A 144,179-nucleotide genomic window follows, 5' to 3' on the forward strand; every position below is an offset into this window, starting at 1 on the left:
TTGCATAAGTTATTACAACAGTTACTATTCGTCTTCTGTATGGTAGTTACAAACTCTAAGCACATTACTATGCAATTAAAATGCAAATACCAAAGAATTATGTAACAAAATGGTAATAAAATGTTGCTCCAAACGTAATTTGTTTAAGTTTCAAGTTTTAATGTCATGCACAAGTACGGTGAAATGCCTTCCTTGCGAGCCCTAACTCCAACAATGCACTAATCAATAACAATGTAGTACTAAAAATAACAGGGTAGAACAAAAACTCACAAGATATAAAAATAAGAACTTGGAAGAATACGATAAAGTATGTAAGCGTCCTATATACAGGGTCAGTTCCAGTACCATATTTACAATGAGCAGAGATATAGAGGTAAAAAATGTATAGAGGTAAGGTGACTAGGCATCATGATATATGATCAACAAAGTAGCAGCAGCGCGTATGATGATTGTATGTGTGTGGGTTTGCATGTGCATAGAGTCAGTATAAATGTATGTGTCACACCTTGATCTGTTTCACCTGTCTTTGTGCTTGTCTCCACCCCCCTCCAGGTGTCGCTCATCTTCGCATTATCCCCTGTGTATTTATACCTGTGTTCTCGGTTTGTCTGTTGCCAGTTCTTCTTGTCAGGTCTTACCAGTGTGCTTTCCTGTCTTCTTTTTGCTCAAGTTCTGTTTCCTAGTTTTCTCCGGGTTCTGACAATTCTGCCTGCCCTGACCCCGAGCCTGCCTGCCATCCTGTACCTGACTGACTCTGACCTGATCACGAACCACTGCCTGTCCTCGACCTGCCCCGTGTTTACAATAAATCATCTGTGAATTGTAGTATCCACCTCCTGTGTCTGTATCTGGGTTATATCCTGAGTCATGATAGTATGTGCATATTATGTGTGTGAGCAAATGATAGAGGGATTGTATGTGTGTAGGGCCCTGTGAGTGTGCATGGAGAAAAGGTTCAGCTCACATAGTCAGTGTAGCCATTTATTAGTTAGTTATTTAGCAGTGTTATGGCATGGGGATATAAGCTGTTCAGGAGCCGTTTGGTGTCAGACTTGCTTTTAGGGCCTACACCAAGCTTTTTCAACCTCCTGAGGGGAAGACGAGGTCCGTGACCTGGCAGTGTAGGGCCGGAACAACAACCTCTTTTTCATGTGAGCATGTGTGTGGACCGTTTTAAGTTCTCAGTGATTTGGACGCCGAGGAACTTGAAGCTCTCGACCTGCTCCACTGCATGTGGAAGGGGACTTGCTCGCCTCCGTTTCATGTAGTACACGGTCAGCTCCTTGGTCTTACTGACATTGAGGGATATGTTGTTGTTCCAGCCCCACACTGCCAGGTCACGGTCCTCCTCCCTGTAGGCTGTCTCATCGTCGCCGGTGATCCGGCCTGCCACTGTCGTGTCGTCAGCAGTCGAGGGTGAACAGGGAGTACAGGAAGGGACTAAGTTACAGTCTTATTCCACAGACACAAGAACAGTTTAATGTTAAGTGCTACTGAAAATGCTAACAGTAAAACAATATGGCTCATAATTGTTGAAAGGAAACAACATTTCCTGAATCGTCTACAGTCAAGGAAGGTGGAAAATCATGTTAGTTTGTATTCTGAGTAAAGTATCCCTTTAAATATGGTATAGTGTCTGTTTAGAACAAGAAGACTTACCCTCAGATGGACAAAGTGGATTGAAGTTGTTGTTGCTAAGCATCCATCTTTCTGCTTGCAAATTGCTTTGGATTACCCTGCAGTATGTTCAGGTATCGTACTATTCATTGGAGCTTTCAACCTTTTCAGTGGCATGTTGAAAGAGTCATAGTTAAGTGTCATACATTTTTATACTTATCTGTACAAAACAGCATTGGTTAATTTGTTTGACTTGATAGAGATTCTCTATTAATTATATTTTGATATTCAGCATGCAGTTCCAGATGCAGCCCTGCAATTAGTTGAATGTAGTCAATCCAATAGTTTCTGAAATGTAGTCACTTCCTGAGTTCTCTATTCAAATTGTTTAAAAACGCAATTCCTTTCTGAGATCTGTATTCCAATAGTTTTAAAAAGTTGTAGTTTTTGGGGATCTGTATTGAAATAGTTGTAGTCACCTCCAAAGTAATAATATGTTTTTATGAACAATTCCACAAAACATAGTTAAAACTATAGTTATCCCAGGTCTGGTGCAGACTGTGGCAAGAGACACTCTATCCATTTTTCTGTTGCAACCAGTGGAGGCTGCTGAAGGGAGGACGGCTCATAACAATGGACGGAACGGAGCAAATGGAATGACATCAAACACACGAAAACCATGTGTTTTATGTATTTGATACCATTCCACCAACACCGCTCTAGCCATTACCACAAGCCCATCCTCCCCAATTAAGCTGCCACCAACCTCCAGTGGTTGCAACCTATATTATATTAAGTAGCGATGGAAGGATGGAGAAAAAAATGAAGGGGGGGATTTGAAGGACATGCTTTCATCATCACCTAATCACATTCCAACCCAAACTCACATTTCCAATTTATCCGTGAGTTAAACATGGGCAAATTAATAATTGAAAAAGGGACAGTTATGGTGTACCTCCACTAGGTGTGTGGTGAGCTTTGTACATGTTGCATGTCCACATAGCAAGGGATGGGCTGAATGGCTGACTGGTATTGTACGTATTAAAAGAAGGGCTTTAAAACTGAGAAATGCTTTGATTTCCCTGAGGCTTTTTTCTCTCTGAGCTGAAAGAAAATGCTCTGGATGTATAAAAGGTAATCCCCTAATAAACACACATGCAAACACACACACACATTTATAGGCCTATAACTACACACCACAATCCACAGAATGAAAGACTATTACATTATTGTATGACCTTGGCTACATTATGGATAATGGATTCAAGGATTTAGTGTTCTATGAGAATGGATTGCTTTACATGAGCAACGTAAGTTTTTCATATAATTTGTAGAGAACTTGGTACAGGGGCACACAATAAGTCTTAATTGTAGGGATATATACTGCAAACCCATGTCCAAAACCACAAACATGCACACTCTCTTTCCCATTATAAAACATGTTTGGGTTAAAAACATCCCAATTTGTGTTATTTGGTAAGCCAGCAATGGGTAAATATGCAATAAGATCTCATAGTTTCCCTTCAGAATATGATGCATTATGGACAAATGTCTATTTTGTTACAAACTTAATTCTACATGGTTACCTAAGAAACTCATCCACTTTTGTAAGCTTTATAAAAGTTACAGAACTACCAGTTTTCAACATTAATGTGACAACAATACAACAGAGCAGATGAACCAGAATGACATTTACTCTCACTTTCACGACTTCCGCCGAAGTCGGTTCCTCTCCTTGTTCGTGCGGCGTTCGGTGGTCCTTTCATTTTCCATTTGTTTTGTCTTGTTTTTCCACACACCTGGTTTACATTTCCCTCATTACTTGTTGTGTATTTAACTGTCCCCCCCCATGTCTGTGTGTGGAATTATTCATTGTTTCGTGTATAAGCACGTTAGACTGGTTGCGCTGGGTTATGTCAAACCGTATTGTGTTTAGTGTTCTTTATGCCGTGTTTTGTTTGCCTAAATAAAAGGCTCTGTTTGCTACCCGAATTCTGCTCTCCTGCGCCTGACTCCGTTACAGCCAGTTACGCATACGTAACACTCACGGTTGGCCAAAAATAACTATCTGAAAGGCACGCTTCTACTAAGCCACACCTCCAGTTTTCTCATCCAACCAACTGGGTCATATCTCAACAATCCAGAATCAATAACCCTGCATCAACAACCCAACCTTGCTTTTTTTTAAAGAAAACTACAAAGTAAGTGACCCAATGCCTGCAACCCATCCAAACAACCCAGCATTTTTTAGATTGCAGTTGGTATCACTGATACACATACACCATTGTTGTGTTCCAATAGTGTCTCATTCCTCTTGAAGTGTGCACTTGTTCATTTCCCTTCATGGATTCTAAAGGAAATGACTGGTATAAAGGGACTTCCTGTAGCCCATGCCTAAACCCATCCAATGCTTTTAAACGTGTGGGGAGTAGTGAACGAGTGCACATTTTAGGAGGAAAGAGAGATTATTAGGAAGCAACCAATGGTTGTTAATGTGTTTCTTACCTGATATCCCTGATCCCTAATTGGTGAGGAACACATTCTCATGGGGAATGTGAACAGATGTACTCTCTGTAGCTAGAAGCAGTTTGAGTTTGATTTGGAGAGGGGGGCTGAGAGCAGCCATACACACACACACACAATGTGATGAAAGAATGCAAGTGGCAGGGGTGCAACTTTCACTGGCAGGGGCGCAACTTTCAGTGAAAAAAGCAGCATTGGTGTGCTTTAGGGCTATACAAGTGCCTCAGAGGAATTTGGATTTAAGGCTGGATTTAGGACCATGCAGACACCAGAGCGTGCGGAAAGGCTGTGTGAAGACAAAGCTTCTGAGAGGCACAGTGCTGCTGTCTGCAGCTGCTGTCTCTATGTCTTGCAACTAATCTCTGAGTTGTAAAAGCAAGCAGAGCAGAAACTGGCTCCTCTTTTTAAATTTGTGATTTTTTTATTTCACCTTTATTTAACCAGGTAGGCTAGTTGAGAACAAGTTCTCATTTACAACTGCGACCTGGCCAAGAAAAAGCAATGCAGTGTGACACAAACAACAACACAGAGTTACACATGGAACAAACAAAACATACAGTTTTACATACATACATACATACACAATAGAAAAAATGATATATACAGTGTGTGCAAATGAAGTAAGATAAGGGAGGTAAGTCAATAAATAGGCCATAGTGGCAAAATAATTACAATTTAGCAATTAAACACAATTAATATCACTCCAGTAGTGATATATGTGCAGAAGATGAATGTGCAAAGGAGCAAACAAATATATAACAGTAGTTGGAGGGGCTATTTAAAGCTGGGCTATGTACAGGTGGTGCAGCTGGTGCTTAACGTTAGTAAGGGAGATTTGAGTCTCCAGCTTCAGTGATTTTTGCAATTCGTTACAGTCATTGGCTGCAGAGAAATGGAAGGAAAGGCGACCAAATGAGGAATTAGCTTTGGGGGTGACCAGTGAAAGATACCTGCTGGAGCATGTACTACAGGTGGGTGCCGCTATGGTGACCAGTGAGCTGAGAAAAGGCGGGGCTTTACCTAGCGAAGACCTATAGATGATCTGGAGCCAGTGGGTTTGGCAACGAATATGAAGTGAGGGCCAGCCAACGAGAGCATTCAGGTCGCAGTGGTGGGTAGTATATGGCGCTTTGGTGACAAAACAGATAGACTGCATCCAATTTGCTGAGTGGAGTGTTGGAGTAAATTTTGTAAATGACATCGCCGAAGCCAAGGATCGGTAGGATAGTCAGTTTTATGACGGTTTGTTTGGCAGCATGAGTGAAGGATGCTTTGTTGCGAAATAGGAAGCCGATTCTAGATTTAATTTTGGATTGGAGATGCTTGCTGTGAGTCTGGAAGGAGAGTTTACAGTCTAACCAGACACCTAGGTATTTGTAGTTGTCCACATATTCTAAGTCAGAACTGTCCAGAGTAGTGCTGCTGGACGGGAGGGCAGGTGCTGGTAGCGATTGGTTGAAGAGAATGCATTTAGTTTTACTTGCATTTAAGAGCAGTTAAGATGCCACGCAAGGAGTGTTGTATGACATTGAAGCTCGTCTGGAGGTTAGTTATCCCAGTATCCAAAGAAGGGCCAGAAGTGTACAGAATGGTGTCGTCTGCACAGAGGTGGATCAGACAATCACCAGCAGCAAGAGCAACATCATTGATGTATACAGAGAAAAGAGTCAGCCCGAGAATTGAACCCTGTGGAACCCCCATAGAGACTGCCAGAGGTCCTGACAACAGGCCCTCCGATTTGACACACTGAGCTCTATCAGTGAAGTAGTTGGTGAACCAGGCGAGGCAATCATTTGAGAAACCAAGGCTGTTGAGTCTGCCAATAAGAATGTGGTTATTGACAGAGTCTAAAGCCTGGTCGCTGAATACAGCTGCACAATAATGTATCTTATCGATGGTGGTTATGATATTGTTAAGGACCTTGAGCGTGGCTGAGGTGCACCCATGACCAGCTCTGAAACCAGATTGCATAGCGGAGAAGGTACAATGTGATTCAAAATGGTCAGGAATCTGTTTGTTAACTTGACTTTCGAAGACCTTAGAGATGCAGGGTAGGATAGATATAGGTCTGGGTCTAGAGTGTCTCCCCCTTTGAAGAGGGGGATGACCGCGGCAGCTTTCCAATCTTTGGGAATCTCAAACGATTCAAAAGAGAGGTTGAACAGGCTAGTAATAGGGGTTGCAACAATTTCGGCAGATAATTTAAGAAAGAAAGGGTTCAGATTCTCTAGCACGGCTGATTTGTAGGGGTCCAGATTTTGTAGCTCTTTCAGAACATCAGCTATCTGGATATGGGTGCAGGAGAAATGGTGGGGGCTGGGCGGGTTGCTGTGGAGGGTGCCGGGCTGACCGGGGTAGGGGTAGCCAGGTGGAAAGCATGGCCAGCCGTAGAGAAATGCTTATTGAAATTCTCAATTATAGTGGATTTGTCGTCTGTAACAGTGTTTCCTAGCCTCAGAGCAGTGGGTAGCTGGAATGATGTGCTCTTATTCTCCATGGACTTTACAGTGTCCCAGAACTTTTTTGAGTTTGTACTGCAGGATGCAGATTTCTGTTTAAAAAAGCTAGCCTTAACTTTCCTAAATGCCTGTGTATATTGGTTCCTAACTTCCCTGAAAAGTTGCATATCACGGGGGCTACTCGATTCTAATGCAGAACGCCACAGGATGTTTTTGTGCTGGTCAAGGTCAGACAGGTCTGGAGTGAACCAAGGGCTATATCTATTCCTGATTCTACATTTTTTGAATGGGGCATGCCTATTTAAGATGGTGAGGAAGGTACTTTTAAAGAATAACCAGGCATCCTCTACTGTCGGAATGAGGTCAATGTCGTTCTAGGATACCCGGCCAGGTCGATTAGAAAGGCTTGCTCGCAGAAGTGTTTTAGGGAGCGTTTGACAGTGATGAGGGGTGGTCGTTTGCTCGCAGACCCATTACGAATGCAGGCAATGAGGCAGTGATCGCTGAGGTCTTGGTTGAAAACAGCAGAGGTGTATTTGGAGGGTGAGTTAGTTAGAATGATATCTATGAGGGTTTCCGTGTTTACGGATTTGGGGTTATATCTGGTAGGTTCATTGATATGTTGTGTGAGATTGAGGGCATCAAGCTTAGATTGTAGGATGGCCGGGGTGTTAACTTCTTAGAACTATCCCTCCTGGATGCGGGAGAATTGTCATCAACTACACTAATTAGCATAATGCAACGGACAAAAAATCTTACTAGAAATATTAATATTCATGAAATCACAGCTTAGCCTTTTGTTAATCACCCTGTCATCTCAGATTTTGAAATGATGCTTTACAGCCAAAGCAAGACAAGCATTTGTGTAAGTTTATCGATAGCCTAGCATAGCATTATGTCCAACTAGTAGCAGGAAGCTTGGTCACGAAAATTAGAAAAGCAATCAAATTAAATCTGCAATATCAGTTCTGTTATACTCACAGACAATATTTTTACAGTTTTGGAAACTTTAGAGTGTTTTCTATCCTAAGCTGTCAATTATATGCATAGTCTAGCATCTGGTCCTGAGAAATAGCCGTTTACTTTGGGAACGTTATTTTTCCAAAAATGAAAATAGTGCCCCCTATGTCCCAGTTTAGGTCATCTAGCAGCACGAGCTCAGAAGATAGATGGGGGGGGGGGGGGGGGGGGATCAAATCACATATGGTGTCGAGGGCACAGCTGGGGGAAGAGGGTGGTCTATAGTAAGCAGCAACAGTGAGAGACTTGTTTCTGGAAAGGTACATTTTTAGAAGTAGAAGCTCAAATTGTTATAGTAAGACAGAACTCTGCAGGTTATCTTTGCAGTAAATTTCAACACCGCCCCCTTTGGCAGTTCTATCTTGTCGGAAAATGTTATAGTTAGGAATGGAAATTTCAAGGTTTTTGGTGGTCTTCCTAAGCCAGGATTCAGACACGGCTAGGACATCCGGATTGGTGGAGTGTGCTAGGGCAGTGAATAAAACAAACTTAGGGAGGAGGCTTCTAATGTTAACATGCATGAAGCCAAGGCTTTTACGGTTGCAGAAGTCAACAAATGAGAGAGCCTGGGGGATGGAAGTGGAGGTAGACACTGCAGGGCTTGGATTAACCTCTACATCACCGGAGGAACAGAGGAGGAGTATGATAAGGGTACGGCTAAAGGCTAACAGAACTGGACGCCTAGTACGTTCAGAACAGAGAGTAAAAGGAGCAGATTTCTGGGCACAGTAGAATATATTCAAGGCATAATGTACAGACAAAGGTATAGTAGGATGTAAATACAGTGGGGATAAACCTGTGCATATAGTGATAATGAAAGAGATATTGTCTCTAGAAATAGCATTTAAACCAGGTGATGACACTGCGTGTGTGGGGGGTGGAACTAAATTGTTAGCTGAGGCGTGTTGAGCAGTGCTAGAGGCTCTACAGTGAAATAAAACAATAGTTACAAACCAGAACAGCAATCGACACGGCATGGTGACGTTAGGGAAAGGCATGCGCAGCTGGGTGATCATACAAGTCCAGTGCGTGGCTTCAAGCAGCTAGCGGCACGGGGCTAGCAGGCTAACAGAAAGGCCTTAGAGGGATGATGCGACGGAAGGAAGTCTGTTGTACCCCCCTCGTGCAGTTACATCAGCGGACGGATCAGCAGGGCTCCGTGTGGTAAACCAGGCCAATTGGCAAAATATGTATAGTGGCTGAAGAAATATGTCCGAAGGGCCTCTGAAGTCAGCCGTCCAATGTGCTTATGATAGCTAGCAGGCCGCAGATTAGCGGCTGTGCGTTCAGGGGTCATTAGCTGCTATAATTCCAGGTGGAAAACAAATAAAATAAAAATAATCATAATAACAAAATAGGTTCTGAGCTTGCGGTAGGAATCCCGAGATATCGAGAAGAATAAGTCTGACTAGCTCTGGTTTGAGTCACACTGTACAGACTGGCGAGAGTTGTCCGGGATAAAGGTAGCTGATGACCGCTAGCAAAGGATAGGTGACTGCTAGCTAGTGGCTTCGCAATGTATTCGATGGGCCTCGTAAGCCAACAGTCCGTTGTGCTCTAGACAGCTAGCATTCAGGGGAAATTAGCTGTGAAGGTCGGAAGGTGAGAAGGTTCAGAGTTTGCGATAGGAATCTGGGAATATGGAAAGAAAAAATAGGTCCAGTATGCTCTGCTTGAATCGCGTTGTACAAACTGGCGAGAGCATTCCGATCCAAGGTTAGCTGATGACCGTTAGCTGACTAGTTAATGTTGGAGAGATTCCAGTAAGAGGCAAAGAAAAAGCAGGTCCACACCACATTGGGTGAGGCGGGTTGCAGGAGAGTATTTTGAAATAAGGGTTTAGAAAAATATAAAAAGATATGCGAAGAAAAATATATACAAATATATATACATGGGACACGACAAGACGAAGGACAAATACGTCTGACTGCTACGCCATCTTGGATATAACAGCTGTTGGGTATATGGAAATGTTTTGTTGCCTTTTTTGTCCCGTTTTAACAGAATTAAATGAACTTGGATAGTTTTTGTCCGTTTATGTTGCATTAGAGCTAGCCAAAAGTTGGCTAATGTTAGCTAGGTAGCTCACTAACTTTAGCTATGACTTTTGCCTCAATCACACTAGACCTAAATTAATTGATGAATGGACAAACGATTGGAGACCGATATTCTGATGTTCTTTTGACAGCGCAATGTGAGTTTTTAGTAGTCAGTATAGCAATGTAACGTTACTGATCTGTCAGTTTCCCTAGCTAATTCCCTACTTTTCAAACTGACATGCCATAAACAGCTCTATAGGCTACACTGTCATGTTGCCCAGTCAGTACAAAATACTATGCTCACCATATCTTAATAGGATCAGATGGTGACAGGTGTCTCAGAAAGGTCAGACAGCCATGGAAGACCAGTCTACTGAGCTCAGGTGATTTTTGCAGTATATTGTAACAATCAGTGAATTGATACAAAGTTCCATCTTGAGTTGATGGGTAGGCTACAGTCTGGGATCTGGGAATAATGGTAATTTCAATATTGAACCATTGATTCCATTCTTGGATAATATAACGTGTAAATGTACACCAAGGAAATTATTTGTCATGCCTCATCTTGGCAGGATCAGATGGTGACAGTGTCACACATTGATCCATTTCACTTGTGCTTGTCCCCACCCCCTCCAGTTGTTGCCCATCTTCCCCACTTATCCTCTGGGTATTTATACCTGTGTTTTCTTTCTATTTGGGCTAGTTCGTCTTGTTTGTTCAAGCCTACCAGTGTTTTGTCTCAGCTCCTGTTTTTCCCCAGTCTCTCATTTACTCGTCCTTCTGGTTTTTGACCCTTGCCTGTCCTGACACTGTACCCACCCGCCTGACCATGCTGCCTGTCCCTAACCGACCCCTGCCTGCCTTGACCTGTCGTTTGCCTGCCCCTGTTGTTACAATAAACAGTGTTACTTCACACAGTTTGCTCTTGGGTCAGACCTTGATTCCTGATAGTACGAACTGGCCATGATGGACTCAGCAGACTTGGACCAGCTCCATAACGTCACCTCCTCCCAAGGAGCTACAATTATGCAGTAGGCACGAGGAGTTGCTTTGCGGTCAAATGGAAGGGTTCCATGCTGTGGCTGAACATCATGACCTAGCCTTGGACGCATTCCGGGAGCAATTCTGTGGGTTGCCTACTAGGCAGCCTACCATGACGGTAACCTCCCGCCCTTCAGTAACCCTGCTGGTAGCAGTGCCGTCATCCCGATTTCCCGTGAACCCCGCTTACCTCCGCCGGAGTGCTACGATAGAGATTCCAGAACCTGCTGGACCTTTCTCTCCCAGTGCTCCCTAGTTTTCGAGCTGCAGCCTTCTTCGCTCCCCTCGGACCGCTTGAAGATAGCGTATATTATTACGCTGATGTCCGGGAGGAAACTCGCCTTGGCCACGGTGGTGTGGGAGCAACAATCCACACTCTGCCTCAGTCTGGAGGTATTCGTGGCAGAGGTGAGAAAAGTTTGAGGCTCCGGTGTCCAGGAGAGAGGCTGCCTGGAAGTTACTCCAGCCTCGACAGGACACCCTCAGTGTGGCAGACTATGTGGTGGAGTTCCGCAGCAGCGGAGGGTACCTGGAGTCCGGAAGTGCTGTAGGACAAATTCCTGCACGGATTATCGGAGGAGGTAAAGGATGAGCTGCCAGCCAGAGAGCCACTGACGGATCTCAACTCACTCATCGCTTTAACCATCCGGATCGATGGTCGGCTACGGGAACGTAGCAGAAAGAAGAGGTCCGATTGCGGTCCCAATCACTACCTCAGGGATCACACCTTGCATCCTGTACCTCACAGGGGTCTCAGCAGGGTCAGGCAACCTGGGAAGTTCAGTCTAACGTGTTGCAGATACAACACTTCATTCTCTCTGCAGTAAACATTGGACAAGCCAGAAGCTTCAAAGAAAACCTCAAGTTAATTTCCAAACTGTATCAAAGGCTGATAGAGGCTTTTCCTGATAACAAAAATGTGAGGAAGACCTTATTGTTGAGGATGAATGGATACAGATATGAAGTGATGTTCATAAAATCTCAGACAAAAATTACAGCAGTTTAAGACCATTCATAGAACATACTATATGCCAGTGAAAGTGAATATCATGCACTCCAAAATTTAATTCCTCTGCTGAAAGTGTAAAACACAAAAAGGCTGGCTGAAATCTGTCAGAGTATGTTCTTTTATCTCAACATGTCAGTGTTGTAGTACTCGAGACCGGTCTTGAGTCATGTCTCGAGACCACTTATTGAGTGTCACGGATACATTTGTACTCGGTCTTGACTCGGTCTCAAACTGTGAGGACTCATCATTTCTTCCAAAGACCAGCAGAGTACAAAACTCATTATCAGCTTCCATTCAGTCAGTGCATAAAAACGCAAATATATGCACTCCTTTCTTGAAACCTTAATTAAAAGTATCAATATTTATTATAGACATGTTTGCGGACCATAGAACTTCAGTTTGTGACAGGCTTGAAAGGACAGCAGCCCTAATACTAGCACACGTATATAGGAGAGTGGACTTTTTGTAAAACACAAAGGGCCAGTGATGTAGTGGAGGGTGTATTCAGAAAGTTTTCAGAAACTTTGAGTTTTTCCACATTTTGTCATATTACAGCCTTATCCTAAAATGGATTAAAACAATAAACTATCCTCATCAATCTACACACAATACTCCATAATGACAAAGCAAACACAAGTGTTTTGAAAATGTTGCAATTTTGTTAAAAATAAAAAATAAAATGTAATTTTACATTTACGTAACATCAAGTAGCTTCAAGTATTTTTGGGTATGACGCTACAAGCTTGGCACCCCTGAATTAGGGGAGTTTTTCCCATTTTTCTCTGCAGATCCTTTCAAGCTCTGTCAGGTTAGATGTAGAGCTTCGCTGCACAGCTATTTTCAGGTCTCTACAGTCGTGGCCAAAATTTTTGAGAATGACAAATATTAATTTTCATCAAAGTCGGCTGCCTCAGTTTGTATGATGGCAATTTGCATATACTCCAGAATGTTATGAAGAGTGATCAGATGAATTGCAATTAATTGCAAGGAAACACGTGCATTCATCATTGCTTTGAACAAAAAGGGCTTCACAAGCAAGGATATTGCTGCCGGTAAAGATTGCACCTAAATCAACCATTTATCGGATCATCAAGAACACCAAGGAGAGCGGCTCAATTGTTGTGAAGAAGGCTTCAGGGCGGCCAAGAAAGTCCAGCAAGCGCTAGGACCGTCTCCTAAAGTTGATTCAGCTGCGGGACCAGGGCACCACCAGTACAGAGCTTCCTCAGGAATGGCAGCAGGCAGGTGTGAGTGCATCTGCATGCACAGTGAGGTGAAAACTTTTGGAGGATGGCCTGGTGTCAAGAAGGGCAGGAAATAAGCCACTTCTCTCCAGGAAAAATATCAGGGACAGACTGATATTCTGCAAAATGTACAGGGATTGGATCCTGAGACCATTCATTTGTGGGATGGCTTCTCAGCCAAGGGAGTGGGCTCACTCACAATTTTGCCTAAGAACACAGCTATGAATAAAGAATGGTACCAACACATCCTCTGAGACCAACTTCTCCCAACCATCCAGGAACAGTTTGGTGACGAACAATGCCTTTTCCAGCATGATGGAGCACCTTGCCATAAGGCAAAAGTGATAACTAAGTGGCTCGCGGAACAAAACATCAATATTTTGGGTCCATGAACAAGAAACCCCCCAGACCTTAATCCCATTGAGAACGTGTGGTCAATCCTCAAGAGGCGGGTGGAAAAACCAAACCCCACAAATTCTTAACTCCAAGCATTGATTATGCAAGAATAGGCTGCCATCAGTCAGCATGTGGCCCAGAAGTTAATAGACAGCATGCCAGGGCGGATTGCAGAGGTCTTGAAAAAGAAGGGTTAACACTGCAAATATTGACTCTTTCCAACAACTTAATGTAATTGTCAATAAAAGCCTTTGACAATTATGAAATGCTTGTAATTATACTTAATTCTTGACGCACCCATCCCGTTATTGGGATCATCAAAAAGTGTAATATTGTAACGGCGTTTGTCTGTTGTGGAAAGAGAGTCGGACCGAAATGCAGCGTGGTGGTTACTCATGATCTTTAATAAAGGAAAAATGAACGATACATGAAATAACTGAGAATACAAAACAACAAACGGAACGTGAAACTATACAGCCTATCTGGTGAATACACAAAGACAGGAACAATCACCCACGAAATACAAAGCGAAACTAAGGCTGCCTAAATACGGTTCCCAATCCAAGACAACGAGAATCACCTGACTGATTAGGAATCGCCTCAGGCAGCCAAGCCTATACCACATCCCTTATCAGCCGCGATCCCAAATAATACAAACCCCAATACGAAAACAACATATAAACCCATGTCACACCCTGGCCTACCCAAACATATAACAAAAACACAAAATACAATGACCAAGGCGTGACAAATATATTTTACCAGATCTTGTGTTATATTCTCCTACATTCATTTCACATTCCCAAAAACCTCAAAGTGTTTCCTTTCAAATGGTACCAAGAATATGCATATCCTTGCTTCAGGTCCTCAGCTACAGGCAGTTAGATTGGAGTATGTAATTTCAGGCGAAAATTGAAAAAGAGGGGTAGATCCTTAACGTTAGGTTTGCTGACGACACAACGGTGATCACAGACAACGATCAGACAGTCTATAGGAAGGAGATCAGAGACCTTGTAGTGTTTACCAGGACAACAACCTCTCCCTCAATGTGAGCAAGACAAAGGAGATGATTGTGGACTACAGGAAAAGGAGGGATGAACAGGCCCACATTAACATCATCAGGGCTGTAGTGGAGCGGTTTGAGAGTTTCAAGTGCCTTAGTGTCCATATCACCTACAAACTATCATGGTCCAAACACACCAATACAGTCAAGAAGAGGGCACGACAACACCATGTCCCCATCAGGAGACTGAAAATATTTGGCATGGGTCCCCAGATCCTCAAAAAGTTCTACAGCTGTGCCATCGAGAGGTTCCTAACCGGTTGCATCACCGCCTGGTATGGCAACTGCTTGGCATTCGACCGTAAGGCGCTACAGAGGGTAGTCCGTACATCCCAATAAATCCCTGGGGCCAAGCTTCCTGGCATCCAGGACCACTAGACCAGGCCTGGGGAATTATTTTCCATGGAGGGCCACATTAGTATATATCTTTGCCATCGCGGGCCAGAATCATATTACAGGATTATACATCATGTCTATGACTGTGTTAACAGATGTATTTACTGTAAATCATGTTCATATATGCTACTTACTTTACTTTTTTTACATGCACAGAAAAAAACACCACCCATGTTCTCCTTTTGGTAGGTTTGCCATCATGTTCTCCTTTTCATTATTTAACATGCAATGAACTACATGGAGGGAAAACCCCTTTAATTTTACACTGCTCTTACTCCCTGTTTATTATCTATGCATAATCACTTTACCCCGAACTACATGTACAAATTACCTCGACTAACCTTAACCCCGCATATTGACTCTGCACCGGTAACCCCTGTATTGGGCCCCATTATAGTTGTGTAATCTTGTTTTGTTACTTTTTATTTTATTTTTTACTTTATTTTATTTAGCAAATATTTCCTTAACTATGTTTCTTGAACTACATTGGTGGTTAAGGGCTTGTAAGTAAGCAATTCACAGAACCAATTCACTAACCGACAACAAAAGCTAGTTAGCTAGCACATGGGAAAACTATTGCTCGCTAATGTGCAGTGACCTGTTGGTCCGACCCATTAAGGTCCCACTCATATGATTGGTTATTTCTACTGTCACTCTAAAATGAAACCCTAATACACTTGAATGGCAGATGCCTTTATCTAGCTTCTGATGGCCTAGCCAATGACTCAGCTAGCTAGATTTATCTCCAAAGAGAACAGCAAATAAAAATCCAGATTGGATATTTTTTTCTCTTCAGTGCTAACCCTTTCCTTTCCAACAAAAACTGATGAAATTAAATCAGAACATAATTGAAAATAATAATACAATTATTATAATCATTATTTTATAAATCCTTAGGCCTTCTCTAAAAACGTAGAAGGCCCATTGTTCCCCATTTGTTTTAGTAATATTTTGTTGAGTGTCTCTATTTTCCCTCAACATGCATTTTTTCACTATTTTGAATGTCTAAAAAATCTATATGTTGTTCTGAAATATATAACACAGAAATACTGGACATTTTAAACTCTTATTGTGGTGGTGATTTGACAAAATGACAATAGTGGCATTGAAATGCATTACCCTTAACTGGCAGGTTGGTTATCCTCCAATGTCACAATGGGTGGCAGAAAAGGCAAGCTACAGTACCAGTGAAACATTTTGACACACCAATTAATTCAGGGCTTTTTCTTTATTTGTACTATTTCCTACATTGTAGAATAATAGAAAGACATCAAAACTATGAAATAACATATGAAATCATGTAGTAACCAAAAGTGTAAAACAAAACAAAATATATTTTATATTTGAGATTCTTCAAAGTAGCTACTGTCATGACTTTCCCTCCTGGGTGAGGATCAAAGAGAGCCCCCTGCCTCTCTCTCCCACCAGAGAGGAAGGGGGTGGAGTGGGCCCGTTTGATGACTTTAATGACCGGTTGTAAACTTTCTCTCTCTGGCCCGGCAGTATGGAGAGTGGATGGACCGGCTGATTTCAACAAAGAGAGACAACAAAGACATACACGCAAAAATATGTGTTGCATTTCTAAATCCGAATGAGTAGTTGTTAGGGTGCTAAATATCCATATTTACGGTGAGAGTATTATTCAACTCTATGTACGCCAGTTGAATTCATTTGCCTCTCCTTCTCCCACTCTTTCTTTCGCCACCCCTTTTACTGTGTAACAAGCCATCATATCGGTAACAAACCGTCCCCCCCCCCTGCAGCTACTCGCCCACACCTCCCCAGCTTCTCCTTTACCCAAATCCAGATAGCAGATGTTCTGAAAGAGCTGCAAAACCTGGACCCATACAAATCAGCTGGGCTTGACAATCTGGACCCTCTATTTCTGAAACTGTCCGCCTCCATTGTCGCAACCCCTATTACCAGCCTGTTCAAACTCTCCTTTGTATCATCTGATATCCCGATGGATTGAAAGCTGCCGCGGTCATCCCTCTCTTCAAATGGGGAGACACCCTGGACCCAAACTGTTACAGACCTATATCCATCCTGCCCTGCCTATCTAAGATCTTCGAAAGCCAAGTCAAAAAACAGATCACTGACCATCTCGAATCCCACCATACCTTCTCCTCTGTGCAATCAGGTTTCCGAGCTGGTCACGGGTGCACCTCAGCCACGCTCAAGGTATTAAACGATATCATAACCGCCATTGATAAAAGACAGTACTGTGCAGCCGTCTTCATCGACCTGGCCAAGGCTTTCGACTCTGTCAATCACCATATTCTTATCGGCAGACTCAGTAGCCTCGGTTTTTCTAATGACTGCCTTGCCTGGTTCACCAACTACTTTGCAGACAGAGTTCAGTGTGTCAAATTGGAGGGCATGTTGTCCGGTCCTCTGGCAGTCTCTATGGGGGTACCACATGGTTCAATTCTCGGGCCGACTCTTTTCTCTGTATATATCTCTTGTTGTGGGCGATACACTGATCCTCCTCTACGCAGACGACACCATTCTTTATACTTCTTTATACCTCTAACCTCCAAACGAGCTTCAATGCCATACAACACTCCTTCTGTGGCCTCCAACTGCTCTTAAACGCTAGTAAAACCAAATGCATGGTTTTCAACCGTTCGCTGCCTGCACCTGCACGCCCGACTAGCATCACCACCCTGGATGGTACCGACCTAGAATATATGGACATCTATAAGTACCTAGGTGTCTGGCTAGACTGCAAACTCTCCTTCCAGACTCATATCAAACATCTCCAATCCAAAATCAAATCTAGTCGGCTTTCTATATCGCAACAAAGCCTCCTTCACTCATGCCGCAAAACTTACCCTAGTAAAACTGACTATCCTACCGATCCTCGACTTCGGCGATGTCATCTACAAAATAGCTTCCAATACTCTACTCAGCAAACTGGATGCAGTTTATCACAGTGCCATCCGTTTTGTTCCTAAAGCACCTTATACCACCCACCACTGCGACCTGTATGCTCTAGTCGGCTGGCCCTCGCTACATGTTCGTCGCCAGACCCACTGGCTCCAGGTCATCTACAAGTCTATGCTAAGTAAAGCTCCGCCTAATCTCAGTTTACTGGTCACGATGGCAACACCCACCCGTAGCACACGCTCCAGCAGGTGTATCTCACTGATCATCCCTAAGGCCAAAACCTAATTTGTCCGCCTTTCCTTCCAGTTCTCTGCTGCCTGTGACTGGAACGAATTGCAAAAATCTCTGAAGTTGGAGACTTTTATCTCCCTCACCAACTTTAAACATCTGCGATCTGAGCAGCCTACCGATCGCTGCAGCTGTACATAGTCCATCGGTATATAGCCCACCCAATTTACCTACCTCATCCCCATACTTTTTTTTATTTTATTAACTTTTCTGTTCTTTTGCACACCAATATCTCTACCTGCACATGTTCATCTGATCATTTATCACACAGTGTTAATCTGCTAAATTGTAATTATTTACTCATATGGCCTATTTATTGCCTTCCTCCTCATGCCTTTTGCACACAATGTATATAGATTATTTTTTTCTACTATGTTATTGACTTGTTTATTGTTTATTGTTTACTCCATGTGTAACTCTGTGTTGTTGTCTGTTCAAACTGCTATGCTTTATCTTGGCCAGGTCGCAGTTGCAAATGAGAACTTGTTCTCAACTAGCCTACCTGGTTAAATAACGGTGAAATAAAATAAAAATAAAACATTTAAACGATGTTAGTAATATTTAGTTAGTTAGCAATAAATAATTAACCCAATTTGTGTATCGCTGAATCATAATTTAGACTAGTGTTCATGCAGATTTGAAGTCAACATATGAGGAAAAAAATGATTAATGGATGAATGGTTCTGATGTATTCTTGAGTTAATTCGGGAAACGGTAAGTCATTAAACAAACTTATTATGTGATTAAATTAATCATGTAACAATTAACTCATTAGTAATCATGGGGCACCACGGAAAAAGTTTGTATAATGAGTTACCATTTCCCGAATTAACTCAAGAATACATCAGAAGCAGTCATCCATTAATCATTTTATTCCTCATATGATGACTTCAAATACAGTTAATTGATTTGATAAAATAACTGTCAATCACGTTAATGATAGTCACGTCATGATATATTGGAGCCCCGTGCGAGGATAGAATGAGGCCTTCATGTTGCATTCAGCCCATATGAAAGTGAAAGGAAGATTACGTTATACACCCAGATTATGTTATCCACCATCGGAGCTGTAGACAGGAATTGTTGGATGTGTGTGTTGCCATTAGAACAAGACATGGAGGTTGCCTCTGGTGTTCTCTCTGACATAGTCAGTGTGTAAGGTTAGTTATTGAATTTCTAGTACTCGGACACAATCCAGCCATTTATAGAAATTTGAGAAATAGACTCATTGGGCCAGCCGTAGTACTATTTGTGTCTCTTGCGTTTCAGGAGCGAGTAAACTCTGTCATTATTAATTTCTCGAGCAAGGAAATAGGGCCAGCCGATCGTAATTTGAGCAGATATTAGTTTGACCAAGCGAGTAATTCTCTCTCCATCTCTCTCACTTCAGTAGCGTTAGTAGATCGAGGTATTTCTTTATTTACCGCTCGTTCCAGTAAACATCGCAAAAAATGTTGCCGAAAGGGTTTGAATGTAAGACGTTATTAGTAAAACCGTGCTTACTTACAAGCACTAAACCAACAATGCAGTTTAAGGTAAAATAACAATACCGGGGCTATATACAGGGGGTAAGTGCACAGAGTCAATGTGCAGGGGCACCAGTGTCAAGGTAATTGAGGTAAAGTGACTATGCATAGATAATAACAGAGAGTAGCAGCAGCGTAGAAGAGGGAAAGCAATGCAAATAGTCTGGGTAGCCATTTGATTAGATTTTCAGGAGTCTTATGGCTTGGGGGTAGAAGCTGTTGAGAACCCTCTTGGACCTAGATTTAGCACTCCGGTAGCTCTTGTCGTGCGGTAGCAGAGAGAACAGTCAATGACTAGGGTGGCTGGAGTTGTTGACAAATTTTAAGGCTTTCCTCTGACACCGCCAGGTACAGAGGTCCTGGATGGCAGGAAGCTTGGCACCAGTGATGTACTGGGCCGTACGCACTACCCTTTGTAGTGAATTGCGGTCGGAGGCCGAGCAGTTGCCATAACAGGCAGTGATGCAACCCGTCAAGTTGCTCTCGATGGTGCAGCTGTAAAACCTTTTTCAGGATCTGAGGACCCATGCCAAATCTTTTCAGTCTCCTGTGAGGGAATTGGTTTTGTCCTGCCCTCTTTACGACTCTCTTGGTGTGCTTGGAGAGTGTGCTTCTCTTGGTGTGCTTGGAGACATAGGAGAGGCACCAACTTCAGTGGAAGTCTTGACACTATTAGCTGAAAAATAGACTATTCAACCTTTACTAAAGAATTGTCTAATAACCGAGCTAGATGTGAACCCCCCCAACTTACAACAAATTATTTGCGTCTATCTACCGACACACGTATCTACCTACACACAGTTAATGTTCTGAATTAATTTTTATATATATATACATATGGTTCAAATCCAGACTATATCAACCCGACCATGATTGGGAGTGCCATAGGGCGGCACACAATTGACCCAGCGTGTTTGGCTGGGGTAGGCCTTCATTGACCGGGGTAGGTTGGTGCTGGGGTAGGCAACCTACATCAAACAATAATTTGAAGAAAAAAAGTCTGCACGTTCAATCTAACCAATATAACTAATAATTAAAAGCACACATTTGTAAATCCCAAACTCTAAAATTAATTGGAAAGGTAGATACAAATTATGTGTGACACAATAAAGAATGTAAGCAAGATGTAAACAAGATGCTGTGTTTTCATTAACAGTAGTGATGGACAACTGGAGACATTTTGAAAATAGGTTTTCAAACGCTTGTTTTTCACAACTTAAGCAGGTGTAACCCTCTCCCAACACCGCACAAATGTTTCCTATTAGCAGGACAATAGACTTTTTATAACCCGGTTACCGTTGTGAAAATCCCCCAACTTACAATGTATGATGCTTAAGTACTCTAAAGTATAACATTTCTAACTCAAAACAGCACGACAGTATATATTCAGCAACATCTTTAAGCTTTTGTTTGTAAAATAAAATAATGTGAAAACAGACATTCAAAAACGGATGTTTAGTTCAACTACATTTTAGTCGCACTTCCACCCAGCACCACAACCACAGGTAAAACCTTGATGATCAATGTATTTGTTGCAACAAAAAAAAAGCCAACACATCTTGATGGCCTTGACCAGTTCATCTTTGCTTGTTGGCTTGGCAGAGTTACGGATGAACGTTTTCAGTTGATGCCAAACAAGTTCGATCGGGTTTAAATCAGGAGACCTATCTACATGTAGATATTAAAAATATATATTTTTAGATATACTGTAGGCCTACCGAAGGTCTTTTATTTATTCATTTCTATTTAACCTTTTTTTTTCCTACATAAAAGGTTTACTTACTCTGCTGGCGTCTTTAACCAGTTTATGCCCTCATGTGCAATGCAAACCCAGGCGGCAGTGTGTTTTGGGTCATTGTCTGCATTTGGAGAAGAAAAACAGCCAAAATTAGATACAATAATAGAAATATGCATGTAAATAGGCCTAAATATAACAAAATATTGCTACACATTGCTATCCTACACTCAAACAAACTATGTTTACCCAGAAACACCTCTCTGACGTAGGGTCCAGCATATCCCTTGATGATTTCTTCCTCAAATTAATCTCGAGCCATGATACCTGAAAAAGGAGGCAAGACTGAATTATTGTGGAACACATAACAGTCCGTGAGTTGCAGGCTACAATATTTTATGTACCTTTTGCTTTGTAAATAGCCAAACTTACCATCAAAAATCAAATATGGGCCTGGTCCCTGCGAGGAATTGCCCCCCCCCACACATAGAGTTTGAGCGGATGCTTTGGACTCGGCTTGCTTGAGCTTATTCTTTTTTTTGTAGCAATTTTGAGCAAATTTCTCAAGGGCCACAGTTGATTCGTCTGTGAAGATGACATTATTGAATGTCTCGCCAGATTTGATCCATGCCTGGGCGTGCAGGACGCGGAGGTCTTTGTTTGTCAGACGAATCATTGGGTCGAAACTACAGAACAGTACAAAACAAGCGAACACACATGGTTAATGTTCTGATCATTTAAAAAAAAAAATATATATATATATATATATATATATATATATATATATAAAACATTTCTTACCGAGCCTTTCCGTAAGTCCACCCAATTCTATTCAACTGTCTTGTTACTGTAATTAGAGCGATGTTGATGTAGTGCCGTGATGCCAGCAGATTACAGATTGCCTTTGCCGATCGCTCGTCATCTTCATTCATCACTGAGTCGATGGCTTGAATAGTCTCGTTGGAAATTAAATACAATTTGAAAATGTGCAGCATACAGTAAAGACCAGCAGTCGATGTATTTAAGCATTCTTTTTAGCATTATTAGGCCTACATAGTATATGGTATGGTAGCCTGTACCTTTTCATTTTCCTGGGCTTTTGAGTTTGGCGTAAAACAGGCATCTGATGAGTGTTTGCTAATAGCACTGTCCGTGACCAAAATCTCCAAGTCTACCAGTATTTTTGAAATGTCTCCAGTAGATGGATGGCAAAGGCAGATTAGGTACTTGTCGCCTGATCCTCACAAGGCACACCGATCTCTTTCCACAAAATCTCATTTTCTTTCTCCAGTGAATGACGTGGATGAGGGCCTGTTCGGGTGTTTGGAGTATATCTTTCCCGTCCGACTCATTAAAGAACAATTATTTGTCCAATTCGAGGTCAAAAATCACTCTTCTGATGTCCAGAAGCTCTTTTCGGTCTTACGAGACGGTAGCAGAAACATTATGTACAAAATAAGTTACAAACAATGCAATTTTTTACAAAATAGCACGGTTGGTTAAGAGCCCATAGAACGGCAGCCATCCCCTCCAGCACCATTATTATATGGCATCTTCAGACTGATATAAGATGGATTTCATTTGATTAACTCTCTTTAGCCGTAATATCCAATGCATACATTTTTAAATGTCAATGATCATGCAAGACTCCTGTAATTTATTATCACTAGGGACAAAGGTTTGTCACGCTATTTGGGTTAACTAGGCTCTTTGACATTATAGTAACATAAGCAAACACAGAGACCCACACACACAAGCACACACGCCCATAGACACATACTCAAGCACAGACACACGTCCCACACACACAAGCACACACGCCCATAGACACATACTCAAGCACAGACACACGTACACAGACACCCTCACACACACACAGACACACTCACAGTGTGGCATTGAGAGGTCTGTTTGGTCAAGGCACCGATGTGTCAACAGTGACTTGGATCTTTGGTAAGAAAACAGGATGAGCCCTATGTATTCTCTGTGAAGTGAGATCAGAAAAAAATACATAAATTAATAATTAAACACAATATACAAAAACAAACCTTGGCATCACACTGATGTAACAAGAAAGCAATCCTGGCCTACCCTTGTGCTGTGTGGCTGCCGGTTGCCTGGTTATTTGTGGTGTAAGGGATTTAATGCATTAAAGTTGCACTATGCAGAAATCACTCAGCCATTTCCTGGTTGCTAAAATTCTAATAGTTCACTGAATTTCAGTTTATGTGACAAAATAAGCTAGTATAGCGTAGAGAATAATTGTACTATCTAAACATAATTTTTTTCCCAAAATATTGTATTTTCAGCTGTTTTGAGCTGGTGTACAAAACCAGTAAAGTACATACAAATAGAGCACATAGAACAGGTGTACCGCTTCTTAGCCTTGCTTTCAATGAGAATGACAGAATTATAACTCACATTTCTACGTGAATTTAGGACCTCTTTAGGTAACCCAAAAAGTGTTTAACTATTATTTGATCAACATTGAATTTGGCCACACTGCTATTAGCCCATTGAAACGCATTCAATAACAGATTCATACATGGAAAAACGGAAAGTAAAAAAATTAAATATTTAAAAGTTTATTTTGAAGTGTCTGTCCTATATCTGAGATGTATAATAAAAATTGGGAAACTGTATAATTACTTTTGACACATATTTACCCCCTTATTAGGCATATATACTTCCATTTTTTTTTTACTGATACCCGGCTACCTTCAGGTGAGTCTTGTGAGGCTTGTGTGTGTTCAAGAGAAAAACAACCGACATGTTCGTGAGAGACACATAGAGGCATCATAATAGTTTGTAGGCCAAACCATTCAGATGCTACAGACAGAAGTTGGCAGATCGGCGGCACCAACTTCAGACGAGTCCCATGACGCTTGTGGGTGTTGTAGAGCAAAACAGCTGACATGTACGTGTTCATGAGAGTCACCTTTCCAGAGATGGTGTCATAATAGTTTCTAGGCCAAACCATTTGGACGCTATGTTTTCGTGAAAAGACCGATTTCCGGGATGTCTCATGGTCTGACAGACAGCTGTGCTATTGGGGGATATGGTGGATTTGAAGCCCATGCAAAAAACATATCTCTAACTTAAACCGACTTTGAATGGATATTTTTTTTATGTTAATTAGTAACTTTGCAGCTACTTACTACTTTTTTCCTACTTTGCAACTACTTAGCATGTTGGCTAACCCTTCCCCTAACCCTAACCTTTACCCTTTAACCTACTGTAAGTGATCTGTTAACACTTCGTACTGGCTGAGGAATCTCAATCTTTAGTCTTGGATCATTCCGGAGACAGCCTTGTACTTTTGTCTGCCAGTATACAAGGTTTATTTTTTTTCCCCCCCCACTTGCTTTCACGGTTAAAAAGATTATTCGTGTGGTCTTTTGAAGGAGACCAAATCAAATCACATTTTATTGGTCAAATACACATGGTTAGCAGATGTTAATGCGAGTGTAGCGAAATGCTTGTGCTTCTAGTTCCAACAGTGCAGTAATATCTAACAAGTTAATTTTTTTTACATTTAAGTCATTTAGCAGACGCTCTTATCCAGAGCGACTTACAAATTGGTGCATTCACCTTATGACATCCAGTGGAACAGTAGTGCATCTAAATCTTTTAAGGGGGGTGAGAGGGATTACTTTATCCTATCCTAGGTATTCCTTAAAGAGGTGGGGTTTCAGGTGTCTCCGGAAGGTGGTGATTGACTCCGCTGTCCTGGCGTCGTGAGGGAGTTTGTTCCACCATTGGGGGGCCAGAGCAGCGAACAGTTTTGACTGGGCTGAGCGGGAACTGTACTTCCTCAGTGGTAGGGAGGCGAGCAGGCCAGAGGTGGATGAACGCAGTGCCCTTGTTTGGGTGTAGGGCCTGATCAGAGCCTGGAGGTACTGAGGTGCCGTTCCCCTCACAGCTCCGTAGGCACAAGTAATCTAACAATTCCCCAACAACTACCTAATACACACAAATATGAAGGGGTGAATAAGAATATGGATCAGCGATGGCTGAGCGACATAGGTAAGGTGCAGTAGATGGTATAAAATACAGTATATAAACTCAGCAAAAAAAGAAATGTCATCTCACTGTCGACTGTGTTTTTTTCAGCAAACTTAACGTGTCAATATTTGGATGAACATAACAAGAATCAACAACTGAGACAGAAACTGAACAAGTTCCACAGACATGTGACAATGTGTCCCTGAACAAAGGGATTTCAAAATCAAAAGTAACAGTCAGCATCTGGTGTATGAAGTACTGCAGTGCATCTCCTCCTCATGGACAGCACCAGATTTGCCAGTTCTTGGTGTGAGATGTTACCTCACCCTTCCACCAAGGTACCTGCAAGATACAGGACATTTCTGGGGGGAATGGCCCTATCCCTCACGCTCCGATCAAACAGGTCCCAGACGTGCTCAATGGGATTGAGATCCGGGCTCTTCGCTGGCCATGGCAGAACACTGACATTCCTGTCTTGCAATAAATCACGCACAGAATGAGCAGTATGGTGGCATTGTCATGCTTTAGGGGCATGTCTGGATAAGCATGCAGGAAGGGTACCACATGAGGGAGAAGGATGTCTCCCCTGTAACGTACAGCATTGAGATTGCCTGCAATGACAACAAGCTCAGTCCGATGATGCTGTGACACACCGCCCCAGAAAATGATGGACCCTCCACCTCCAAATCGATCCTGCTCCAGAGTACAGGCCCTGGGTGTAATGCTTATTCCTTCGATGATAAATGCAAATCTAATCATCACCCCTGGTGAGACAAAACCGCAACTTGTCAGTGAAGTGCACTTTTTGCCAGTCCTGTCTGGCCCAGCGACGGTGAGTTTGTGCCCACAGGCAACGTTGTTACCGGTGATGTCTGGTGAGGACCTGCCTTACAACAGGCCTACAAACCCTCAGTCCAGCCTCTCTCAGCCTATTGCGGACAGTCTGAGTACTGATGGAGGGACTCTGCATTCCTGGTGTAACTCGGGCAGTTGTTGTTGCCATCCTGTACCTGTCCTGCAGGTGTGATGTTCGGATGTACCGATCCTGTGCTGGTGTTGTTTCACGTGGTCTGCCACTGGGAGGACGATAAGCTGTTAGTCCTGTCTCCCTGTAGCACTGTCTTAGGCGTCTCACAGGACGGACTTTGCAATTTATTGCACTGGCCACATCTGCAGTCCTCCTGCCTCCTTGCAGCGTGCCTGAGGCACGTTCATGCAGATGAGCAGGGACCCTGGGCATCTTTCTTTTGGTGTTTTTCAGAGTCAATAGAAGGCCTCTTTAGTGTCCTAAGTTTTGATAACTGTCACCTTATTTGCTGACCATCTGTACGCTGTTAGTTTCTTCACCACCGTTCCACTGGTGCATGTTCATGAATTGTTTATGGTTCATTGAACAAGCATGGGAAACAGTGTATAAACCCTTTACAATGAAGATCTGTGAAGTTATTTGGATGTTTACGAATTATCTTTGAAAGACAAGGTCCTGAAAAAGGGACGTTTCTTTTTTTTGCTGAGTTTAGATGTGATATCAGTAATGTAAGATATGTAAACATTATTAAAGTGCCATTACTAAAACTTGCATTGTTTAAAGTGACTAGTGATTCATTTATTAAACTGTCCAGTGATTGGGTCTCAATACATAATATACATGTGATATGATTAATGTCAGATATGTAGCATTATTAAAGTCGCATTATTTAAAGTGGCATTGTTTAAAGTGACAAGTGATCCATTTATTAAAGTGTCCAGTGATTGGGTCTCAGTGTAGAAAGCAGCCTCACTGAGTTAGTGATGGCTATTTAACAGTCTTATGGCCTTGAGATTGAAAAACAGCTTCTTTCTCTCGGTTCCAGCTTTGATTCACCTGTACTGACCTCGCCTTCTGGATGCCACCGGTGTGAACAGGCAGTGCCTTGGGTGGTTGTTGTCCTTCATGATCTTTTTGGCCTTCCTGTGACATCGGGTGCTGTAGGTGTCCTGGAGGGCAGGTAGTCTGGAGAGCCTTGCGGTTGAGGGCAGTGCAGTTGCCGTACCAGGCTGTGTTACAGCCCGACAGGATTCTTTCGATTGTGCATCTGTAAAAGTTTGTCAGGGTTTTGGGTGACAGGCCAAATTTCTTCAGCCTCCTAACATTGAAGATGCGCTGTTGCCTTTTCCAGCACACTGTCTATGTGGATGGACCATTTCAGTTTGTCTGTGATGTGTATGCACAGGAACTTAAAATGTTCCACCTTCACCACTGCTGTCCCTTCGATGTGGATAGGGGGGTGCTCCCTCTGCTGTTTCCTGAAGCCCACTGTCATCTCATTTGTTTCGTCGACGTTGAGTGAGAGATTGTTTTGCTCACACCACACCTCGAGTGCCCTCACCTTCTCCCTGTAGGCGGTCTCATCGTTGTTGATGATCAAGCCCACTACTGTTGTGTCGTATGCAAACTTGATGATTGAGTTGGAGGTATGCATGGCCACGCAGTCATGGGTGAACAGGGAGTACAGGAGAGGGCTGATCACACACCCTTGTGGGGCCGCAGTGTTGAGGCTCAGGAAAGTGGAGATGTTTCCTAGCTTCACCACCTGGGAGCGGCCGGTCTGAAAGTCCAGGACCCAGTTACACAGGGAGGGGTTGAGACCCAGGGCCTCCAGCTTGATGATGAGCTTGGAGGGTACTATTGGCAGTGATATGATCCTTGACTAGCCTCTCAAAACACTTCATGATGACAGAAGTGAGTGCTACAGGGCGGTAGTCATTAGTTCAGTTATCTTTTCCTTCTTGGGTACAGGAACAATGGTAGCCATCTTGAAGCATGTGGGGACAACAGACTGGGATAGGGAGCGATTAAATATGTTTGTAAAAACACCAGCCAGCTGGCCTGCATACGCTCTGAGGACGCGGCTAGGGATGCCGTCTGGGTCAGCAGCCTTGTGAGGGTTAACAAGTGTTAAAAAATTACTCACATCAGCAGCAGGGTAGCCTAGTTGTTAGAGTGTTGGACTAGTAACCGAAAGGTTGCAAGTTCAAATCCCTGCGCTGACAACGTACAAATCTGTCGTTCTGTCCCTGAATAGGCAGTTAACCCACTGTTCCTAGGCTGTCATTGAAAATAAGAATTTGTTTTAAACTGACTTGCCTAGATAAAAAAAATAAAAAAATAAAAAAAATGAGAAGGAGTGGGGTTGCAGTCTTTGTTCGCGATCCACAACATTGGCACTGTATTATCCTCAACGTGGGCGAAGAATGTGTTTTAGTTTGTCTAGAAGGTTGACATAGCTGTTTTTGTAGACCGTGCCACATATGTCTCATGTCTGAGCCGTTGAATTGCGACTCCACCTTGTCCCTGTACGGGCATTTCGCTTGGTTGATTCCCATGTGGAGCGAATAACTACACTGTTTATATTCAGCCATATCTCCATACCATGGTTCCATGGTTAAATGCGGTGAATTGTGCTTTCAGTTATAAGCAAATGCCGCCATCCATCCATGGTTTCTGGTTAGAAAACGTTTTAAGGGTCGCAGTGGGTACGACGTCTCCAATGGACTTATTTATAAACGCATTCACCGAGTCAGCGTATAGGTCAATATTGTCCTCTGAGGCCGATCGGAACATATTCCAGTCCGCGTGATCAAAACAATCTTGGAGCGTGGCTTCTGACTAGCATTGAAATGTTCTCTTCCCTGGTACATCCTGTTTGAGTTTCTGCCTATAAGCCGGGACGAGCAAGATGGTGACGTGGTCGGATTTGCCGAAGGGAGGGCGGGAGAGGGCTTTGTATGCATTTCGGAAACTAGAGTAGGGGTGGCCGAGAGTATTAGCCCTACGTGTCATGCAATCAGTATGCTGATAAAATGTAGGTAGCATTGTTCTCAAATTTGCTTTGTTAAAATTCCCAGATACAATAAATGCAGCCTCCGGATATATAGTTTCCAGTTTACATAGAGTCGAGCGAAGTTCCTTGAGGGCCGTCTTGGTGTTCGCTTGACGGGGATGTACACAGCTGTGACTATAACTGACGAGAATTCCCTTGGAAGGTAGAATGGCCGACATTTGATTGTAAGGAATTCTAGGTCGGGTGAGCAGAAGGACTTGAGTTCCTGTATGTTGTTATGATTACACCAAGAGTTGTGAATCATAAAGCACACACCCCCACCCTTCCTCTTTCCATAGAGGTGTTTCTGTTGGTGTGATGCATGGAGAAGCCCAGTGGCTGAACTGATTCCGACAACATATCCAGAGAGAGCCATGTTTCAGTAAAACAGAGAATGTTACAATCTCTGATGTCTCTCTGGAAGGCAAACCCTTGCTCGTATTTTGTCTACCTTGTTGTCAAGACACTGGACATTGGTGAGTAGTGTACCGTTTTCGAAGCCTGACCAGAAGACTGCTCCATCGGCCCCTTCTGTGTCGCCGTTGTTTTCGGTCAGCTGCTGGATTAGATCCATTGTCCTGGGTGGTGGTCCGAAAAGAGAGGATCTGCTTCGGGAAAGTCATATTCCTGGTCGAGAGTGCTTTTAAAATACCATTGAGATACCAATAATACCTTCTGGACAGGGGCTGGGAGGGCTAGGTGGTCCCAATGGGGAGGTTAGAGCAATACAGACTCAAATACTTTTTCTTTCTTTCCTGTGCTAGAAAGGATGACTGTGTAACACCTTGTTCCACTGAAATACATAGATATCTAGTCTTCAAAACAGTTGTATTATTCCAGACTTTTGAAACACAAAATTATTGTAATAGATATTCCAATTAACAATTATAAATTGTCATATATTCCAGTTAAATCTAACTTATTCCATGACTACACCACTCACATCGCGTGCAGTGAAAATGTAGAAATCTATAATATTCCATTTTTGCACCCACACTGCTCACACGTGTCAACGAGCGTCTGCGTTGCCAAGGGCTAAAATAGAAGTCAGTTCTATTTGTGACACAGCTCGCGGTTCAAGTCCTGCCTCTCCCTTCTCCTCATTGGTTTACAGAAGCAGATACCCACGTGCCATCTCCTCATTGGTTATACCTACATGGTTGATTGAAAGACCAACTGTGTTGTCGGTCGTCATGGTAATACTATGAAAGTTTAGATGGCAATCACCATATAAGTTCAAAGAAGAAAATGCCTGGAAGGAGGAGAGATGACTAGAAATGATTCGGTTGACCGTTTTATGTGTGGATTAATTGTCAGAATAGAGGACCTTGTGCATTTCAGGGAAAATAACAACTCAATGTTTATATCCCAGGACAAATTAGCTAGCAACAGCAAGCCAGGGAAATAGAACAAATTAGCTAGCAAATGCAAGCTGGCTAGCTAAATTGCAATAAATGTGTAATGCTTTTCGACCTGTTCCCAATTTAATGTAATTGGTTCAGAGTTTGTTTTGACATTTTAACCTGTGTGTCTTGATTGCGTTGGGTGTGGGGGGACAAAATGTATGCACAATGGCGCATGCGCATAGCTGGTTTGGGTTCCCGTGGTAGTGTGTGATATGTTCACACTTTTTATTTTTCAGTCCCCCTTTTCAAATGCATCATTGGTGCTTCCACGGTTTCTAAACAAGTCCCTTCCCTACAGTACCTGTCTTCGGGTAAGGATAAAATGTTAATATTTGTCGGATCCAGAAGATTGCAGCATTCAGGAAAGGAATCATAATTTTTTCCTTTTTATTTATAAAAATACAAAACTGCTGTGTTTTGCATAATTTCAGCTTCCATCAAGCATTACATAAACATTTTCTACTGCTTTTGCACTTCAGTGTGCCTTTAAGTCACATTGTATTTCTCTTTTTTAACACTATTCACAGGAGTCAGAGTTTTTGTTTGTTTCCTTTCTTCAAACTGTAGTTTAGCTCGGGACTAGCCCTGCAGTGTAGATAAATGTAAAACCAATACACTCCTAAGAATAATATTATGATTTCAATGGAGATTGCTGGGGAAATACCATAGAGTAATTAATATTTCATAGTCAAACCCAGATCGAGCCACACTTAAAGTGAAGACGAGAGACTGATTGTATAGTTTTATTAGTCATATGTATGGGATACACATGGTATACATCGTCCAATGAAAGGGTTATGTGCAGGTTCCCTCTCGACAACGTAACAATAAGAAAGTAAAACATAAGAATACAAGCAAAGAAGGTGGCAGTATAATGCAGGAAGGTACAATATATAACCTCAGCAAAAGAAGATATGTCCCTTTTTCAGGACCTTGTCTTTCAAAGATAATTCTTAAAAATCCAGATCTTCATTGTAAAGGGTTTAAACACTGTTTCCAATGCTTGTTCAATGAACCATAAACAACTAATGAACATGCACCTGTGGAACAGTCGTTAAGACACTAAAAGCATACAGACAGAGGCAATTAAGGTCATAGCTATGAAAACTTAGGACACCAAAGAGATCTTTCTACTGACTCTGAAAAACACCAAAAGAAAGATTCCCAGGGACCCTGCTCACCTGCATGAACATGCCTTAGGCACGGTGCAAGGAGGGATCAGGACTGCAGTTGTGGCCGGGGTAATAAATTGCAGTGTCCGTACTCCTAGACCCCTAAGACAGCACTACAGGGAGACAGGAAGGACAGCTGATCATCCTCACAGTGGCAGATCACGTGTAACAACACCTGCATGGGATCGGTACGTCCGAACATCACACCTGTGGGACAAGTATAGGATGGCAACAACAACTGCCCGAGTTACACCTGGAACGTGCAATCCCTCCATCAGTGCTCAGACTGTCCGCAATAGGCTTAGAGAAGCTGGACTGAGGGCTTGTAGGCCTGTTGTAGGGCAGGTCCTCACCAGACATCACCGGTAACAACGTCGCCTATGGGCACAAACCCACTGTCGCTGGACCAGACAGGACTGGCAAAAAGTGCTCTTCACTGACGAGTCACGGTTTTGCCTCACCAGGGGTAATGGTCGGATTGAGGCCTGTACTCTGGAGCGATATTAATTTGGAGGTGGAGTGTCCATCATGGTCTGGGGCGGTGTGTCACAGCATCATCATCCTGAGCTTGTTGTCATTTCAGGCAATCTCAATGCTGTGCATTACAGGGAAGACATCCTTCTCCCTTGTGGTACCCTTCCTGCAGTCTCATCCTGACATGACCCTCCAGCATGCTAATGCCACCAGCCATACTGCTCATTCCGTGCGGGATTTCCTGAAAGATAAGAATGTGTTCTGCCATGGCTAGGAAAGCACCCGGAACATAATCCCATTGAGCACGTCTGGGACCTGTTGGATCAGATGGTGAGGAGGGCTTGGGACATTCTTGCCAGAAATGTCAGGGAACTTGCAGGTGCCTTGGTGGAAGAGTGGGGTAACATCTCACAGCAAGAACTGGCAAATATGGTGCAGTCCATGAGGAGGAGATGCACTGCAGGACTTAATGCAGCTGGTGGCCACACCAGATACTGACTGTTACTTTTGCTGTTAATTTTGATCCACCCTTTGTTCAAGGACACATTTTTCAATTTGTGTTAGTCACATGTCTGTGGCACTTGTTCTGTTTATGTCTCAGTTGTTGAATCTTGTTATGTTCATACACATATTTACACATGCTAAGTTTGCTGAAAATAAACACAGTTGACAGTGAGATGACGTTTATTTTTTTGCCGAGTTTATTTAGTTAATATTCAAGTGTGCTATTGCTGGGCTGGTAAAGAGGTCTGCTCCCCCCGTAGATCAGGGATCAGTGGAGCTAGTTTGGCAACCTATGGTTTTTGCTCGTCTGTAATTATCCTTTAGTCATAATACCCTACTTGTTACTAAAATGTCTAACCTTTACATATGAGTTAGCTTACTTGTAAACTTTGAAATGACATGAAATAGTGTTGATTATTTAAAGTTAAGTGTTTAAACTTATTTTAATTGTTAACTATTATTCAAGATGAACTAGTGTCGATGTTATTTAATCACAGATCACAATCCTGCAATAAAGAGGGGAAAGTAATCTGTCTCTAATTTGTCTGTTTCTGTGTTGCATTCTCAAATTAACATAACCTTTTTGTTCAGTCATAAGCTATCCAATTAGTTTCATTTGATTGTCAATTTTTCTTTAGGATATCAGCAATGTGAACCCATTTTGCAGCTGATAATGGCAAACAATGTCAAAGCAGTCATAGGCCTACAGCAGTGGTTCCCAAGTCCCGTCCTTGAGTTCCCCCAACAGCAAACATTTTTGTTGTAGCCAAAGACAAACATACCTGATTCAACTCAGAGGGCCTGATGATTAGTTGACAAGTTGAATCAGGTGAGTTTGTCCGAAGCTAAAATAAATTGTACTGGAACATAATCCCATTGAGCACGTCTGGGACCTGTTAGATCGGATGGCGAGGGCTAGGGACATTCTTCCCAGAAATGTCAGGGAACTTGCAGGTGCCTTGGTGGAAGAGTGGGGTAACAACTCACAGCAAGAACTGGCAAATCGGGGCTGGGGGTACTCGAGGACTGGTGTTGGGAAATGAAATGTATGGAAGCAGGAGATGATGGTATCCTTTGCTTAAAACATACACCCAATTACTAACACCAAGTTCAATGCCAGATACTTTTCTCTCAGGTCTGAGTGGCACTTTGAGGTGCTACTGTGATAATGAAAATGGTTTGCCTAAGACAACAACAACAATTCGATTGTCTATGCTAAATGTGTTTAAATTGTAAAAGAAAAGGAAATAGTTGGGCAATAAGACATACTTTTTATTCAATGGGGCTAGGCAAAGCAGAGAAGACAATACTTTTAATTCCACCCATACAACAATATGGCCTATTATTAAAGTATAGTATTTTATTGATCTGTTGTGTCAGTGCCTAGGCTACCATCGTATTAAAAAAGATTCTGCTAATGTGTCCAGTCATATAAAGTGTAGTAGAATTTCATTAAATTTTTATCAAAGGCCACTTTTTCCCATACAAAGGAAAGACATGTCTCTGATATAGCCTATAAGCCTATGCCACTATGTGCTTAGCCTAAAATATCACTATCCAATCTTTTAATCACATTAGGAATAGTAGGCTTATATTACTCTGCAAATGCGATGAAAGAGGCATGCAATTCTTTGTCATAAAGGTGCATTGTTATGGTAAAACAATAGCTTCCCCAAAACTTGAAACTCATGCGCCACATGCTAATAGCTAGACTACAAGCTATCTAGGTAGCTAATTTTGGCTAACCTACTGTAGATAGTGTTGTTGTTAACACCTGGTTAGCATAATAGCTAAACTCGAAATCGATCAGACTAGACTTACCAGTGATAAAAAGAAATGTTGTACCTTCATTTAACAAGGAATGTCAGTTAAGAATCAATTCTTATTTACAATGACAGCCTACCCTGACCAATTGTGCACCACCCAATGGGACTCACAATCACAGCCAGATGTGATGCAGCCTAAATTTGAACCAGGTACTGCAATGACACATCTTGCACTGAGTTGCAGTTCCTTAGACCGCTGCGCCACTCACGAGCATGAGATTGTAGCAAAACCTGTACTTACAGCTGTCTGGTTTCAGGTCTTGATGGAAAAAAAGGTTTATTCACTTTTCTGACAGTTCTTGCATCTTATCTCAATGGTGTCACCAATGGGAATCTGTAAATATATTTTTTCCAATTGTCTTTTCTGCCTTGTTTGGGGTAGCCACTCGGCTGTTGTTGTCGGAATATTTAATGCAGTGGTCTTCCAACATGGCCACCAGGAGATGCCGTACATCAACTTCAAGCCCTCTATACATTCCAATATATTCCAGGTACATTCCAAATACATCATGATCTTTTTTAATAATCACTAGCAGATACTACTCTAAAATACGTTTTTGGTAGCAAATACATAGAGTCAGGTATGTTGGCACGCTTGAAAAAGCAGAGAAAAAAGACTATAAAACAAATAATACAAATACTGAGATATATTGTATGCTCCCTCAAAATTGGGAAATGTTATTATTTTATACTTACAATTGCTCAGAGAAAGAGATGTTGTTTGACAAGTAATGGCACTGAACCTTTTCTAAAATGTATTATGAGATTCAAGAACACTTGAAGGGAGTTTAGACTGTTCCTTCATACATAATCTTTCAAGATCCTTGATATCCTTCGTCTCTGAATATGGACTGCCCTCTTCAATTCAAACCACAGGTTTTCAACGGGTTTCAAGTCTGGAGACTGAGAGAGCCATTGCAAAACGTTAAATCTGTGGTCAATTAACCATTTCTTTGTGGATTAAAAATAGGGGTGTCAATAATTTTGACTGGTGTCTTTTTGAGAGAAAAAATGATTACTTGCTAAACAAAATATATTTCTCTGTCCAATTGAATTAGTATAACATAATATAATTTCCCTTTTTATTGTTCAGTATTATTTATTTTATAGTATTCTTTGCTCATCTTTATCAAGGGTGCCAATAATTTTGGACCAGACTGTATTTCACCAAGGTGTTGTCCACACATACAGTGATAAAAATAGCCACAGTTGACTGTTTAAATGCTCAATCTTAATGGTGTGATTAGTGCTGTATCTATCCCTTGGTATAACAATTTACTTTGCATCATTATGACTTTAAAGCTATGACCTGCTGACTCAGGCAACTCTTAGCAACAAACAGTAATATTAAAATGGATATGACTATGGAAATCTATACACAAAAAAATGTAAATGCAATGTTTTATGAGCCATAAAATGTTTTTCCCATAGATGTTCCATACTCACAAAAAAGGTTCATTCTCTCTAATGTTGAGCACAAATGTGTTTACATCCCTGTTATTGAGCATTTCTCCTTTGCCAAGATAATCCATCCACCTGACAGATGTGGTATATCAAGAAGCTGATTAAACAGCATGATCATTACACAGGTGCAATTTCTGCTGGGGAAAATACAAGGCCACTTTGAAATGTGCAGTTTTGTCACACAACACAATGCCACAGATGTCTCAAGTTTTGAGAGAGTGTGCAATTGGCATGCTGACTGCAGGAATGTCCACAAGAGCTGTTGCCAGTGAATTTATTGTTAATTTATCTACCATAAGCTGCCTCCGATGTTGTTTTAGAGAATTTGGCAGTACATCCAACCTGTCACAACCACAGTCCACATGTAACCACGCCAGCCAAGGGCCTCCACATCAGGTTTCTTCGCCTGCAGGATCGTCTGGGGGGAAGGGTGCTGTGGAGTATTTCTGTTTGTAATAAAGCCCTTTTGTGGAGAAAAAATGCATTCTGTTTGGCTGGGCCTGGCTCCCCAGTGAGTGGTCCTTGCTGCCTAGTTGGGGGGGGGGGGTTGACCTCCATAATGGAACTTCAGAGAATGTTGTCTAAAGTTGTATTTGTCACAGACAAAATGTAGTCCCGACAAACATTTAATGTTCATTCGTATTCTTTGAGGTACAAATGCAATTACTGGATGTTTCAAAAACACCAAGTCAACCCTGAAGAATACATTTGTTTATTTTGATATGAGATAAGGGATTTTTTTCCCCAAGCTGTGTACTCTCTGCCTCCGATGCATTCATTTCAACATGACACTACTCACCACTCAGATACACTTAGGTGAATTAATATGCTTACTAACTTTGAATAGGTCGTACACTATCTGTGTAGCTAACTATTCAAACTGTATACCTGCCAGGGAAAGCAGTATAATACACATAGGACCACACCGGAGTCTTTTCTCCATGTTGTGTTGTGAATGGGTTACCTGTGATGGATTCAAAGGTTTGCTGCACAACCTTGCCGTATCAACAATTTTCAAACATATAGCTAAATACTGCTCACAATAACCAAAGCCCACAGATCTGCACAAAGTAAAGGTGCTGTAAGGATTGAGAATATGGGAGTCATAATCACAGATCTGTTATCAGAAAATCACTCTGGCAAGGGATCAAGAGCAGACTGAATGGACTAAGAAAACACAATAGAAGCCAACCTGTGTTAGATCAGAAATCCATACGCTGTCTTTTGTAAACAAAGATCTATGCTTTAGAGATTTATGGTAGAGGTCTATGCCAGCTAATATTGTAGGATCACCCAGCCTGCTCTATTTCCCCAATACTTTGTATAAAGTGTAGTGCAATGTTTGCAAACTATTAGGCTTGGGATGGGCTCTTTTTGACAATGATTAATTGCCTGCAGTTTATCAATGTTTGCTGACATATGGTGAGATGACACAACTTGATGGGGTGTCAATCAATCTGTCCATGATTTGAATACATGCCTATATGTATTTTCTTTTTACCTCTCGGTGTTGACAAGAATCACTGAAGTTTACTTCCAATGTAATATTTTTTAAGGTCAATTTGTGGAGTGTTTTGGGTATAGTAATACACTAGGGATTGACATATTTTTAATTATACTGTTTTAATGATGCATATAGATAGTTTTTCATTATTTCACCAAAGTAACAAAAAGAACACTAAGGGGACCTTCGAAATTCTTTTGAACATGCTCTTTTATTAAATAAACTTTTTAAATGACAAAAATGTGAAGCTTTTTATTATGTAAGCATGCATGCAAAATACATACATGTCACGCCCTGACCTTAGAGATCCTTTTTGTCCTCTATGTTTGGTTAGCTCAGGGTGTGACTCGGGTGGTAAAGTCTATGTTTTCTATTTCTTTGTTTTTGGCCGTGTGTGTGTGTGGTTCCCAATCAGAGGCAGCTATCGATCGTTGTCTCTGATTGGGGATCACATATGAGTTGTCATTTTCCTTTTGGTTTTTGTGGGATATTGTTTTCTGGTTAGTGTTTCTGCCTGACAGAACTGTGCGCTTTCTTTTTCGCTTTTGTTATATTGTTTGAGTGTTTTTGAAATAAAAGAATCATGAACACTTTCAACGCTGCGCTTTGGTCCACTCCTAATCAAACGAGAGCCGTTACAGAAGATCCCACCACCAAAGGAACAAGCAGCGTGGCCAGGACAGTTGGACATGAGAGGAGATCCTGAACAACGGAAGCCCGAGAGCCAGCTCCCAAATTTTTTTTGGGGGGGAGAACACTGGGAGATTGGCAGAATCAGGGTTTAGACCTGAGTGACAGGTAGGCACCGTGTTATGCGGTGATGCGCACTGTGTCTCCAGTACGCATTCACAGCACTGTGCACTCGGTGCCAGCTCCTCCCATTTTTCGTGCTAGAGTGGGCATTCAGCCAGGACGGATGGTGCCGGCTCAGCGCTCCTGGTCTCCGGTCTCTTCGGCCCAGGATATCCTGTGCCGGCTCTGCGCACTGTGCGCCTTCACAGCCCAGTGCGTCCTGTGCCAGCACCCTGCATTTTCCGGGTGAAAGTAAGCATCCAGCCAGGACTGGTTGTGCCAGCTCTATGCTCGAGATCTCCAGTGCGCCTCCACGGCCCAGTGTATCCGGTACCTGCTCCACGCACCAGGCGTCCAGTGCATCTCCCCAGTCCGGTGAGACCTGTTCCAGTTCCACGTACCAGGCCTCCAGTGTGTCTCCCCTGCCTGGTAAGACCTGTGGCAGCTCCATGCACCAGGCTTCTAGTACGTCTCCTCAGTCCGGTGAGACCTGTTCCGACTCCATGTACGAAGCCTCCAGTGATGATCCATGACACGAAGCCTCCAGCGATAATCCATGGCCCAGAGCCTGCATTGATGATCCTTGGCACTAAGCCTGCAGTGATGATCCAGGGAAAGGAGCATCCAGCGACGGTCCCCAGTCCAGAGCCTCCAGCAACGGTACCCAGTCCGGAGCCTTCAATGACGGTCGGCAGTCCGGAGCCTCCGACGACGGTCCGGAGGTCCCGGCGGCGATCCCTAAACCAGAGGCGCCACCATAGTGGGGGGAGCCTCAAGCAAAGCGGGGTCTGCGTCCCGCACCGGAGCCCCCACCGAGAGTAGATGCCCACCGGAACCTTCCCCTATAGGTTCAGGTTTGCGGCTAGAATCCACACTTTGGGGGAGGGGGGAGTACTGTCACACCCTGACCTTAGAGAACAAAAAGGATCGCTATGTTTGGTTAGGTCAGGGTGTGACTCGGGCGGGAAAGTATATGTTTTCTATTTCTTTCTTTTTTGGGCTGTGTGTGGTTCCCAATCAGAGGCAGCTGTCTATCGTTTTCTCTGATTGGGGATCACATATAAGTTGTCATTTTCCTTTTGGGTTTTGTGGGATATTGTTTTCTGTTTAGTGTTTCTGCCTGACTGAACTGTGCGCTTTCGTTTTCACTTTTGTTATTTTGTTTGAGTGTTTTTGAAATAAAATAATCATGAACACTTTCCACGCTGCGCTTTGGTCCACTCTTCCTAATAACAACGAGAGCCATTACAAAATAGCAGTTCAGAGAAATGCCATCAAATAAATGATATTACACGGAAAACAATATAAATAATTGCATTTATTAAATAAGATACATTGAGCTGGGAGGGAGGTGAATCATTAACTCAAGTCATAATGATCCTAGGTTATTTTCCTTTTATTTCAGCAATTTATTGTTTAGTTTTCGTCAACTTAACATAACGCCTTATGGACATTCTGTACATAATCAATGCCCAAAGCACTAATTCACTAACAGTATGTTGAAGATCAGGTTGGTTAACGCACAGGTTTAGCTTGAGGCAATAGGTTGTTTAGAATAGAGCTACAGTGCATTCGAAAATTATTCCGCATTGTTACATTACAGCCTTATTCTAAAATTGATTTGAAAAAAAAACATCACTCTACCCACAATACCCCATAATAACAAAGAAAATTCATTTATAAAACAAATTTAAAACTGACATTTCAAGTATTCAGACCCTTTACTCAGTACTTTGTTGAAGCACCTTTGGCAGTGACTACAGCCTTGAGTCTTCTTGAGTGTGACGATACAAGGTTGGCACACCTGTATTTGGAGAGTGTTTCCCATTCTTCTCTGCAAATCCTCTCAAGCACTGTCAGGTTGGATGTGGGGGGGGGGGGGGGGGGGGCGTATCATGACACAAGGTGAGACCCAGATGCAGACACAGGAGACACATCGTTGGAGTCTTACAATGTTTAATAATCCAAAAGGAGTAGATCGTGGACATGCAAAAGGTAAAAACCAGATTAGAGTCCAGGAGGTACAGAGTGGCAGAAAGGCTCGTGGTCAAGGCAGGCAGAATGGTCAGGCAGGCGGGTACAGAGTCCAGAACAGGCGAGGGTCAAAACCGGGAGGACGAGAAAAAGAGAATAGCAAAGGAATGCATACGGGAAAAACTGCTGATTGACTTGGAACATACAAGGCGAACTGGCACAGAGAGACAGAAAACACAGGGATAAATACACTGGGGAAAACAAGCGACACCTGGAGTGGGTGGAGCCAATAACAAGGACAGGTGAAACTGATCCGGGTATGACATTGTCGCTGCACAGCAATTTTCAGGTCTTTCCAGAAATGGTCAATTGGGTTGAAGTCCGGGCTCTGGCTGGGTAACGCAAGGACATGTCCCGAAGCCCCTCATGTCGTAGGTCCTGAGCTCTCTGGATCAGGTTTTCATCAAGGATCTCTCTGTACTTTGCTCCGTTCATCTTTCCCTCGATCCTGACTAGTCTCCCAGTACCTGCCACTGAAAAACATCCCCACAACATGATGCTGCCACCATCATGCTTCCAAGCATCTGCCTCCAAGCATCTGCCTCTAACCCTAGGAAGCTCTTTGCCACCTTCTCCTCCCTCTTGAATCATCCTCCCCCTCCCCCCCCCCTCCTCCCTCTCTGCAGATGACTTCGTCAACCATTTTGAAAAGAAGGTCGACGACATCCGATCCTCGTTTGCTAAGTCAAACGACACCGCTGGTTCTGCTCACACTGCCCTACCCTGTGCTCTGACCTCTTTCTCCCCTCTCTCTCCAGATGACATCTCGCGTCTTGTGACGGCCGGCCGCCCAACAACCTGCCCGCTTGACCCTATCCCCTCCTCTCTTCTCCAGACCATCTCCGGTGACCTTCTCTCTTACCTCACCTCGCTCATCAACTCATCCCTGACCGCTGGCTACATCCCTCCCGTCTTCAAGAGAGCGAGAGTTGCACCCCTTCTGAAAAAACCTACACTCGATCCCTCCGATGTCAACAACTACAGACCAGTATCCCTTCTTTCTTTTCTCTCCAAAACTCTTGAACGTGCCGTCCTTGGCCAGCTCTCCCGCTATCTCTCTCAGAATGACCTTCTTGATCCAAATCAGTCAGGTTTCAAGACTAGTCATTCAACTGAGACTGCTCTTCTCTGTATCACGGAGGCGCTCCGCACTGCTAAAGCTAACTCTCTCTCCTCTGCTCTCATCCTTCTAGACCTATCGGCTGCCTTCGATACTGTGAACCATCAGATCCTCCTCTCCACCCTCTCCGAGTTGGGCATCTCCGGCGCGGCCCACGCTTGGATTGCGTCCTACCTGACAGGTCGCTCCTACCAGGTGGCGTGGCGAGAATCCGTCTCCTCACCACGTGCTCTCACCACTGGTGTCCCCCAGGGCTCTGTTCTAGGCCCTCTCCTATTCTCGCTATACACCAAGTCACTTGGCTCTGTCATAACCTCACATGGTCTCTCCTATCATTGCTATGCAGACGACACACAATTAATCTTCTCCTTTCCCCCTTCTGACGACCAGGTGGCGAATCGCATCTCTGCATGTCTGGCAGACATATCAGTGTGGATGACGGATCATCACCTCAAGCTGAACCTCGGCAAGACGGAGCTGCTCTTCCTCCCGGGAAGGACTGCCCGTTCCATGATCTCGCCATCACGGTTGACAACTCCATTGTGTCCTCGTCCCAGAGCGCTAAGAACCTTGGCGTGATCCTGGACAACACCCTGTCGTTCTCAAATAACATCAAGGCGGTGGCCCGTTCCTGTAGGTTCATGCTCTACAACATCCGCAGAGTACGACCCTGCCTCACACAGGAAGCGGCGCAGGTCCTAATCCAGGCACTTGTCATCTCCCGTCTGGATTACTGCAACTCGCTGTTGCCTGGGCTCCCTGCCTGTGCCATTAAACCCCTACAACTCATCCAGAACGCCGCAGCCCGTCTGGTGTTCAACCTTCCCAAGTTCTCTCACGTCACCCCGCTCCTCCGCTCTCTCCACTGGCTTCCAGTTGAAGCTCGCATCCGCTACAAGACCCTGGTGCTTGCCTACGGAGCTGTGAGGGGAACGGCACCTCAGTACCTCCAGGCTCTGATCAGGCCCTACACCCAAACAAGGGCACTGCGTTCATCCACCTCTGGCCTGCTCGCCTCCCTACCACTGAGGAAGTACAGTTCCCGCTCAGCCCAGTCAAAACTGTTCGCTGCTCTGGCCCCCCAATGGTGGAACAAACTCCCTCACGACGCCAGGACAGCGGAGTCAATCACCACCTTCCGGAGACACCTGAAACCCCACCTCTTTAAGGAATACCTAGGATAGGATAAAGTAATCCTTCTCCCCTCCCCCCTTAAAAGACCTAGATGCACTATTGTAAAGTGGCTGTTCCACTGGATGTCATAAGGTGAAAGCACCAATTTGTAAGTCGCTCTGGATAAGAGCGTCTGCTAAATGACTTAAATGTAATGTAATGTAATGTGCTAGGTTTCCTCCAGACGTGACACTTGGCATTCAGGCCAAAGAGTTCAATCTTGGTTTCATCTTACCAGAGAATCTTGTTTCTCATGGTCTAAGACTCTTTAGGTGCCTTTTGGCAAACTCCAAGCAGGCCTGTCATGTGCCTCTTACTGAGGAGTGGATTCCGTCTGGCCACTAAACCATAAAGGACTGATTGGTCGAATGCTGCAGAGATGGTTGTCCTTCTGGAAGGTTCTCCCGTCTCCACAGAAGAACTGTGGAGCTCTCTCAGAGTGACCATCGGGTTCTTGGTAACCTCCCTGACCGAGGCCCTTCTCCCCTGATTGCTCAGTTGCCCGGGCGGCCAGCTCTAGAAAGAGTCTTTGTGGTTCCAAACTTCTTATATTTAAGAATAATGGAGGCCATTGTGTTCTTGGTCCCCTTCAATGCTGAAATTATTTGGTACCCTTCCCCAAAACTGTTTCTCGACACAATCCTGTCTTGGCTTGGAACAGGGATATGGACAATACCATAGTTGGTTTTTTCTCTGTGGGACCTTATATAGACAGGTCTGTGCCTTTCAAAATCATGTCAAATCAATTGAATTTACAACAGGTGGAGTACAATCAAGTTGTAGAAACAACTCAAGGATGATCAATGGAAGCAGGATGCACCCAAGCTCAATTTCGAGTCCCATAGCAAATGTCTGTTTTCGTTTTGTCATTATAGGGTATTGTGTGTAGATTGATGAGGAACAAATGTAATTTAAGAATAAGGTTGTAACGTAACAAAATGTGGAAAAAGTCAAAGGGTCTGAATTTCCGAAAGCACTGTATACTGTAATCCACCATGTTATTCATCAAAAGTGCAATGGCTGACTACAACAGATGTGTTCCCTATAGTTTAAAACAATCCTTTAACTCAGACATATACTGAGGGATGAACAATTATGTACACTCTTAGAGAAAAAGGATTCCAAAAGGCTTCTTCGGCTGTCCCAATAGGACAGGGTATTTCAACTCTTACCCGATGAGGTCTGGAGCCGGCGGGTTTCCTGTTCTACCTGATAATGAATTAATTGCACAGACATGGTGTCCCAGGTCTTACTCAGTCCCTGATTAGAGGGGAACAATAACAAATTGCTGTGGAACTGGCTTTTCAAGGTCCCGAGTTGAGTTTGAAGGCAATAGGAAAACCAGTTTTGTTTCCAGGTTGAACTCTTTTGGGTTCCATGTAGAACCCTCTGTGTAAAGCGTTCCGCATGGACCTCAAAATAATTATAGCTGGAACCAAAAGGGTTCTTTCTACTGTTACAAAATACGGTTCTTTTAGGTTATTGATAGCACCTTTCTTTCTAAGAGTGTACTGTAGGTCCTCATTAAATAGCAGTCACATGGTTTGTCTAGAATCTTCCTTTGTCATTTGACAGCATCTCTCCATTATCTCTCTGTGTGTGTTTGAGACAGTAGAATAACAGGGTGGCATTGACAAGCCGACAGGCTGGTCGTGGCTGACCCCTGTCTGTTAAGTACGGGGGAAGAGTCGTAGGACATGAGTCATTGTGTATTCATGAACTCTCTGCCACAGTGCTAATGAGTGGCCAGAGGAGTCCAGCCAGGCCATGTGACTGTGGGTGGAAGGGTTGAGGGAAGGATGGGGAGGGCAGCTCTGGATGTGAGTGGAAGGGTGGGAGGGAGGGAGGGGGAGGGAGGGAGGGAGGGAGGGAGGGAGGGAGGGAGGGAGGGAGGGGGAGGGAAGGGGTGGGTAGCTGTGACATGGTTTGTGTCAAAAATGGCACACCATTCCCTATGTATTTGCATGAACAGGGCCCATAGGGCACTATATAAGGAATACTGTAGGATGTAATTTGGGACACAGCCATGGTTGTGGTTGGATGGACAATGGGATAGGTTGGGTGCAGTAAGCCATGACATTTTCTCTGACACCTCACTGTTAGTTAAATAATATTCTGAGAGAGAATAGAGAATAAGGCAGTGGGTCTTGGCATCTTTCCAAAGTAGCCTTTCTCTCTGTTCTCTGTCCTGGCTACGAGATAGATACCACCTTCCACAGTGTCCTCGGTTTCTACGTCGTTTCATCATATTCCAAAGAAACACACTTAACATACAATAAAACCGGGATGATATGTAGTAATGAATTTTCCATTTCAACTGCAGCTGCTCCACAGTCTCAATTAAGCCTGGTCAGTGAAGAATAATTGTCATCTATAATTCCCATTCAAGTCTGCTGGTTAAAGGGCAGGGGGATATTGAACAGGCTGACATTACAGGAGATGGAGTCGTGAACTCTTGGAGTACTGTGTGAGATATCACAACAACTAATGGGAGAATAAACAGCTAGACACAAGGGTACACAAGTCAAGTCAAATCAAATCAAATTTTTCTGTCACATGCTTCGTAAACAACAGGGGTAGACTAACAGTAAAATATTAACGTACGGGTAATTTTCCAACAATGCAAAGTTAAGATGATGATAACTTTAAAATAGTGACATAAGGAGTAGATACATAGTGGACAACAAATAACAATAACGACTAAAAGTAAGATGGCTATATATAGGGAGCACCATTACCGAGTCGATGTGCAGGGGTACCAGGTAATTGAGATAGTACAGTACATATATGTACTGTACTATAGATATAGATTGTACATATAGGTAAGGGTAAAGTGACTAGGCAACAGGATATAAAATAGATAGTAGCAGCAGCGTATAATGTAAGTGTGCGCATGCTGTTTGTATGTGTGTGGGTGCATGTAGTATGAGTGTGTATGTTTGTGTGTGTGCATGCATGTGTGTGCTGGGATGTCAGTGTAGGTATGTGTCAGTGTGTGTGCATAATCATTGCAAAAAAAGGTCAATACAAGTAGTCAGTGTAGCCATTTTATTAACTGTTTAGCAATCTTGTTGCTGTTCAGGGTCCTGTTGGTTCCAGACGTGTTGCACTGGTACTGCTTGCAGTGCGGTAGCAGAGAGAGCAGTCTATGGCTAGAATTGCTGGAGTCTGATATTTTTTTACAGCCTTCCTCTGACACCGCCTGGTATGGAAGCTCTGACGCATTATGTACTGGGCCGTACTCACCACCTGTACCAAGTGGTGTTGCAGCCAGTAAAGATGATCTCCATGATGCAGCTGTAGAACTTTAAGGATCTGAGGGCCCATGACAAATCTTTTCAGCCTCCTGAGGGGGAAGAGGCATTGTCATGCCTTTTTCACAACTGTGTGGGTGTGTGTGAACCACGTTAATTTCTTAGGGATGTGGACACCGAGGAACTTGAAGCTCTCGACCCGCTCCACTATAACCCCATTGATGTGGTTGCGGGCGTGCTCGCCCCTCTGTTTTCTGTAGTCCAAGATCAGCTCCTTTGTCTTGCTGACATTGAGGGAGAGGTTGTTGTCCTGGCACCACACTGCCAGGTCTCTGACGTCCTCCGCATAGGCTGCCTCATCGTCCAGTATGCCAACTGGAGTGGGTCCAGGGTGTCTGTTATGATGGTGTTGATGTGAGCCATGACCAGTCTTTCAATGCATTTCATGACTATATATGGGAGTCATACGGGGCAATAGTCATTTAGGCAAGTTGCCTTGGCGTTCTTGGGCACGGGGTCTATGGTGGTATGCTTGAAACAAGTTGGTATTACAGACTGGGTCAGAGATAGGTTGAAAACACTTGCCAGCTGTTCAGCGTATGCTCTGAGTTTGCGTCCTTTTATCACGTCTGGCCCCGCGGCATTGTGAATGTTAAGCTGTTTAAATGTCTTACTCACGTTGGCTACGGAGAGCGAGATCCCGCAATCATCCAGAACAGCTGGTGCTCTCATGCATGGTTCATTGTTGCTTGCCTCGAAGTGAGCATAGAAGGCATTTAGCTTGTTTGGTAGGCTTGCGTTTCTGAGCAGCTGGTAGCTGGGTTTCCCTTTGTAGTCCGTGATAGTTTGCAAGTCCTGCCATATCCGTTGAGCATCAATGCCGGCATAGTAGGATTCGATCTTAGTCCTGCATTGGCGATTTGCCAATTTTTTTGCTCATCGAGGGTTGTAGCTTGATATTTTATAAGCATCCGGATTAATGTTCCACTCCTTGAAAGCGGCACCCCTGTGTAAAGGGACGAATCGGAACCTTTTTGTGATGGTAGTTATCTAGCTATATAAAACGAGCCCCACTGCAAATACGCCTTCTCCGATGTTGGTTACAAGGCGGTACTTAATTAAATTAGGTACGAGAACATCATGTTACCATGAATCCTCCTAAATCCAAGCATTGGCAATGGGGGAGGGGACCAGTAACTCTATGATCAAACTTTATCTATGTAGATGCAACAATCATTTTTCATACTTTGATCAGGTGTCATCCAAAAACTATATTCTTTAATAAAAACCATGATTCTGACTGTTCATGACCATTAACATCTGATGGCAATAAAAGAGAAGAGATGAACAGGAATGACATTTATTCTAATGGGTGGTCAAGAAAATAAATATCTTTAAGCCATGCCACCTCTAATTCATGCCTCCTCTCCAGGGTTCTTCCAGAAACACATTGCTACATTGAACCATTAAAGGTTCCTCCAAGACCCTCTCAACTAACCGAAGGTGCAAATATGTAACCTATTTCAGGAAGCTGGGTGTATGATGGACAAAACTTCATAGGAGAGGCATAAGTTCTTTCATCTAAATGCATTTATTGAATGCCATAATAATAAACTCTAACAAACGTGTATGTAAATAGTAATTATATATCAAATGTGAAATAAAAGCTGTTTAGATACCAGAGAAAATATAACATCTTGCCCAGCCATGATTGGTTAAGACAATGAGGGGGCTGAGATATTCATGAAAAAGAGAGCCCTGTTCTGTCACTCAAGGCTTCTCTGTCAAATGGCACAGAACTACTCTCCGTCACCAGGGATATTTGAAAGATCCATTGGATTTACTCATATTTTCATCATGGACAACACGCAAAGTGTAGCTATAGATTTCAATAATACAGCTGCTGATATTGTCACAGCTCTGTCTTCTGTGGCAATAGAAGTCATGACTAGTTCAAGCCAAGTGGGAAGGATTATGCTGAAAGTGAAAGTTTATCTGCCATAAATCATCATAATCCATACACAGGTAAATTAAGAGTCAACATCTAAAATGACATGTGCATATGTTATTGTCACAACTGTATTAAAAAGTAATTTGAATTGCTAGATATTGTTAGCTAGATAGATAGCTAAACAGTTGCATACAGGTAACGTTATAGCCAACTAAACTCAGCAAAAAAAACAATGTCCTCTCACTGTCAACTGTGTTTATGTTCAGCAAACTTAACATGTGTAAATATTTGTATGAACATAACAAGATTCAACCACGTTGACGTAAACTGAACAAGTTCCACAGACATGTGACTAACAGAAATGAAACAATGTGTCCCTGAGCACAGGGGGGGGGTAAAATCAAAAGTTATAGTCAGTATCTGGTGTGGCCAACAGCTGCATTAAGTACTGCAGTTCATCTCCTCCTCATTGTCTGCACCAGATTTACCAGTTCTTGCTGTGAGATGTTCCCTCACTCTTCCACCAAGGCACCTGCAAGTTCCCAGAAAGTTTTGGGGGGGATGGCCCTAGCCCTCACCCGCCGATCCAACAGGTCCCAAACGTGCTCAATGGGATTGAGATCTTCGCTGGCCATGGCAGAACACTGACATTCCTGTCTTGCAGGAAATCATGCAGAGAACGAGCAGTATGGCTGGTAGCAGTCATGCTGGAAGGTCATGCAGGATGGGTACCACATGAGGGAGGAGGATGTTTTCCCTGTAACGGACAGTGTTGAGATCGCCTGCAATGACAACAAGCTCAGTCCGATGATGCTGTGACACACCACCCCAGACCATGACGGACCCTCCCCTTCAAATCGATGGTCGTGGACAGGCAAAAGGTCAAAACCAGTTCAGAGTCCAGGAAGTACAGTGTGGCAGACAGAATGGTCAGGCAGGCAGGTACAGAGTCCAGAAACAGGCAAGGGTCAAAACCGGGAGGTCTAGCTAAATAGAATAGAAAAAGCAGGCACACAGGAAAAACACGCTGGTTGACTTGAACAGACAAGATGAACTGGCACAGACAGACAGGAAACACAGGGATAAATACACTGGGGAAAATAAACGACACTTGGAGGGGGTGGAGACAATCACAAGAACAGGTGAAACAGTTCAGGGCGTGACAGGTGTGTGTGTGTACAGGGCATTTTAGTACAGCTGTAGCAGTCAACAGGCAATAATTAATTCATGTTTTAACCTATTTTTTGGAAATTGTCTTTCAGCATGAACCTGCTGTCCGTCACCAGTACAAGAACATGAACGAGGGTGAACAAGCAACACTTCAGGTATTTTGTTTTTGTAATTTGAGCTTATTGCTTAAACTTGGGCTCAGTAAATATTATTGCTGGTATGCACGGTTTTAATGTCTTATCTATTATTGTCTCCATTCTTCCTTTACAGCTTCAGTTGTCTGGAGCTTGGGGTTTTTGTGGCCACGGCACTTCCACTCAGATGGACCCAGGTTTCAGCAGCTGTGCAACGTTGACGTCCTTCCTCCTAGAGATGTGCAAGCATCCCCTGGACTGGACACAACCAGGCAAAAACTTTTTTAAGAAGATCAGATGCCATGAAAAGGCCATGGACATTATATGTCCTGCTCTAAAGGGCAGGACAGACATATATTCTCAGGGTAGATTCCTTTGTAACATCATATCATAACATTACCTGAACCAAAGTCACTCAAAGGATCTCGTTTTAAAAGCCTATGTCTAGATATTTTTTTTACCTTCATGTGTTGTGTGTTTCAATTATTTCCTAAATTTAGGTTACTACCTTCAGCACTTAAAGTTAATGAACTATTTTAATATTGTAATTTTTTTAAAGCTATACATCACTGATTTAGCACATGGCCACAGTCATATCTTCACGTGTGAATTCTTTAAGAGATGGGTGGGTCTAAGGCTTAAGAGGGTATGAACGATACCAAATGGGCATAAACATAGCTGTTAAAGGTTATCTTTATTATAGAACAGTAGTCAAGTTAATACTGTTAATGGTTTGCCTAATGAGGGAACTTTGTGAGATAATGTTGAGAGAATCCATTTTGGACACATGGTGAAAGTATTCTTTTTCTAAATATGTTTCATAAGGATTAATGTAGAGCAGTGGTTCTCAATCCTGGTCCTGGGGACCCAAAGGGGTGCACATTTTTGTTTTTGCCCTAGCACTACACACCTGATTCAAATCAGCAAAGCCTTTTGATGAGTTGATCATTTGAATCAGCTGTGTAGTGCTAGGGCAAAAACGTGCACCCTTTTGGGTCCCCAGGACCAGGGTTGAGAACCAGTGATGTAGAGCAAGTGTGAAAATCACAGAAAAATGGTTCCTTCAGGAACTATAGGGGTTCCCAGAATCACCCCTAATTCTAAGTGTAGCCTTAAGCTCAGTGTGGATATTACCTGTGTCATGACTCTCTCTCCTTGGTGAGGATCAAAGGTGCCAGATCAGCTTGACACATGTTTGAAGATCCCTCTTTCCCACAGAAGAGTGTGCCGGTCTTGATATCTTAACACTGGGTTGTAAATTTAAGCCACATGGTACTTTCCCACTCTGCCTTTCAGTATCCACCAAAGGAATGCTTTGTCTAGAGTGTGGCCCGCCTAAAAACTCTGTAAAATGATTGGACATTGAAACAGTATTTCTAACATAAAGAATGTTGGGAATGGTGAGAGATGGAATATGGAAAAATGAATCTCTATTTTGTGATGTCATTAAAATGATCAGAAAGACGTTATAATGGAAACATTAACTTTAAAAGCTTTCGCACTGTATATATCAGATTTACATATAAATGTTGTAAAAGTTCTGATTAAATATTAAACTCTTTTTGAAAATATATAAATGTGATTTTAGCGTTCTAAATGAGATAATGGCTTTCCAAATAAACCTGGGCCCAGTCAGTAACCATTACCACGTGAGCACATACATTGTGTTGGCGTGTTGGAACGCCCCTAAGACCAGAGTGCTTAAAATGACTTTCTAACGAGATTTACATTAGAACAAAACATTCCGGGTTGCTGCCAGCGTGTAAAGTGGTCCTAGCTTTACCCTGAATACTAAACCATTGATACCAAAGAACGTGAGGACGTGGTCCACATGTTGAAATGGTTAGAACTACAAGACCAGAAAATGGTAAGACCCTCTGAAAGTCTCGACATGTGAAGAAGGTAAAGACTACACCAAACATTCACAGTCTGCAGTTGCGTATGTAAAGTAGTCTAGGACAATTTGACCAAAGACGAGAAGGATAAACAGATCCCTCTCACCACTGTGTGGGACACCTGAAGTATCCATTCTAAGATCACTCCAAGACAAAGAAGCCTACAACTAAGAAGGACATTGTGACTTGTGGAGGACAGCGAGAGACTTACATCGAACTACTCCCCATAGACAGATCGAGGGGTTTCAACAGAGAGACAACAGATAAAGACATCTATGTGTAAATATATATTGCATTTCTAATCCGAATGAGCAGTTGTTAGGGTGGTAAATATTCATATTACCGTGAGCGTAGCTTCCAAATGTATGTGTGATAAGTTGACTCTCGTTGTCTCCCTCTCTTTCTACCGCACATCCCTTTCCATTGTGTAACCAAACAGTAATTATTTTGTTAGTCCACTAGGGACCTGTTTTCATTGCAATATGTTAGTAATCAATAACCTATACCATGTGTGTTTATGTATTTCTGTGTGATTATTTAGTTAGTAAATCAATTATTAAACTGCGTCATGACATATCAGAGCCCCATGCGAGGAATCTAAGATAGAATGAGGCCTTACTGTTGCAGCAGATAGCAGATTAAGTTATACACACAGATTACATTCTACACCATCAGAGCTCTGGGCAGGAATTGTTAAGGTGCGAGTGTTTCCATTTGAAGATACATAGAGGATTCCTCCGGTGTTGTTTCTCTGATGTAGGTATTCTCAGAAATAGACTAGTTGGGCCAAATGGAGTACTATTTCTGTCACTGGTGTTTCAGCAGGGAGTAGACTCGGTCATTATTAATTGCTTGAGCGAGGACATACGGGCCAGCCTTTTATATAGAAATTTGAACTAAGCGAGTAATTATCTCTCCATCTCTCACGCTTCAGTAGTGTGGGTAGACCATGGCGTGGATCTCTATGTTAGTGCTCATTCCGGTAAAATATTGCTAGCAAAGGGGACTCAGACTGGGTTGACATTGAGACGTCATTAGTAAACCCTTTCCCCTATTATAGGGGGAACATGTGCTTGGAACTGGCATTCCTGTACAAGTAGGATTAGCTTTGCAATAGATGCTAAGCTTACAAAGGGAGAGCAGACAGTTTCTTTGTTCACAGGGCAACACCCTGTGCGTTGGGAAATGGAAGTCCCGCCCCTTTGGGCTCCCATTTGATTTCAGCTTTCTGTGATCCCTGATGGTCACTAATGTTGAATCGGCAGCAAAAAAATGTTTGAGAAACAAATTATTTCCATGTGACAGAAATCGCATGCTCATGTCTGTTACAAAGGGTTACACTTATGATATCCATCCAATCTCAACTAAATACGATGAAGTCCACGCTAAACTACATAAATCTGTTGAGTTATCTACAGTACAAACATGAGCGCCAACTTAGTAACATGCATGCAGTTTTGATGAACGTTACTCAAAGCAATAATGATCTAGTCGTAATGCTGCAGACCAAAGACGATCAGTTAATGAACACAATGACCAAGTTGAATGACAAATCAGCAGAACTCATTGAAGTCGCTGACCAATTGAATGTTAAGAGAACTCTGGTGATGAAAATGGAAATATTGATTTCGAAGCAAGGGAAGGGAATCTCATTACTGAATCTCTCGCGTCGTTCTCAAGACCTCTAACCGCAAACCATGACAGATAAGTATGAGGCCGAACTGATCAAGTGCGAAACTCATGTGTCTAGCATCAGTACTCTAAGTGCCCAATTGGACTCTGCTATGCAGCAGAATACCACCCGTGGGTACCATCTGGAGGAATTCCAGAACAGTCACGCGCTACAGTGTGACTACCCAACCAATTAGCCGGAGCTCGGTACACAAAGGAGAGAAGACGAAAGAAAGTTTCAGACTTTGCCTCTCCAGGTGTCCCTCAATCTTCTCCTCTTGGTCATTAGGCACAGAGTAACTTGGAGCCTCTTTGCCAACAAAGCCAAAACTTTGCTTCTCCTCTTGGCCTTTTGGCCCAAATTTCCCCACAGGATGACGTTAACCCTCTCTGCCCGCTAGGCATGGAACGTCTTGACAAATTCGTCAAAAACTTCTGCACCTTTGACCTCGATCCAGGTAAGCCAAACAACACTGAGACGTTCCTAGCAGACATAGAGGATTCCTTGGATGGCTACCGAAACTCTACGGGTTCTGACATGCTTTACCTGTTGAAGCAAACGTCGAATAGACACTTGACAAAGATAATTTGTCTACAACAGCAACACGTGCAAAGCGACTACCCTAAACCTGCCACAGATTCGAAAATAGAATTTAGTGGTTCTGCGACTCGCAAAGACGGCAGCTCACAGGCTAACACTGTCAAACAAGCTCAGAATGAACAAGCTTCCTATCATAGGCTTTGTTCCTTATCAAGTATTGGAGCGTTGAGAGATGACGCACAATGGTTTCTACCACAAAACGTCGATACCAATACCCAACGCGGTCTAAATAACTAAAGTACATCGCCAGCGAAACGACTACTGCTACAATCGACCTGAACAACCACTCCACTTTGTGGGGAATATGACTACAAAACAGCCCATACCTGGAAACAGTCCTGGAGGACTGCTTAACTTCTTGGTGACAGGGGGCAGTATTTTCACGTCCGGATGAAATGCAAGCCCAAATTCAACTGCCTGCTACTCATCCCCAGAAGATAAGATATGCATATCATTAGTAAATTTGGATAGAAATCACTCTGAAGTTTGTAAAACAGTTTGAATCATGTATGTGAATATAACAGAACTTATGTGCAGGCAAAACCAGAGGAAAAACCATTCAGATTCTTTTTTTTTTGGTCATTCTTTTTTCAATGAGATTTCATTGGGAATCCAGATTTCTAAGGGACCTTCTTCCAGTTCCTACCGCTTCCACTGGATGTCACCAGTCTTTAGAAATTGGTTGAGGATTTTCCTTTGTGCAATGAAGATGTAGCCCTGTTCAAAACGAGGGTCACTTCAAGTGTACTGTTTGTTCGAGTGACCAGAAAGGTAGGGTCAGTTTGTTTTCTTCCTGTATTGAACACAGATCATCCCGTCTTCGATTTTATCGATTATTTACTTTAAAAAATACCTAACGTTGTATTACAAAAGTAGTTTGAAATGTTTTGGCAAATTTTACTGGTAACTTTTGAGATAAGTTGGATAACAAAATTGACATTTTGGATATAATCGAACAAAAGGACCATTTGTGATGCTTATGGGACATATTGGAGTGCCAACAGAAGAAGCTTGTCAAAGGTAAGGCATGATTTATATTTTTATTTCTGCGTTTTGTGTCGCACCTGCAGGGTAGAAATATGCTTCTCTCGCTTTGTTTACGAAGGTGCTGTCCTCAGATAATAGAATTGTTTGCTTTCGCCGAAAAGCCTTTTTGAAATCTGACACATTGGCTGGATTCACAACACGTGTAGCTTTAATTTGGTATCTTACATGTGTGATTTCATGAAAGTTAGATTTTTATAGTAATTTATTTGAATTCGGCGCTAATGCATTTTCTCTGGCTTTTGTCCATGTTGTTCTCTGGCTTTTGTCCACATATCCCAGAAAGGTTAACCTGTCATGCGCTAATTGATTTGGGCTCGACAATGTCACTCATCTCTCAAACGTTGTTCAATGATCTCAAAAGATCTTTGAACCCTGCTAAACATTGGTTAAAAATGGAACATTTTGAACATGCTGAAACTACACTTCCAGGGCGTGTCGCTTGTTCACCCTGTGTATGTTACCAGCCTCAAATCTGAACCCCTGCTACTTGGAGAAGACTTGATGGATCGTTTACTCCCACTAATGGATTGGAAAACCAACCAAGAATGGTCACAGGTCACAGTGACGTCTTCACTGACCACACTCTCTACTCCTAACGCTAGCTGCAATGCAGTCATCCAAGAGGCGTATCTGTCGACGGCACCCCTTGAGAAAAAGACATTTCGAAACCTTGTGGTGCAGAATCTGACACAAGGACATATTATGATATCTCGTCACATTCAATCAGCAAACCTGATTGACCATTCTTTTCATGATTTTGAACCAGCATTCCCTGTGTATGAGCAACTCCCCTCCGCCTTGGAGTTGTGCAATAGTGTAGCTGAGATTAACTTCTCTTGTCCTTCAGACACTTCTGCAAGCACTGCGGCTGTCTCAGCAATATAAACATCGACGTGCTGAAAGTACTCTGCTTCCGACGATATATTTTCCGTTTGGTGATACTGAAACGCCTTACAATGACACTAACAGCGTCAGTCCCGCAACTGACCCGATGACTCCCACTGGTGGAACGCTGTGCGATATCGCAGACAGATATCCTCGTCTCAGTTCTCAGGTACTGGAACAGTTATCACACGTGAACGCTGTGGTGACTGACAGGCCTCGACAGCCACTGAGCGTTTTGAAGCACAAACACAAGGGAGGGCCTTGTATACCCTGGGACTATGATTTGTTATCATTGGCAATTTCAATATCACACCAAACACATTGCTGTTCAAAGGTATTTTCTTCAAACGAAGCAGACGTGATGAATGAGAAGTGAATAATGAGCAGACACATACCGATTCAGTACATACCATTTATTTATACAATAGGTATATTAAGAGTACATTCCAAAAATGTGTTTGTCAGGGGGGAAATACATGTCTATGTAGCTCGTAAATAAGAAGAGAATCCAAGCTTTTTCAATGTTTCTTACTTCGTCAGTATTTCTGTATTTCATTTCCAGTATTCCTCATTTTTGTTTGAATTCTGTCGGTAGCAGTGTAACACCATCAGGTTAGCAATTTGCTTGTGGTGCATGCTAAATGTAGTCAGTCAGTATTTACTTAATAATGTGGCATGCCTGTCACGTAATTTCTTTTTCTGGGTATGTATTTTCTTCCAAAAGGAGTATGTACTGTGAATATCAATGTCTGTTCTCATCAAAGGAAAATGTTGACATACTATATGTCAGGTCTATGGTGAATTGAGTCTTTAACGGAATGCTAAATGCTAACACATACATTTTTTGAAAAGCAACACCAGGGTTTTGTCCTTAGCAGAATTTACCCCAGTCTTTTTCATTTGAAGACCTATTCCTGGTTTTGGATGTTTTGCTGGTACAACCATAGGGAAAAATGCTTTAAAACAATACACACATGCATAGCTAAAACATGTATCCGAAGGGAAGGAGACTTTGCTATTTCCCATCTAAATGAATATCAAACACATTAATATTTTGTCCAAATGTTGTTGAACTTTTCCCCTATATCCAAATGATAGGTAAGAAAAAAAAATGGTGTTCTCCACATGCTTCCTTCAGACACATCTGATGCTCTGCACACTCAACATTTTATTATCAGACGGCAGCACCAAAACACTCTGGTCCAGCAGACCCAGTGGCTTAAGCTGTAGCTCCACAGGGCTCTTGGACAATGGCAGCCACAGCAACACCAGGGCCCACTGCTGGATCATAAATCTGTTTGATTTCATAATCCCTGGAGAGAGAGACTAAAAAGGTACCAGGGCACATACATACACACATTTGCGTACAGACACACACACATAATGGCGACGTAATGGTGCCTAAGCCCCTACAGTGCTAATTAGCCATGTTGAGCCTAACCACGTTGCAATCAGAAATTATAATAAAAGAAATATGCCATAGTCCTGTTTCATTGAAGTGGAGAGATATAATTACATCAGGCGTTAAGCATATCTGACATACAGTCTACTGTGTTTATTAGTAGGATGCTGTGTGTGGCCATTTAGAAAAGAAAATACAACAGCACACAAAAAAAACTATATATTTACTCTTGGGGGACAAGAAACATCTCGAAAGAGAGGAATCCAAGAATTGATTGTCCTCCTGTTTCCTCTGTTTTACTTTAATGTGAAGTTATTAGAGGCCTGTTCGTGCCTGCCCTGCATTGATCAACATGTTTTAGACTCACAGCTCTCCCATCCGTTGTATTACTATATATTTGGCATGAACAACACTATACTCCAATGAAGCAGCCTGCTGCACAAATCAATGTGTTGGCTAGAATTAAGGCTCAGTGTATACCGGTAGTTATATATTCTAACAATATTTAAAGTTGTGTTTCCCAACTCCAGTCCTCAAGTACCCCCAACAGTACACACTTTTGTTGTAGCCCTGGACAAACACACCTCATTCAACTCATTAAAGGCTTGATGATTAGTTGTCAAGTCGAATCAGGTGTGCTTGCCCAGGGCTACAATAAAAATGTGTAATTCTGGATAAAAATGCAGGATAATAGTTTTGCTTTTTGATGAGCCATCCTTAACTTACTTGACATCAGTAAGTATTCATCTGGTTTTATGATCTAATTCAGGTTTAAAATGAGCATCAGCCACCTTGTGCTTTAATGCACATTCTACCAACAATATGTTTTTATTCGGATCACGCAGGATATTCATTTAGTTTTAAACTTACCTGTCACATTTACTCATGCATGCTTAAAAAACATACTAAAGTTGTTACTTGAGTTATTTTACACTTTTAGAAGCCATATTAGTGTGTTATAGCGAATAGTTTATTGTTGAACTCTTGAAGAGTCAACAACCACTCTTCACGGAACACTTAAGTTAGAAAATAAGTTTTACTCAAAAACAGAACCTAAACAAATCTTGAATCCTAAATCCTGCCAAACAATTCACTCATAGAAACAACTAACGGAAAGCTAGTCTGTGCACAAGGACAGAAATTAAGATTACGTCCTCCTGTCGATCAATGGGCGCTTGTGTTGAGGAGACAAAAGCAGAGCGCATTCAAAAGCACTTCTAGATAATGAAGCCAGGAGATCTAAGCTCTAGTAAGAGTGGTCTTTTGTGCATTCCCACAGAGACGGTTTGCATTGTAGTATCCACTATACAAGTATGATGAAGGGGAATGCAGGCAGGCAACCGCACAGATGGCGAACAGAGGCATTATGCGAAAGACAAGCAGGGTTTGTCAAAAGCAGATAATGATTAAAAGAAAATCAGTAATTAACAGATGATGGAAGAACTCTTAAGGGCTTAGAAGACTGATCTGGTGGCAATCTGTGTCCTTAATGTGTTGAGACAGTCAAGTACTTAATTCAATCTTTGTGTTTACTGTATGCCCAGCCCTGTATACGGTACATTGCCAGATCATCTGTTTCTCATGTTACGAGTCTTTGCACCTGAAGCTGGCCGGTGATTACTGGAGGAATCCACAATGCAGCAGTATATTGTGCATATGTTGGAGTTAGAGGCCAGTATCAGTGTTTTCCTATAGCAGACTCATTTCAGGCAGATCAGGTTGGTAGGGGTTGCATGGATGGAGGGATGATGAGTTGAGATTGTGTTGCTGTTCGTTCTCCCAGGCCAGCGGGGATTAAAAGTGTGTAGGCTCTGCAGGGATTAACAGAGAGAGGCAGTGGTGCTGGGGACTGAGAGTGTCCTATTAAAATGTGGACAACAAGGATGGGGTTATCCATTTTAGTCGGGTAATAAAGGTTCAATTGATCTGTGCCAATTAAAAAAAAAAGTCCGAATATAGGAAGTAGTAGTGGGTTTGTTTTGTTTTGGTTATAACTTTTCAGGCCCAATTCCAATCCCTCCCCTGCACTCAAGTGAATAGCATTACATTGGATCAGAATCATGCTCAAACCCATATAGTTGGTTTCTTTACCCTCTCGCTTGAACTTTCTTAGAAATACACCTGTGTGGACTGCAAATGTTTGCCAGAGTTTAAAAAAATATATATTGAGAAAATGTTTGATAGCAAGTACAATGAGCCTCATTTTGAAATCGTCAGGAAAATGTAAAGGATGTGCTGTTTCAGGAGTGATGTAGAGAGTGATATTCTAGGCTAGTTTCAGCAGAGAAGATCCCATAACCTTATGTGAACTGGAGAGATGGAGATAGCTAGTGGAGCAGCAGGGCGAATCAAGTAAATATCCTTGCTTAATGGAAGGCAAACAATAATTTATTAATGTGATTTGATGGATGATGGCCAGCAGTTACAATGGCTCACATTGAGCCAGATGATCAGTGTGGATTAAGACAGACCTGCGCACGGTCTGTATCCAAGCTGTTAGTCTCAATCATTGGGAAAACACTGAGCAAATGGCTATCAACCTTACGGAATAAAACACGATTTCACGTGTGGGATATCATATGATTTCACATGTGAAAACGTGTTTTTGAAACATTACACATGCGAAAAATGTGGTTTTGGAACATTACGCAAAATGAGTCGTTATGATACAGTGTTTTTAATTGACAATTGACATTATGTACATAACTGCTCTCTGGATTTGAATTTGCAACCTTTTCGTCTAGAGTGCATTAATGTCTCAGCAGTGCCACCAGAATCATTAGCATATTTGTGTGCATGGTGCAAAATATGTCGTATTTTTGCCAACCATCTGTAAAAATGTTGCACCGTTTAAGTGGTTTTATCATTATGGTAATAAAGCTTAAGCACTTTTTATTTTATTTTATTTTTTACACTGGCAAGTCTGCAATTGCTGTTCGAACTTGTGACAATCAAGTGCTGTACTGTTAAAGGGTTGATGTGCATGTACCAGTAGCTTAAAGGAAGCTGGTTCATATGAAGTTAGAGTTAAATTTTCTATAACTCACTGTGAACTAGCTGCTAGTTGGTTGTACATTTCACAGTAATTTACTGTAGCTAAAATACTGTGACCTGATGGTGTAGCAGATAAGTGATTATTGCCATGACATAGTAACTAGCAGAAAATAAAACATTATGGCTGTTTAGTATTACATGCACTGTGTCAGCCTTTAACAAGGCCGGAAACTGACAGTGTAGAAGCATATTGTTTGACAACAGAATACAACACATCAGATTAACTAGGATGACACTCCCACTCATGGGAGAACCAAAAGAGCTAGATGAAATTCACTGGTGTCCCTTGTTAAAAGTTAATGTGTTTGAGCCAATCAGTTGTGTTGTGACAAGGTAGGGGTTGTTTACAGAAGATAGCCCTATTTGGTAAAAAAAAACAATATTATGGCAAGAACAGCTCAAATAAGCAAAGAGAAATGGCAGTTCATCATTACCTTAAGACAGGTCAGTCAATTTGGAGATTTATAAAACTTTGAAAGTTTCTTCAAGTGCAGTCGCAGAAACCATCAAGCGCTTTGACGAAACTGGCTCTCATGGGGACCGCAACAGGGTAGGAAGACCTATAGTTACCTCTGCTGCAGAGGATAAGTTCCTTAGAGTTAGCAGCCTCAGAAATTGCAGCCCAAATAAATGTTTCAAATCAAATTGTATTAGTCACATGTGCCGAATACAACAGGTGTAGACCTTACAGTGAAATTATTACTTACGAGGCCCTAACCAACAATTCAGTTTAAAAAATACGGATAAGAATAAGAAATAATCAACAGGAAAGGAAGTCCCAGAGTTCCCTCTCCTGCAGAGGATAAGTTCATTAAAGTTACAAGCCTCAGAAATTGCGGCCCAAATAAGTGCTTCAAAGAGTTCAAGTCACAGACACATCTCAGCATCAACTGTTCAGAGGAGACTGTGTGAATCAAGCCTTCATGGTATAGCTGCTGGAAAGAAACCACTCCTAAAGGACACCAATAATAAGAAGAGACTTGCTTGGGTTAAAAAACACAAGCAATGGACATTAGACCAGTGGATATCTGCCATTTGGTCTGGTGAGTCCAAATTTGAGATCTTTGGTTCCAACCACCATGTCTTTGTGAGACGAAGAGTAGCTGAATGCATGATCTCCGCATGTGTTGTTCCCACTGTGAAGCATGAAGGATGAGGTGTGATAATGTGTCTGTGATTTATTTAGAATACAAGACACAATTTACCAACATGGCTACCACAGCATTCTGCAGTGATACACCATCCCATCTGGTTTGCACTTAGTGGGACTATCATTTGTTTTTCAACAGGACAATGACCCAACACACCTCCAGGCAGTGTAAGGGCTATTTGACCAAGAAAGAGAGTGATGGAGTGCTGCATCAGGTGGCCTGGTGTCCCCAATCAAGTGACCTTAACCTAATTGAGGTGGTTTTGGATGAGTTGGAACACAGAGTAAAGGAAAAGCAGCCATCAAGTGCTCAGGAAATGTGGGAACTCCCTCAAACCCATTGGAAAAGCATTCCAGGTGAAGCTAGTTGAGAAAATCCAAAGAGTGTGCAAAGCTGTCATCAAGGCAAATGGTGGCTACTTTGAAAAATCTCAAATCTATTTTATTTGTTCAACACTTTTCTGGTTACTACATGATTCCATATGTGTTATTTCATAGTTTTGATGTCTTCACTATTATTCTACATTGTATAAAATAGTAAAAATAACGAAAAACCTGGAATGAGTAGGTACACACAATCCCTCCATCAGTGCTCAGACTGTCCGCAATAGGCTGAGAGAGGCTGGACTGAGGGCTTGTAGGCCTGTTGTAAGGCAGGTCCTCACCAGACATCAACGGCAACAAAGTCGCCTACGGACACAAACCCACTATCGCTGAACCAGATAGGACTGGCAAAAAGTGCTCTTCACTGATGAGTCATGCTTTTCTCTCACCAGGGGTGATGGGCGGATTTGCGTTTTTCGTCGAAGGAATGAGCGTTACACGAGGCCTGTACTCTGGAGCGGGATCGATTTGGAGGTAGAGGGTCCATCATGGTCTGGCCCGGTGTGTCACAGCATCATCGAACTGAGCTTTGCAGGCAATCTCAACACTGTGTGTTACAGGGAAAGACATCCTCCTCAATCATGTGGTACCCTTCCTACAGGCTCATCCTGACATGACCTTCCAGCATGACAATGCCATCAGCCATACTGCTTGTTCTGTGTGTGATTTCCTCCAGTCAATGAGGAGGAGATGCACTACAGAACTTTGCTTGTGTTTCTTGTTCCACATCAGATACTGACTGTTACTATTGATTTTGACACCCTCTTTGTTCAGGGACACATCATTCAATTTCTGTTAGTCACATGTCTGTGGAACTTGTTCAGTTTATGTCTCAGTTGTTGAATATATTTATATAAATATGTACACATGTTGCGTTTGCTGAAAATAAACACAGTTGCCAGTGAGAGGACATTTATTTTCTTGCTGAGTTTACTTGTTCCAAGCAATAAGTATGAACCTGGTGGCACTGCAGAACCATTGATGCACTTAACCAAGAGGTTTCAATTTCAAAACATTAATCTAAACTATGTCTAGTGTCCTTGAGCAGTGCTAGTTTTACGTTCAAGTAACGTTGGTGGTGTGAATTTGACAATTATTTACTTGATTCTGGGCAGCTTTAATCAACGTACCAGACAGTATTCTTGCCAATAAATGTATTGCCATGTCGGGTTGTTCTTACAGACCTTGTAGTTTTGCGGGACAGTTCAGGTGTCTGGTAACCATGAGGTTTTAAGTTCAAACCCAAGCTATGTCTGATTCCCAAGTGTGTTCACAGTACAAAATAACAGTGTCACAATTAAACCTCATTCTCCATGCTTCACGGTGGGAACCATACTTGTGGAGATCATCTGTTCACCTACCCTGCGTCTCTCAAGATACGGCCGTTGGATCCAAAAATCTCACATTTGGACTGATTAGACCAAAGGACACATTTCCACCAGTCTAATGTCCATTGCTCGTGTTTCTAGTTCCAATCAAGTCTCTTCTTCTTATTGGTGTCCTTTAGTAGTGTTTAGTAGTTTAGTAGTTTCTTTGCAGAAATACGACCATGAAGGCCTGATTCATGCGTTCGCCTTGGGACAGATGCTGTTGATGTGTGTCTGTTAATTGAACTCTGTGAATAACACAAGAGAAGGCAGATGTTTTACGTGTCCACAACGGATTGTGTTTTTTGTTCATTTATTTTCAACATATTGTTTTACATACTGCTGCCGCTACCGTCTCTTTTGACCAAAAATAAGCTTTCTATTTAACAGGCAAGTCAGTTAAGAACAAACTCTTATTTACAATGACAGCCTAGGAACAGAGGGTTAAATGCCTTGTTCAGGGGCAGAAGGACAGATTTTTTACTTGTCAGCTCGGGGATTCAATCTAGCAACCTTTCAGTTACTGGCCCAACGCGCTAACCACTAGGCTAAATGCCACCCCATGACACCAGGACTGCAATTACTCACCACGGACTGGCAGAATACTTTTTCTTCTTCCCTTTAACAAGTCTGAAGAGCCCGACACGAACAATATACTGCTTTCTCGGGAACAAGCCCAGATCCCCGTGATTTGCGTGAGTCTTCTGAGATTTCGTAGGCAATCGAATAAACCACCACATCCTTCCTTTCTGCTAGCAAACGTGCAATCTTTGGACAATAAAATATATGACCTACGTGGAAGATTAAACAACCAACGGGACATTCAAAACTGTAATATTTTATGCCTCACGGAGTCGTGGCTGAACAACGACATTATCAAAATACAGCTGGCTGGTTATATGCTGTACCGGCAAGATAGAACAGCGGAGTCTGGTAAGACAAGGGGTGGTGGACAATGTATTTTTGTAAATAACAGCTGGTGCACGATATCTAAGGAAGTCTCAAGCTATTGCTCGCCCGAGGTAGAGTATCTCATGATAATCTGAAGACCACGCAATCTACCTAGAGAGTTTTCATCCGTATTTTTCATAGCTGTTTTACATACCACCACAGTAAGAGGCTGGCACTAAGACAGCAATGAATGAGATGTATTCCGCCATAAGCAAACAAGAACATTTTCACCCAGAGGCGGTGCTCCTAGTAGCTGGGGACTTTAATGCAGGGAAACTTAAATCTGTTTTACCAAATATCTATCAGCATGTTAAATGTGCAACCAGAGGGGGAAAAAACTCTGGACCACATTTACCAGAGACACATACGAAGCTCTCCCTGCCCTCCATTTGGCAAATATGACCCCAGTTATATCCTCCTGATTCCTGCATAAAAGCAAATATTAAAGCAGGAAGCATCAGTGACTAGATCAATAACAAAGTGGTCAGATGAAGCACATACTAAGCTACAGGACTGTTTTGCTAGCACAGACTGGAATATGTTCCAGGATTCCTCCGATGACATTGAAGAGTACATCAGTCATTGGCTTCATCAATGACTGCATCAATGACGTCATCCCCACAGTGACCGCATGTACATAACCCAAATAGAAGCCATGGATAACAGCCAACATCCGCACTGAGCTAAAGGCTAGAGCTGCCGCTTTACATTTACATTTAAGTAATTTAGCAAACGCTCTTATCCAGAGCGACTTACAAATTGGTGCGTTCACCTTTCAAGCTTTCAAGGAGCGGGATTCTAACCCGGAAGCTTATAAGAAATCCCATGATGCCCTCTGACGAACCATCAAACAGGCAATGCGTCAATACAGGACTAAGATCTAATACTACTAAAACGGCTCTGATGCTCGTCGGATGTGGAAGGACTTGCAAACCATTACATTACAGACAGGGAAGCAGGGCCGAAAGCTGCCCAGTGACACAAGCCTACCAGAACAGCTAAATAGCTTCTTTCCTCGATTCGAGGCAAATAACACTGAAACATGCATGAGAGCACCAGCTGTTCCGGGAAAACTGTGTGATCACGCTCTCTGCAGCCAATGTGAGTAAGACCTTTAAACAGGACAACATTCACAAGGCCACAGGGCCAGACAGATAACCAGGACGTGTACTGCGAGCATGCGCTAACCAACTGGCAAGCGTCTTCACTGACATTTTCAACCTCTCTCTGTCCGAGTCTGTAATACCAACATGTTTTAAGCAGACCACCATAGTGCCTGTGCCCAAGAACACTAAGGTAACCTGCCTAAATGACTACTGACCCATAGCCATGAAGTGCTTTGATAGGCTGGTTATGACTCACATCAACACCATTATCCCAGAAACCATAGACCCACTGCAATTTGCGTACTGCCCCAACAGATCCACAGATGATGCAATCTCTATTGCACTCCACACTGCCCTTTCCCACTTGGACAAAAGGAACACCTATGTGAGAATGCTATTCATTGACTACAGCTCAGAGTTCAACACCATAGTGCCCTCAAAGCTCATCAATGTGCTAATGACCCTGGGACTAAACACCTCCCTCTGCAACTGGATCCTGGACTTCCTGACGGGCCGCCCCCCAGGTGGTAAGGGTAGGTAACAACACATCCTCCACGCTGATCCTCAACATAGGGGCCCCTCAGGGGTGCGCGCTCAGTCCCCTCCTGTACTCCCTATTCACTCATGACTGCACCATCATTCATTTTGCCGATGACACAACAGTGTAGGCCTGATCACCGACAAGGATGAGACAGCCTATAGGGAGGAGTTCAGAGACTTGGCCGTGTGGTGCTAGGACAACAACCTCTCCCTCAACATGATCAAAACAAAGGAGATTATTGTGGTCTACAGGTAAAAGAGGACCGAGCAAACTCATCGACTGGGCTGAAGCAGGTTGAGATCTTCAAGTTCCTTGGTGTCCACATCACCAACAAACTAACATGGTCCATGCACCACAGACAGTCGTGAAGAGGGCACAACAAAACCTATTCCCCCTCAGAAGACTGAAAAGATTTGGCATGGGTCCTCAGATCCTCAAAAGGTTGTACAGCTTCACCATCGAGAGGTAGCATCACTGCCTGGTATGGCAATTGTCGGCCTACGACCGCAAGGCACTGCAGAGGGTAGTGCGTACGGCCCAGTACATCACTGGGGCCAACCTTCCTGCCATCCAGGACCTCTTTACCAGGTGGTGTCACAGGAAGGCCCTAAAAATTGTCAAAGACTCCAGCCACCCCAGTCATAGACTGTTCTCTGTGCTACCGTACAGCAAGCGGTACCAGAGCACCAATTCTAGGTCCAAGAGGCTTCTACCCCCAAGCCATAAGACTCCTGAACACCAAATCAAATGGCTTCCCAGACTATTTGCATTGCCCCCATCCCCCTCTCCTTTACACAGCTGCTACTCTCTGTTGTTATCATCTATGCATAGTCACTTTAAAAAATGTACCTTCATGTACATACTACCTCGACTAACCATTGCCCCTGCACATTGACTATGTACCGGTACCTCCCTGTATATGGTTTCGCTATTGTTATTTTCCTTCTGCTCTTTAATTACTTGTTACTTTTATTTCTTATCCGTATTTTTTAACTGAATTGTTGGTTAGGGGCTTGTAAGTAAGCATTTCACTGTAAGGTGAAACCTGTTGTATTCGGCGCATGTGACTAACACAATTTGATTTTAAACATTTATTTGGGCTGCTAACTCTAATGGACTTATCCTCTGCAGCAGAGGTAAGTCTAGGTCTTCCTTTCCTGTTGCGGTCCTCATGAAGCTGGTTGAGAGAATGCCAAGAGTGTGCAAAGCTGTCATCAAGGCAAAGAGAGGCTACTTTGAAGAATATCAAATACAAAAATCTAAATGTAACACTTTTTTTGTTACTACATGATTCTATTTGTGTTATTTCATAGTTCTGATGTCTTCATTATTATTCTACAATGTAGAAAATAGTATAAATAAAGAGAGACCCTTGAATGAGTAGGCGTGTCCAAACTTTGACTGGTACTGTATATACAGTGGGGGGAACAAGTATTTGATACACTGCCGATTTTGCAGGTTTTCCTACTTACAAAGCATGTCTGTAATTTGTAGTTTTAAATTTTAAAATTTTTAATCAAAGGTACATTTCAAGTGTGAGAGACGGAATCTAAAACAAAAATCCAGAAAATCACATTGTATGATTTTTAAGTAATTAATTTGCTTTTTATTGCATGACGTAAGTATTTGAACACCAGTAAGAATTCCGGCTCTCACAGACCTGTTAGTTTTTCTTTAAGAATACCCTCCTGTTCTCCACTCATTACCTGTATTAACTGCACCTTTTGGACTCAATCAAACAGACTCCAACCTCTCCACAATGGCCAAGACCAGAGAGCTGTGTAAGGACATCAGGCATAAAATTAGGCAAGCAGCTTGGTGAGAAGGCAACAACTGTTGGCGCAATTATAATAAAATGGAAGAAGTTCAAGATGATGGTCAATCGCCCTCGGTCTGGGGCTCCATGCAAGATCTCACATCGTAGGGCATCAATGATCATGAGGAAGCTGAGGGATCAGCCCAGAACTACACGGCAAGACCTGCTCAATGACCTGAAGAGAGCTGGGACCACAGTCTCAAAGAAAACCATTAGTAACACACTATGTCGTCATGGATTAAAATCCTGCAGCCCACGAAAGGTCCCCATGCTCAAGCCAGCGCATGTCCAGGCCCGTTTGAAGTTTGCCAATAACCATCTGGATGATCCAGAGGAGGAATGGGAGAAGGTCATGTGGTCTGATGAGACAAAAATAGTGCTTTTTGGTCTAAACTCCACTCGCCTTGTTTGGAGGAAGAAGGATGAGTACAACCCTAAGAACACCATCCCAACTGTGAAGCATGGAGGTGGAAATATCAGTCTTTGGGGCTGCTTTTCTGCAAAGGGGACAGGATGACTGCACCGTATTGAGGGGAGGATGGATGGGGCCATGTATTGTGAGATCTTGGCCAACAACCTCCTTCCCTCAGTAAGAGCATTGAAATCAAATCCAATTTTATTTGTCACATACACATGGTTAGCAGATGTTAATGCGAGTGTAGCGAAATGCTTGTGCTTCTAGTTCCGACAATGCAGTAATAACCAACAAGTAATCTAACTAACAATTCCAAAACTACTGTCTTATACACAGTGTAAGGGGATAAGGAATATGTACATAAGGATATATGAATGAGTGATGGTACAGAGCAGCATAGGCAAGATACAGTAGATGGGTCGTGCCTGGGTCTTCCAGCATGACAACGACCCGAAACACACAGCCAGGGAAACTAAGGAGTGGCTCCGTTAGAAGCATCTCAAGGTCCTGGAGTGGCCTAGCCAGTCTCCAGACCTGAACCCAATAGAAAATATTTGGAGGGAGCTGAAAGTACGTATTGCACAGCGACAGGCCCGAAATCTGAAGGATCTGGAGAAGGTCTGTATGGAGGAGTGGGCCAAAATCCCTGCTGCAGTGTGTGCAAACCTGGTCAAGAACTACAGGAAAGGTATGATCTCTGTAATTGCAAACAAAGGTTTCTGTACCAAATTGTAAGTTCTGCTTTTCTGATGTATCAAATACTTATGTCTTGCAATAAAATGCAAATTAATTACTTAAAAATCATACAATGTGATTTTCTGAATTTTTGTTTTAGATTCCGTCTCTCACAGTTGAAGTGTACCTATGATAACAAATTACAGACCTCTACATGCTTTGTAAGTTGGAAAACCTGCAAAATCGGCAGTGTATCAAATACTTGTTCTCCCCACTGTATTTGCCATGGTCTATCAAACACTGCTCTCACTCTGCCACCTTCCACCGCAGATGTCGAAGTACGACACTGGCAGATGCTGTGGATTGAGATGCATCCAACTCAAGACAGATATCTCTAGCTTAAAATGACAGATTTTGATGGGGATTTGTTTTGTTATGTAACTTAGATTTGGCATGTCAATTGACTCTAGGGGGTAAAATACAATTGAATATATTCTCTATTTTGTGAGTAAAGGAGCATGCTACTTTAAGATCATATTCTCTTGAGACCTATTCCTTTTCACAAGCTTTGCTGTGTTGTTACTTTTAAGACAAAGTTTGTTTTCAGTAAACTCACAGTTGCTGTCTTTATTTGAGTCCGCTCCCTTCGGGGGGTTAGCAGCTGCTTTTGTGAAAATTGTGGAGTGCGATGTGATAATGAAATTGAGAAGTTAGACTCATGGTGTTTTCATCAATCGACTATATTTCATTTTATCACCCTAAAAGAAAAGTGGTGGATGACACTATACACTTCGGTGCATTATTTATATAACAAAGTTACCTAGTCAAGTTCCCTTGTGTAGTCATGAAAGTAATGTTTCCCTCTTTTTTGCTCTTATGTCTCATTACAGGAAGTAAGTGGATACTTGAGTCCTGTCGGTGAGGAGATGAGAACTATGAAAGTAGAACAGAACATGAAGGAATTTGAGATTAAGAAACATACAAATGTCTGTGGAGATGAACAGCATGATTTCATTTGGTGCCCTTGCTCTTTCCTTTGACCCCTTAGTCACTCCTTTCTGCTTTGTGTATCAACTCCCTCGTCAGACACAGCTTTGTTCAGGAGAGACGGTAAACAGACACGCCGGCAACGAAAGTAGGGACACATGCAGTAAGGACACACTGTACTTGAATAAAGAGTAACAAATACATGTTGCAACCACTTCTCACAAGTTACTGGATTGATTACTTTTACTTAGAGTGCACATTGTACCTGAATAAGGAGTAAAAACATGTTACAACCTCTTCTCGCAAGTTACAACTGGATTGATTGCTTTGCCTGTTACGTCATTGTTGGAATGAGACCAGGGTACAGCGTGGTAAGCATACATCTTTCATTATTTTGATGAACACCCAAAAAACAACAAAAGATACACAAACGTTAAGTTCTACAGGCTATACAGCAACTAACAAAATCAAGATCCCACAAATGAAGGTGGGAAAAAGGGCTGCCTAAGTATGATCCCCAATCAGAGACAACGATAAACAGCTGCCTCTGATTGGGAACCATACTAGGCCAACAAAGAAATACAAACACAGATTTGCCCACCCAAGTCACACCCTGACCTAACCACCCTGACATGACCTAACCACCCACCCCCCCGCCCCCCCCCAAAGGTGCGGACTCCGGCCGCAAACCTGAACCTATAGGGGAGGGTCCGGGTGGGCATCTCATCTCGGTGGAGGCTCAGGTGCGGGACACAGACCCCGCTCCGCTTGAGGCTCCCCCCACTTCAGTGGCGCCTCTGGTGTGGGGATCGTCGGCGGGGACTCCGGACCGTAGATCGTCGTCGGGGACTCCGGACCATAGATCGTTGTCGCGGACTCCTGACCGTAGATCACTGCTGGAGTAACCGAACCACCGATCGTCGCGGGAAGCTCTGGACTGGGGACCGTCGCCGGAGCCTCCCGACAGGGGACCGTCGCCGGAGGCCCACTACCGGAGACCGTCGCCGGAGGCATCATGCCATGGATCGACACTGCAGGCTCTGGGCCATGGAGTGTCACTGGAGGCATCGTGCCATGGATCACCACTAGAGGCTTCATGCCATGGATCACCACTGGAAGCTTCGGGCCTTGGATCACCACTGGAGGCCCAACCAAATAGAGAATAAAAAAGGCTTTCTAAGGTCAGAGCGTGACATTGCCTTAGATTTATTTGATATTATACACTGCTCACAAAAATAAAGGGAACACTTAAACATCATAATGTAACTCCAAGTCAATCACACTTCTGTGAAATCAAACTGTCCACTTAGGAAGCAACACTGATTGACAATAAATTTCACATGCTGTTGTGCAAATGGAATAGACAACAGGTGGAAATTATAGGCAATTAGCAAGACACCCCCAATAAAGGAGTGGTTCTGCAGGTGCTTCCTGGCTGATGTTTTGGTCACTTTTGAATGCTGGCAGTCCTTTCACTCTAGTGGTAGCATGAGACGGAGTCTACAACCCACACAAGTGGCTCAGGTAGTGCAGCTAATCAGGGATGGCACATCAATGCGAGCTGTGTCTGTCAGCGTAGTGTCCAGAGCATGGAGGCGCTACCAGGAGACAGGCCAGTACATCAGGAGACGTGGAGGAGGCCGTAGGAGGGCAACAACCCAGCAGCAGGACCGCTACCTCTGCCTTTGTGCAAGGAGGAGCAGGAGGAGCACTGCCAGAGCCCTGCAAAATGACCTCCAGCAGGCCACAAATGTGCATGTGTCTGCTCAAACGGTCAGAAACAGTCTCTATGAGGGTGGTGTGAGGGCCTGACGTCCACAGGTGGGGATTGTGCTTACAGCCCAACACCATGGAGGATGTTTGGCATTTGCCAGAGAACACCAAGATTGGCAAATTTGCCACTGGCGCCCTGTGCACTTCACAGATGAAAGCAGGTTCACACTGAGCACATGTGACAAAGTCTGGAGACGCTGTGGAGAACGTTCTGCTGCCTGCAACATCCTCCAGCATGACCGGTTTGGCGGTGGGTCATTCATGGTGTGGGGTGGCATTTCTTGGGGGCCGCACAGCCCTCCATGTGCTAGGCAGAGGTAGCCTGACTGCCATTAGGTACCGAGATGAGATCCTCAGACCCCTTGTGAGACCATATGCTGGTGCGGTTGGCCCTGGGTTCCTCGTAATGCAAGACAATGCTAGACCTCATGTGGCTGGAGTGTGTCAGCAGCTCCTGCAAGAGGAAGGCATTGATGCTATGAACTGGCCCGTGGAGGCCACACACACTAGTGAGCCTCATTTTGACTTGTTTTAAGGACATTACATCAAAGTTGGATCAGCCTGTAGTGTGGTTTTCCACATTAATTTTGAGTGTGACCCCAAATACAGACCTCCATGGGTTGATGCATTTGATTTCCATTGATAATTTTTGTGTGATTTTGTTGTCAGCACATTCAACTATGTAAAGAAAAAAGTATTTAATAAGAATATTTCATTCATTCAGATCTAGGATGTGTTATTTTAGTGTTCCGTTTATTTTTTTGAGCAGTGAGGTTACATTTAACAAATTTACAAATTATACATTTAAAAGATTGGAAGGCAATACTTGGTGCTTAAAGTTAGTGCTACTGAATTGGACTAGATTAAGTAGGAGTGGTAACAAAGGATCCTCACAATTTAACTGGTTAGACTGTTAATCACACAGAACGGCAACACTGTAACTGTTCCAACAGAAATATTCCCTGCCTTGCCCCTATTCTGTCTCAATGGTTTCATCAGTTAGTGTCATTCGCTGGATGTCTAGCCCAAATTGCTTATCGATTAGGCTTTACATGCATTATGGATGTCCTCCAAAATATATTTAAGTCTCAGTTCTACATCTTTGCCCATTGAGAAGAAAAGTGGAAAAGCCTGGATGGACTTATAATGAGCAGAAATGCATCTAAGGTTATTTTTTCTGAAGCTAATTTTCTTTCTATACAGTCAATGACAAATACTTGCAGCATCAATTAGTCAATTGAAGGAAGGCAATTTCACGTGTCATCAGAATTTTATGATGTCATCTTAGTCAAGTTTGCTGACGACAGAACGGCGGGAGTACGGTTCGCCAACAACAAAGAGGCAGCATATAGGGAGGAGGTTAGAGACCTGGCAGTGTGGTACCAGGACAACATCTCCCTCAACGTCAACAGGACAAAGGAGCTGATCGTGTACTACAGGAAACAGAGGGGTGAGCACACTCCCATCCACATCGAGGGGGCTATGGAGCGGGTCGAGAGCTTCAAGTTCCTCTGTGTCAACATCACGAAGGAATGGTTCACACACACCCACACAGTTGTCAAGACAGTGCCTCTTGCCCCTTAGGAGGCTGAAAAGATTTGTCATGGGCCCTCAGATCCTTAAAAAGATCAACAGCTGCACCATTGAGAGCATCTTGAATGTCTGCATCACCGCTTGGTGCGGCAACTGCAAAGTACTCGACCATTACAGAGGGCGCTACAGAGGGTGGTGAGTACGGCCCAGAACATCACTGGGGCAGAGCTCACTGCCATTCAAGACCTCTTTACCAGGCGGGGTTGGAGGAAGGTTCCAATTTTTTTTCAAAGACTCCAGCCACACAAGCCATAGACTGTTCTCTCTGCTACCGCACGGCAAGCGGTGCCAGTGTAGTCTGGAACAAATAGAACCATGAACAGCTTCTACCCCCAAGCCATAAGACTTCTAAACAAGACTGCTAAATAGCTAATCCAATGACTACCTGTATTGACCCTTTTTTAGCTAACTCTCTTGCACTGACTATAAAGACACTGGACTCTAACCACACACTCACTCACACCTACACTGACACCCCAACACACACTACATACGCCTACACACACATAACATACGCACACATGCACAATGACGACTCACACACACACACTTACCACATACGCTGCTTATACAGCTCTGTCTGTTATATATCCTGTTGCCTCATCACTTTACCCCTACCTGTATGTACAGTACATAGCTATCTCAACTTCCTCATACCTCTGCAATAATCCTTGTATATAGCCATTGTATTTTTTACTCGTTATTGTTTCTCTTTATTCCACTGTGTGTTCATTCCTTGTGTCACTATTTATATACAGTACCAGTCAAAAGTTTGGACACACCTGCTCATTCAAGAGTTTCTTTATATATACTATTTTCTACATTGTAGAATAATAGTGAAGACATCAAAACTATGAAATAACACATATGGAGTCATGTAGTAACCAAAAGATTGTTAAACAAATCAACATATATTTTATATTTGAGATTCTTCAAGGTAGCCACCCTTTGCACACTGTTGGCCCTTTGCCTTTGCATACTCCTGGCATTCTCTCAACCAGCTTAATGAGGTAGTCACCTGGAATGCATTTCAATTAACAGGTGTGCCTTGGTAAAAGTTAAGTTGTGGAATTTATTTTCTTCTTAATGCATTTGAGCCAATCAGTTGTGTTGTGACAAGGTAGGGTTGGAATAAAGAAGCTAGCCCTATTTGGTATTAGACCAGGTAAATATTATGTCAAGAAACACTCAAATAAGCAAATAGAAACGACAGTCCATCATTACTTTAAGACGGAACATTTCAAGAACTTTGACAGATTCTTCAAGTGCAGTCGCAAAAACCATCAAGTGCTATAATGAAGCTGCCTCTCATGAGGACCGCCACAGGAAAGGAAGTCCCAGAGTTACCTCTGCTGCAGAGGAGGATAAGTTCATTAAAGTTACAGCCCCAATAAAATATTCACAGAGCTCAAGTAACATCTCAATATGAACTGTTCAGAGGAGACTATGTGAATCAGGCCTTCATTATCAAATCGCTGCAAATAAATACCTACCAAAGGACACCAATAAGAAGAAGATACTTGCTTGGGTCAAGAAACACAAGAAATGGACTTTAGACCAGTGGAACTCTGTCCTTTGGACTGATGATCAAATTTTGAGATTTTGTCTTTGGAAGATGCAGAGTAGGTGAAAAGATGATCTCCGCATTTGACCAAGAAAGAGGGTGATGGAGTGATGTATCAGATGACCTGACCTCCACAATCACCCGAACTCAACCCAATGGAGATGGTTTGGATGACTTGGACTGCAGAGTGAAGGAAAGCCAACAACAGAGTGAAGCAGCCAACAAGTGCTCAGCATGTGCCAACTCCTTCAAGACTGTTGGAAAAGCATTCCAGGTGAATCTCTTTGAAAGAATGCCAAGCGTGTGCAAAGCAGTCATCAAGGCAAATGATGGCTACTTTGAAGAATCTAAAATCTAAAGTATATTTGTATTTGTTTAACACTTTTGGTTACTATATGCTTCCATATGTGATATTTCATAGTGTTGATGTCTTCACTATTATTCTACCATGTAGAAAACAGTAAAAATAAAGAAAAACCTTTTAATGAGTAGGTGTGTTCAAACCTTTGACTCGTACTCAAGCTCCCGAGTGGCACAGCGGTTTAAGACACTGCATCGCAGTGCTAGAGGCGTCACTACAGACCCTGGGTTGATTCCAGGCTGCATTAAAACCGGCCGTGATTGGGAGTCCCGTAGGGTGGTCCACAAATGACCCAGCGTTGTCTGGGTTAGTGTTTGGTTGGGGTAGGCCGTCACCGTAAGTAAGAATTCGTTTTTAACTGACTTGCCTGGTTAAATACATTTTTACTGTACTGTATATTATAATATATATGTATTTTTTTTATCTTCAACTCTGCATTGTTGCATTGAAAATGACCTGTAAGTAAGCATGTCACTGTTAGTCTATACAGGTAGTTTACGAAGCATGTGACTAATACAATTTGATTTGATTTTGAGTTAGTGGTCTTCAGGTTTCTGTAAATTTTTCTAAAGTGACGTCCGAGCACTCTCTCACAATGTGAAATGTATCTCTTGTAACTAATTCACAATACCACTTTCTTTCTGTCTCCGTACAATGCACTAAACCAGATTTCCAGCTCCACACAAAGCAAGTCAGCTAGGCCATTTCCAGTCACTCAAAATGTTCCCAGATTCTGCATAATTTCACAAGCCTAGTCTGTCTGCATGCCTGTGGTCAAGGCAGACAAACACTCAAGGTTGGGCATTCACTTTACAATACGTTATTTTGTACATCTAAAGTGTTCACAAAACTATTAGGACTTGAATGGTGGTCTAATATATTACATTTATGCAGGATTTGGGGATACTAGTCATCCAATCCAAGAGCAAGATCCAACTATCATTACAGCCAGTCATTAAAAATCACAGAACACTCAAGTTGGTGAATTTCCATTGTTACAGTCATTTCATATGGGTTTATTATATATATTTTTTTTGTGAAGGGGCCGTAGCTCCTCAATATAACTATCTTTCTAATAACAATCCCTTAAATCCCTTCATAACCCAATTATGAGGACTCACTTGATTAAGTGAGTGTCTTCTGATATGATGTGATTATGACAAGTTGGTGTTGAACTTTTACCAATGCACCTTTTACAGATTTGTTCTAGTATACTTTAATCCTGTTAGTGAGTGATTAAACCAAGTTTTTTTCTACATGCCTTTGCTTTATTACTATTCAAAGAACAAGCTTGATCAATGGGCCTGGGTACCCCATACAGATGGTATTTCTACAAAACCAAATCTGCTGATAAACCCAGCCGGATTTACGGGACTTGCTAAAAAAAAAACAGTAAACTAAAAATGGATAAAAGCTTGAATGTTGTCTTTACCAGTTAAAATGGTATTGCCAATTGTTTGATGTACAACAGGTAATAGTGCATCAACATGTTCTGATTGACAGAGGAAAGAAAGTTAGTTTTTTAAATTTATTTATTCATTATATGTATTTATCCATTTCATTTAGAAGTCCAGACAGTAGAATTAAACGAGTCACGCACAAAGCCATACAAAGTCTATCACCACACAAAAAATAAATTAGATTGTCACTTAGGCATAAAACATTCACATTATTGTTTTCTTCAATCTTGTCAAAAAATAATGTTCCCCGACAGTCAGTCGTCCACAGAGTGAGGCAGCCAGGTATATTATCAGCACAGTGCTCCTTTACAGATGAGTAGGAAGAGACAGTTGAAGCCTGAGGCACGCATTTCTACATGCCGAAAAATAATTGAAATGTGTAAGAGATTGTAATTGGCTCCAGGGAGAGTCAAGGGGAGTAAAGAAGATGCCAGGCATCCCTGCATTATCCCTAGACTAAAGATGACACAAGGTATCTATGAATTATACCTAGCCTAGTCTGAGACGAACAGAAAGAAATCCATAAATGTGTCATTCTTGTGAAATTCATATCTATAAGGGACATTTAGTTTTTTTCTTCCATTATTTTTTTCTGGCATTAGTGCATACTTTTATTTAACAAGGCAAGTCAGCTAAGAACAAATTCTTATTTACAATGACAGCCTAGCCTGGACAATGCTGGGCCAATTGTGCGCCGCCCTAAGGGACTCCAAATCAAAGCTAGATGTGATTCCGCCAGGATTTGAACCACCTCTTAACACTGAGATGTAGTGCCTTAGACCTTAGACCCACTTGGGAGCCCTCAAGAGAGTAAGCAAAGAGAATTCTCTGCATTCCAGCATCAACTGCATCTGATGAACTTCCCTTCAGCATTGCCAGGCGCAATGTTGAATCCAGGCTCTTCCTGTATCCTACAAAGCAGGTTTGAGGAGTTAGCAAGGTAACTTTGGTCAACTGAGTGCTGACTTCAACTCGGGATAACCGGTCATGAGAAAGTTGATGACCTTTTAGCCAAATGTCACATTACACATTTAGTAATGACAAGATGTATTTTAAAATTCACGCAATGTAACACTTTTGTATGACTTAACAAACTATCAATAGGAGTGGGAAAAAAGGTGCTTGTACATTGATAAGCACACAAAAGACGGCATTAACGATAAGCGATAAAATAAAGACGCTACTTTTAAAAGCCTATCCTACACCACAGCCTGATGAATTTGCAATATAACTGTAACGGTTTTCTTCTGGTGAAAGAGAGGCGGACCAAACTGCAGCATGGTTAGTTTTGTACATCTTTAATAAAGATGAAAATACAACAATCTACAAAACAAGAAACGTGAAAAAACCAAAACAGTCCTATCTGGTGCTACAAACACAAAGACAGGGACAATCACTCACAAGAGACCTAAGGTATATGGCTGCCTAAATGTGGTTCCCAATCAGAGACAACGATAAACACCTGCCTCTGATTGAGAACCACTCTAGGCAACCATAGACTTACCTAGAGTACTACTTTAACCACAATCCCATTACTACAAACAACCCCAGATAAAACAAACCACATAAATCACCATGTCACACCCTAGCCTAACCAAAATAATAACGAAAACACAGAATACTAAGGCCAGGGCGTGACAATAACTTTTCTTTCATTTTGTTTTCGGTACAAATTAAAATTTGGCACTGACTCACCACCATGCATTTATGTTTCAGCATTGCCTCAATTAATAGTTTGGCGTTCGACTAGCCAAGTGAGACATGCACGTACAGTTACAAGCCTGCTAGAGTTAGCGGTAGGTGGACAAGCAATATCCACCATTGTAGCGTAAATGAAGACTGAGCTGGAATGAGAAGCTAACTGAAGCTGGTTAGCTTTAGAAAACCCTGAGTATTCTTCGTAGGGTACCCCCCTGGCACAGAGGATTCTGTTTCTCAACAGTGCTGAAATAGAAAGGAAGACAATGTAGACAATTACAGCCTCATAACTGGACAGTGGGTCATTTTTGTAACTTTATGTTGTTTTATAACCTATTCATTTTCTATGCCTATTTCTTCTTTCATTAAATGTTTTATTTAATTAATATGCCATTCTAGGCTATTTGCCCACACAGGCAGTCTGCCTACAAGATGTCAATTTGTTGTTTCGCATTTTGTTTGATTTCAGAAAAATGATAGGTTACACTGATCAATAAGCCATTTCAAATGAGTAGGCCTGAATGGTCAATAAAAATGTAATTGTTCAATAGATTATTTAAATGTCAAAATAGCCTAATTGTACAGTGCATTTTCACAAAAGCATGTTAGTTTGATTTAAGCTATTGTCTGACTTTTTTTTTGTTCCAGCAAAACATTTGGCTACTATTCAATTGGCCTAAATATTCAATAAATACATTTAGAAATGTTGAAGAAAAACTCAAATGTTCTGTAAATGTTGAGGGGAAAAGGGAAGTGTAAAGTAAAAATGTTTTATTTGTGGGTTATGGTCGGATGCATGCCTCAAGTTTTCACAATATAACTGGGCTTGCTGTCCCGATCATTTTGACACCATCCGGTGAAATTGGAGAGCGCCAGATTCAAATTACAAAATCGTAATATTAAACATTCATGAACATACAAGTGTCTCACATCATCTAAAAGCTTAACTTCTTGTTAATCAAACTGCATTGTCAGATTTCAAGAAGGATTTACGGTAGATTTTTTTTTTAAATGTATTTTTATTTATATAGCCCTTCGTACATCAGCTGATATCTCAAAGTGCTTTACAGAAACCCAGCCTAAAACCCCAAACAGCAAGCAATGCAGGTGTAGAAGCACGGTGGCTAGGAAAAACTCCCTAGAAAGGCCAAAACCTAGGAAGAAACCTAGAGAGGACCAGGCTATGTGGGGTGGCCAGTCCTCTTCTGGCTGTGCTGGGTGGAGATTATAACAGAACATGGCCAAGATGTTCAAATGTTCATAAATGACCAGCATGGTCAAATAATAATAAGGCAGAACAGTTGAAACTGGAGCAGCAGCACGGCCAGGTGGACTGGGGACAGCAAGGAGTCATCATGTCAGGTAGTCCTGGGGCATGGTCCAAGGGCCCAGGTCCTCCGAGAGAGAGAAAGAAAGAGAGAAGGAGATAATTAGAGAACGCACCCTTAGATTCACACAGAACACCGAATAGGACAGGAGAAGTACTCCAGATATAACAAACTGACCCTAGCACCCCGACACATAAACTACTGCAGCATAAATACTGGAGGCTGAGACAGGAGGGGTCAGGACACACTGTGGCCCCATCCGAGGACACCTCCGGACAGGGCCAAACAGGAAGGATATAACTCCACCCTCTTTGCCAAAGCACAGCCCCCACACCACTAGAGGGATATCTTCAACCACCAACTTACCATCCTGAGACAAGGCTGAGTATAGCCCACAAAGATCTCTGCCATGGCACAACCCAAGGGGGGGCGCCAACTCAGACAGGATGACCACATCAGTGAATCAACCCACTCAGGTTACGCACGGCAGCCCCTGTAATAGGGTTAGAGGCAGAGAATCCCAGTGGAAAGAGGGGAACCGGCCAGGCATAGACAGCAAGGGCGGTTCGTTGCTCCAGAGCCTTTCTGTTCACCTTCCCACTCCTGGGCCAGACTACACTCAATCATATGACCCACTGAAGAGATGAGTCTTCAGTAAAGACTTAAAGGTTGAGACCGAGTTTGCGTCTCTGACATGGGTAGGCAGACCGTTCCATAAAAACGGAGCTCTATAGGAGAAAGCCCTGCCTCCAGCTGTTTGCTTAGAAATTCTAGGGACAATTAGGAGGCCTGCGTCTTGTGACCGTAGCGTACGTGTAGGTATGTACGGCAGGACCAAATCAGAGAGATAGGTAGGAGCAAGCTTATGTAATGCTTTGTAGGTTAGCAGTAAAACCTTGAAATCAGCCCTTGCTTTGACAGGAAGCCAGTGTAGAGAGGCTAGCACTGGAGTAATATGATACATTTTTGGGGTTCTAGTCAGGATTCTAGCAGCCATATTTAGCACTAACTGAAGTTTATTTAGTGCTTTATCCGGGTAGCCGGAAAGTAGAGCATTGCAGTAGTCTAACCTAGAAGTGGCAAAAGCATGGATTAATTTTTCTGCATCATTTTTGGACAGAAAGTTTCTGATTTTTGCAATGTTACGTAGATGGAAAAAAGCTGTCCTTGAAATGGTCTTGATATGTTCTTCAAAAGAGAGATCAGGGTCCAGAGTAACGCCGAGGTCCTTCACAGTTTTATTTGAGACGACTGTACAACCATTAAGATTAATTGTCAGATTCAACAGAAGATCTCTTTGTTTCTTGGGACCTAGAACAAGCATCTCTGTTTTGTCCAAATTTAAAAATAGAAAGTTTGCAGCCATCCACTTCCTTATGTCTGAAACACATGCTTCTAGCAAGGGCAATTTTGGGGCTTCACCATGTTTCATTGAAATGTACAGCTGTGTGTCATCCGCATAGCAGTGAAAGTTAACATTATGTTTTCGAATAACATCCCCAAGAGGTAAAATATATAGTGAAAACAATAGTGGTCCTAAAACGGAACCTTGAGGAACACTGAAATTTACAGTTGATTTTTCAGAGGACAAACCATTCACAGAGACAAACTGATATCTTTCCGACAGATATGATCTAAACCAGGCCTGAACTTGTCCGTGTAGACCAATTTGTGTTTCCAATCTCTCCAAAAGAATGTGGTGATCGATGGTATCAAAAGCAGCACTAAGGTCTAGGAGCACGAGGACAGATGCAGAGCCTCGGTCCGATACCATTAAAATGTCATTTACCACCTTCACAAGTGCCGTCTCAGTGCTATGATGGGGGTCTAAAACCAGACTGATGCATTTCGTATACATTGTTTGTCTTCAGGAAGGCAGTGAGTTGCTGCGCAACAGCCTTTTCTAAAAAATTTGAGAGGAATGGAAGATTTGATATAGGCCGATAGTTTTTTATATTTTCAGGGTCAAGGTTTGGCTTTTTCAAGAGAAGCTTTACTACTGCCACTTTCAGTGAGTTTGGTACACATCTGGTGGATAGAGAGCCATTTATTATGTTCAACATAGGAGGGCCAAGCACAGGAAGCAGCTCTTTCAGTAGTTTAGTTGGAATAGTGTCCAGTATGCAGCTTGAAGGTTTAGAGGCCATGATTATTTTCATCAGTGTGTCAAGAGATATAGTGCTAAAACACTTGAGAGTCTCTCTTGATCCTAGGTCCTGGCAGAGTTGTGCAGACTCAGGACAACTGACCTTTGAAGGAATACACAGATTTAAAGAGGAGTTTCTTTATAATAATCATAATCTTTTCCTCAAAGAAGTTCATGAATTTATCACTGCTAAAGTGAAAGTCATCCTCTCTTGGGGAATGCTGCTTTTTAGTTAGCTTTGCGACAGTATCAAAAAGGAATTTCGGATTGTTCTTATTTTCCTCAATTAAGTTTGAAAAATAGGATGATCGAGCAGCAGTAATGGCTCTTCGGTACTGCACGGTACTGTCTTTTCAAGCTAGTCGGAAGACTTCCAGTTTGGTGTGGCGCCATTTCTGTTCCAATTTTCTGTGTACCAGGGAGCTAGTTTCTTATGAGAAATGTTTTTAGTTTTAGGGGTGCAACTGCATCTAGGGTATTGCGCAAGGTTAAATTGAGTTCCTCAGTTAGGTGGTTAACTGATTTTTGTCCTCTGGCGTCCTTGGGTAGACAGAGGGAATCTGGAAGGACATGAAGGAATCTTTGTGTTGTCTGTGAATTTATAGCACGACTTTTGATGTTCCTTGGTTGGGGTCTGAGCAGATTATTTGTTGCAATTGCAAACATATTAAAATGTTGGTCCGATAGTCCAGGATTATGACGAAAAACATTAAGATCCACAACATTTATTCCATGGGACATAACTAGGTCCAGAGTATGACTGTGACAGTGAGTGGGTCCAGAGACATGTTGGACAAAACCCACTGATTCGATGATGGCTCCGAAAGCCTTTTGGAGTGGGTCTGTGGACTTTTCCATGTGAATATTAAAGTCACCAAAGATTAGAATATTATCTGCTATGACTACAAGGTCCGATAGGAATTCAGGGAACTCAATGAGGAACGCTGTATATGGCCCAGGAGGCCTGTAAACAGTAGCTATAAAAAGTGAGTAGGCTGCATAGACTTCATGACTAGAAGCTCAAAAGACGAAAACTTATTTTATTTATTTTATTTTATTTTTTGTAAATTGAAATTTGCTATCGTAAATGTTAGTAACACCTCCGCCTTTGCGGGATGCACGGGGGATATGGTCACTAGTGTAGCCAGGAGGTGAGGCCTCATATAACACAGTAAATTCATCAGGCTTAAGCCATGTTTCAGTCAGGCCAATCACATCAAGATTATGATCAGTGATTAGTTCATTGACTATAATTGCCTTTGAAGTAAGGGATCTAACATTAAGTAGCCCTATTTTGAGATGTGAGGTATCATGATCTCTTTCAATAATGACAGGAATGGAGGTGGTCTTTATCCTAGTGAGATTGCTAAGGCGAGGCCTCCCGGGTGGCGCAGTGGTTAAGGGCGCTGTACTGCAGCGCCAGCTGTGCCATCAGAGTCCCTGGGTTTGCGCACAGGCTCTGTCGTAACCGGCCGCGACCAGGAAGTCCGTGGGGCGACGCACAATTGGCCTAGCGTCGTCCGGGTTAGGGAGGGCTTGGTTGGTAGGGATGTTCTTGTCTCATCGCGCACCAGCGACTCCTGTACCGAGCCAGGCGCAGTGCGCGCTAACCAAGGTTGCCAGGTGCACGGTGTACCCTCCGACACATTGGTGCGGCTGGCTTCCAGGTTGGATGCGCGCTGTGTTAAAAAGCAGTACGGCTGGTTGGGTTGTGTATCGGAGGACGCATGACTTTCAACCTTCGTCTCTCCCGAGCCCGTACGGGAGTTGTAGCGATGAGACAAGATAGTAGCTACTAAAACAATTGGATACCACGCAATTGGGGAGAAAAAGGGGTAAATTTTTTTACAAAAAAATAATTAAAAAAGAGATTGCTAAGGCGAACACCGCCATGTTTAGTTTTGCCCAACCTAGGTCGAGGCACAGACACGGTCTCAATGGTGATAGCTGAGCTGACTACACTGACTGTGCTAGTGGCAGACTCCACTATGCTGGCAGGCTGGCTAACAGCCTGCTGCCTGGCCTGCACCCTATTTCATTGTGGAGCTAGAGGAGTTTGAGCCCTGTCTATGTTGGTACATAAGATGAGAACACCCCTCCAGCTAGGATGGAGTCCGTCACTCCTCAGCAGGTCAGGCTTGGTCCTGTTTGTGGGTGAGTCCCAGAAAGAGGGACAATTATCTGCAAATTCTATCTTTTGGGAGGGGTAGAAAACAGTTTTCAATCAGCGATTGAGTTGTGAGACTCTGCTGTAGATCTCATCACTCCCCCTAACTGGGAGGGGGCCAGAGACAATTACTCGATGCCGACACATCTTTCTAGCTGATTTACACGCAGAAGCTATGTTGTGCTTGGTGATCTCTGACTGTTTCATCCTAACATCGTTGGTGCCGACGTGGATGACAATATCTCTATACTCTCTACACTCGCCAGTTTTAGCTTTAGCCAACACCATCTTCAGATTAGCCTTAACGTCGGTAGCCCTGCCCCCTGGTAAACAGTGTATGATCGCTGGATGATTCATTTTAAGTCTAATACTGCGGGTAATGGAGTCGCCAATGACTAGAGTTTTCAATTTGTCAGAGCTAATGGTGGGAAGCTTCGGCGTCACAGACCCCGTAACGGGAGGAGTAGAGACAAGAGAAGGCTCGGCCTCTGACTCCGACTCGCTGCTTAATTAATGGGGAAAACCGATTGGAAGTTTCTGTCGGCTGAATGAGCGACACCGGTTGAGCGTTCCTACAGCATTTCCTTCCAGAAACCGTGAGAAAGTTGTCCTGTATATTATGAGTACAGCGACTGCAATTAGAAGGCATCATGTTAATGTTACTACTTAGCTTCGGCTGTTCGAGGTCCTGACAAACCGTGTCCAGATAAAGTGTCCGGAGTGAAAAAGTTGAGGGAAAAAAACAAAAATATAAATGGTAATTAAAAAGTAATAACCGTAAAGTTGTCAGGTAGCAAAATAGGTTGGCAACAAAATGCACAGCAACTCGTAAACAAGTCTAGAAGCATACCATGCGATTATCTGAGGACAGTGCCTCACATCAAAATACATCAACCAGCACCGGCTTCACAAAAATCCTTCCTCTGTTTGCAATCCCAAGGGTCCCAGCTACACAATGAATTTTCGTTTTGTTCTATAAAGTCCTTCTTTATATCCAAATAAGTCAGTTTAGATGGTGCCTTTGTTTTCAGTAATCCACTCCTTCAACATGCATACAAAGGAATCCCAAAAAATACAGATAAACTTCCTCCAAACAAGTGAAACAATGTTTCTTCAGGTACCCTAATATGTAAATAAATGATAATATTCCAGATGGAAAGAACGGTGTTCAATAGGAAAGGAAAATAATGAAGAGCGTGCCCTCACTCAAGCACCAAAAGCCTACCTTTCCTGATGTGAACTCCTTGGATAAACTACTTGTTTGTTTTTTCAAGAAACAAGCCTGAAACCCTTTCTAAAGACTGTTGGCATCTTGTGGAAGCCATAGGAACTGCCATCTGGGAGCTAGTTTTATATATAGACCCATCGACTTCCATTGGATAGGCCTGTGACCTAAAAAAATACAAATTCTGGATGGATTTTACTCAGGTTTTCGCCTGCCATATCAGTTATGTTATACTCACAGACATTATTTTAACAGTTTTAGAAACTACAAATTATATTCATATCCTAGCCTCTGGGTCTGAGTAACATGCAGTTTACTTTGGGCACGTCAGTCAGGCAGAAAGTCAGTGTGCTGGCCCCTAGCCCTAAGAAGATTTATAATCGGGCGGTTTATGGATGGGTTATTATCAATTGCGGGTGGGTACAGGTGAACAAACAAGCTGACCTATCAATCACTAACTCACTATGCTAGCTACAGCTAATGATTAGCTAGATAGTATTTAGCTGGCTAGGTAGCTACAGTAATTAAATGGATAGATACCTACTGCAGTTGGCTTGCTAGCTAGCAAGGGAGATGTAAGGAATGTTAGTGTTTAGCTACTGTATAACTGAGTTAGGATCCACCCCATAGAAAGGGGTAAAACTCCCTGGAAATGACCAGGACTTATTGGATTTATCCTACCTACTATAATGAGGGGATATGTTGTGGATTCCCTACTTGGGAGAAACTTTAATAATCCAATCTTTGTCTTTCCATGATTAATCATTTTATTCCCCTTTTTATGGGAAATGGTTTCAGTTGGATATTGCAAGTTGAGCCCAACTTCTTGGCCAATAGCTGTAGCTATACTTTTTGTCTTCTTCACTTTTTCTGTTCATGCAGTGTGGTACAAAATAGCCTGGCCTTGAATACAGAAACACACATTGTTGAGAGTTATACAACTTTCACTGCAGAATGGGGTCAGGCACAGAATAGGCTGGAACAAAGAAAAGGAAATAGAGAGTTTGAACTAGCCAGAATGTTGTCTTTAGAACTTCAAGCATTGAAGATCCCTCTCTAAAATTGCCACTTCCTCACAAAATCATGTCTTAGGTTGAAAGCATGATTGGCCCAAATCACCATTAATAATTTTACTGCAGTGTTCTGAATCAGGGTCACACGGAGTGTTTGTTGGTCATTTTAGACAAATCTTCTTTGAAACAAAAGTATACACCTCATACATATGGTTATGGGCATTACAAAAGAAGACACCTGTACCATATCAGTGTCGTGTCTTTGGCTCTGCCGGATTAAGTGATATGACATGCTATTCTATAAAATAATTTATCCGTAATTAATAATACCTGATTGAGCTAATCATGTAAATGTAATTAACTAGAGAGATGGGCACCACGAAATAATATTTATAGAGCTGTTATCTTCCGAATAAACTCTTAAAGACCTATATTAATCGTCATCTTAATTCAGTCTCATCTGAAAGTTGTAAATTATTGGTTATCTGCACGAACCCTGGCTCACAAGTTGAATCAGCAATCCAAAATTGGGTTTAATTATGTATTTACTAAATACCTATCTAATCACACAGAATTACACATACACATAATTAAATCATAACTTGATTACAAATTACGCCATGAAGATAAACGTCCTTAGCGGGCGGAACAGATATGACAGCTGGTTACACAAAAGAAAAGCGGCTGGGTTTGAGTGAAAGAGCGGGAAGACTGAGGAACAAAGGGCGAAGCTGTGCTATCGTAAATACAGTATCTTATGCATTCTAAATGACCGCCCATTTGGAAAAGGAAAATGCAATAAATATTTACTCTGAGCTCCGCTTCAGTAGGTTTTGTGGTAGATGGAAGGCCGTGTTGCCCAACCAAGTCCTTCGTCATTTGAAGAATGTCTCTGCTGGTAAATTGAATATGTTGTAGTAATGTCGTTGTGTGGTGGACGGGATACTCTGTCTGTTTCTTCCTAACCTGCGTTTGCAGCTGCGGTTGCTAACTCAACGGCTAGGAGGTATCACTTCTGTAGTGAATAAGAGTTCAAAGTTCATACCATTCGCAACCAGAGCTCACGCTGATTTTGGCTTCGTTCTGTAGTTATTATCTGACCCATTCTGATATCGGACCGTCGTCCTCACTTCCTCGGAACAGGAACATATTGTCGTCAAGGGCATATATAGGAAAGGGAGAGGAGGGCGTGTTTGAAAAGTTTTATAGCCCATGTCCCTTCACAGGGGCGGGCCACTGATTGAGCAGAGCCCTATTTTATGAAAACCCAAATCTCACATTTTAGAAGCTAAAATCACATTTCATCCCATCACGAATAATTTCATATTCAAACATTGAAATTGAACAACAATTCCATGTGAATCCAATAACTCTGATGAGTAGACGTTCCACTGTAGAGTTTATGCCATCTTATCATTGATGAGAATATCTCAGATGACAACCAAACTGACATCATATTCATTAAGTACCACCGCTTATGTTCAATTGGTCGCATTACCAGAATATAGTTAATTTTCCCCCCACCTTCTGATGTTCCCAGAATCTCTATGTTAACCAAGAGTTTGGCAAATGTAACATCAGTAGGGTAGAGAGAGGAAAAAGGGGGGAAGAGGTATTTATGACTGTCATAAACCTACCCCCAGGCCAACGTCATGACATCAGATATAGAGTTGAAATGTGTTACATTTTGAGTTTGCATCCCAATAGTATACTTTATTTATCACAGGAGTCTGAAATCGAAGAAAAAAAAACATTTGACATAGAAACACCAGAAATACGTTTTTATTCATTATGAAATTTTGCTAAAATATTCCACCCATGAGGCCACTAGATGGCGCGTCTGGTCATTTGACTGCGGGAAAAGTATACGACTAAATATGTCCTTGGTGAACAATATTTTTTTAAAATTCACTAGGAATTTAAGACAAGACATGAATGAGACATATTACAATGTTGGTAATTTACCAGATTAAATATTGCGACTTACATTCAGTGCAGGTAAATCAACCAACCACATATCACAGTCTTATCACAATAACATCTTCCTCAATAAAGCAACCATCAGAAAAATACCTACCATCTGTTTAGAAAGTACAGTATACATTAACTACATGTTCAAGTCTAAACCTGGTGACTACTACGTGCAAAGGAAAGGACCTACAGTAACAACAGGTCATTTATTTAATTGAAAGAGGTAAACTACCTAGAGCATGTGAGCTCACCCTGAAAGCAAATCAGATGTTACAATTTAATTGATAGATTTAATAGATATTAGATTATAAAGTACTGCCCTCAGGTGGAAGAATCAATTACTACAAAATACTGTGGATGAATGCTGCACACACACTGAGTACATAAACAAACCGATACACTCCAGCATCATACACACTGAGTAACGAGGATGCAAATGATGAGGGAGATGAAAAAAGGCCACACAAAATGTATAACTACACTTTTAGATTTCTACAATAGACTAATATAATTAATGGTTAAAAAGTGAATATACAAAACAGAATTGGAAATATATTGATAGTATAGGTATGACAATGCATTTAATGGAAACTGAGGATGTGACTACGCCAGCTGGATTGCAGTATTATCCATGTCACATACGATTTGTCTGGAAAAAAAAAACATCAGCTTTTGTGCTTTTAAAATGACTTTCTAATGACTGGAAAGATGCAGGCAGTACCCGTTCAAATGGTTGCCACGGTGACAGTGCCACATGGTGCAGTGATGGAGTCATGGCCAGACAAGCATGGATCTTTAGCCCAGACCAAGACACCAAGCTTGAGATCCCTTGTGTCAAGACCAAGTCCACAGACCATATAACTCACAACTGGTAGTAACATTAGAGTTTACAGACCACAATCCATGTCTCAGTGGTTTCACAGATCATGACAACCATGCATCAATGAAGCTACAGCACACAAACCAGAAAAAAATGCAAGAGGTAAGAGGTGCTCTCATGCAGCATCAGTCTCAACAGTATGTAATATCAACCGAAAGAAAGGCTTTGAAGAGAAGAGGGAGAGACCATTACTAGCTTCTCCATTCCTTCATAGCCCAGTCTCACCACTAACCCACACACAATTCAAATCTAATCAAATTGTATTTGTCACAGACGTAGACTTTTACCGTCAAATGCTTACTTACGAACCGTTTCCCAACAACGCAGTTCAATATAAAGAAAATGTGCAAATAGATCAAAAGAAAATATGAATAAGAAAATAACACAAGAAAATAACAATAACTAGGCCATATACAGGCTATATACAAGGACTACTGGTATCGAATCAGTAATAAATCAAAACAAATACATGTTTATTGGTCACATACACATGGTTAGCAGATCTTAATGTGAGTGTAGCGAAATGCTGGTGCTTCTAATTCTGACAGTGCAGTAATATCTAAGAAGTAATCTAACAATTCCCCAACAATCAACTACACACAAATCTAAACGGATGGAATAAGAATATGCACATATAAATATATTTTACTAGGCAAGTCTTATTTTCAATGACGGCTGAGGAACAGTGGGTTAACAGACTGTTCAGGGGTAGAACAACAGATTTGTACCTTGTCAGCTCAGGGGTTTGAACTTACAACCTTGCGGTTACTAGTCCAACGCTCTAACCACTAGGCTACCCTGCCGCCCCTCATATGGATGTGTGATGGCTGAGTGGCATAGGCAAGATGCAATATATACATATGAGATGAGTAATTTAAGATATGTAAAAATTCTTAAAGTGGCATTGTTTAAAGTGACTAGTGATCCATTTATTAAAGTGGCCAATGATTTGAGTCTGTATGTAGGCAGCAGACTCTCTGAGTTAGTGAATGCTGTTTAACGGACTGATGGCCTTGAGATAGAAGTTGTTTTTCAGTCTCTTGGTCCCAGCTTTGATGCACCTGTACTGAACTCGCCTTCTGGATGATAGAGGCGCGAACATGCGGTGGCTCAGGTGGTTGTTTTCCTTGATGATCTTTTTGGCCTTCCTGTGACATCGGGTGCTGTAGGTGTCCTGGAGGGCAGGTAGTTTGCCCCTGTTGATGCGTTGTGCACACCGCACAACCCTCTGGAGAGCTTGAGGTTGAGGGCGGTGCAGTTGCCATACCAGGCGGTGATACAGCCTGGCAAGATGCTCTCAATTGTGCATCTGTAGAAGTTTGTCAGTGTTTTAGGTGATAAGCCACATTTCTTTAGCCTCCTAAGGTTAAAGAGGAGCCAGGTGGACCATTGTAGTTTGTGACGTGTACGCCAAGGATCTTAAAACTTTCCGCCTATACATAAGTATCAAAAGTAAAAGTAGAAATAATTTAAACTCAAACCAGATTGCCTCATTTTGTGGGATTTTAAATGTATTGAAAGACAGGGGTACACTCCAACACTCAGACATAATTTACAAATTAAGCATGTGAGTTTAGTGAGTATGCTAGATCAAAGGTAGTTGGGATGACCAGGGATATTCCATTGATAAGTGCGTGAATTGGACTATATTCCTGTACTGCTAAGCATTCAAAAAGCATTTCCACTACTGTCCCTTTGATGTGGATAGGGGGATGCTCAAGTCCACAATCATCTCATTTGTTTAATTTGATGTTGAGTTAGAGGTTGTTTTCCTAACCCCACACTCTGAGTGCCCTCACCTCCTCCCTGTAGGTTGTCTTGTCGTTGTTGGTAATCAAGCCCCCTACTGTTGTGTTGTCTGCAAACTTGATGATTAAGTTGGAGATGTGCATGGCCACACAGTCATGGGTGAACAGGGAGTACACAAGGGGGCTGAGCACGCACCCTTGTGGGGCCCCAGTGTTGAGTGTCAGCGAAGTGGAGATGAGGGGGCGGCCCGTCAGAAAGTCCAAGACCCAATTGCACAGGGCGGGGTTGAGACCCAGGGCCTCCAGCTTAAAGATGAGCTCGGATGGTACTATGGTGTTGAATGCTGAGCTGTAGTCAATGAACAGCATTCATACATAGGTATTCCTCTTGTTCAGATGGGATAGGGCAGTGTGCAGTGGGATGGCTATTGCATCATCTGTGGACCTGTTGGGGCGTTATGCAAACTGAAGTGGGTCTAGTGTGGCAGGTAACGTGGAGGTGATATGATCCTTGATGAGTCTCTCAAAGTACTTAATTATGACAGAAGTGAGTGCTACACAGCGACAGTCATTTTGTTTAGTTTTCTTTGCCTTCTTGGGTACAAGAACAATGGTGGCCATATTGAAGCATGTGGGGACAGCATACTGGAATAGGGAGCGATTGATTATGTCCGTAAGCACACCAGCCAGCTGGTCTGTGCATGCTCTGAGGACTGCTTGCCCGGATGGATGCCGTCTGTGCAAGCAGCCTTGTGAGGGTTAATACGTTTAATTGTCTTACGTCAGCCACGGAGAAGGAGGGGGGGGGGCACAGTCCTTGTTAGCGGGCCGCGTCTGTGGCACTCTATTATCCTCAAAGCGGGCAAAGAAGGTGTTTAGGTTGTCTGGAAGCAATACGTCATTGTCCGTGACGTGGGTGGTTTTCTTTTTGTAGTCCGTAGTCTAATCCTGTAGACCCTGCTACATACGTCTCACGTCTGAGCCGTTGAATTGCGACTCCACTTTGTCCCTATACCGACATTTCGGAAAGCCCTATGGGCCCTGATCAAAAGTACTGCACTATAAATGGAATAGGGTGCCAGTTGGGATGCAAACATACATATACACCCATTATTTCGATGTAATTTCCTGTCCTACAAATGAAATGCTTTATGTTCCGCCTGCTGTGGGATTATTTAAGATACTCTTCGGGGGGAAGCTGGTGCCACAATTGGGGTGCCAGGACAGAGGAGAGCTTTGACTAACTCATGATCATGCACGCTGCAAATGACATGTAACTATAAATTCCTTTAATTTTCTTTCGCTGGTGCTATTTCATTATCTGGATAGAAACGTGTGTTTTCTAGCTAACATTAACGCTAATCAAAGCAATGGAGCATGTAGCAAGTCAAAACCATTTATACTGGGGCTACAGGGGGAGCTGGTTTGCTAAATTCTATCATATCATGCAATTATACAATTTTATACAGACTACTGTACCAGCGGTGCAAAGTACTTAAGTAAAATTATTAAAGTCGTTTTTTAGAGAATCTGTAGTTTGCTATTTAAATATTTGACTACTTTTACTTCACTGCATTCCTTAAGAAAATACTGTACATTTTACTCCATACATTTTCCTTGACACCCAAAAGTACTCTTTATTTTTTGAATGATTATCAGGACAGGAAAATAGTCCAATTCATGCACTTATCAACCGAACATCCCTGGTCATCCCTACTACCTCTGATCTGACGTACTCACTCAACTCACACGCTTCATTTGTAAATTATGTCTGAGTGTTGGAGTGTGCCCCTGGCTTTACATATATTTAAAATCCAAGAAAATTAGGCAATCTGGTTTGCTTTGAAATTATTTGTATATTTTAGAACAAATACTTTTAGACTTTTACTCAAGTTGAATTTTACCGGGAGACTTTTACTTTTCTGTTAAGGTATCTTTACTTTTACTAAAGTATGACAGTTGGTTACATTTTCCACCACGGCAGACTACCTTCAAAATAAGTGAAAATGTATACCTTTTCAAATAAATGTTGATAATTTTTTGCAGATTTTTTTTTTACATTCCCTTTTTATATTTGCTCTATGGCTCAGGCGGTCAAGTGGACACAAGGCAGTTTGGCTTATCTCAGTCTTGAAGAGGAATAACTTTGCAGCTGTTTCTAATTTCTGGTGGGTGGTAACATTCAAATAAATAAAACCCAGCCTTGAAATGAAATGTAGGCTGAAAATAATTTGTATGTGATATCATCGGAAAAAACACATCATTCACAAGGATTTGCACAAAGTGGGCAGTTCGGATTTTATTACTTCAAGCCCAAATATATTATACTTGACTAAAGCGATGAATTATTGACTTAAATCATTGTTCTGGCCATCGTCTTTCAGCTCGAAAAAGTGGATTTCTACTCGTGTGGGCGTTTAAGCAGTGACTGCACAAAAGGGAGCAGAGCCAGGGGAGCAGGTGGCTGTCTGTAGGCAGCGTGGTCTGTAGCATATAATCTGTGTCCCGAATAGCATGCTATTCCCTATATAGTGCACAAATTTTGGCCCTGGTCAAACGTAGTTCACCATATAGAGAATAGGATGCCATTTTGGATGCACAAATTGTCTTTGCCGAGCAGGAGGGTTCAGGATCCTGCATGGAGAGCTGCTAGCAGAGAGAAAAAGGTAATTGCTGCATGTCATGAGTAAGGATGACATACAGTGTTCATACTCCATGACTTATTCAACATTTTGTTGTGTTACAAAGTGAATTCAAAATGGATTAAATATATACAGTATATTCTCACTCATCTACATAAAATACCACAAAATGACAAAGCAAAAACATGGTTTTAGAAATGTTTGCAAATTAAGTGAAAATTAAATACAGAATTAGCTCATTTACATAAGTATTCACACCCCTTAGTCAATACATGTCAGACTCACCTTTGGCAGCGATTACAGCTGTGAGTCTTTCTGGGTAAGTCTAAGAGCGTTACACACCCGGATTGTACAATATTTACAAAACAAATTTCTGTCAAGTTGGTTGTTGTTCATTGCTAGACCGCATTTTCCAAGTCTTGCCATAGATTTTCAACGAGCAATCCCGTATCCGGGAGCGTAATTATAGCCTCAAGCTCATTACCATAACGCAACGTTAACTATTCATGAAAATCGCAAATGAAATTAAATAAATATATTGGCTCACAAGCTTAGCCTTTTGTTAACAACACTGTCATCTCAGATTTTCAAAAAATGCTTTTCAACCATAGCTACACAAGTATTTGTGTAAGAGTATTGATAGCTAGCATAGCATTAAGCCTAGCATTCAGCAGGCAACATTTTCACAAAAACAAGAAAAGCATTCAAATAAAATCATTTACCTTTGAAGAACTTCGGATGTTTTCAATGAGGAGACTCTCAGTTAGATAGCAAATGTTCAGTTTTTCCAAAAAGATTATTTGTGTAGGAGAAATCGCTCCGTTTTGTTCATCACGTTTGGCTAAGAAAAAAACCTGAAAATTCAGTCATTATAACACAAACTTTTTTCCAAATTAACTCCATAATATCGACTGAAACATGGCAAATGTTGTTTAGAATCAATCCTCAAGGTGTTTTTCACATATCTATTCGATGATAAGTCACTCGTGGCAGTTTGGTTTCTCCTCTGTTCAAAATGGAACAATGCACGCACCTGGAGATTACGCAATAGTTTCGACGGAGGACACCGAGCGGACACCTGGTAAATGTAGTCTCTTATGGTCAATTTTCCAATGATATGCCTACAAATACGTCACAATGCTGCAAACACCTTGGGGAAAAGACAGAAAGTGTAGGCTCATTCCTTGCTCATTCACAGCAATATAAGGAGACATTGTAACACAGCACCTCAAAAATCTGGCTCACTTCCTGTATGAAATTTCATCTTGGTTTTGCCTGTAGCATTAGTTCTGTGGCACTCATAGACAATATCTTTGCAGTTTTGGAAACGTCAGAGTGTTTTCTTTCCAAAGCTGTCAATTATATGCATAGTCGAGCATCTTTTCGTGACAAAATATCTTGTTTAAAACGGGAACATTTTTCATCCAAAAATGAAATACTGCCCCCAGAAGTTCAAGAGGTTAAGTCTAAATTGTTTTAGGCCACTCAGGAATATTCAGTGTCTGTAACACAACCCCATAGACTACAAAAACCCATAGACAAAACAAGACACATAAATCACCCATGTCACACCCTGGCCTAACCAACATAATAAAGAAAACACAGAATACTAAGGCCAGGGCGTGACAGTGTCGTTTTAGTAAGCAACTCCAGTGAACATTGTGATCCTTGTGTTTTAGGTTATTGTCCTGCTGATAGGTGAATTTTGTCTCCCATTGTCTGTTGGAAAGTATTCCTCTAGGATTTTGCTTGTGCTTAGCTATATTCCGTTTCTTTTTATCCTAAAAAAACTGCCTAGTCCTTGCTGATGACAAACATAACCATAACATGATACAGTCACAACCATGCTTGAAAACATTTGGTACTCAGTGATGTGTTGTGTTGCTTTTTGCAAACAGCATGCATATTTTGGAATATTTTTATTTTGCACAGGCTTTCTTCTTTTCACACTGTCAATTAGGTCAATATTGTGGAATAACTATAAGTTGTTGGTCCATCATCCTCACTTTTCTCCTATCACAGCCATTAAACGCTGTAAATGTTTTAAAACTTATTCAGGATTAGAGGGTCACCTGAGAGACGGATAAGCTAACGTAGGCTAATGCGATTAGCATGAGGTTGTATGTAACAAGAACGTTTCCCAGGACATATCTGATGTTGGCAGACAGCTTAAATTCTTATTAATTTAACTGCACTGTCCACTTTACAGTAGCTATAACAGTGAAATAATACAATGCTATTGTTTAAGGAGAGTGCACAGTTTTGGACATGAAAAGTTATTAATAAACAAATAAGGCACATTTGGGCAGTCTTGATACAATTTTTTAACAAAAATGCAATTGGATCAGACTAAAACTTTGCACATACACTCCTGCCATCTAGTGGCCAAAATTAAATTACACATGGGCTGGAATAATACATTATGGCCTTTCTCTTGCATTTCAAAGATGACATTTTTCCCCTATATATTATCTTTTAACAGATCTATTGTGTGTTATTCTACTACATTACTTCACATTTCCACAAACTTCAAAGTGCATTCTTTCAAATGGTACCAAGAATATGCATATCCTTGCTTCAGGGACTTGTAATTTTAGGCAAAACATTTTCAAAATGGTCTGTTTCTTAAGAGGCTTTAAGGTTGCAGTGACACATCCATAACCTGAGAGGAAACCAGATTGCATACCCGAGAGAATACTATAGACATCAAGAAAGCCAATCAGTTGTATATTGACCAGTTTTTCCAACACTTTTGATAAAATGTGCAAAATAGAAATTGGCATATAATAGTTAGGATCCGCTTAATCTCCCCCTTTAAATAAAGGATGGACTGTGGCTGCCTTCCAAGCAATGGGAACCACCCAAGAAAGGAGAGACAGGTTAAACAGGTTGGAGATAGCGTTGGCGATGACAGGGTCAGCAACCTTGAAGAAGAAAGGGTCTAAACCATCGGACCCAGATGTTTTTTGGGGGTCAAGTTTAGGGAGCTCCTTTAGCAACTCGGACTCAGTGACTGCCTGCAGGGAGACACTTTGTAGCGGGGCAGGGGAAAAAGAGAGAGAAGCATTAGGGATAGTTGCATTAGAAGGGGTGGGAAATGAGGAAATGTTGCTGAGTAAAATAGGAATCCTGACAAAGTTTTTTAGCAAGCGTCTATGACAAATCAGGACAGGTCGTTTCACTGAGCAGCCATTATGAACACAGGCTGTAAAACAGTAATCACTAAGGTCATTACAGAAATCACCAGACTGACACCTATCATGATTATTTGTGAGGATAACATTGAGGAGAGTAGCTTTTTCGTTTTTTTTTGTCATACCTTGTGGGATTGGTGATAACCTGAGAAAGATTTAGGGCATCCTATTGCTTTAGAACTTGGTCAGGTGGTTGAAACATATCCCAGTTTGGGTCACCTAGCAGAACAAATTAAGACAGTGTAAGGGGCCAGGAGAGAGTTTAGGGCAGGTAGGGTACAAGCGGGTGCTGATGGAGGATGATAGCACCCAGTAACAGTCAACACAGAGCTATTTGAAACTTTTAAATATGCTTAAAATGCTTAAAACCAGCAAATCAAATTGTTTGGGGACAGACATGGTGGAGACAACCGAGCACCAAAGGTGATTCTGGGTAAAGATTGCCACTCCCCCACCTTTGGAATATCTGTCTTACCGAAAAAGGTTACAACAAGAAAGGATAAGTGTTAAGGTTATATGATTAGAACAAGCATTAAGGTTAGGCTTAGAGCCTGGGTTAAGGCATCAGCATGCTTAAGTTCAGAAGTCGGCTACGCAAACCAAACGAGTGTGCTCGTATACTCCCTTAAAAGATATTAGCTTGAAAAACAATAAAATGCCGGAACAGTACAGTTTGTCCATTTTGAGAAGGCATAGCCAGCATACACCTCCTCATAATAAATATAATATAAGTCAAGTGTGTAATTATTTTTTATGTTTTTGCAGAGGAGATCAAAAACTAAGCAAAAAAAGAAACGTCCTCTCACTGTCAACTGCGTTTATTTTCAGCAAACTTAACATGTGTAAATATTTGTATGAACATACGATTCAACAACTGAGACATAAACTGAACAAGTTCCACAGACATGTGACAAACAGAAATTGAATAATTTGTCGCTGAACAAAGAAGAGGTCAAAATCAAAAGTAACAGTCAGTATCTGGTGTGGCCACCAGCTGCAATAAGTACTGCAGTGCATCTCATCCTCATGGACTACACCAGATTTGCCAGTCCTTGCTGTGAGATGTTACCTCACTCTTCCACCAAGGCACCTACAAGATTCTGGGGGGAATGACCCTGGCCCTAGCCCTCACCCTCCGATCCAAGAAGTCCCAGACGTGCTCAATTGGATTGAGATCCGGGCTCTTCGCTGGCCATGGCAGAACACTGACATTCCTGTCTTTGCGGAAATCACGCACAGAACGAGCAGTATGGCTGGGGGCATTGTCATGCTGGAGTGTCATGTCAGGATGTGCCTGCAGGAAGGTTACCTGCATACAACAGGCCTACAAGCCCTCAGTCCAGCCTCTCTCAGCCTATTGCGAACAGTCTGAGCGCTGATGGAGGGATTGTGCATTCCTGGTGTAACTCGGGCAGTATAACTAAAACCTCACAAACTGTTGTCGTAATATACACACAAACTCGTCTGAACTGTTTTGGCTGGGAAGCATGTGGACACCTTTAGTTCAAATGTTACTGTAGATTGTCTGATAGTCTGCAGAGCATTTACAGATGGACTATCCAAATAAAGTGTTCCTGAAAAGCCTACAGATGAGAAAAGAATGACACATTACCACTGGACTGACCGACTCCCCGTAGAGAAAGCTGAAAGCCCAATGAAAAAGGTAAATGTTTATGTGGATACACATTGTTTATTTTTTTGTTCAGGTGAGCTTGAATAATCGGTAATCATGAAGCTTAAAATGTCCTCACTGTGGGAATTTTAATTGTATTAATTTTAAGTGGTCTGAATCAGCATCAATCAACTCAGCAGAACTAAATGTGACCAGATTCATCAAACTAGGCATATGACGCAAGTCATGACTTCACAGGAGAGTTGTTTGAACGTAAACATGTTTTTATCAAAATGTGTTTTTTGGCAAAAATGCCTTCTCGAACATGTGAACTTTCATGTGCCTAAATATCAAACATGTATGCCATCTGTAAATATGAATAAAATTGTAGAATTTTCAGCCTAGTTGGTTTATCCACAGAAAAAGTGAGCAACCTTCCCGCTAGCAATGATTGGCTGAGATAATAAGTGGGCTGGACATGCCAAGAGATGAGTTTGGATTGATCTACCATGTAGCATGCGTCTGTCTATTGGAGCTGGTCAGTATGTTTAGGTAATCGTGTCTAACGCAGCTTTTTTTATGAATCGGGATGTAAAACTGCATAAACCTAATGTCAAGTTAAAGTGTATTGTTAGCTAGCTAACGTTAGCTGTATAGCTGTATATTCTCTCGACTTTCTGGAGGACTGAGTTTTAAAATCAGTGTAATTCGACTAAGGAGATGGAGAAAACACCAGTCTGGAATACATCGTCAAACTAAGGAAACCATGCATGGCATCAGACAGGAGACTCGTGCAACCATGATGTATACTGGTAAGATTTTAATAGTACACCTTTCAAATGTTGACAGAAAGTGGTTTCATTTCAAGTGTACTGTTAGCTAGCTAACGTTATGTGTATGATCTTATTCTTCCTATCTCAGACATATTTGGTTGACTAGTTGTAGCCATAGAACCTGGTTGTAAGTCGCTCTGGATAAGAGCGTCTGCTAAATGACTTAAATGTAAATGTTAGCTACCTGCAAATTCATTCAGGGTAGTAATGTCATGAGTAGTGATTATGGTCCATTGTTTAGCTAGGTAGTTAGCTGCATGTCTTAACAAAAGATTTCACTCTAATTTTGACAAGGTATTTCCATTTCAAGTTAGAGTACTGTTAGCTAGTTTGCTAACGTTAGTGTCAGGACCCGGTTACGAACTCAGGTCTCGGGTGTGAGAAACAGTCACTTAGTAAACTGAGCCACTAATAGTCAGCAGAACCCAGAAGATGAGGCAGACACAGCAGTACTAGAGACGATGATTTAATAAAGAAAAAAGGAAAAGATATTCAGACAAAAATATAAATCCACAACCTCAAAAGTAATTCCAAGAGAAAAATGTATATCCTCCAAGACACAAGGAAAATCCACAAAGTGGTATGAACAGCAGGGTAAAAAGAGACCTCAAAAGAATAATAAAAAAATAAACAAGAACAAAACCAGAGTACCTCAAGAAAATCCAACTAGAGAAACAAAAGTTCACAGCATGGCTGGGTGCTAACATACAAACACAGAGCAAAGAACTGAGGAACACTAAGGGTTTAAATACATTCAAGGGAAATGAGGCACAGGTGCAACTAATAACTAGAACAAGGGAAAAACAAAATGGTCAAAAAGCACAATGGGGGCATCTAGTGACCAAAACCTGAACAATCCTGGCCAAATCCTGACAGTTAGCTGGATGGCTTGCTAAATAACATTGCGTCATTCGTTGGGATTTATTTACCTAACTAGCTATCTAGCTACATTTTTAACAAAAGACTCTCGTCTTAGTGTGCCAGAGCGCAGAATAACTGATGCATTTTTGAATGCCCAACACCTGTTGAATATGTCTGGTGTCAGTAAACGTTGGCAACAAAGCGTAATGCAATTGTTACCAGCAGCACAGGTACAGTCACCAATGCTGTGGATAACGTGAAAAAAGCCTAACCAGCTCTGCTAGGGTGAGGTCTGGAAGTAGCTAGCCAATGTTTGCCAGTTAACTTGGGTGCTTGATAGTAGTTGTGAGGTCAGAGATTTCGGAACAACCAGAGCGTCCAGTGTGCGCTCTGAACTCAAAACCACAGATAGGGTGAGTAATGTTCAGTTAGCTGTTCTATCTCTCTTAGATGTCTGGTCTGCGGCTGTGGAGGTCCTGGGCTAGCCTGGTTATACGTGGTCTGCGGCTGTGGAGGTCCTGGGCTAGCCTGGTTATACGTGGTCTGCGGCTGTGGAGGTCCTGGGCTAGCCTGGTTATACGTGGTCTGTGGATGTGGAGGTCCTGGGCTAGCCTGGTTATACGTGGTCTGTGGATGTGGAGGTCCTGGGCTAGCCTGGTTATACGTGGTCTGTGGATGTGGAGGTCCTGGGCTAGCCTGGTTATACGTGGTCTGTGGATGTGGAGGTCCTGGGCTAGCCTGGTTATACGTGGTCTGTGGATGTGGAGGTCCTGGGCTAGCCTGGTTATACGTGGTCTGTGGATGTGGAGGTCCTGGGCTAGCCTGGTTATACGTGGTCTGTGGATGTGGAGGTCCTGGGCTAGCCTGGTTATACGTGGTCTGTGGATGTGGAGGTCCTGGGCTAGCCTGGTTATACGTGGTCTGCGGCTGTGAGCCCAGATGGACGTACTGGCAAATGATCTAAAACAAAGTTGGAGGCGGCTTATGGTAGAGAAATGAACATTCAATTATCTGGCAACAGCTCTGGTGGACATTCCTGCAGTCAGCATGCCAATTGCACACTCCCTCAAAACTTGAGACATCTGTGGCATTTTGTTTTGTGACAAAACTGCACCTGTGTAATGATCATGCTGTTTAATCATCTTCTTGATATGCCACACCTGTCAGGTGGATGGATTATCTTGGCAAAAGAGAAATGCTCACTAACAGGGATGTAAACACAGTAGATGGAGTGATGCTCTCTCCAATCCATAGCCTCTAAACATGTCAAATGTGGCTTGTGAGACATTTGTACAACAGCTTTCAACCGATGCTGGTATTCAGTTTCAATAATGGCATGAAGTTGGAGGACCTGAAACGGTAGATGAACAGATGAAATGAGAAACATGGGGATGAATTTGTTGAAACAAAGAGAACTGTTTTGGAGCCAGATGCTCCGAGACACTGGATGTACGTGTGTGTGTGTCAGGGTCCAATTTGTAAGTCGCTCTGGATAAGAGCGTCTGCTAAATGACTTAAATGTAAATGTAAATGTAATGTCTGGAAGTAGCTGGTAAGTTAGTACAGAACGCAGGGATCAACCCTTAAAGAGATGGGTAGGGCTAAGGCTTAAGAAGGTGTGAACAATGCCGAATGGGTGTAGACAAAGAAGGGCTCTCCAATAGTAGCCCAATGGTAGTAACAAAACATTGAAAGACTGTTTTCTCAATAGTGAGTTTACAAGTTGATCAACTTTCAAAGCAGAATTACTTTCCCATTGTTTCCTCAAATGCAGTGTATGATATACCATTTTGTAGCTCTGAGTCTCTACTTTTATCCAATGTAAAACAAACGCAAATGTTGCTATATAAGACCGAATCCAGGTTGTCAGTCACAAATGTTTAGTTGTATGCAGTCAAAAAACATTTATCAGCATAATCTGAATGCGAAGACAAAGCATCTGAAGAGAGAACATTGACAAAAAAAAGTAAGCCTTAAGAGAATTAGAAAATTTGTCCCATTAAATAATCCCGGGTATATAAGCAGTTTCAGAAACAGGATTAGAGACTCTTGAAATTGCATCCAAATGGCACCCTATTTCCAATGTAGTGCCCCATTCCTGACAAGGGGCCCATATGTCTCTGGTCAAAAGTAGTGCACTATACAGGGAAAATGGTATGATTTGGGACACTGGTGAATTCTCAGGTCACCAACTGACCCTTCCATTTATTTCCTCAGACTAAACCAATATTTTTAGCCACTGAACATTTCATCCTTGTCTCAAATTCCTAGAAAATAAGATTCCGCAGATGTACTAAAAGCTACACATTATACCAAGCTTTCTCTCTGTCACTGGTGAGACTTGGCATGTGGTCAATTTCATACATGGTCAGGTGTTGAGGTATTGTCATTGCTTAAATCTGATGTTGGCGAGAGTGAAAGCAACATCATTCTGCACTTTTTCATAAAGTTTGTCCGTTGGAGAAGGTTAATGGTAATGTGAACTCTCCACCATACAGCAACATTTTGGAAATATAGATCCTGGAAACAACACAGATAGGCATGTATCCTTTAAAGTTGTTTGCTAAGCTACTTGTATACCTTAACTTAAGCACTGACCAATTGTACAGATAGTAATTTAATTGTTGCATATTTGCTAAGTGTGCAAAACATCAGAAACACCTGCTTTTTCCATGACATAGATTGACCAGGTGAATCCAGGTGAAGTCTACGCTGCTGGGTTTTTCCACACTCAACAGTTTCCTGTGTGTATCAAGAATGGTCCACCACCCAAAGAACATCCAGCCAACTTGACACAACTTTGGGAAGATTTGGAGTCAACATGGGCCAGCATCCCTGTGGAACACTTTCAAATTGAGGCTGTTCTGAGGGCAAAAGGGAGTGTAACTCAATATTAGGATGGTGTTCCTAAAATGTTGTACACTCAGTGTATATCTACTTATACATAATTCATAATAACTAAAACTGTGCTTTTTAACACAAAGTTGAAATTAACAATAATTGGCAGTCAAACAGTGTTAAGTGGTTTTATCGCACAGATTTACATTATGCAGGTCCTCTTGACTCCTTAGAGGAGCATATTACTCCTTTTCTAAATCTCTTCAAGTTAATGGATACGGTTCAATAGAGGCATGAATCTAAGACCTTGTAAATGCTCAACTCTGTGAACCATGAACATTATATAGGGGGGGTCCGTATAAAACACTTTTGTTTAAAAAAATATATATATATATGTCCCGAATGGCATCCTATTCCCTATATAGTGCATTAATTTTCAACAGAGCCCTATATGCACTATAAAGGAAATAGGGTACCATTTGGGGCGCATCCCCAAAAAGTGTGGTTTAGGCATATATGTGGCGTGGTAGGCACAGCATGGCAGCTGTGTTGAGATATGAGATAGCTGCTGATGTAGCAAGAGAAGACCAGCGCAGAGCCAGAACAGGGGATTCCAATTACCAGGCAGTGGATTCTGAAGGAACAGAGAAACAGGTGGCACCTTTAATTGCTTTCTTAAACCCCAGAAAATACAGAAAGATACAGAAAGAGGTCCAGCAGAAACGCAGCAGTATAGGGGAGTTGCATCATGCGTTCTAAATAGCACCCTATTCCCTTCATAGGGCACAATGTATTATTATTAAGGCCCATAGGCTCAGGTCAGAAGTAGTGCACTGCATAAGGAATAGGGTGTAATTTGGGCCGCAATCCAAGACACAGTTCACCAATCCAACTATACCTCTTATCGGTTAAGAAATAAATAGTTATGGTGTTGAAGATTAGTAAAAAAAAGTATGTATTTTATCATTTGACTTTGAAGTGGTTATAAAGGTCCTAGTAGAGAGGATATACTGTTTGTCCCTCATATTTAGGCAAAGATGATTAAGGAAAGGTCTGGATAAGATTAGGCTTTATTGTCTTTAATGTAAATTAGCCAGGTTAACACACATGGAATAGTGCATTTGGAAAGTATTCAGACCCCTGACTTTTTCCACATTTTGTTACGTTACATTGATTCAATAGTTTTTTGCAAAATTGATTCAATTGTTTTTTTCCATCGTCAATCTATACACAATACCCCATAATGATAAAAGCAAAAACCGATGTTTAGGCATTTTGTCAATAAATAAAAATAAAATCAAAATATCACATTTCCATAAGTATTCAGATCCTTTACTCAGTACTTTCTTGAAGCACCTTTGACAGCGACTACAGCCACTCTTGTATTGTCTTGGCTGTGTGCTTTGGGTCGTTGTCCTGTTAGAAAGTGAACCCGCGCCCCATTCTGAGGTCCTGAGAAGTCTTGAGCAGGTTTTCTACAATTCCTTCGATGTCATGGCTTGATTTTTGCTCTGACATGCACTGTCAACTGTGTTACCACAGGTGGACTCCGAACATGTTGTAAAAACATCTGAAGGATGATCAATGGAAACATAATGCAACGGAGATCAATTTAGAATCTCATAGCAAAGGTTCTGAGTACTAATGTAAATAAGGTATCCTTTTGGCCAGATTGGTGGAGTGCTGCAGAGATGGTTGTCCTTCTGGAAGGTTCTCCCATATCCACAGAGGAACTCTGGAGCTCTGTCAGAGTGACCATCGGGTTTTTGGCCCTTCTCCCCCAATTTCTAAATTTGGCTGGGCAGCCAGCCCTAGGAGAGTCTTGGTGGTTCCAAACTTCTTAAATTTAAGAATGATGGAGGCCACTGTGTTCTCGGGGACATTCAATGCCTGGTTTTTGCTCTAACATGCACTGTCAACTGTGGGACCTTATATAAACAGGTGTGCCTTTCCAAATCATGTCCAATCAATTGAATTTACCACAGGTGGACTCCAATCAAGTTGTAGAAATATCTCAAGGAATATCAATGGAAATAGGATGCAACTGAGCTGAATTTTGAGTCTCATAGCAAAGGGTCTGAATAATTATGTAAATGTAATATTTCGGTTTATTATATTTAATACATTTGCAAGAAAAATTGAAAACCTGTTTTTGCTTTTTTTTGTAGATTGATGAGGAAAAACTTTTTTTTTTACTTTTTAAGGCTAGGTATCCTGAATTCCAGATGACTGACGTGCCCAAAGTAAACTGCCTGTTACTCAGCTATGATATTCATATAATTGGTAGCATGGGTTTGTAAACACTGAAGTTTCTACAACTTTTAAAATAATTTCTGTGAGTATAACAGCACTGATATGGCAGGCGAAAAACCAAGAAGAATCCATTCCGGAATTTTTTTTTTGATGTTACAGGCCATTTCATTGCTAGCCTATGGAATGAGGTGCGCGCTCTTCGTTATTCATCTTCCCTCTTAAATTGTATAATTTATTTAGATATTAGAGAACCTGAGGATTAATTAGAAACATAATTTGACTTGTTTGGACAAACTTTACTGGTAACGTTTTGGATTTGTTTGTATGCATGTTGAATGAGTAGATTGCTGAATCAAATTGACATTTTTGGGATATAAAGAAGGACTTTATCGAACAAAACAACCATTTGTTGTATAGCTGGGACCCTTGGGATTGCAAACAGAGGAAGACCTTCAAAGGTTAGTGATTTATTTTATCGCTATTTGGGATTTTGTGATGCCTGTGCTGGAAAAGTATTTTGGTGTGGGACGCTGTCCTCAAATAATCGCATGGTATGCTTTTGCCGTAAAGCCTTTTTGAATTCTGACAACGCGGTTGGATTAACAAATGTTAAGCTTTTAAATGGTGGAAGACACTTGTATGGTCATGAATGTTTAAAATTACGATTTTTGCATTTTGAATTTCGCGCTCCACAATTTCACCGGATTTTGCCATGGTGGGATGCTAGCCCAAAGAGGTTTTAATCCATTTTAGAATAAGGCTGTAACGTAACAAATGTGGAAAAAGGGGTCTGAATACTTATCGGATGCACTGATTGTGTAAATTATATTCAATATGTAATATAATTGTTCTGTCTTTGTTCCCTATTAAAATAGAGCATGTTTGACTGAATCTGAGTTCTTAAAACCTCTTTGGGATAGGGGGCAGCATTTTCACTTTTGGATAAATAGCGTGCCCAATTTCAACTTCCTGCTACTCATGCCAAGAATATAAGATATGCATATTATTAGTAGATTTGGATAGAAAATACTCTAAAACAGTTTGTATCATGCCTGTGAGTATAACATAACTTATGTAGCAGGCAAAACCCCGAGGACTAACCATTCAGAATTATTTATTTTTGAGGTCGCTGTCTGTTAAATGGCTTCTCATGGGGAAACGATATTTCTTAGGCACTTGTTTGCAGTTCCTAACGCTTCCACGGATGTCACCAGTCTTTGGAATTTGGTTGAGGTTATTCCTTTGTGCAATGAAGAAAAGGGTAACGCTGTTAAGAGTTGGCCAAGACTTGAAAAGTAGCGTTAGTTTCCTCTCGTCATCTATTGAAAACAGATAGACCCGTCTTCAATTTGATCGATTATTAACGTTTAAAAATACCTAAAGTTGTATTACAAAAGTATTTTGAAATGTTTTGGCAAAGTTTACAGGTAACTTCTGAGATATTTTGTATTGACTTTGCGCAAATTGGAGGCTGTTTTTTTCTGGATCAAACGCTCCAAATATAAATAGACATTTTGGATATATATGGACGGAATTAATCGAACAAAAGGACCATTTGTGATGTTAATGGGACATATTGGAGTACCAACAAAAGAAGCTTGTCAAAGGTAATGTTTTATATTTTATTTCTGCATTTTGTATGCGCCTGCAGGGTTGAAATATGCTACTCTCTTTGTTTACTGCTGTGCTATCATCAGATAATAGCTTCTTATGCTTTCGCCGAAAAGCCTTTTTGAAATCTGACATGTTGGCTGGATTCACAACGAGTGTATCTTTAATTTGCTATATTGCATGTGTGATTTAATGAAAGTTTGAATTTTATAGTATTTTGTTTGAATCTGGCACTCTGCATTTTCCCTGGCAATTGGCCAAGAGGGACATTTGTGTCCCCCTATCCCAGAGAGGTAGATGTCATTGCATGACAAGCTTAGAGCATATAACACTCTTCACAGGAGGAGAGGAAAAGTGTTATTTCAGCAAGAATTATGCTTAGCTCTGTTAAGTATGCAAGCATGGTTTGTAATCTAAAATTATGCATTTTAAGTGTTTTTCTTCAAGGACAATTGTATTCAGATAGTCATTTTCAATATCAAGGAATTCCGATTTTGTTCCAGAGGATATTCTACTTTCCAAGCTTGTAAAAGATGCATATTCATATGTTGCTCTTAAAGTTACTCATCAACATACAGTACCTGTCAAAAGTTTGGACACAACTACTTATTCAAGGGTTTTTCTTTATTTTTATTATATACTAACATTGTAGAATAATATTGAAGGCAGCAAAACTATGAAATGGCACATATGGAATCATCTAGTAAACAAAAGTGTTAAACAAATCAAAATATATTTTTCTATTTGAGATTCTTCAAAGTAGCCACACTTTACATTGATGACAGCTTTGCGCACTCTTGGCATTCTCTCAACCTCCTTCACCTGGAATGTTTTTCCAACAGTTTTGAAGGAGTTCCCATATATGCTGAGCACTTGTTGGATGCTTTTACTTCACTCTGCAGTCAAACTCATCCCAAACTATCTCAATTAGTTTGAGGTCGGGTGATTGTGGAGGCCAGGTCATCTGATGCAGTACTACATCACTCTCAGTCTTGGCCAAATAGACCTTACACAGCCTGGAGGTGCGTTGGGTCATTGTCCTGTTGAAAAAACAATGACAGTCCCACTAAGTGCAAACCAGATGGGATGGCGTATCACTGCAGAATGCTGTGGAAGCCATGCTGGTTAAGTGGGCCTTGAATTTTAAAAAAAAGTCACTGACAGGGTCACCAGCAAAGCACCCCCACACCATCACATCTCCTGCATGCTAAACGGTGGGAACCACACATGCGGAGATCATCCGTTCACCTACTCTGCGTCTCATTAAGACACGGCGGTGGGAACCAAAAATCTCTAATTTGTACTCATCAGACCAAAGGACAGATTTCCACTGGTCCATTGCTTGTGTTTCTTGGCCCAAGCAAGTCTCTTCTTCTTATTGATGTCCTTTCGTAGTGGTTTCTTTGCAGCAATTTGACCATGAAGGCCTGATTCACGCAGTCTCCTCTGAACATTTGATATGGAGATGTCGGTTACTCAAACTCTGTTAAGCATTTATTTGGGCTGCAATTTCTGAGGCTGCTAACTCTAATGAACTTATCCTCTGCAGCAGAAGTAACTCTGGGTCTTTCTTTCCTGTAGCGGTCCTCATGAGAGCCAGCTTCATCATAGTACTTGATGGTTTTTGCGACTGCACTTCAAGAGACTTTCAAAGTTGTTGAAATTTTCAGAATTGACTGAGCTTAATGTCTTTAAGTAATGATGGACTGTCATTTCTCCTTGCTTATTTGAGCTCTTCTTGCAATAATATGGACTTTGTCTTAAACCGAATAGGACTATCTCCTGTATACCACCCCTACCTTGTCACAACACAGTTTATTTGCTCAAACGCATTAAGACGGAAAGAAAGGTCCACAAGTTAACTTTTAACAGGGCACATCTGTTAATTTAAATGGATTCCAGGTGACTAACTCATGAAGCTGGTTGAGAGAATGCCAAGAGTGTGCAAAGCTGTCATCAAGGTAAAAGGTTGCTACTTTGAAAAATCTCAAATCTCAAATATAAAATTACAAAATGTTGGTTACTACATAATTCCATGTGTTAATTCATAGTGTTGCTGTCTGTCTTCACTATTATTCTACAATGTAGAAAATAGTAACCATAAAGAAAAACCCTTGAATATGTATGTGTCCAAACTTTTGACTGGTACTGTGGAGTTTGTGTGTGTGAACACATGTAAGTAGGCATGAATGCACCGTGCATTCGTAAAGTATTCAGACCCCTTGACTTTTTCTACACTTTGTTACGTTGCAGCCTTTTTCAAAAAATTATGAGATTATTTATATATTTAATCCATCTACTCACAATACCCAAATAATGACAGAGCGAAAACAGGTATTTAGATATTTTTTCAAATGTATTAAAAATGTAAAACAGAAATACTCCAAATTGAGCTCAGGTGCATCCTGTGTCCATTGATCATCCTTGAGATGTTTCTACATCTTGATTGGAGTCCACCTGTGGTAAATTCAATTGATTGGATATGATTTGGAAAGACACACACCTGTCTATATAAGGTCCCACAGATGACAATGCATTTCAGAGCAATAACCAAGCCATGAGGTCAAAAGAATTGTCCATAGAGCTCTGAGACAGGATTGTGTTGAGGCACAGATCTGGGGAAGGGTACCAAAACATCCATCCTTTTAAAAATTTGGCCTCCATCATTCTTAAATGGAAGAAGATTGGAACCACCAAGACTCTTCCTAGATCTGGCCGCCTGGCCAAATTGAGTAATCAGGGGAGAGGGGTCTTGGTCAGGGAGTTGACCACGAACACAATGATCACGCTGATAGATCTACAGTGTAGTGTTCCTCTGTGGAGATGGAGGAACCTTTCAGAATGACAACCATCTTTGCAGCACTCCACCAATCAGGCCTTTATGATAGAGGGGCCAGATGGAAGCCACTCCTCAGTAAAATGCACATAACAGCCCGCTTGGAGTTTGCCAAATGACACCTAAAGGACTCTCAGACCATGAGAAACAATATTGTCTGGTCTGATGAACCCAAGATTGAACTCTTTGGCCTGAATGCCAAGCATTACATCTGCAGGATACCTGGCACCATCCCGACGGTATAGCATGGTGATGGGAGCATCATGCTGTGGTGATGTTCTTCGGCGGCAGGGACTGGGAGACTAGTCAGGATCGAGGGAAAGATGAACGGAGAAAAGTACAGAAAGATCCTTGATGAAAACCTGCTCCAGAATAGGCAGGACGACAGACTGGGGCGGTGGTTCGCCTTCCAACAGGACAACAACCCTAAGCACACAGCAAAGACTACGCAGGAGTGGCTTCAGGACAACTCTCTGAATGTCCTTGAGTGGCCCAGCCAGAGCACGGACTTAAACCCAACCGAACATCTCTAGAGAGACCTGAAAATAGCTGTGGAGCAACACTCCCCATCCAACCTGACAGAGCTTGAGAGGATCTGCAGAGAATAATTGGAGAAACTCCAGAAATACAGGTGTGCCAAGCTTATAGCATCTTATCCAAGAAGACTCGAGGCTGTAATCACAAAGGTGCTTCAAAAAAGTACTGCGTAAATGGTATGGTATGTGTGGTATGTAAATGTCATGTTTCCATTTTTATGTTGTATTGTGTGTAGATTGATGAGGGGGAATTTTAAAAAAAATCAATTTTAGATGTGTGTGTGTGTACACGTACAAGGGTGCGTGTGTTTGTCCATTTTTCTCTGATGTGGGACTGCTGGCTGCGATTGCCCAGTTTTCCCATTTCCTCTCTGGCTAATCACAAGAGGCCCCCCCAATAAATCCTCTATATCACTGCAGGATCAAGAGAACGTTTCCTCAGTGCTGGAGGCCATCTCCACTGAGAGGAAGGAGAATACACACAGTAACACTCTCTCTCTATATATCTGTCTGCCGGCCCTGGGATGGTCATGGTCAAAACCTGGTCTTTTCCCCAAATTGCACCCAATTTCCTAGGTAGTGCATTACCTTTAACCAGAGCCTTTTGGACAAAAGTGGTGCACTGTAGGGAAAATGGTGCCATGTGGGACACAGCAATGTCACTGGTCACCAGAATAGTATACCAGAATATGAAAAGTCACGTTTCCTTTAAAGGGTCAATCAGGAGTTGCTACATCCATTTGTAGACTTATTTATTTTAATTTTTTATTTCACCTTTGTTTTAACCAGCCAGTTGAGAACAAGTTTCCATTTACAACTGCGACCTGGCTAAGATAAATCAAAGCAGTGCTACACAAACACAGAGTTACACATGGGTAAACAAATGTACAGTCAATAACACAATAGAAAAAACGATATACAGTATGTGATTAGGGAGGTAAGGCAATAAACAGGCGATAGTGGCGAAATAACTGGAGTGATAGATGTGCAGAAGATTAATGTGCAAATAGAGATACTGGGGTGCAAATGAGCAAAGAAATCTCTAACAATATTTTGATTTGATTTACTTCACCTTTATTTAAACAGGTAAGCAAGTTGAGAACAAGTTCTCATTTACAAATGCGACCTGACCAAGATAAAGCAAAGCAGTTCGACACATACAACAACACAGAGTTACACATGGAGCAAAACAAACATACAGTCAATAATACAGTAGACAAATATGTCTAGATACAATGTGAGCAAGTGAGGTGAGATAAGGGAGGCAAAAAGATAAAGATAAAGGCAAAAAAATGGCCATGGTGGCGAAGTAAATACAATATAGCAAGTAAAACACTGGAATGGTTGATTTGCAGTGGAAGAATGTGCAAAGTAGAGAGAAATAATGGAGTTGCAAAATAAATAAATAAATAAAGACAGTAGGGAAAGAGGTAGTTGTTTGGGCTAAATTATAGATGGGCTATGTACAGGTGTAGTAATCTGTGAGCTGCTCTGACAGCTGGTGCTTAAAGCTAGTGAGGGAGATAAGTATTTCCAGTTTCAGAGATTTTTGTAGTTCGTTCCAGTCATTGGCATCAGAGAACTAGAAGGAGAGGCGGCCAAAGGAAGAATTGGTTTTGGGGGTGACCAGAGAGATATACCTGCTGGAGCACATGCTACAGGTGGGTGCTGCTATGGTGACCAGCGAGCTGAGATAAGGGGGGACTTTACCTAGCAGGGTCTTGTAGATGTCCTGGAACCAGTGGGTTTGGCGACGAGTATGAAGCGAGGCCAACGAGAGTGTACAGGTTGCAGTTGTGGGTAGTATATGGGGCTTTGGTGACAAAACGGATGGCACTGTGATAGACTGCATCCAATTTATTGTGTAGGGTATTGGAGGCTATTTTGTAAATGACATCGCCAAAGTCGAGGATTGGTAGGATGGTCAGTTTTACAAGGGTATGTTTGGCAGCATGAGTGAAGGATGCTTTGTTGCGAAATAGGAAGCCAATTCTAGATTTAAATTTGGATTGGAGATGTTTCATGTGAGTCTGGAAGGAGAGTTTACAGTCTAACCAGACACCTAGGATTTGTAGTTGTCCACATATTCTAAGTCAGAGCCATCCAGAGTAGTGATGTTAGACAGGCGGGCAGGTGTTGGCAGCGATCGGTTGAAGAGCATGCATTTAGTTTTACTTGTATTTAAGAGCATTTGGAGGCCACAGAAGGAGAGTTGTATGGCATTGAAGCCCGCCTGGAGGGTTGTTAACACAGTGTCCAAAGAAGGGCCAGAAGTATACAGAATGGTGTCATCTGAGTAGAGGTGGATCAGAGACTCACCAGCAGCAAGAGCGACATCATTGATGTATACAGAGAAGAGAGTTGGTCCAATAATTGAACCCTGTGGCACCCCCATAGAGACTGCCAGAGGCCCGGACAACAGACCCTCCAATTTGACACACTGAACTCTATCAGATAAGTAGTTGGTGAACCAGGCGAGGCAATCATTTGAGAAACCAAGGCTGTCGAGTCTTCCGATGAGGAAGTGATGATTGACAGAGTTGAAAGCCTTGGCAAGGTCAATGAATACGGCTGCACAGTATTGTTTCTTATCGATGGCGGTTAAGATATCGTTTAGGACCTTGAACGTGGCTGAGGTGCACCCATGACCAGCTCTGAAACCAGATTGCATAGCGGAGAAGGTATGGTGGGATTCAAAATGGTTGGTAGTCTGTTTGTTGACTTGGCTTTCGAAAACCTTAGAAAGGCAGGGTAGGATAGATATAGGTCTGTAGCAGTTTGGGTCAGAGTGTCTCCCCTTTGAATAGGGGGATGACCGCAGCTGCGTTCCAATCTTTGGCAAATCTATGATGACATGAAAGTGCGGAAGACCGTGGAAACACAGGTCTTCCGCACTTCGGTCTGCACTTCGGTCTGCAGGTAGTATAACTTTTCATTACATTTCATTACATTTCATTATAGTACAACGGTTTGATTTGTCTAATCTTAGCAATTTTTTCTTAGCTAGCTACATAGCCGTCTTTGTATCAAAGATAATTGCGTAATTATCGTATTTCGTCGTCCTAACGTATCTGCCCAGCAGCTAGCCAGCTAGCTAACGCCCACCGTCTACATAGCTAGCTACATAGCCGTCTCTGTATCAAAGATAATTGTGTAGATAATTGTGTAGTCTAGAGCGATTTTCTAGGTTACCTAGCCAGCTATTGTCGTTCTTTTAACGCAACGTAACGTAATCAACACTGCTAGCTAGCTAGCCAGCTAGCCCCTGAATCAACAACGCAGCCAGCTATTTGTCGTCCTTAACGTAGGAGACACTGCTAGCTAGCCAACAGCTAGCCAACGTCTACCGATTAGAACTCAACAACCCGGTCGCATTCCGCCTCGCTCCACAGGTAGTATCACATTTTCATTTCATTTCATTACAGTACAACGGTTTGATTTGTTTGATCGTAGCTAGCTACATAGCTAGCTACATAGCCGTCTCTGTATCAAAGATAAGTGTGTAGTCTAGAGCGATTTTCTAGGTTACCTAGCCAGCTATTGTCGTTCTTTTAACGCAACGTAACGTAATCAACACTGCTAGCTAGCCAGCTAGCCCCTGAATCAACAACGCAGCCACTGCCAGCTAGCCTACAAAGTCAACAACGCAGCCACTGCCAGCTAGCCTACTTCAGCAGTACTGTATCATTTTTAATCATTTTAGTCAATAAGATTCTTGCTACATAAGCTCAACTTTCTGAACATTCGAGACGTGTAGTCCACTTGTCATTCCAATCTCCTTTGCATTAGCGTAGCCTCTTCTGTAGCCTGTCAACTATGTGTCTGTCTATCCCTGTTCTCTCCTCTCTGCACAGACCATACAAACGCTCCACACCGCGTGGCCGCGGCCACCCTAATCTGGTGGTCCCAGCGCGCACGACCCACGTGGAGTTCCAGGTCTCTGGTAGCCTCTGGAACTGCCGATCTGCGGGCCAACAAGGCAGAGTTCATCTCAGCCTATGCCTCCCTCCAGTCCCTCGACTTCTTGGCACTGACGGAAACATGGATCACCACAGATAAAACTGCTACTCCTACTGCTCTCTCTTCGTCCGCCCACGTGTTCTCGCACACCCCGAGAGCTTCTGGTCAGCGGGGTGGTGGCACCGGGATCCTCATCTCTCCCAAGTGGTCATTCTCTCTTTCTCCCCTTACCCATCTGTCTATCGCCTCCTTTGAATTCCATGCTGTCACAGTTACCAGCCCTTTCAAGCTTAACATCCTTATCATTTATCGCCCTCCAGGTTCCCTTGGAGAGTTCATCAATGAGCTTGATGCCTTGATAAGCTCCTTTCCTGAGGACGGCTCACCTCTCACAGTTCTGGGCGACTTTAACCTCCCCACGTCTACCTTTGACTCATTCCTCTCTGCCTCCTTCTTTCCACTCCTCTCCTCTTTTGACCTCTCCCTCTCAACCTTCCCCCCCTACTCACAAGGCAGGCAATACGCTCGACCTCATCTTTACTAGATGCTGTTCTTCCACTAACCTCATTGCAACTCCCCTCCATGTCTCCGACCACTACCTTGTATTCTTTTCCCTCTCGCTCTCATCCAACACTTCCCACACTGCCCCTACTCGGATGGTATCGCGCCGTCCCAACCTTCGCTCTCTCTCCCCGCTACTGTCTCCTCTTCCATCCTATCATCTCTTCCCTCTGCTCAAACCTTCTCCAACCTATCTCCTGATTCTGCCTCCTCAACCCTCCTCTCCTCCCTTTCTGCATCCTTTGACTCTCTATGTCCCCTATCCTCCAGGCCGGCTCGGTCCTCCCCTCCCGCTCCGTGGCTCGACGACTCATTGCGAGCTCACAGAACAGGGCTCCGGGCAGCCGAGCGGAAATGAGGGAAAACTCGCCTCCCTGCGGACCTGGCATCCTTTCACTCCCTCCTCTCTACATTTTCCTCTTCTGTCGCTGCTGCTAAAGCCACTTTCTACCACTCTAAATTCCAAGCATCTGCCTCTAACCCTAGGAAGCTCTTTGCCACCTTCTCCTCCCTCCTGAATCCCCCCCTCCTCCCTCTCTGCAGATGACTTCGTCAACCATTTTGAAAAGAAGGTCGACGACATCCGATCCTCGTTTGCTAAGTCAAACGACACCGCTGGTTCTGCTCACACTGCCCTACCCTGTGCTCTGACCTCTTTCTCCCCTCTCTCTCCAGATGAAATCTCGCGTCTTGTGACGGCCGGCCGCCCAACAACCTGCCCGCTTGACCCTATCCCCTCCTCTCTTCTCCAGACCATTTCTGGAGACCTTCTCCCTTACCTCACCTCGCTCATCAACTCATCCCTGACCGCTGGCTACGTCCCTTCCGTCTTCAAGAGAGCGAGAGTTGCACCCCTTCTGAAAAAACCTACACTCGATCCCTCCGATGTCAACAACTACAGACCAGTATCCCTTCTTTCTTTTCTCTCCAAAACCCTTGAACGTGCCGTCCTTGGCCAGCTCTCCCGCTATCTCTCTCAGAATGACCTTCTTGATCCAAATCAGTCAGGTTTCAAGACTAGTCATTCAACTGAGACTGCTCTTCTCTGTATCACAGAGGCGCTCCGCACTGCTAAAGCTAACTCTCTCTCCTCTGCTCTCATCCTTCTAGACCTATCGGCTGCCTTCGATACTGTGAACCATCAGATCCTCCTCTCCACCCTCTCCAAGTTGGGCATCTCCGGCGCGGCCCACGCTTGGATTGCGTCCTACCTGACAGGTCGCTCCTACCAGGTGGCGTGGCGAGAATCCGTCTCCTCACCACGTGCTCTCACCACTGGTGTCCCCCAGGGCTCTGTTCTAGGCCCTCTCCTATTCTCGCTATACACCAAGTCACTTGGCTCTGTCATAACCTCACATGGTCTCTCCTATCATTGCTATGCAGACGACACACAATTAATCTTCTCCTTTCCCCCTTCTGATGACCAGGTGGCGAATCGCATCTCTGCATGTCTGGCAGACATATCAGTGTGGATGACGGATCACCACCTCAAGCTGAACCTCGGCAAGACGGAGCTGCTCTTCCTCCCGGGGAAGGACTGCCCGTTCCATGATCTCGCCATCACGGTTGACAACTACACTGTGTCCTCCTCCCAGAGCGCTAAGAACCTTGGCGTGATCCTGGACAACACCCTGTCGTTCTCAACTAACATCAAGGCGGTGGCCCGTTCCTGTAGGTTCATGCTCTACAACATCCGCAGAGTACGACCCTGCCTCACACAGGAAGCGGCGCAGGTCCTAATCCAGGCACTTGTCATCTCCCGTCTGGATTACTGCAACTCGCTGTTGGCTGGGCTCCCTGCCTGTGCCATTAAACCCCTACAACTCATCCAGAACGCCGCAGCCCGTCTGGTGTTCAACCTTCCCAAGTTCTCTCACGTCACCCCGCTCCTCCGCTCTCTCCACTGGCTTCCAGTTGAAGCTCGCATCCGCTACAAGACCATGGTGCTTGCCTATGGAGCTGTGAGGGGAACGGCACCTCAGTACCTCCAGGCTCTGATCAGGCCCTACACCCAAACAAGGGCACTGCGTTCATCCACCTCTGGCCTGCTCGCCTCCCTACCACTGAGGAAGTACAGTTCCCGCTCAGCCCAGTCAAAACTGTTCGCTGCTCTGGCCCCCCAATGGTGGAACAAACTCCCTCACGACGCCAGGACAGCGGAGTCAATCACCACCTTCCGGAGACACCTGAAACCCCACCTCTTTAAGGAATACCTAGGATAGGATAAAGTAATCCTTCTCACCCCCCCTTAAAAGATTTAGATGCACTATTGTAAAGTGGCTGCTCCACTGGATGTCATAAGGTGAATGCACCAATTTGTAAGTCGCTCTGGATAAGAGCGTCTGCTAAATGACTTAAATGTAAATGTAAATGTAAATGAAAGAGAGGTTGAAAAGGCTAGTAATAGGGGTGGCAACAATTTCAGCAGATCATTTTTTAGAAAGAAAGGGTCCAGATTGTCTAGCCCAGCTCATTTGTAGGGGTCGAGATTTTACAGCTCTTTCAGAACATCAGTTGACTGGATTTGGGAGAAGGAGAATTGGGGAAGGCTTGGGTGAGTTGCTGTGGGGGGTGCAGTGCTGTTGACCGGGGTAGGGGTAGCCAGGTGGAAAGCATGGCCAGCCGTAGAAAAATGCTTATTGAAATTCTCAATTATATTGGATTTATCGGTGGTGACAGTGTTTCCGATCTTCAGTGCAGTGGGCAGCTGAGAGGTGTCCTTATTCTCCATGGACTTTACAGTGTCCCGGAACTTTTTTGAGTTTGTGTTGCAGGAAACAGATTTTTGCTTGAAAAAGCTAGCCTTGGCTTTTCTAACTGCTTGTGTATACTGGTTTCTAACTTCCCTGAAAAGTTACATTTCACGGGGGCTGTTCGATGCTAATGCAGAATGCCATAGGATGTTTTTGTGTTGGTTAAGGTCTGGAGAGAACCAAGAGCTATATCTGTTCCTGGATCTAAATTTCTTGAATGGGGCATTCTTATTTAAGATGGTGAGGAAGGCATTTAAAAAAAATAACCAGGCATCCTCTACTGACGGGATGAGATCAATATCCTTCCAGGATACCCCAGCCAGGTCGATTAGAAAGGCCTGCTCGCTGAAGTGTTTCAGGGAGCATTTGACAGTGACAGGAGGTTGTTTGACCGCTGACCCATTACGGATGAAGGCAATGAGGCAGTGATCGCTGAGATCTTGATTGAAAACAGCAGAGGTGTATTTAGAGGGCAAGTTGGTTAGGATGATATCAATGAGGGTGACTGTGTTAACTTCTTTGGGGTGGTACCTGGTAGGTTCATTGATCATTTGTGTGAGATTGAGGGCATCAAGCGTAGATTGTAGGATGGCTGGGGTGTTAAGCATGTTCCAGTTTAGGTCGCCTAGCAGCACGAGCTCTGAAGGTAGACGGATGGCACTATAATAGACTACATCCAATTTGCTGAGTAGAGTGTTGGAGGCTATTTGGTAATTGATATCGTCGAAGTCAAGGATTGGTAGGATGGTCAGTTTTAGCATGACAGAACTCTACAGTAGATTGCAACTCCACCCCCTTTGGCAGTTCTATCTTGGTGGAAAAAGTTGTGGTTGGGGATGGACATTTCTGAATTGTTAAATTAATTATATGTACCCATTGATTCTTGAAGAATATAACTTATAAATGCCTCATGAGCTTAGTTCAACGGTCGTACCCCACCAGAACCCAAATTATAAACTTGTTTTTCTCAAACGTTTATAAACAAAGAAAATGTAAAGAAACAATATTTAGCCTCAAAACACAGTTACAACTATAATGTTGATATCATAGATGGTCAGTCCTTGCATCCACAGCTCTGTCTATGAATTTGAGAGTGGTTACTTTTCTCCAGTCCCATCCCTCATTTTTTTTACCAAATCAGGGGTGGGTAGACTGCTTTGTTATTGCTTCTACTGCTGATTGACGTTTTAAGATTTAAAAAAGAAACTCACTCATTCAGGTATGAAAGGACTGTAGTTTGATGGCTGTTTGTTAGGAAAGAGCTAGAGAGGGGATATTTAGATGAAGAATAGAAGGTCAGAGATAGAGGTCACTTTGTAATACTTTACAACGCCGCTCTGTTTTCCAGCTGCTCTGGTAACACAGAATAATTAGTTTAGTAGGAACACCACCTCGGGCTGGTAGGGATGGATTAGCACATGGAGGGCAGTTTCACTGGTAGCCTCATACTCTGATAAGAGCACAGATATACTGTCACAGTCACACACCCTGCACCCACTCAGAGGCTTTTGATGGTTGTTTAAGCCTTGAGCGCCTAACAATTAAACCATGAATGGCAAAAAAGGTAAAAAAATAGTCAGATGCACTGGACTTTACTGTTGAAGGTCATGGTGGGACAGGGGGGTCGTGAAGTAAATGCATTATGATGGGAGATGACTTGTTGAGAGGAATAGTAAATAGGATGCAGGGAGGCAATATTATATGCCCTACCACTGCTGCAGTGCCTGGGTCCCTTGTCTGTGTGAGATAATTCATTCATTTGGTAGGCAAAGGTGATACTGGCAAACACTGCATCATGAACTTTGTCTCGTACCAATATATTTTTAGCTAAAAACGGGTTGTCTCTACCAGGACTTTAAAACTTGGCCTCACGTGGATATTCCAGCAAGACAATAACCCTAAGCACACATCAAAATCCACAAAGATATGGTTAATTGGCCACAAAATCAAGTCTCCGGACTTGAGATCCATTGAAAACTTGTGGTTTGAATTGAAGAGTGCAGTCCATAAACACAGATGAAAGATATCAAGGAACTGGAATGATTCTGTGTGAAGGAATGGTCTAATGTATTCTCCAACCTCATAAAGCGTTTTTAGAAAAAGGCTCAGTGCTGTTACACTGGCAAGGTAAGGTATTGCAAGAGATTGAAAACAGGTGTGTTAATAATTTTGACCCCTACCATATTGAGAAAAAAATATTTCTTGTTTAAACAAAATCTTTTCTCTGAGCAATTGTTTTAGTATAGAATAATGTAGCCTAATGTAGCTCAGTAGTTAACTTGTTTTCTTTATACAGTCATTTTTGCTAATTTTTATCAAGGGTTTCAATCATTTCAGACCCCACTGTATGTGTTATATACAGGCATGTATAACAGAGCATTTCAGTTCCTGTAACTAACAGATCAATTCCCAAAATGTTGTTTGTTTGTCTGCTTGTTCTTTCTACCAATCTGTACCTGGTGCATTTGTATTATTCAGGTGTATGTGTGAAGGATCTCAGGCTGAATATAAAAGGGACCCCCCCCCTCAATTCCACAAGGAACAGGCATCTTAGGAGAAGCAATGCAAATTGGAGAGCTCCTTCATTGATATCAGAGATCAAACTTTTCCTAAAAAGAGAACTGTGGTGGTTGGTGGTTTCTCAGTTTTCACTCCACCTGAGCAGCATGTATGTTCACACTCCTGTTGGATGTGTGCCTGTTCTACCCTATACCATGCTCACCATACCATAAAAAAATCTAATCTCACCGGCAGTTTAAACTTCTCCCTTTGTATCTAAAGGTCTACACACCTTTTGATGCAAAGCTTTACACCATTTACCGCTGTCAGTAAACATGGAGAAATGTGAGAAATGTGATAGGAACACGGGACGCCTAGCTCTCACAAATAATGTTTTGTTTTGTTTTGAACTCACTGATTAGACAGATGCATAATCAAGAGGAAATAGAGTATGAGGGGAAAGTGATATAAGTAAGTTCTAGTCTCATGTAATTTGTGTGGTCCTCGGGATCTTGGTTTCATCTTCTGCAGCCTGTGATGCTATCATATCATTCATAGTGTATGCTGCAGACTGTACACCAGTACATTGGACTAAATGTATCATATGAATAGAATATCAAATTACAACCATGAGAGTAAATATAAATAAAATCATCATAGCAACATCTTTTTCTTTCACGTTTGAACATGTAACGTATTACGAAGTATGAAAGTCATTTTAGGATTGCAGATGTCACTTGAAATAAATTATCAAAGGAACACTTAAACTGTTCACAGAAACCAAACATTGAAACCAAAAGATGTAATCGTTGTCATAATCAACACACTATGTTGTGCATGTGTGTGTGACCTAAAAGTGGTGTCAGATGGCTGTGTTATCAGTATGCCGAACCCCAGTCCCAGTGTGTTTGACACATATATTCTCCCTTGAATAGTCATGCCAGTGACAGATATTTCTGACAGCTTTGTCACAAGAAATTCTGAATCACTCTGTGGTGCCAGGCAAGCCTGAATGGAAATTATAGTTAAATGATAGTTTTTCACAACAGACTGATTCAGGAAGTGGTTCTGAGGTGATTACAGAGGCAGACAAATGAAAAGGAAGAAAACAATAATTGCATAAAGCAAACCTCAGGGACTGAAGAAAGGGCAGGTTAGTTTCTGCAAGTTCACTGTGCAAAGGTCACAAGCACCTGATTGAGAAAATGGAAAATGGATGTTGAGACTGCCTAGAAAACCAAAATTGATTCCGTGAAATTTCCCAGAGCATTTGTCAGGTTGCGGCAAGCGTTCTCAAAACAACAAAAACAATCCACTTGTGCTGATGATTATACAATGTGTGGGTTCTGCTAAGCTAATGTTTTAAGATGGTCATATCAAAGATAATTTAGATATTTTATGGACCCCTTTAGGTATAAAATAAATAAATACAAATATTTTATGAAACATTGCATTTGGCCTAGACAGGTATTAGCTCATAGAACTGCATTGCATAAAAGATTCATACATGGACGAACAGATGACCAATAAGTATGTGGACACCTGCTCATCGAACATCTCATTCCAAAATCATAGGCATTAATAAGGAGTTGGGTCCCCCTTTGCTGCTATAACAGCCTCCACTCTTCTGGGAAGGCTTTCCAAAAGATGTTGGAATATTTCTGCAGGGACTTTCTGCAGGCACTTTCTGTAGGCACAACAATTGTTGGGCAATTAGGCCTGGCTCGCAGTCGGCGTTCCAATTCATCCCAAAGATGTTCTATTGGCTTGAGGTCTGCGCAGGCCATTCAAATAAACTGAACTCGGTGTCACTTGTCCAGTGTTGGTGATCGCTTGCCCACTGGAGCCGCTTCTTCTTTCTCTTAAGCTGATAGGAGTGGAACTCAGTCTGCTGCAATAGCCCATCCGTGACAAGGATCGACGAGTTGTGCGTTCCTAGATGTCGTTCTGTGCACAACTACTGTACTGTGGCGTTATTTGTCTGTCTTTGGCCCGCCGGTTAGCTTGCACAATTATTTAAGGTATCTGTGTCCAACAGATGCATATTCTGTATTCACAGTCATGTGAAACCAATAGGTTAGGGCTAAATGAAAATATTTAAATTCACTGATTTTCTTAGGATTGGTAACTCAGTAAAATCTTAGAAATTGTTGCTTTTTATATTTTTGTGTAGTGTAATTCTTCACCTCGTACATATAATGAAACTATATCGGTGATCAGAGCATTTGTCAACGAATTCCACATATGCCTCTAAGATGCACTTTGCTAAACGTTTTTGTCTTTGATTTATAGGTACTTGCAGGCACAAAGACAAGGAAGAGATGCTGAATTATGACCTGCAATGGAACTATTTTGGGCAGGATATACATTTATTCCTCAATAAAAAGGGAATGAATAGAAATCTGTGACACAATGAAGCTGAAGAATGACTCTTCAATTTCGAGGAGGAGAGAAATGAATTGTACTTTATGCATTATTCATGCATGGATCTGATCGTCTCTCATCATCATGGCATATGCCTCTAACAGAATAATCGTCTTCTCCACAAACAAAAACAAAAATGTTTTAGGAAGAAACTTCCACACACTCCAAATCCAACACCACCAAATGAGTAAAGATATGCAATATGTAGCTTAGCTTAATATTAACCAATCAGTAAAATGTTAATGTTGATGCTGAATGTAAACATGGTTATGATATTCATAACATTTCCTATGGGATGCAATGTTACTGAAAGAGTTGCAAGATATACTGTGCCAGTCAAAGGTTTGGACAAACCTACTCAATTTTTTTCTATTTTCTACATTGTAGAATAATAGTGAAAACATCAAAACTATGACATAGCACAAATGGAATCATGGAATCATGTAGAAACCAAAATAAGGGGTTAAACAAAGCTAAATATATGCTATATTTGAGATTCTTAAAAATAGCCATCCATTGCCTTGATGACAGCTTTGCACACTCTTGACATTCTCTCAACCAGCTTCATGAAGGCAGTCACCTGGAATGCATTTAAAATAACAGGTGCGCCTTGTTAAAACGTTTATTTATTTCCTCCTTAATGCGTTTGAGCCAATCAGTTGTGTTGTAACAAGGTAAGGGGCTCCCAAGTGGCACAGCGGTCTAAGGCACAGCACCTCAGTGCTAGAGGCGCCACTACAGACCCTGGTTCGATTCCAGGCTGTATCACAACGACTGTGATTGGGAGTCCCATAGTGTGGCGCACAATTGGCCCAGTATCGTCTGTGTTAGGCTTTGGCCGGAGTAGGCCGTCATTTGAAATAAGTTAATTGCCTAGTTAAAAAAACAGCTAATTAAAAGGGGTGGTATACAGAAGATATCCCTATTTGGTAAAAGACCAAGTCCATATTATGGCAAGAACAGCTCAAATCAGAGAAACGACAGTCCGTCGTTACTTTAAGACAAGGAAGGTCAGTCAATAGGGAGAATGTCAAGAACAAGTGCAGTTGCAAAAACCAAGTGCTATGATGAAACTGGCTCTCTTGAGGACTGCCACAGGAAAGGAAGACCCAGAGTTACCTTTTCTGCAGAGGATAAGTTCATCAAAGTTAACTGCACCTCAGACTGAAGCACAAATAAATGCTTTACAGAGTTCAAGTAACAGACACGTCAACATCAACTGTTCAGAGAAGACTTCATGAATCTGGCCTTCATGTTCGAATTGCTGCACCACTAATAAGAAGAGACTTGCTTGGGCCAAGAAACACAAACAATGGACATTAGACAGGTGGAAATATGTCCTTTGGTCTATCATTTGTTTTTCGACAGGACAATGACCCAAAACACACCTCCAGGCTGTGTAAGGGATATTTGACCAAGAATGAGAGTGATGGAGGGGTGCATCAGATGACCTGGCCACCACAATAACCTGAACTCAACCCAATTGAGATGGTTTGGGATGAGTTGGACTGCAGAGTGAAGGAAAAGCAGCTAACAAATTCTTAGCATATGTGGAACTCCAGTCAGACTGTTGGAAAAGCATTCCTCATTAAGCTGGTTGAGAGAATGTCAAGAGTGTGCAAAACTCTCATCAAGGCACTTTGAAAATTTGTTTTAACACTTTTTTGGTTACTGCATAATTTCATATGTGTTATTTCATAGTGTTGACGTCTTCACTATTATTATACAGTGTCGAAAATAGTAAAAATAAATAAAAGAAAGAAAGAAAATAAAGAAAAACCCATTGAATGAGTAGGTGTGTCCAAACATTTGACTGGTAATGTACTTTAGCCCCATTTCCAGTGGAGCCAGCATTCTTTCTCATTTTCTTGGGACTGCTGCAGAGAAGGATAGCTGATCTTATCCCAAAATGTGTACCGGTAAGCAAAGCTTTGCGCGAGAAGCCGTACATTATGTCCTGTTGTGTGGATTTCATTGCTCAGAATTTGAGCATTCCTCATTTTTAAACACCTCTAGACTGGACCGCTCCTAATCTGCCTAATATAAGTAGAATGGCATAGATAAGGTTAGCAAGATAGCTAGCAAGTTAGATAAGGTTAGCATGCTAGCTAGGTACACTGACAACTGTCAGTGCCTTATTTGTTGATATTTTTCAACTCCACGTGGAATATCCCATATCCAAATCATGAATATGTGTGACTAGCGTTTGTCATTTATCAGAGTTGGAACCTAAAAATGCATTTCCTCTCCAGGACGGGACATTTTGTCGAAATAGCGAATGCAACTTCCTCTAGCGGGGTCATTTAAAAAGGTCCCCTATTGCTGAAGAGTGCCAGCAGGTTTAATTTCTTCCTCTCTGTTATCAGCCCTTCTGTAGGGATTGTTAGGCAGACCATATAAATATAATATTATTCTGTCTAGCTTGCAAATCTTATCAAAAAAATGTTTTACTACACCGTATTCAAAAGATTAGCCAGCCGGCTTTATGGCTGGTTCTGGAGGTGGATTTGTCATGAGCATCGATTTAGGAAAAACATTGCTTTCCATAAATGGTGGCCGCAAATCAAACAAACATGAGAAACAGATGCCTCACAAGTCCTCAACTTGAAGCTTATGTAAATAGTACCCGCAAAAGACCCGTCTCAAAGTCAACAGTGAAGAGGCGACTCAGGAAAGCTGGCCTTCTAGGCAGAGTTCCTCTGTCCAGTGTCTATGTTCTTTTGCTTAATTTTTTCTTTGAGATTACGAGGAACTCTGCCTAGAAGGCCAGCATCTCAGAGTCGCCTCTTCACTGTTGACGTTGAGACTGGTGTTTTGCGGGTACTATTAATGAAGCTGCTAGTTGAGGACTTGTGAATCATCTGTTTCTCAAACTAGACACTCTAATGAACTTGTCCTCTTGCTCAGTTGTGCACCGGAGCCTCCCACTCCTCTTTCTATTCTGGTTAGAGCCAGTTTGCGCTGTTCTGTGAAGGGAGTAGTACAAAATGTTGTACGAGATCTTCAGTTTCTTGGCAATTTCTCACATGGAATAGCCTTAATTTCTCAGAACAAGAACAGACTGAGGAGTTTCAGAAGAAAGTGCTTTGTTTCTGGCCATTTTGAGCCTATAAATGCTGATGCTCCAGATACTCAACTAGTCTAAAGAAGGTCAGTTTTATTGCTTCTTTAATCAGAACAACAGTTTTCAGCTGTGCTAAGATAATTGAAAAAGGGTTTTCTAATGATCAATTAGCCTTTTAAAACGATAACCTAGGGTTGAATAACACAACGTGCCATTCGAACACAGGAGTGATGGTTGATGATAATGGGCCTCTGTACATCTATGTAGATATTCCATTAAAAACATCTGCAGTTTCCAGCTACAGTAGTCATTAACAATATTACCAATGTCTACACTGTATTTCTGATTAATTTGATGTTATTTTAATGGACAAAAAAAAAAGTTTTTCTTTAAAAAAAAGGACATTTCTAAATGACCCCAAACTTTGAACGGTAGTGTAGGTTCAGAACTTGTGTGAAACAGCACAGTTAAAGATATATGGCAAATATAAATCAAACTGGATGGTCTTCATTATTAGATGGGATGGAATGAGGGTAGCGCAAGGACTGGAGTAAAATCAGTGCCGTTGTAAATAGTTTACTCTAATTAAGGGAGGGTTAGGGGTTAGTGTTGTAGGGTTAAGGGTTATTGAAAAATAATGATGGAAAATATATTTTTAAGGTGAGGTTGTACAGTGGTTGCTTTACTAAATGTTTTGTGATTATGCTGTTGGACTTAGAGGTAATTTGTAGTTTAGTATGGTACCCTGCATCACTACTTCATTGCTCCAGACCAGCGCAAGGGGGGGTTAGAGTGTTGATTGTGCTTTTGGTTCCAACTGTGTCTTTAACTGACAATGAATGGGCGACCTAAACCTAAAAAGAAACTGATAATTGTCCACGACTTCAGCGTTACTTACTAAAACTGTTGTAACACTAAGGTTTTTATTATTTAATTTTGTTAGGATCATTTTCCTTTTACTGTAGTACCATAGCCCACTCCCAACAAGTGATGTTGTACAGTGCCTAAGTGGTGCAATGGTCTAAGACACTTCATAGCAGTTCAAGCTGTGTTGCTACAGATAATGGTTCAATACCCCTGCCGGCCTCAACTGGGAGACCCATGAGATGACACTAGGTTTTTGGTTTCTCTCCCTCTAAAAACATAAATAAATGTTTCTAAAAAACAAACTGTCTTTATTTACAAATTAGTAACAATGTATCACCCCATGTTCAAGAATGCCATTTTCTCGCTCATTTTACGTTATTTGGAATGAAATAATCTCCAAAATATTGTTATTTTTTAAACAAAATGATTATTATTAATTTAGAATTGTATAAAAGCCCCTTGGATATTCTCGCAGATATATTATTAACCATGTTATTAGCAGGACAATATATATTGGTCATGGCTCCTGAGTGGCGCACAGTTCTCCAGCTGTATCCACTGACACAGCGGTGGGCATGCAAACTTCAAGGCATGAGGGCAGGGGGCAAGGGATGGGTTGATTAGCAGGACAAAAGACTCTTAATAGCCCGGCTACTGTAGGTGTGAACATCCCCCTACCTGCAAAAAATGACATTGCGACCAAAGAGAACAGACGAAATGGACATAATTTTCATCAAGACAGCTTCTTTCTATGGTACTACCCGTTCCAGGACTTGGAAATTAGCCGGAGCTGAGAGGATCAACAAAACTAAAAGGTATTTTGGTTTCAGTCCATTTTCAAAAAAGTGTTTTTATATACACTGCTCAAAAAAATAAAGGGAACACTAAAATAACACATCCTAGATCTGAATGAATGAAATATTCTTATAAATACTTTTTTCTTTACATAGTTGAATGTGCTGACAACAAAATCACACAAAAACGATCAATGGAAATCAAATTTATCAACCCATGGATGTCTGGATTTGGAGTCACACTCAAAATTAAAGTGGAAAAACACACTACAGGCTGATCCAACTTTGATGTATGTAATGTCCTTAAAACAAGTCAAAAGGAGGCTCAGTAGTGTGTGTGGCCTCCACGTGCCTGTATGACCTCCCAATAACGCCTGGGCATGCCCCTGATGAGGTGGCGGATGGTCTCCTGAGGGATCTCCTCCCAGACCTGGACTAAAGCATCCTCCAACTCCTGGACAGTCTGTGGTGCAATGTGGCGTTGGTGGATGGAGCGAGACATGATGTCCCAGATGTGCTCAATTGGATTCAGGTCTGGGGAACGGGCGGTCCATAGCATCAATGCCTTCCTCTTGCAGGAACTGCTGACACACTCCAGCCACATGAGGTCTAGCATTGTCTTGCATTAGGAGGAACCCAGGGCCAACCGCTCGGTACCTAATGGCAGTCAGGCTACCTCTGGCGAGCACATGGAGGGCTGTGCGGCCTCCCAAAGAAGGAGGCCGCACACCATGACTGACCCACCGCCAAACCGGTCATGCTGGAGGATGTTGCAGGCAGCAGAACGTTCTCCACAGCGTCTCCAGACTTTGTCACGTCTGTCACATGTGCTCAGTGTGAACCTGCTTTCATCTGTGAAGAGCACAGGGCGCCAGTGGCAAATTTGCTAATCTTGGTGTTCTCTGGCAAATGCCAAATGTCCTGCACGGTGTTGGGCTGTAAGCACAACCCCCACCTGTGGACGTCGGGCCCTCATACCACCCTCAAGGAGTCTGTTTCTGACCGTTTGAGCAGACACATGCACATTTGTGGCCTGCTTTAGGTCATTTTCCAGGGCTCTGGCAGTGCTCCTCCTGCTCCTCCTTGCACAAAGGTGGAGGAAGCGGTCCTGCTGCTGGGTTGTTGCCCTCCTACGGCCTCCTCCACGTCTCCTGATGTACTGGCCAGTCTCCTGGTAGCGCCTCCATGCTCTGGACACTACGCTGACAGACACAGCAAACCTTCTTGCCACAGCTCGCATTGATGTGCCATCTGGGATGAGCTGCACTACCTGAGCCACTTGTGTGGGTGGTAGACTCCGTCTCATGCTACCACTAGAGTAAAAGCACTGTCAGCATTCAAAAGTGACCAAAACATCAGCCAGGAAGCATAGGAACTGCGAAGTGGTCTGTGGTCACCACCTGCAGAACCACTCCTTTATTGGGGATGTCTTGCTAATTGCCTATAATTTCCACCTGTTGTCTATTCCATTTGCACAACAGCATGTGAAATGTATTGTCAATCAGTGTTGCTTCCTAAGTGGACAGTTTGATTTCACAGAAGTGTGATTGACTTGGAGTTACATTGTGTTGTTTAAGTGTTCCCTTTATTTTTGTGAGCAGTGTATATTGCCTATCAAGGTGTAGGCATACTGTAATTAAATCGATAATAAAAGAAAATATTACGTACTAAAAACGTGAATGTGTTTTTGCAGAGCATACAAACATGCCGACAACCATCTATGGAGATCAGTGGACAAAGGGCTGGACAACGGACTGCTGCCAAGATGGAGGTTATTTCTTCTAGATTCTTAAAATGTGTGCGCAGCATTTGTGTATTGGAGTCACTTTTAACTCTTAATTGATCTACCGTTTCTATAATAGGCCACTGTAATAATGGGGCTCAGGGCGGTACCATTCTGCTCATCTGATGAAGGTGCACATGGATCCGATTAAAACTTTGAAGACCAAGATCGAGTCATTGAAGGCAGACCAGCCGAAAGAGAAACATTATCAGAGGGCAGAGATACGGGTGACAGCTCATGCATTGGTCCAGAGCCAGGTAGCATTGACAGAGAGAAGAGGGCGAGGAACGAGATGGAGTCACAATCTATGTTAGGCACACCTGTGAGCTCTGGAACTTCATCTCCGACAGGCAGAGTCAACATACCTGGCTGGTTCATCAGGTTGTCTGTTCACCCTGACATTTCCATTCCTCTTCTGACAACACAACTTGACCAACTGCTCCCCAGGCACAGCAAGGGCCTCCCGAACCGTTATGCTGTTTTGCTATAGCCTAATAAATGTACAAATCTAAAAGCATATACTGTACAGTACTGTATTTCTTCATCAGCATCTTTATGCTTTTGTGGATAAAATAATTATAAAAATACTCTTTCAAAATGCCGATGTTTATTTAGTTATGGATCAATAACAAATTAGTATGGGAATAAACATCACTGAATTATAGAAATATTGGAACAGAGTTGTCTAATGAAGGTAAACAAATTGTTGCTTAACTAGTTGCTCCTACCCTCTACTTTTTTGAACATTTTGTTAAAAATCGCGCAACATTTCAGCACCCTGCTACTCATGCCAGGAATATAGTACGTTCATATGGTTAGAATGTGTGTATAGGAAACCCTCGGACGTTTTTAAAACTGGTTAAATCACGACTGTGGCTATTACATAACGTGCGTTACATCGGAAAGCGCAGGAAAACCTGATCACAGAAAATGGAAATAAATATCCTTGCGCCACTTCCAGCAATTGTTAACAGTGAGCCGAATTAGATAAGACCGAGCATTCAACTCCCACAGCATCCCCATGCAGTCGAGTATCCTGTGAATTTAATCCTCTTTGATTCTTGGTTGAACCGAAAGAGGGGCACGACGTACCTCCGGTCTCCGCCCAGATCATTCCGGAAGAGCTCTCTCCTGAAATTTTTTCCAAGACGACAGCTAATGATATGTACATCGCCTACGGATGATTTTTATCGCTTATTAACGTTTACTAATACCTAAAGTAGCATTACAAACGTATTTCGAAGTGTTTTGTGAAAGTTTATCGTCTACTTTTTGAATTTTAAAAAATGACGTTACGTTGTGAAATCGCTGTTTTTTTCGTTTATCACACAGTCTACATATAACGATATCTTGGCTTTATATGGCCCGATTTAATCGAAATAAAGACCCAATAGTGTTTATGGGACATCTAGGAGTGCCAACAAAGAAGATGGTGAAAGGTAATGACTGTTTTCTATTTTATTGTGCGGTTTGTGTAACGCCGAAATGCTAATTATTTTGTTTACGTCCCCTGCTGTGCTTTTCTGTTGTAGTGTATTGGTGCATGCTATCAGATAATAGCTTCTCATGCTGTCGCCGAAAAGCATTTTAAAAATCTGACTTGTTGCCTGGATTCACAACGAGTGTAGCTTTAATTTGATACCCTGCATGTGTATTTTAATGAACTTTTGAGTTTTAACTAATACTATTAGCATTTAGCGTAGCGCATTTGCATTTCCAGAGCTCTAGTTGGGACGCAAGCGTCCCAGGTAGAGGTAAGAGGTTAATGGAAATACTCTTTCAAACACACACGGTCACGTTGTACAGCACCATTATGGCTATTAGCAGGGCTATATTTTGGCCTTCATGGTCAGCCCACAATTGGCTAAGCTTTTCTCTCCCGCTAAAATCAAATACATGTTTTGGCCTTTACAAATATCATTTTGTCCTTTATTCAGATTACAATCACTCACTTTCTTTTTTTTGAAAACTAAATAACCTCAAATATCATTACATATTATCAAGTTGATGGCACAGTCATTAAAGCCCGGCACCTACATAAAGCTGAGTGACTCACTCATTCAGGGCTTTGGATCAAAATAAATAAGTACCAACATTATTTCTGATAGTCTCTAATAAAGATTTTTTTTTGTTATCCTGACCTAGACCGTAGCCTACAACTATTTTAGCACCGTTTCATACTGCTCTGAGACAAGCATGGGGACTGGTCTTGATAAATCAATGATTTTTTTTTATCTTCACTGAATCTCCATTTGGGTATTGGTTAGACTACATTTATTGTGTAGAAATGTTATGCTCTTAGTGTAAGCTTTTTATTTAACTAGGTTCCATCCTAACGGAAACCCAGAGTTTTTCTTGAAATAGAAACACCATAATATTGATTTCTTAAAATCAGTCCCATATACTATGTTCTTAAAAAAAAGTTTTTAAATTCTCTAGTACAGCCACTATTGAAGGCTATAAAATGCTTCTTGAAGATGCCATCTGGTGGTCAAACTATCACTATCACTGTTTTGGAATTTTGGATGACTGATATGCCCAAAGTAAACTGCCTGATACTCAGGCCCAGAAGCTAGGATATGCATATGCATTGGATAGAAAACACTCTGAAGTTTCTAAAATTGTTAAAATAATGTCTGTGAGTATAACAGAACTGATATGGCAGGCAAGAACCCAAGGAAATCCATCTGGAAATATTTATTTTTAGGTCACAGGTTATTTCAATGGTTGCCTATGGGATATACAAATAGAGAGGACCAGGAATGCAGTTCCTTTGGCTTCCACTAGATGTCAACAGTCTTTAGAACGGGTTTCAGGCTTGTTTAAAAAAAAATGGATAAGTAGTTTGAAGAACTCCAAGGTGTCTCTCATTAGAAAAGTGGTGTTGTTTGCGCGTGAATGAGGTGCGCACACTTTGTTATTTATCTTCCCTATTCAACATACTATTCTCCGTCTTAAATATTATCATTTGTTTAGATATTAGAGTACCTGAGGATGAATTAGAAGCATTGTTTGACTTGTTTGGACAAACTTTACTGGTATCTTTTTGGATTCGTTTGTAGGCATGTTGAAAGAGTGGATTACTGAGATCATTGGCGCCAACTAAACAGACTTTTTTGGATATAAAGAAGGACTTTATCGAACAAAATGACCATTCATTATGTAGCTGGGACCCTTGGGATTGCCAACAGAGGACAATCTTCAAAGGTAAGTGATTTGTTTAATCGCTATTTGTGATTTTGTGACGCCTGTGCTGGTTGAAAAAGTAGTTTGGTGTGGGGCGCTGTCCTCTGAAAATCACATGGTATGCTTTCGCCGTAAAGCCTTTTTGAAATCTGACAATGTGGTTGGATTAACAAGAAGTTAAGCTTTTAAATGATGTATATATTTGTATTTTCATGAATGTTTAATATTAGGATTTTTTATTTGAATTTCACGCTCTCCAAGATGTTATCAGCTAGTGTCCCGATAGCGTGTCGAGTTACTATGATTGACACTTAAATAACGTGCCATAGAATTCTGCGGCACCACGACTTTTAAAGGACATACCACTGTACACAGTACCGGTCAAAGGTTTGGACACACCTACTCATTCAAGGGTTTTTATTTATTTATACTATTTTCTACATTGCAGACTAATAGTGAAGACATCAAAACTATTAAATAACACATATGGAATCATGTAGTAACCAAAAAAGTGTTAAATAAATCAAATTATATTTTAGATTCTTCAAAGTGGCTACCCTTTGCCTTGATGACAGCTTTTCACACTCTTGGCATTATCTCCACCAGCTTCACCTGGAATGCTTTTCCAGCAGTCTTGAAGGAGTTTCCACATATAATGAACAGTTGTTGGCTGCTTTTCCTTCACTCTGCGGTCCAACTCATCCCAAACCATCTCAATTGGGTTGAGGTCGGGTGATTATGGAGGCCAGGTCATCTGATGCAGTCCTTCATCACTCTCATTCTTGGTCAAAAAGCCCTTACTCAGCCTGGAGATGTGTTGGGTCGTTGTCCTGTTGAAAAATAAATGATAGTCCCACTAAGCGCAAACCAGATGGGATGGCATGTCGCTGCAGAATGCTGTGGTAGTGATGCTGTTTAAATGTGCCTTCAATTCTAAATAAATTACTGACAGTGTCACCAGCAAACCACCCCCAAACCATCACACCTCCTACTCCATGCTTCATGGTGAGAACCACACTCTGCGTCTCCCAAAGACAGAGGTTGGAACCAAAAGTCTCACATTTGGACTCATCAGAACATGTTTTGGACTCATCCATTGCTCATGTTTCTTGGCTCAAGCAAGTCTCTTCTTAATATTGGTGTCCTTTAGTATTGGTTTCTTTGCAGCAATTCGAATACGAAGGCCTGATACACGCAGTCTCCTCTGAACAGTTGATGTACTGTATAGATGTGCCTTTTACTTGAACACTGAAGCTTTTATTTTGGCTGCACTTTCTGAAGCTGGTAACTCTAATGAATGTATCCTCTGCAGCAGAGGTAACTCTGGATCTTTATTTCCTGTGGTAGTCCTCAAGAGAGCCAGTTTCATCATAGCACTTGATGGTTTTTGCGACTACAATTGAAGATACTTTCAAAGTTCTTGATATTTTCTGCATTGACTGAATTTCATGTCTTAAAGTAGTGGTGGACTTTAATATCTCTTTGCTTATTTAACACGTTCTTGCAATAATATGGATTTAGCCCTATTTTGTAAAATACCATCTTCTGCATACCACTTCTACCTTGTAACAACAACTGATTGGCTCAAGTGCTTTAAGAAGGAAAGAAGGAAATTAACTTTTAACAAGGCATATCTGTTAATTGAAATGCATTTCATGTGACTAGATGGTTGAGAGAATTCCAAGAGTGTGCAACGCTGTAATCAAGGCCAAGGGTAGCTACTTTGAAGATTCTAAAATGTAATATATAATATAATGTCATATATTTTTGGTTACTACATGATTCCATATGTTGTTTGATATTTGATGTCTTCACTATTAGTCTACAACACATATGTCAGAGTCAAGGCCCGCGGGCCACATCCGGCCCGCAAGAAGGTTTTTTACGGCCCCTGGGATGATCTTGATTTATTATTAGAACCGGCCCGCAGCAAGCCGGCAGCCCGCAGATCTTTTACACGCACCAATACTACATTTCCCACAATGCAAAGGTGACGCACCGAGCAGTAGGCTGCTTCATTTCAATATTTATTGGCACAGCAGTCGTCAGCATCACAGTAAAATTAACTTTCAGATACCCATCAAAAATGGCAAAACGGAAGGTGGATACTGAGAACCGGGGGTTTCAAACAAGGTGGGAGTCGGAGTATATGTTCACGAAGGTAGCTGGAAAACCTGTGTGTCTTCTGTGTGGAGAAAGTGTGGCGGTACTGAAAGAGTATAATCTGAGACGACATTATGAAACGAAACACGCGGACAAAAACAAGAATATGGACATGGAACAAAGGCTACAAAAGGCAGAGGAATTAAAACGAGGCCTCAAATCTCGACAGGCTCTGTTCAAAAAAGCCAAATCACAAGGCCAGGCTGCTGTCAAGGCCAGTTTTATTTTGGCAGAAGAGATCGCTAAATCAGCCCGGCCATTTACGGAGGGGGATTTCATCAAAAACTGCATGATTAAAGTTTGTGACGAAGTTTGCCCAGAAAAAGGCAACTCTTTTTAAATGTGAGTCTGAGCAGAAACACCATTGCCGAGAGAGTAGACCAGTTGTCCATCAATCTAAAAGAGCAGCTTGTGAAAAGGGAAAAGATTTTATTGCATATTCCTTGGCTGTGGATGAGAGCACCGACATTTCTGACATTGCCCAGTTGTCAATTTTCATCCGCGGAGTGGACTCCAACCTAAGCGTGACAGAGGAGTTTTTGGCTTTACGTCCTATGCATGGCACAACTACGGGGCATGATTTGTATGAAGAGGTGTCAAGATGTGTAAATGAGATGGAGCTGCCTTGGGAAAAACTCGTGGGTTTGACAACCGACGGAGCACCTGCGATGTGTGGACACAGGAGCGGACTGGTGGCGAAGATACGGGAAAAGATGCAAGAGGAAAACGCGACAGGTGAGCTGACAGCTTATCATTGTATCATACACCAGGAAGCGTTGTGCGGTAAAGCCTTGAAAATGGAGCATGTAATGAGCATCATCACGCGCACAGTTAACTTTATCAGAGCCAAAGGTTTGAATCACCGCCAGTTCAAGGCATTTCTGACGGAGTTAGAAACGGAGCATGGTGATTTGCCTTATCACACAGAGGTGCGATGGCTAAGCCAGGGAAAGGTGCTTCAAAGATGTTTCGAGCTTCGTGAGGAGATTTGTCTGTTCTTGGACAGCAAAGGGAAAGACACAACACAACTCCGAGACGAAATGTTTCTGTGTGAAATGGCTTTTCTGTGTGACATTACGAGTCATCTGAATGCAATAAACTTGCAGCTGCAGGGTCGGGATCGTGTCATCTCTGATATGTACAGTACAGTGAAGGCATTTAAAACCAAACGGACTCTGTGGGAGACGCAGATGCGGAAAGAAAATTTGAGCCACTTTCCCAGCTGCCAGACCATGAAAGAGAAGCTCTCTACCAGTGCGTTCCCGAGCACACAGTTGGCTGATAAAATAGGTATGCTTGCCGCTGACTTTCGACGCCGATTTGCTGACTTTGAAGCACAAAAAAAGCAGGTTGGAACTGCTCGGTAACCCATTTGCTGTTGACGTGGAAAGCTCACCACCAAACCTCCAAATGGAGTTGATTGACCTCCAATGCAATGATGCACTGAGGGCAAAATATGCGGCAGTGGGTGCTGCGGAGTTCGCCCGTTTCCTCCCGGCACAATGCCCCAGCTGCGCATCCAGGCTGCTCAAACGTTGTCTATGTTTGGCAGCACATACCTGTGTGAACAACTGTTTTCTTTGATGAACCTGAACAAAACATCACACAGAAGTCGACTTACTGCTGAACACCTCCACTCAATTCTGAGGATTTCTTCAGCTCAGAGCCTTACCCCGAACATTGATGAACTTGTGGAAAAGATGGGACACCACCAAGTATCACCCTCAACCTCAAACAAGTGAACATTACTGTGCAATCACATATTTAGAGTTTTTACTCAGTTCAAGTTTAAAAGTAAAAATTTAATATTTGTTTTCACTGCATGTTACTTCTCCTTAAACAAAGTGTTGTTTTTGATTAATAGATTTTTGCACTTTATTTTTTTGTATTTCAATCCAATTATATTTTAAAAATATTTCAGTTGAGTGGATGATAGAAAATTGCTATTATTGTTTTTTCTTTGAAGTAAATTTAGCCCACTTTTGCTAAAATAGAAAATATAGTCTACTGATGGTGCCTTGAATACCGGTTTCTTTCATTTAATGTTCATGTTATGGGGATATTTATATAAAGGAAATTTGTCTTTTGTGTCTGTTGAAAATTAAAGATTACTGACAGAGCCATAAGAAAATATTGCTTTATTTATCTGATCATATTGTAATATATTTGTTAGGTTTTCAGTAGGTTCAATTAGGTTCACTAGACTATATGCGTCATTTAAAAATTTTTCAATGAACATTCGAACAGTCCGGCCCTCGTCTTGTAGCTGATTTTTTTATTTGGCCCTCCGTCCATTTGACTTTGACACCCCTGGTCTACAATATAGAAAATAGTAATAATAAAGAAAAACCCTTGAATGAGTAGGTGTTTCTAAACTTTTGACTTGTATCAGTCAAAAGTTTCGACCCACCTACTCACTCAAGGGTTTTTAAGTGGATTCCTACTAGTGTGGGCGTTTAAGATAAGACATTAAATTAAAATACAGTCCAAATGTTGCAGGGTGGACAAGAGCCTTTTTTACATGCAGAGTACCCATACCTTTTCTTAAATGTTTATTATTTGAGCGTGATCTTACAAAACAATTGTTGACTTTCCTGGAAATCCAACTGTTGAATGCTTTAGTTCTGTTGTTGTGCCTCCATAATTGTGTACTTATTTTAGGTCAGCTCTCCGGTGTTGCTGCAGCCATTCTTCTCTTCTGTTGGTCTTGTTGCACTTAGGGTCAACTACAGAAATATCATAACAAAATAGAACAATACCAAAAGGACAACTATTATTGTGGCACAAAGATTCTCCATCCCTGTAAACATGATGGCCATTACTACTACACCTCAGAATCCAGATTGCGTCCCACAGGCTCATGAAGGCTAATGAAGCAAAATAGAATGAGATGCCATACACAACATCACTGTTTTATGAACAGGGTTGTGTCCCACATGGCACCCTTTTCCCTGTAAAGTGCACTACATTTGACCAGAGCCCAATGGGTCCTGGTCAAAAGTAAGTAGCACACTATAAAGGGAATAGGGTGCCATGAGGGACACATTCCTATTCATAAAACAGTGATGTTGCGTATGACATATTATTCCATTCTGCTTTATTAGCCTGCTGCAACCACCCATTGGTTAGCAGCACAGGGCAAAGCAATCAGAGTCAATGCCTCCATATCTCTCTAGGAACTCTATAATGGTTGCCATTAGTGCCATTGTGGCTAAAAGTGTTCCCAGGGTCATTTTGTACACGTAGAATAGTATTTTCTACGTGTGTTTGGCACATTTTAGCTTATTTATGTGGTACACAGTATTTTCAGAGCATTTGCTGAAAATTAAGTAACAGTAATTGCCAAGTCACTAGGTTAAAAACAATGAAAGATAGTGTATTATAATGTTTAAAAGCTTTTGCCTATATGTTTAACATACAACATGTACAATTGGCTACCTAAATTGAAACTTGGATTCAACTGTTACACAGACTGACAATATTTGTCGAGTTGTGGAGCTTGGAGGAATCTATGTTTGTTGTTGATGACTGTGTTGGTGGTTGGTGTGGAGCTGGGTTGGGCCATGTGGGATGTGGCGGCTTTGTTTTGGGATCAGGGAGGGATTAAACAGTAATGGGTGGACATTGTTGGGGAGCGCACAGTGATCCCACAGGATTTGTCTGATGAGATGGAATTTGATTCATCTGCTCCGTCTATCGATTTGTTTTGGCCATACAGATCTCTAACTCTGAGGTTGATGCTCAACTGTTTCATTTTTAACCAATTCTGCAAGGCATAATTCCTCTGAACACAATTTCACCTCCCCGTTTCATCTCGTCTTTGGAAACTTGCTCTTCTCCTGATCAAAGTTGTATGGTGGTGGAAATATGTTGCTCATCTCCAATGTCAAAATGAAAGGTGAATTATATCTTAGGAAAAAAAGCCATTTGTTCACTTCTTGTTTATGCAACCTTAACAATAGAACAAGATAGATTTTGAACCAAATATGTTGATGAAGCAAAATAATCACTTCAAAAAGGGGCAAAAGTATTACTTGAACACTACTATTTTCATCTGTTTTGAAGATAGGTTTTTGTGAATTGGTAAATTTGTTTTTACCAATTTACCAAAACCCCTAAGATTACACACCCATAGCTTTGAGTGATGCAGATAAAGTGGGAAGAATATTTTTAAGGTCTAACTTTCTGACATGTTGGACCAGAATCTCATCAGTGTATTGCACATCCATCCAGTCTCTCCTGGGAGACTTCAAAGTGAAGCAGAAGCATGCAGTGTGCTGGACTGTACCCAACGAAGACAGATCCCTCTCATGTTATCCAATCCTGCTAGAGATTCAAGAGGCAGTCCTAATGACAGAGGACATGTACTCAGAGCATGACAGTGAATACTTTATCAAAGTGTACATCCCAAATGGCACCCTATTCTCTATGTAGTGCAGTACTTTTGACCAGAGCCCTATTGGCCCTGTTCAAAAGTAGTGCACTACATAGGGAATAGGGTGCCATTTGGGATGCAGACACAGGCTGTGTTGACTTCAAGGCCTTCATTCTTGCAGGTTCCTTGAGCAGATACAGAGAGGGGAACAGGGCAGGAAAGGGTCTGGCAAACATAATTCTCAGGGGGTATCTGAGGGATACAGGAGAACAGGAATTTTCACAATACGGAGTCAGAATACAGTGCCTTCAGAAAGTATTCACACCCCTTGACTTTTTCCACATTTTGTTCTGTTGCATCCTGAATTTAAAATGGATTACATTGATATTTGGTCAGTGGCCTAAACATAATACGCCATAATGTCAAAGTGGATTTTTTTTTATAAATAAAAAAGGAAAAGTTTAAATGTCTTGAGTCAATAAGTATCCAACCCCTTTGTTAAGGCAAGCCCACAGTAAATAACTTCAGGAGTAAAAATGTGCTTAAAGGGTAGGTAGCATAAACGTAACCACATGTAACATATGGATTTGCATTAGTATTTGCATCAAAAGACCCAATGCAAATTTACACCTCACTTTAAAAACGTTTTCGAGTTTGTACACAAAACTGATCAGAATTACTAAAGTCAAGTCTTTCCCAGAGGTGATTTAATAATGTGTCAGAATTCAAAAAGGCTTTACGGTGAAAGCACACCATGCGATTATCTGAGGACAGCTCCCCGCTTACAAAACCATGAAAACATATTTCAACCAGGCAGGTGCGACACGGAAGTCAGCAATAGCGATATAATAAATGCCTTACCTTTGTAGATCTTCTTCTGTTGGCACTCCAAAACATCCCAGTTACATCACAAATGGTCCTTTTGTTCGATAAAGTCCTTCTTTATATATAAAAAACTCAGTTTAGCTGGCGCGCTTCAGTCAATAATCCATCGGTTTCCTTCCATCAAAATGCATACAAAATGAATCCCAAATGTTACTATTAAACAACATTCATAATCAAACCTCAGGTACCCTAATACGTAAATAAACGATAACATTTAAGATGGCGAATGGTATGTTCATTACCGGAGATAAATAACAAAGAATAGTGTTACCATGCACGTACCATGCGAGTGTATGAAAGTGCCTAGCCAAAATGGGAGACACTTCTAGCTAGAAAAACTATAACTTCTAGCTCATTTTTCCAAAAACCAGCCTGAAAATCTTTCTCATCTAGTGAAAGCTCTAGGAACTGCAATCTGTGAGGATTTCACCTTATAATAAAAGTGACAGCCACTGAAAACAGTGGTAGGCTGAACATTTCTTTTGGGGGGGGTGGGTTCCACAGGGTTTCGCCTGCCATATCAGTTATTTACTCACAGACATTATTTTAACCGTTTTAGAAACTTCAGAGTGTTGTCTATCCAAATCTACCAATTATATGCATATCCAAGCTTCTGGGCCTGAGTAACTTTTAAACGAAAGGAAACTTCTTGGTAGGGAAAAAACTCATTTGAATAAATGTGGGTTTTGACACTTATGTAGGTATCATAAAATTACGCAATATATGTCACTACAGGTGTAAATATATTGGTTACGACAGTGTTATGTGTTACGATCGTCGTATGGAGTAGACCAAAGCGCAGTGTGGTTAGAATACATTCTTCTTTATTAAATGAAGAACACGAAGAACACTTAATTAAACAAAAACAACAAAACGAATAAGACGACCGTGACCGCTATATAAACAATGTGCTAACGTGCAACATAACATAGACAATAACCCACGAAATACCCAAAGAAGATGGCTGCCTAAATATGGTTCCCAATCAGAGACAACGATAAACACCTGCCTCTAATTGAGAACCAATCTAGCAACCATAGACCAACATAAACACCTAGATGAAAACAACCCAATAACTACAAAAAACCCTAGACAGTACAAACACCCTAGAATGAGACAAAAACACATATATCACCCGTGTCACACCCTGACCTAACCAAAACAATAAAGAAAACAAAGAATACTAAGGTCAGAGCGTGACAGTACCCCCCTACAAAGGTGCAAAAACCTAATTTAAAGGGGAGGGTCCGGGTGGGCCTCTTTCACGGCGGCAGCTCGGGTGCTGGACGTGGACCCCACTCCACCATAGTCTTAGTCCGCTTTTGTGGCCTCCTAGGACTGGCAACCCTACTAAAGGACCCCACTGGACTGAGGGGCAGCTCCGGACTGAGGGGCAGCTCCGGACTGAGGGGTAGCTCAGGACTGAGGGGTAGCTCAGGACTGAGGGGTAGCTCAGGACTGAAGGGCAGGTCCTGGCTGACTGACGGCTCTAGCAGCTCCTGGCTGACTGACTGCTCAGGGCAGACTGGCGACTCTGACGGCTCAGGACAGACTGGCGGCTCTGACGGCTCAGGAGAGACTGGAGGCTCTGACGGCTCAGGACAGACCGGCGGCTCTAGCAGCTCAGGACAGACGGGAGACTCTAGCAGCTCAGGACAGACGGAAGACTCTGGCAGCTCAGGACAGACCGGAGACTCTGGCAGCTCAGGACAGACCGGAGACTCTAGCAGCTTAGGACAGACGAGGCGCACTGTAGGCCTGGTGCGTGGTGCCGGCACTGGTGGTACTGGGCCGAGGACACGCACCTCAGGGCGAGTGCGGGGAGGAGGAACAGGGAGAACTGTGCTCTGGCGACGCACAGGAAGCCCGGTGCGGGGGCCTTCCACCGGAGGGCTGGTGCATGGAGATGACACCGGATAGACCGGACCGAGAAGGCGCACTGGAGATCTGGAGCACCGAGCCTGCCCAACTGTTGAATGCTCCCCGTAGCCAGGCCAGTGCTGCGAGGTGGAATAGCCCGCACTGGGCTGTGCAGGCGAACCGGGGACACCATGCGTAAGGCTGGTGCCATGTATGCCGGCCCGAGGATACGCACTGGAGATCAGATGCGTAGAGCCGGCTTCATGGCACCTGGCTCGATGCCCACTCTAGCCTGGCCGATACAAGGAGCTGGAATGTAGCTCACCGGGCTATGCACACGCACCGGGGACACCGTGCGCTCCACCGCATAACACGGTGGCCAACGCCCTTGCTCTCCACGGTAAGCACGAGGAGCTGGCGCAGGTCTCCTACCTGACTTCGCCACTCCCCATGTGTCCTCCCCCAAGACATTTTTGGGGCTGCCACTCAGACTTCCAGCCGCGCCGACATGCTGCCTCCTCATACCGGCGCCTCTCTGCTTTCGATATTCTCCTGGCTGTGTCCAGGTTCCTTTGCCGTCCAGAATCTCCTCCCAAGTCCAGAAGTCCTTTGATTCCTGCTGCTGCTGCTTGGTCCATTGTTGGTGGGTTATTCTGTCACAATTGCCTTATTAGTTTTGTTGTTTTTGTTTAAGTGTTCTTCGTGTTCTTCATTTAATAAAAAATAATGTATTTCCTTCCACGCTGCGTTTTGGTGTACTCCATACGACGATCGTGACAGTTATGACCATATTAGGACAGGTTATGACAAGCTATGTCAGCTGTTATGAAATATGACATGGTTATGATTGTGTCATAACGTTTTGTGAGTCCAGGTCTCAAGTAAAGTGTTACCCAATTATCTGTAATGTCCTTCAGTCGAGCAGTAAATTTCAAGCACAGATTCATTGATAAAGACAAGGGAGGTTTCCAATGCCTCGCAAAGAATGGCACCTATTGGTAGATGGGTGAGCAGACATTGAAAATCCCTTTGAGCATGGTGAAGTTATTAATAATTATACTTTGGATGGTGTATCAATACACCTAGTCACTACAAGGTATAGGCAATCTTAACTCAGTTGACGCAGAGGAAGGAAAAACTGAGGATGGCTCTACATTTTAGTTACTCCAAAATACAAGAGTGAACAGAAGGAAGCCTGTACAGTAGGGCTGGACAATATATTGAATTCATTATGGCTGGGTGATATATCAAATTAATTAGGTTATTTGAATGTATGCTTTTGTGTGATATTCCAAATGCCTGTTTCCCAAGAATCAAGTTTTATAAAAAAAAAACATGTTTTTAAGAGTTTATGTCTGCTTGTTTTCATCTACTTCGCTCCTGCTGTGATTGTGCACCTTCCCATTTACACAAACACACACACACCAAGCAACAAAGATGAAACATCCCTTCTTAATCTCTGAAACAAGCGGTTTAAACTGGCTATTTGCATTTGAGGTTTGGTCCAACAGAATCGCTCATATGGACATCGGAACACATTGAGACATTATCTGTATTACAGATTCTATTTTTATGTTTCAACTCCTAAGAGTCGACTTTACTAAAATGTGAGTATCAATGTTAATTGTTTCTGGAAAATGAATGCAGCATTTTAGCCACAGACTGTTATACCAGCTGTCTAGTCTGTGTTTAATAAATGTGCTTTGAGCATAAAAAACTAGTATATAAGGAATTGGCAACTTGTTAGGGAACTTGATTTCAACATCTGAACAAAGTGGAAATTCAAACAGTTGGATGGACAGAAGGGTGTGTTCATAACAATTCAATTGTTCTACCTTGTTAGTTACTGAATAGATAGATCTAAGTTGGCTAGACTTTAAATATTAAGATTAGCTGGCTGCTCACTAGCACGTGGGCTTGTGCCTGAGAGAATGTTTATGAGACCTGTGGTAATTGTGTATAATGCCTGCTACATCAAGTTGGTCATTATAAGTGAATGTGCATTACGTGTGGTTCTGTTTAAATTGGTAAACAAAAGGGCATTATCATAGACAGACGTGAAAGCCCATTCAGTGATTATTGCAAAAAAGCAGGTTAAACTATTTTGATAAAATAGAAAAATGATTAGTTGTATTATTGTTATGGAAGGCTTATATTTAGTCTAGGTATACTTTCCCTACATTAATTACTACCCTACATTAATTACTTTATTGTTGACCGTTTGAAATGCAGTGCATATTACCTTGAATTGTACAACAAAGCTTATTTAGAAAAAATAGATTTTTTATTTTATTGATTTTTTATCAAGATATTGTGAATTGACCATAATAAAAAATTCAAAAAGAGATACTTTTTTAGGTAATACTGCCCAGTACAGACTAAAATAAAATAAAAATGTGTATCCTATTTGCAATAAGGCACTAAAGTAATAATGCAAAAAATGTGGCAAAGAAATGTACTTTTTGTCCAGAGTAAAAAGATTGTGTTTGGGGCAAATCCAACACAACACATCACATCAGTGAGTATCACTCTTCATTGTGAGGACAGACGCTGGGAGACTGGAAGCATTTTCAGGGAGTGAATATTTAATAAATTACTGACATGAAAACAAAACAAGGACAGCATCTGGACAAGGTGAACAAAATGACATTAATGCAGACACTTGGAAGAAATGGATGAAGTGACATTTATAGGGCAATCAATAAAGTAATAGAGTCCAGGTGAGCCCCATGAAGCACTGATGCGTGTAATGATGGTGACAGGTGTGCGTAATGATGCCCTGGCGCCCTCAAGTGTCAGAGAGGGGGCGCGGGAGCAGGCATCACAGTGCCCGCTTGTGTGGGCTTGTTGCTGTTTATGCAAGAGTGTATTTGATTATTGTTGGGTTTTCGCTGTCCGGTATATACCAGTGGTACTTGGGTTGTGTTTTACGCCTGTGTTCGGCGTCACCCACTGTACGTGTTCCTGTTTTTGGACATTAACTTCTTGACGCTACCCATCCCTGTCACGGGATCATTTTCGTCAGCAACCGCTGAATAGCATAGCGCAACAGTCAAATAATATTACAAAAAAATATTAATATTCATGAAATCACAAGTGCAATATTGCAAAACACAGCTTAGCCTTTTGTTAATCCACCTGTCGTCTCAGATTTTGAAATTAGGCTTTACAGCGAAAGCAATCCAAGCGTTTGTGTAAGTTTATCGATAGCCTAGCATAGCATTATGTACACTTAGCATCAGGAAGCTTAGTCATGAAAATCAGAAAAGCAATCAAATTAACCGTTTACCTTTGATGATCTTCGGATGTTTTCACTCACAAGGCTCCCAGTTACACAACAAATGTTCATTTTGTTCCATAAAGATTATTTTTATACCCAAAATACCTTTGTTTGTCGCGTTATGTTCAGAAATCCACAGGAAAGAGCGGTCACGACAACGCAGATGGAAATTCCAAATAGTCTTCCTAATGTCCACAGAAACATGTCAAACGTTTTTTATAATCATTCCTCGGGTAGTTTTTAAAATATATATTCGATAATATATCAACCGAGTGTGTAGGTTTTTCAGTAACAGCGGGAGGAACAATGGCCGCTTTACTCTGTAGCACAAAAACTCACTCTGAGAGCCCCCACCTATCCACTTACGCAATGTGATCTTTCACACTCATTGTTCAAAATAAATGCCTGAAACTATGTCTAAAGACTGTTGACACCTTAGGGAAGCCATAGAAAAAGGAATCTGGTTGATATCCCTTTAAATGGAGGATAGGCATGCATAGGAACAGAAGGGTTTCAAAATAACCGGCACTTCCTGATTGGATTC

At 42.1% G+C, this 144,179-nt stretch overlaps 1 long non-coding RNA gene across 1 annotated transcript; it reads left to right on the forward strand.

Moving 5' to 3' along the window:
- Positions 1 to 1,388: 1,388 nt before the first annotated feature.
- On the forward strand, positions 1,389 to 50,660 carry LOC135572183 (uncharacterized). The gene is made up of 3 exons (XR_010464082.1): positions 1,389 to 1,751; positions 49,050 to 49,112; positions 49,228 to 50,660. It is a non-coding gene; the product is annotated as an uncharacterized LOC135572183 (long non-coding RNA).
- Positions 50,661 to 144,179: the final 93,519 nt, after the last annotated feature.

This window comes from Oncorhynchus nerka, linkage group LG6 (assembly GCF_034236695.1).
Source record: "Oncorhynchus nerka isolate Pitt River linkage group LG6, Oner_Uvic_2.0, whole genome shotgun sequence".
NCBI lineage: Eukaryota > Metazoa > Chordata > Actinopteri > Salmoniformes > Salmonidae > Oncorhynchus > Oncorhynchus nerka.